Below are 144,179 nucleotides of genomic sequence, written 5' to 3' on the forward strand. Positions count from 1 at the left end.
AATGAGAAGCCAACCAGGAGCTTCAAGATAGGGCAACCAGTCTTGGCCCGCGACTACCGAACAGAAAAATGGCAGCCAGGCACGATATGCACACAGCAGGGACCACTAATGTACACAGTGGACGTTGGAGAGAGCATCGTGAGATGCCATGCTGACCAGATTCTAGAGTCACAGGAACAAGCCAAACCTGTACCACAAGCATGTGCACCTGGTAATGAGCCCGAAGTACAGATTGCATCTACCTCAGAAGCAGGGGCATTGGAAGCTGACGAACCAACCAATGACAATGAGCCAGAATTGACTCCACCGCCAGAACAGGGTACTCGAGAAAGGCGCTATCCAGTCCGGATCAGGAAGCCTCCTCAAAGACTGAACTTATAAATGACTATTTCAGTTGATGTATATATTACTGAGAAAATTGTAATTGTAATTAGTTATTATTTAGTTGTTAAATGAATGTTATGTACTGTTTATCTAAAAGGGGAGGAATTGTTGTGTATGTACCTTTAAGAGAATAACTGGTCTTAGACTGCAGTACCGGCAGTGACCACCCCTGTATAAAAGGCCCTAGCAGGCTTCTGTAGTTTCAGTTTCAAGCTGCCTCTTGTTCAGTAAAGTACCTGTTAAACTGTTCTCCCGAAGTCCGTGTATTATTGAGGTGCGGACTTTACACTATCACTGACGCCAGCCAAGCTCATCTTAAAGACCTACACTGGGGAAACAGTCCCAATGCTGGGTAAGACGGAGGTCAAGGTGGAGCTTAATGGACAAACCGTGATGCTGCCAGTTTACGTGGTCAAGGGTGACTATCCATCCCTAATGGGCAGGCCATGGTTGGAGAAAATTCATCTGGATTGGAAAAAAGTGAATGCGGTGTCAGTCGAAGAGGCGGGGCTAGCGGCAGTGTTGACAAAGCATGCAGCTGTCTTTGATGGAGAATTGGGGAGTATGAAGGGGATTACGGTCAAACTCAAGGTGAAGCCTGACAGCCAGCCACGATTCCTGAAGGCCAGGAACGTTTCCTATGCCTTCAGACCAAAGGTGGAGGCTGACCTGGAGCGTCTGGTCAAGATAGGGGTCCTGGTGCCGGTTTCGCACAGTGAGTGGGGCACGCCCATGGTACCAGTGATGAAGAGTGATGGCGCGGTTCGCTTATGTGGAGATTTCAAAGTAACAGTGAATCCTGTGCTCTCAGCTGAACAGTACCCCCTCCCCATCATGGAAGATCTTTTCACGGGTCTAGCAGGTGGTCAGAAGTTTAGCAAGATTGATCTATGCCAAGCCTACTTGCAGGTGCATGTAGAAGAGGACTCACAGAAGTACCTCACCATCACCACCCACAAGGGCCTCTACAGGTGCTGCCGCCTATCCTTTGGTATAACATCAACACCAGCATTGTTTCAGCGGGCTATGGACCAGATCTTAAGCGGCATTCCAGGGGTACAATGTTATCTCGACGATATCCTTGTCACAGGAAAGGACGACAACGAGCATCTGCAGAACCTGACGAAGACACTGGGAAGACTTGAAGAATATGGCTTACGCGTTCGCAAGGACAAATGCAAATTTTTCAAGCCATCAGTGGAGTACCTAGGCCATGTCATCGACGCGGACGGCCTACACACAGCACCGTTGAAAGTGAAAGCCATAGCCGACGCTCCTGCACCAACAAATGTCGGCCAGCTGCGGTCATTCTTAGGTCTCCTGAACTATTACAGAAAGTTTATTCCACAGCTGGCATCACTGTTGAAGCCATTACATGAGTTGTTGTGTCAGGGCAAGGCCTGGGCGTGGACGAAAGAGTGCGAAGCTGCATTCAAGAAAGCCAAAGCAGCTTTGACTGACCCCAGAGTGTTGACGCACTTTGACCAGTCATTGCAGATTCAGCTGGCCTGTGACGCGTCGCCTTATGGTGTCGGCGCGGTCGTGTCCCACATCTTTCCCTCAGGCGAAGAGAAGCCGATTGCATTCGCGTCAATGTCCCTGAGCAAAGCGGAGGTGAAATACCCGCAGATCGAAAAAGAGGCTTTGGGCATCATCTTTGGAATCATAAAGTTCCATCACTACTTGTTCGGAAGGAAATTCACCTTGCTGATGGATCATCATCCTCTGACATCGATCTTTGGTCCACACACAGGAATACCCTCCCTAGCAGCGTGCAGGATGCAGCGCTGGGCGCTGATGTTAAGCGCTTACAATTACAACATCAAATACATGAGGTCAGCAGCACATGGCAATGCGGACGGATTGTCAAGACTTCCGCTGCCTGTGCCCTCTGAAGGCTGTGAGCAGAAGATTTTCTACTTTGACATGGTGAGCAATGCCCCTGTCATGGCCCGGCAGGTCAAGAAAGAGACCAGAGTGAACCCTACGCTATCCAAGGTGCTTGATTGGGTGATGCGAGGAGACGGATCACGGGTGTCAGACGCACCACCTGAGCTCCTACCTTACCTGTCAAGAGTGAAGGAGTTGTCTGTCATGTCAGGATGCCTCCTTTGGGGCATGCGAGTGATCATACCACCAAAGCTGCGGAAACAAGTCCTCAACGAGCTGCACTCAGGACATTGTGGTATTGTCCGGATGAAGGAGCTGGCACGAAGCTACTTCTGGTGGCCCGGTCTCGATCATGAAATTGAAGTTGAAGTGAAATCATGCCCATCATGTGAGACAACCAGGGATAAGCCAAGAGCAGTGCCACTGCATCCATGGGAATGGCCGGCGACACCGTGGCAACGGATCCATCTGGACTTCGCGGGACCAGTGGAAGGAGCGATGTTCCTGGTCGCGGTGGACTCCCATTCCAAATGGCCGGAGGTTGCAGTAATGTCCACTATGATGCGCTATCAATTACTGAGAAAGACTGGAAGTTAAGAGAGTAACAAACGGGCTTTTATTAGCTAAAGAATGAAGGCATGCCTCTAGTGGTCGACCGGTCCTGAATGCCTGGGGAACTGCAGAGCAGCCGCCTTTATACCAGGGCATATGGGTGGAGCCAGGGGCAGAGCCAGCTGAGGCATGCACAGACAGGTACAACAATGGGCAAGAGTGAACAACAGTGAAGTGAACAACAGTGAACAACAGTGGTTTACCACATTCACCCCTTGCTTAAAAAATGAGTCTGACGGGGTGAAGTGTATTAAAAGTTTGTATAATTAAGTCTTTCTGGGGGTCTTGTATGCCGTCGTGATCGTCGTGGCGACGGCTGAGGTGGTGCAGCTTCCAACGCCGAGTCCCGCGTGGGCCGGAGCATTGGCGTGTCGTCCTCATGGGTGTTGAGTTGGTTGGTGATCAATGACGGGTCACGGGGCCACGGCGTGCCGTCTACAGGGGTTAGGTATGGGTCTGTTGCCGCCGGTGCATTGTGGGTAGCGGTGAAGGGCAATGGTAGTGGGTAGTGGGTGATGTTGGGTTCAGGGGCCCCCGAGGGTGCGAGGTCTCGTATGGAGACTGTGTCCTCCCGCCTGTCCGGGTACGCAACGTAGGCATACTGAGGGTTGGCATGGAGGAGGTTGACCCTCTCAACCAGGGGGGCCATTTTATGGGTCCTCACGTGCTTCCGAAGTAGGACGGGCCCTGGAGACATCAGCCATGGTAGTAGCGAGGTCCCCGATGTGGACTTCCTAGGGAAGATGAACATTTTTTCGTGAGGGGTGGCGTTAGTGGCAGTACAGAGCAGTGACTGAATGGAGTGGAGCGCATCGGGGAGGACATCCTGCCGGCGGGAGGTTGGAAGGCCCTTAGATTTTAAGGCTAGCAGGGCGGCCTTCCAAACTGTCGCGTTCTCTCTTTCTACCTGTCCGTTCCCCCGGGGGTTGTAGCTGGTGGTCCTGCTCGTGGCAATACCTCTCACGAGCAAGTACTGGCGGAGTTCGTCGCTCAGAAACGATGAGCCCCGGTCGCTATGGATATAGCTGGGGAAACCGAACAAGGCGAAGAGGTCGTTCAGGCATTTAATGACCGTAGCACTGGTCATGTCTGGGCAGGGGATGGCAAATGGAAAACGGGAGTACTCGTCGATGATAGTGAGGAAGTACGCGTTGCAGTCAGAGGAGGGGAGGGGCCCTTTAAAATCGACGCTCAGGCGCTCAAAGGGGTGAGTGGCTTTTATCAGGTGTGCTCTGTCTGGCCTATAAAAGTGTGGTTTGCACTCGGCACAGACTTGGCAGTTCCTGGTCATGGTCCTGACCTCTCGATGGAGTAAGGCAGGTTGCGGGCCTTGATGAAATGGAAGAACCTGGTGACCCCCGGGTGGCAGAGGTCATTGTGGAGGGCCCGCAGTCTATCAACCTGTACGTTGGCACATGTACCTCGCGATAGAGCATCCGGGGGCTCATTGAGTTTCCCGGGCCGGTACAAGATATCGTAACTGTAGGTGGAAAGTTCAATTCTCCACATCAAAATCTTGTCATTTTTGATTTTGCCCCTCTGTTTGTTATTAAACATAAAAGCAACTGAACGCTGGTCAGTGAGTAGGGTGAATCATTTTCCGGCCAGGTAATGCCTCCAATGTCGCACAGCTTCCACAATGGCCTGGGCCTCCTTTTCGACAGAAGAGTGTCTGATTTCGGAGCCTTGGAGGGTTCGTGAAAAGAAGGCCACGGACCTTCCCGCCTGGTTAAGGGTAGCGGCCAGGGCAAAGTCGGACGCATCGCTCTCCACCTGGAAATGGATGGACTCGTCCACCGCGTGCATGGTGGCTTTAGCAATGTCCTCTTTGATACGGTGGAAGGCTAAGCGGGCCTCTGCCACCAGGGGAAAAGAGGTGGACTTGATAAGTGGACGGGCTTTGTCCGCATAATTAGGGACCCACTGGGCGTAGTAGGAGAAAAACCCCAGGCATCTCTTCAGGGCCTTGAGGCAGTGGGGCAGGGGAAGGTCCATAAGGGGACGCATCCGGCCGGGGTCGGGGCCGATGACTCCGTGTTCCACAACACAGCCAAGGATAGCGAGGCGGGTTGTGCGAAATATGCACTTCTCCTTGTTATACGTAAGGTTTAGGAGTTCGGCAGTGCGGAGGAATTTGTCTAGGTTGGCGTCATGGTCCTGCAGGTCATGGCCGCAGATGGTCACATTGTCCAGGTAGGGAAAAGTGGCCTGCAACGCATTCTGGTCGACCATCCGGTCCATCTCCCTTTGGAAAATGGAGACCCCGTTGGTGACGCTGAAGGGAACCCGAAGGAAGTGGTAGAGGCGGCCGTTTGCCTCGAAGGCAGTATACTGGCGGTCCTCATAGCGGATAGGGAGTTGGTGATATGCTGACTTAAGGTCAATGGTGGAAAATATGCGGTATTGTGCGATCTGATTGACCATATCAGATATGCGGAGGAGGGGATATGCGTCCAGTTGGGTATATCGATTAATTGTTTGGCTGTAGTCAATGATCAGGCGCTGCTTCTCGTCGGTCTTGACGACCACAACCTGGGCTCGCCAGGGGCTGGTGCTAACTTCAATAATCCCCTCCTTCAGGAGCCGCTCCACCTCAGATTTAATAAAAACTCTGTCACCAGCGCTGTATCGCCTGCTTTTGGTGGCGATGGGCTTACAGTCCTGGGCGAGGTTAGCGAACAACGGGGCGGGGGGGTGACTTTAAGCGTGGAGATGCTGCAAAAGTTGCGCGGCGGGCAATTTGAAAACTGCTGGTTGCAGACTGTGAGTGGGGGAAGGGGTCCACCGTACGCCATCGTGACACTCTTAAGGTGGCACTGAAAATCCAACCCCAGTAGAACGGCAGCGCAGAGATGGGGCAGGACAAGCAGTTTAAAGTTTCTGTACTCTGTGCCCCTCACCGAAAGGGTCACCATGCAGTAGCCGCCGACGTCCGCTGAATGGGACTTGGAGGCCATAGAGACCCGGTGGCGCGCTGGCAGGACCGGGAGAGAGTAACGCCGCACTGTGTCAGGGTGGATAAAGCTCTCCGTGCTCCCGCAGTCGAAAAGGCAGGTCGTGGCGCGGCTGTTTACCTTAATGTCCATCATGGACCTGGCTAGTTGGTGAGGTCTAGATTGGTCCAGTGTAACGGAGGCCAGCGTAGGGTCAGGCGTGTCGCTGCAGTCATCAGGTGAGGCGGGGGGTGAGTCGGGGGCCCATTGCAAAAATGGCGGCCGGAACGGATCACCCATGGTCGAAGGCGTCCAAGATGGCATCCAAGATGGCAGCGCCCATGATCCACACGCGGCTGGAGGCGTACAAGATGGCGTCCAAGATGGCGGCATCCAAGGTGGCGGCCCGCTCGGCCCACACGCGGCACTGCTGAAGTTTGGGGTAGGTTTAGCCTTGCAGACGCTGGCGTAGTGCCCTTTCTTCCCACAACCAGAGCAAGTAGCGTTTTTCACCGGGCAGCGCGCTCTGGGGTGTTTGGCTTGGCCACAGAAGTAACACTTCGGGCCCCGGGACATCGCTGCAGAAGTTGGGCCGTTGGCGGGATGTGACGGGGGGGGCGCGGTGCAGGGTGGCGGTCCTACCGTGTCCCAGGATGGTGGTGCCCGCGCCATCCACGATGCGGCCGCGCGGTCAGGGGAGTAGGCGTCCATATTCCGGTGGGCCACGTCTAGCGAAAGTGCGAGGGCCGTGGCCTTCTTCAGGTCGAGTTCGCCCTGCTCCAACAGTCTCTGCCGGGTGTAGTTGGACCTGAGGCCCGCGACGAAGGCGTCCCGGACAAGTTCCTCCATGTACACCGCGGCTGACACCTCTTTACATTTGCAGGCCCAGCCGAGCACCTTCAGCGCCCGTAGGTATACCTCCATCGATTCCCCAGGTTGCTGTTTGCGGGACCCCAGGAGGTGTCTGGCGTAAACCTCATTTACCGGGCGTGCGTACTGTTCCTTAAGGAGGTCGAGAGCACCCTTGTAGGTAGTCGCATCTTGGATGAGCGAATAAGCTTGGTGGTTCACCTTGGAGGTCAGAATTTTTAGTTTGTCGCCATCGTTTTGAACAATTTCGACGGAGGCGTCTAGGAAAATTTCGAAGCATCGCAGCCAGTGTGCGAACTTGGTAGATGAATCCGCCTCTTGAGGGTCTAGTTCCAGGCATGCTGGTTTGAGGATTTGCTCCATCGAAAAAAAAGTTTAGCTAATAAAATTGATGCGCTATCAATTACTGAGAAAGACTGGAAGTTAAGAGAGTAACAAACAGGCTTTTATTAGCTAAAGAACGAAGGCATGCCTCTAGTGGTCGACCGGTCCTGAATGCCTGGGGAACTGCAGAGCAGCCGCCTTTATACCAGGGCATATGGGTGGAGCCAGGGGCGGAGCCAGCTGAGGCATGCACAGACAGGTACAACAATGGGCAAGAGTGAACAACAGTGAAGTGAACAACAGTGAACAACAGTGGAGTGAACAACAGTGAACAACAGTGGTTTACCACACACTACCACTATGGAGAAAACCATCGAGACTCTGAGAGAGATGTTCGGGCGATTTGGTCTGCCGGAGCAGATTGTAACCGACAATGGAACACAGTTCACATCCCACGAGATGGAGGAGTTCCTCAAGAGCAATGGAATCCAGCACATGTTCTCCGCGCCTTATCATCCATCCACGAATGGATTGGCGGAGAGATTTGTCAGAACGTTGAAACACGTGTTGAAAGCTGCAAGAAGTGATGCTCCTCTAAAGCAGTGCCTGAGTGCTTTCTTGCTGAAATACCAAAACACGCCTCATGCTACGACTGGAGCATCTCCTGCTTACCTACTCATGGGAAGGCAGCTACGGACATGCCTTGACCTGCTGAGGCCAACGTCCACAGAAGCAGTGGTGCACGCCAATCAGCAGGATCAAGTTAGCAGACGAGCTCAGAGGTCCAAAGAACGACACTTTGTGGCGGGGGGCAAAGTCCTAGCGCGTAACTACACCACCCCAGAGCGGTGGGTCCCGGCTATGGTCATTCAAAAGACGGGCCCCGTTTCATACCGAGTCCGCACCGGAGACGACCGAACATGGAGACGGCATGTAGACCAGTTACTGCCAAGACAGTCGCCACAGGTAACCCAAGAAACAGAGGATCAAGGACCTGCTGGGAGCTCCAGCAGGGACTGGTCGTCCAACCCTGAGACGGTGGCACCATCCACTCTTGTGCCATCGAGGGAGGAAGCCACGCCTGCAGGATCACGGGAGAGCCAGCCAAAGCCTACTCCTGAGACTAGGCATTACCCCCAAAGAGAAAGGCAGCCTCCAGAGCACCTTAGTTACAATTAGTGCTAACCTGTGTGCATGGGGCAGAATAATCCCCAGGGTTAGCGGAATGTAGAGGCAGTCTACCCTCTCTTCCAAAGTTATAGTCATTTTCAGTTATTCTGTTTTGTGGACATTCTATTTTAAGGGGGAGGAAATATGTTGTGTATTTTGAATGTGTATTAGAATTGTCCCACATGGGATACCGTAGTGGTGATTTGCAATGCACTATGGGAAATGTAGTGCATTGAGTCGTCGTCGTACGTGTCTTCATACTGTTCCCTTTGGGAAGGATGGTGGAAGGATTTCTGGCCGCGATTAATGCTCCTTCCATGACCGTAACCATCTTTGTACCAGCCATTAGGGCGGTTAGTCCTATGGCGGGAGGGTTTTATGGGCTCCCACAACCCATATGAGGGGGGGGGCCACCCACACCCACAGACACAAGTATCCCGCTGGATGTCAACCCAGAATTTAGAGCCGGAGCTCCGACTCCACTTGCCGGGACTGTCTGGAGCGGGGTTCGAAACCCCTATGCCTTCTGGCCCAGCGGCGGGGAATGCTACCGCTACGCCAAAGGCCCACTGCAGTGCATTAAGTGAAGAAGCACATTGTAAATAAAATGGCCGTTAACTAAACTCTCCACCCCGGAGTCCTTCTTAATTGTTATATAGGTAAGGGTATAAAACCCCTTGAGACACAACACCTTTCTGATCTGGTATGTTCATGGGCTTGGTTATGTTCCACAATATATATCAACAATGAAGTATCTCCAGCATAGTTATAGTTTAAGGTACAAGAGAATTGACAGCGGGAGGTGGGGAGGCCTTTAGACCTTAGTGCTAAGGTGACCGCCTTCCACACTGTCGCGTTCTCCCTCTCCACTTGCCCATTACCCCGGGGGTTATAACTAGTGGTCCGACTCGTGGCTATCCCCTTTGACAGCAGGTATTGGCGCAGTTCATCGCTCATGAACGACGCCCCCCTGTCAGTGTGGATGTAGTTGGGCATGCCGAACGTGCAAAACAGGTTGCCGAGGCACTTGATGACCGTGGCACTGGTCATATCTGGGCAGGGGTAGGCGAATGGGAAGCGGGAGTACTTGTCCACAATGTTGAGGAAGTACACATTGCGGTCGGTGGAGGGGAGTGGTCCCTTGAAATCTAAGCTCAGGCGCTCGAATGGCCGTGTAGCTTTGATCAGGTGGGCTCGGTCGGGCCTGAAAAAACGGGGCTTGCATTCCGCACAAGTGCGGCAGTCCCTGGTCATAGACCGGACCTCCTCGATGGAATAGGGCAGGTTACGGGATTTTATAAAGTGGAATAGCCGGGTGACCCCCGGGTGGCAGAGGCCATTGTGGAGGCCCTGTAGCCTGTCCCCCTGGATGCGTGCACACATCCCTCATGATAGGGCGTCGGGGGATTCGTTGAGGGCCCCCGGCCTATATATTATGTCGTACTCAAACGTGGAGAGTTCGATCCGCCACCTGAGAATTTTGTCGTTCTTGATCTTCCCCCTCTGTTTGTTGTTAAACATGAAGGCTACTGACCGCTGGTCGGTAAGCAGGGTGAAGCGTTTGCCGGCTAGGTAGTGCCTCCAGTGCCGCACTGCCTCCACTATGGCCTGGGCCTCCTTCTCTACCGAGGAGTGCCTGATCTCGGGCCCTTGGAGGGTTCTTGAGAAAAAGGCTACGGGCCGCCCATCCTGGTTGAGGGTGGCTGCTAAAGCGAAGTCAGACGCATCGCTTTCGACCTGGAAAGGAATGTTTTCGTCCACTGCCCGCAGCGCGGCCTTCTCAATGTCGTGTTTAATGCTGTTGAAGGCGGCGTGGGCCTCGGCCGTGAGCGGGAAGGACGTTGATTTCAGGAGGGGATGGGCCTTGTCGGAATAATTGGGGACCCATTGGGCGTAATAGGAGAAGAACCCCAGGCACCTTTTCAGGGCCTTGGGGGTGTTTGGTAGGGGTAGCTCCCGTAGGGGGCGCAATCGGTCGGGGTCCGGACCGATTTCCCCGTTTTCCACCATGCAGCCCAGGATACAGAGGCGCGTGGTGCTAAAGACACACTTATCCTCGTTGTAGGTGAGGTTGAGTCTGAGGGCGGATTTCAGAAATCTCGCGAGGTTCGATTCGTGGTCTTGCTGGCCGTGGCCGCAGATGGTGACGTTGTCTAGGTATGGGTAGGTGGCTGTTAACTGGTTCTCATCGACCATGCGGTCCATCTCCCGCTGGAAGACCGAGACCCCATTCGTTACCCCAAAGGGGACTCTGAGGAAGTGGTAGAAACGTTCGTTCGCCTCGAAGGCGGTGTATGGACGGTCCACCGGCCTAATGGGGAGCTGGTGGTATGCCGATTTTAGGTCGATGGTGGAAAACACCCGGTATTTCGCGATTTGGTTAACCATATCCACTATGCGGGGCAGAGGGTAGGCATCTAGCTGGGTGTATAGATTAACCGTTTGGCTATAATCTATCACCATCCGCTTCTTTTCACTACCCTTAACTACTACTACCTGGGCGCGCCACGGGCTTGTACTGCATTCAATGATACCTTCCCGCTTGAGTCTTTCTACTTCCGACGCAATGAACCGTCTGTCCTCCCAGCTGTACCGTCTACTCTTGGTCGCTATTGGTCGACAGTTGGGTGCGAGGTTGGCGAACAGAGAGGGCGGCTTGACCTTCAGGGTAGCCAGACCGCACACTGTGAGGGGCGGCTGGGACCCACCGTAGGTAAGCATGATACTTTGGTGGTGGCACTGGAAGTCCAGACCCAAGATCACGCTCACACAGAGATCTGGCATTATCAATAGTTTAAAATCTCTGTAATCATTGCCTTTTACCGACAACATAACCGCGCAGAAACCTATAATTTTTGAGGTATGAGTCTTATCGGCCATGGCGATTTTGCCCTGTGTGGGGACTATCGTTAGTGAAAGTCGTTTTACCAGGCTAGGATGAATAAAGCTTTCAGTGCTCCCGCAGTCAATCAAGCATTTAACCTTGTTCCCGTTTACCTCTATGTCCATCATCGATTTAGACAACGGATGCGGCCTGGACTGATCCACTGTGATCGAGGCCACCAGTGGGTCCTGGAGGTCCGTGTAGTCGGGGCAAGATGGAGGACTCCATGAGGGTGGACAAGATGGCTTCCAAGATGGCCGCTCCCACGGCGCGCACGCGGCGGTGGTAGAGTTGGAGGCGGGGTTCCCTCTGCAGACTTTGCTGAAATGTCCTTTCTTCCCGCATTTAAAACAGGTGGTGCCCTTCGCTGGGCACAGATGCCTGGAGTGTTTGTCCTGGCCGCAGATGTAGCATTTCGGGCCCCGATGCATTGCGGCAGTAGTGGGGCTCCTGGGTGGAGGCTGGGGCTCCGATGGTGCTGGGCTGGCCTGAGACCTGGGAGGTGAAGATGGCTTCCAAGATGGCGGCCCCCACGGCGCGCATGAGGCGGAGTGGGCCGCGTGGCCTGGGGAACAGGATTCAGAGTTCCTCTGGGCCATATCCAGCGATCGCGCTATATCTATAGCCTGTTTTAAGTCCAGTCCCTCCTTTTCAAACAGCTTCTGCCGAATGTAATTTGAGCTGAGGCCCGCAATAAGGGAGTCTCGAATCAGCTCCTCCGTGTACACGATGGCAGACACGGCCTTACAGTTACAGTCTCTGCCCAGTACTTTTAGGTTTAGTATAAAGTCCTCTAGTGACTCACCATGCCGCTGCGTGCGAGTAGTCAGAAGATGCCTGGCGTACACCACGTTTATTGGCCGCGCGTAGTGGGCCTTCAGGATGGTGCAGGCCTCCTCATAGCTGGTGGCATCTTGGATGAGGGGGGTGACCCAATGGCTCACCCAGTTTCGCAGGATTCCCAGTTTCATGTCTCCGGTAGCGGTTTCGGCTGCGGCTATGGCAGTGGATGAGTTTGCAATGAAAAATTCGAAGCATTGGAACCAGTGTCCGAACTGTGTGGCTGCGTCTGAGGCATGGGGGTCCAGATCCAAGCGCTCTGGTTTCAGGAGTCGATCCATCCTGGTGTTTTAGTGATTAAAATTGATGTGCCTTCGAAAACTCAAAGACAAGGAATTTAAAGGATTCAACTAAGGCTTTTAATCACTAAGAACATAGCAGCATTACAGGTCTTCCCACATCGGGCGTCTGGTAGGAATGACTCATACAGCTCCTGAGACCTTTATATGGCAAAAGACAGGGGCGTAGCCAATACACATAATAGGAACAAAAGGGGGCGGTTCACACAATACAAGCAGGTGAAACACACAGGTAAAACACATAGGCTGATGAAGGCATATATTTCATCACAAGAACTTGCATTTATAAAGCACCTACCATGACCTCAGGGTATTCCGAAGCACTTTACAGCCAATGAAGTACTTTTGAAGTGTAGGCAATGTTGTAATGTAATACTTGGAGGAACTACTTTGAACTTTAGTGAGTGGTATTCAGGGAACTGCAGCTGCCATTTTGTGCCAGCAGTATCCCACAAACATTGAAGTGAATGACTCGCTAATCTGATAAAAGGTCATCAACAACAACAAACAACAACAATAACAACAACTTGTATTTATATAGCACCTTTAACATAGTAAAATGTCCCAAGGTGCTCCACAGGAGTATTTTAAGACAAAAAAAATTGACACCGAGCTACATAAGGAGAAATTAGGGCAAGTGGAAAAAGGTAGGTTTTAAGGAGCGTCTTAAAGGAGGAAAGAGAGGTAGTGAGGTGGAGAGGTTTAGGCAGGGAATTCCAGAGCTTAGAGCCTAGGCAACAGAAGGCACGGCCATCAATGGTTAATGATTATAATCAGGGATGCTCAAAAGGGCAGGATTAGAGGAGCGCAGATATCTCAGGGGGTTGTGGGGCTGAAGGAGATTACAGAGATAGGGAGGGGCGAGGCCCTGGAGGGATTTGAAAACAAGGATAAGAATTTTGAAATCAAGGCGCTGCTTAACCAGGAGCCAATGTAGGTCAGCGAGCACAGTGGTGATGTGTGAACAGGACTTGGTGTGAGTTAGGACACGGGCAGCCGAGTTTTGGATGACCTCAATTTACGTAGGGTGGAATGTGGGAGGCCAGCCAGGAGTGCATTGGAATAGTCAAGTCTAGAGGTAACAAAGGCATGGATGAGGGTTTCAGCACCAGATGAGCTGAGGCAAGGGCAGAGACAGGCAATGTTACAGAGGTGGAAATAGGCATTCTTAGTTATGCTGCGGATATGTGGTCAGAAGCTCATTTCAGGGTCAAATATGGCACCAAGGTCGCGAACAGTGTGGTTCAGACTCAGACAGATGTTAGGGAGAGGGATGGAGTCAGTGGCTAGGGAATGGAGTTTGTGGTGGGGACCGAAAACAATAGCTTCAGTCTTCCCAAAATTTAATTGGAGAACATTCTGCTCATCCAGAACTGGATGTCAGACAATTTAGAGACCATGGAGGGGTCGAGAGAAATGGCAGTGTGGTAGAGCTGGGTGTCATCAGCGTACATGTGGAAACTGACACCGTGTTTTCAGATGATGTCACCAAGGGGCAGCATGTGGCTGAGTAATAGGAGGGGGCCAAGGATAGATCCTTGGGGGACACCAGAGGTAATGATGCGAGAGCGGGAAGAGAAACCATCGCAGGTGATTCTCTGGCTACGATTAAATAGATAAGAATGGAACCAGGCGAATGCAGTCCCATCCAGCTGGACCACGGTGGAGAGGCGTTGGAGGATGGAGTGGTCAACCATATCAAAAGTTGCAGACAAGTCAAGAAGGACGAGGAGGGATAGTTTACCTTTGTCACAGTCACAAAGGATGTCATTTGTGACTTTGATGAGAGCCGTTTCGGTACTGTGGCAAGGGCGGAAACCTGATTGGAGGGATTCAAACATGGAATTGCAGGAAAGATGGGCATGGATTTGGGAGGCGACAACACGTTCAAGGACTTTGGAGAGGAAAAGGAGGTTGGAGATGGGGCCGGAGGGGGTCAAGGGTTGGTTTTTTGAGGAGAGGGGTGATGATGGCAGATTTGAGGGAGAGGGGGACAGTACCTGAGGAGAGAGAACCGTTAACAATGTCAGCTAACATGGGAGCCAGAAAAGGAAGTTGGGTGGTCAGCAGTTTGGTGGGAATAGGGTTGAGGGAGCAGGAGTTGGATCTCATGGACAAGATGATCGTGGAGAGGTCATGAGGGGAGATCATAGAGAAACTGGAGAAAGATGTGAGTTCAGGGCTAGGGCAGGGGGGGATCCTTAGAGGAAGTTTGGCCCGGTAGTCTATGGGAAGGAAGGGAAGTGGCAGAGGCACCTGAATGGATGGTCTCAATCTTAGAGACAAAGAAGTCCATGAGCTCCTCACACATGTTATCAAAGGTGAGGGTGGAGGAGACAGGGGAGAGGGGTTTAAGAAGATGGTTAGCAGTAGAGAATAGGAGCCGGGGTTTATCTTTGCATTCCAGAATGATTTATGGAATAGTGAGCAATTTTGGCAGGCGAGAGCAGGGCCCGATAATACTTTGTGGTCCAGCCAGATCTGGCGGTGAATGGCTAAACCAGTTGTCCGTCATATCTGTTCAAGTCTGCATCCCTTGGACTTAAGGGAGTGGAGATGAGGGCCATACCGGGGGAGCAGCCAGGGTGAGAGAGAGTAATTGTTTTAATAGGGACTAGGGCATCAAAGGTGGTGGTGAGGGTGTGGTTGAGCAGAACGGTAGCTGCAGAAATGTCATGGTGAATGGAGGGCCAAAGGCTGGACAGTTGGGATTTCATAAGTGCAGTTGTAAGAGAGATGGGAGAGAGTTTTTTCCCAGAGGCAGACACAGAATAAAGTAGGGTTGTGGGGGGGTGGAAGGGGGATGAGGGTGGAGAGCAATACGAGGAAGTGGTTAGAGATGGCCTTATCTGCGATTGACATGATGGGTCTAGCGAGGCCACGAGAGATGGCAAGGTTGATGGGTTGGCTGTGAATATGTATTGGGGACTTTACATGGAGGGAGAGATTAAGGGAGGATAGGAGGCTAGTAAACTCAGAGGAGAGAGAGCATGATGAATTGAAATGGAGGTTGAAATCACTGAGGGTGAGAAGTCATTCGGTGCAGAGGCTGAGGGAAGAGAGCAGTGAAGATATCTCAGTAATAAAATCTTTATGGTACTTGGGTGGGTGGTAGAGAACAAGAATTTTAAATGAGGGGTGAGAGAGGTGGAATAAGGAGAGATGCTCAAAGGAGGAGAAAGTGCCAGTGGAGTAGGGGGGCAGACCAAGGTGTGATTTGGTGATGAGAGCCACACCGCCACCACGACGGTCAGGGCAGGGCAAGTGGTGGAAAGTATAGTCAGGTGGGGAGGCTTAATTTAAGGGTAAGGTGTCATCACCCCTCAGCCAAGTTTCCGTCAGGGCCATGATGTCGATGCAATCATCCACGATAAGCTCATGCATGGCAAGGGCCTTGTTTGCGAATGAACTGACATTCTGGAGGGAGATGCAGAGAGGGTCGCTGATGGCTGCCCCACTGTCAGCATCCACAGGGTCAGCGCTGGGGGGGGGATGAGTTGGATGGGGAGGAGATTGGCAAGATTTGCCCCCAGTGGGAGTGCTGGGTGGGAAGGTCGTTGAGAGAGTAGGATGGCACAGTCGTAAGACGGCAGCGATGAGTGCTTTGATGGGCCCTTTATAGGATGCCAAGAGAGGCACAGAGGGAAGCTATGGGCTTATCAAAGAGGGAGTCAAGCCTGGGACGGTGGCAGGAGATTAGGAAGGTCGAAGAGTAATGAAGGGTTGGGGTAGGGATTTGGGAGGGCAGAGTATCCGAGAGAGGAGAGATGAAAGGAAGCATGACAACAGGAGAGAGTGGTCAGGGAGGGATAGAGAGAAAAGGAAAAGAGGGGGACAAACTGGAAAAGTATTGAGTGGCTTGGGGCCGGAGCGGCAGCCAAAGTGTGCACACGAATGGACACGGGAAAAGTTCAGGTGACATAGGCATGTTTAAATTTAGTAATTAATGGAATACATATTTCCTGATAGCAGGTAAATCGTTGAAGACAATAATAGAGAGACCAGGGTCAAAGTCAGAGGTCCCATGGAAGGACAAAGCTGATGCAAGCAGGATGGGGCCGGCATGGAGCATCAACGAACCGCTGCCCAAAGCAGGCAAGTGAAGTCTAGAAGCTATTTGAAAGGTAGAGAGTTCGAGGATGGAGGTTGTTGCTGTAGGAATGAGAGTCAGTAGCGGTGCAGAAAGATGATGGCGAAATTGACGCAAGTTGGAGGTCACCGTAGATCAAAGCAGCGAAGAAAAAGTAAGACCACAAACCAGCGACCAGCAAAGCTGAAAACTGGTAGAACGAGTCACCAGACAGCAAGTAGAGCAGCAGCTGCTATCGACAAGCCAGCAGAGCTGAAAAAACAGTAGAACCAGCTCAGCAGAGACACAGCCGGAGTTTAAAAGGTAAAAATCTTTTAGCAGCAGAGATAGAGACACAGCAGATAAGTCTTACAGTGTAGTCCCGTGTAGTCCAGTGTAGCCCAGTGCAGAAATTGACCTAAAATGTTTCTCTCTCCACAGATGCTGCCTGACCTTCTGAGCATTTCCAGCATTTTCTGTTTTGATTTGACAGTAAGTGTTGCTAAATCACAGTGATATAATTGTTCTTTCCCTGTGTATCAGCCATTTAAATGCAATTCGTCTGGCGATAGGTCAGGGGGCGCAGCCGCTAACCTCCTGCCTAATTTTGCGGGAGGCATTAGTGGAACCACGCCTGGGCGCTAGGGGCTTTGCACTCCATTAGCGCCCCCCGGGGGCACTAGCAGGGGGCGCAAAGCTGTGAAGGAATAAGCCATATAACCTATTCAGAAAAATACACCATTCTATGAAAGAATTCTGGCCTTATGACATGACATGACAAACTGGGTCTGGAAATCTAGAAACCTAACTATGAAAAAGCAGTGGTAGCATTCTGGCTATTGAGTTAAGATGAGTTGTTGACACTGAATCAATAACCTTATTGAAACAGAAGGTTAAAGGCTCCTGACAGTCCGAACCTTTGGGAACAAGACAATAGTTCACCCTGTATAAGGTGTTCTAATTTACACCTCGTAAAGAAGCACATAAAAGTAACAAACATCTGCCTTCATAAAAATGGTACCAAGTAAAGCGCACCTGCTGTTACACCGTTTTGTATGATAAATTTAGAACACCTAGAAGAGAGTCATGGTTCTGTAGTGCTACCAGCTGAGGTGACTGTAAGAATTGCAGGGGTCAGCAGAAAAATGACGAATTAGCTTACATCAGCAACAAACCTTAAAGGAAATACCACTGGTAAAGGGTATAATTATTGAACTCTCAAATGGGATAGTAGACTCGCTTAAAGGGGCAAAGTGATTCTTGGCTTCAGAGCCAGCTCTGTAAGTCCCCAATTCTTTGTACCTTGGGGATCAAAGGTACTATATTTGATTTTGGTGGATATCCTGAATAAAACTGAGAACTGTAAAACTGTAGCGAAGTTAAGATTTGAGAATAGGTTCTCTGATAATAGAATTGTAAGCATTCTTTTTATGGAACTGTTAATGTTGCGATTGACTCACCAACTGTAAGTTATATGTTGGTTCTTTAATAAATCTATATATTTTTAGAATTGTCTCACATAATACTTCTGTATCAAACTCGCAAACTCAATCTCTGTACACTCTTTGGTGAGGAGTTGCAGAATTCTGGGGGAGTTTTCCGGACACTCATAATATCTGGAATGTTAGAGTCTAGCTAAACTTATTAAAAGTGCCATCTGGAGGACGGTAACATTTTCAGGTTGTTCCTTTCCTTTAGGGAGAGATAGTCCGGAACTTTAGACCCAATTAAGCGTCTTTAGGATTCAGCTACCACAAACTTTAGTTGAAAGCGAACGTCTGAGGAATACACCTGATCGGGTGTAGCCCTAAAGGGGCTATGACTAGTAATTATCCCTTCAAAGCAACCCAGTTTCCCCTTGAATATAATTTACTAAGAAACACCAGCAAATGTTTCTGTATTTTTTTTAAGTCATTATCAGTTATTTAAACTCAGGTTACTCACAGGTGGGGGACTAGACACTCTGGGCTAGAAATTCATTGTAGCCCAGGAATGGACAGTAACATTAGAAAAGAAGTATCTCCAGGTGCTAATGCTTTAGACTGCATGCAAAATTATGTCTCAATGCTCAAAAAAATGTTTGGAGCAGTGTGTTCTTCTTCCTCCTCTTCTCCCACCTTGCTCTCTACCGTGCCCTTGGGGACAGGCTGCTCAGATGTTTGCTGATTATCTGAAAGCATAATGGCACAAGAGTCGGGCTAAGGTGAAGGGAGCGGGGCAGGAAGGGAGAAATACATGCATACAGCATGATTAGGTGGAAAGTGCAAAATGCTTGTAGGATGAGGTGGAAGTGGGATGTGAGAAAAAGGAGTAGGGATGAACATTCCGTTGTTGTCCCCAAGGGTGGTCACAGTGCCCACCACCTAGTGCCCAATAATCTGCAACACTCTATTTTCCAGCGCAGACAGTGGTTGGGTGTTGGCTTGTCCCCTGCCCGTGCACGACTGCTCCCTTCTGTTGTGAGCCACCTTGGCCTGCAAGAAAAAGGAAAGTGTGTGAGTGAGTGTGGATCAATGCATTCGAGTCATATGCCAGCCATAGTTGAATAGCTGTCATTGTGTGCAATGTGTGAGATGTGGGTGTGAGTGTTGGTAATAAAGATTGTTGGTGGGTGAGTGCTGGAGGTGTGGTGCTTTGGGCAGTGTGTGAAGACTATGGTTCAGATGGTGGTATGTAACATTTGTTGTAGCAATCAATCACCCTGACCACCCGCGTGAGGTTGTTAAATTTCTTCCTGCACTGTGTGTGGGTCCTGGGGACCACAGTGCTGCCCGAGACATGCTGCGCTACCTCTCTCCACGTGGTTCGGAAGACTTGTGGCGAGGGCCTCCTGCCGCTTGCTGGGTAGAGCACCGCCCTCCGTCTCTCCACAGCGAACATCAATGCCTCCAATGCTTGACCGCAGAATCCGTGGGCTCTCTCCCTGGGGCGTGAATCTGCCATGAGTACAGCTGCTTCAATCCTCCGGCTCCCTCTCCTTGCCCTGCTGTTGCTCGCTGAGGCAGCTGCACAGTCAGCAATACTGAGAATGAGGTTCTACAGCATCAATGAACCTCCCCCATTAAGTACTGAAAAAAGCCTGTGACCATCATGACTTGCGATTAGATTGCACCTTATATTCGTCCACCCTTTGAGTGTAACGCCAAGGAGCTTGGGTTTAAAGACTTGAATTAGGAATCCAATCATTTCATTGAGGAGTGAGGACGAATTGTGTGTACCGTCTAAAGCATTAGCGCCTGGCGGTATTTCTCTAACTTGTCTAATGATACTGCCCATTCCTGGGCTATAATGAATTTATAGCCCATGAACATTAACACTGTCACCTGTTCCTTACTATTACACACAGTTAACATGATACTGTTATAACCACAACAGTGGTGGTAAAATGTATTTATGTGGCGGAGCCACTAAGGGCCTCCGATCAATTGTATATAATTCCCTTTAATAATATGTTAGCTACAGCCTGAGTCTGTATCTTTGTTTTCACTGTTTACATGTACAGAGCGCGATCACTTTAATAGCGCGGATAAACGCGATGATGTCACCCGTTCATCACGTGCTCCCCCACCGGCGGGAAAAACGTGATGACGTCATGACGTCAGCCACGGGACCACCCAAGCAGTCCTCGTGGAGCCTCCGAACTGACTTGACCTATATTCGATGTTCTCCTGTAGTTATCCGTTAAACTCTGTTAGTTTTCATTAAACCTCGTTTATTTGATCGCCTGAGTGGACCTCAGTCTTTTGGATAGGAACTAGACATTCCTACAATTACATATTCAGAGACTTGAATCTTTAGTGCATGGATGGTGATCACAGTGCCTACTTTACACAGAGAGGAAATAGATGATTTTGTTGGTAAGGGTATTTTAAACATAGAAACATAGAAGATAGGAGCAGGAGTAGGCACTTGGCCCCTCGAGCCTGCTCTGCCATTTAATGAGATCATGCTGATAATCCAAATTCAGTACCCAGTCCCTGCTTTTTCCTCATATCCCTTGATCTCTTTAGCCTTAAGAAATATATCGAACTCCTTCTTGAATATATTTAATTAATTGGCCTCAACTGCCTTCTGTGGTAGAAAATTCCAAAGGTTCACCACTCTCTGGGTGAAGAAATTCCTCTTAATCTAAGCCCTACATGGCTTACCCCTTACCCTTAGACTGTGACCCCTGGTTTTGGACCCCCCGCCATTGGGAACATCCTTCCTGTGTCTAGTCTGTCTAGTCCTGTTAGAATTTTATAAGTTTAAATGAGATCCCCTCTCATTCTTCTAAACTCTAGCGAACATAAGTCTAATCGACCCAATTTCTCCTCAAACGTCATTCCTGCTATCCCAGGTATCAGTCTGGTGAATCTTTGTTGCACTCTCTCCATAGCAAGAACATCCTTCCTCAGATAAGGTGACCAAAACTGCACACAATACTCAAGGTGTGGTCTCACCAAGGCCCTGTATAACTGCAGCAAGACATCCTTGCTCCTGTACTCAAATCCTCTCGCTATGAAGGCCAACATACCATTTGCCTTCTTAACCACTGGCTGTACCTGCATGCTTACCTTCAGCGACTGGTGCACAAGGACAGACAGGTCTCGTTGCACTTCCCCTTTTCCCAATCTATTGCCGTTCAGATAATAATCTGTCTTCTTGTTTTTGCCACCGAAGTGGATAAACTCGCATTTATCCACATTATACTGCATCTGCCGTGCATCTGCCCAATCACCCAACCTGTCCAAATCATACTGGAGTTTCTCGCATCCTCCTCACAGCACACACGCCCACCCAGCTTTGTGTCATCTGCAAACTTGGAGATATTACATCTAGTTCCCTCGTCCAGATCATTAATAAGTATTGTGAATAGTTGGGGTCCTAGCACCGATCCCTGCGGTACCCCACTAGTCACTGCCTGCCACTCGGAAAAAGACCCGTTTGTTCCAACTCTTTGCTTCCTGTCTGCCAAACAGTTCTCTATCCAAGTCACTACCTTACCCCCAATCCCATGTGCTTTAACTTTGCACGCTAATCTCTTAAGCGGGACCGTATCGAAAGTCCAAATACACCACATCCACTGGTTCTCCCTTATCTATTCTACCAGTTACATCCTCAAAAAATTCCAGTAGATTAGTCAAGCATGATTTACCTTTTGTAAATCCATGTTGACTTTGTCCGATCCTGTCACTCTTTCCCAAGTGCTCTTTTATTACATCTTTTAAAATGGACTCTAGCATTTTCCCCACTATCGATGTCAGGCTTACCAGTCTATAATTCCCTGTTTTATCTCTACCACCTTTTTTAAATAGTGGAATTACATTAGCTATCCTCCAATCCATGTGAACTGTGCCAGAGTCTATAGCATTTTGGAAGATGACCAGCAATGCATCTACTATTTCTAGGACCACTTCCTTAAGTACCCTAGGATGTAGATTATCAGGCCCTGGGGATTTATCGGTCTTCAATCCCGTCCATTTCCCTAACACCATTACCCTACAAATACTGATTTAATTAAATTCCTCCCTCTCATTAGACCCTATGTTCCCTGACATCTCTGGGAGGTTATTTGTGTCCTCCTTTGTGAAGACAGAACCAAAGTATGCACTTAATTGGTCAGCCATTTCTTTGTTCCCCATTATAAATTCCCCTGATTCTGACTGCAAGGGACCTACACTTGACTTTACCAATCTTTTTCTCTTTACATATCTATAGAAGCTTTTACAGTCAGTTTTTATGATCCCTTCAAGCTTACTCTCATAATCTATTTTCCCCCTCTTAATTAATCCCTTTTTCCTCCTTTGCTGAATCCTAAACTGCTCCCAATCCTCAGGTTTGCTGCTTTTTCTGACCAAATTATATGCTCTCTCCTTGGATCTTATACTATCCCTAATTTCCCTTGTTAGCCATGGTTGAGTCAACGTTTTTGTTTTATTTTTATGCCAAACAGGGATGAACAAATTCTGTAGTTAATCCATGCGATCTTTAAATGTTTGCCATTACCTATCTACCGTCAACCCTTTAAGTAACATTCCCCAATCCATCCTAGCCAACTCGTGCCTCATATCATCATAGTTTTCTTTATTTAAATTCAGGACCCTAGTCTCTGAGTCAACTACTTCACTCTCCATCTTAATGAAGAATTCTATAATATTATGATCGCTCTTCCCCAAGGGGCCTCGCAGAACAAGATTGCTAATTAATCCTTTCTCATTACATAATACCCAGTCCAAGATGGCCTGATCTCTAGTTGGTTCCTCGACATATTGGTCCAGGAAACCATCCAGTATACACTCTAGGAATTCCTCTTCCACAGTATTGTTACTAATTTGGTTAGCCCAATCTATATGTAGATTAAAGTCACCCATGATAACTGCTGTGCTTTTATTGCACGCATCTCTAATATCCCATTTAATGATATCCCCAAACTCAGCATTACTGTTTGGGGGTCTGTATATAACTCCCACTAACATTTTGTGCCCCTTGGTATTTCTCAGCTCTGCCCATACAGATTCCACACCATCAGAGCTAAAACCCTTCCTTACTGTTCTGTTAATCTCCTCTTTAACCAGCAATGCTACCCCACCTCCTTTTCCTTTTTTCCTGTCCTTCCTGAATATTTAATACCCCTGGATGTTGAATTCCCAGCCTTGGTGACCCTGGAGCCATGACTCAGTAATCCCAATTATATCATATCTGTTTACATCTATTTGCGCAGCTAATTCATCCACCTTATTACGAAAGCTCCTCGCATTAAGACACAAAGCCTTCAAGCTAGATTTTTTAACACTCTTAGTCCTTTTAGAATTATTATTTACTGTAGCCCTGTTTGATTTACACCCTTGAATTCTCTGCCTTCCACTTTTGCTTTTCTCCTTCCTGTCTTTTGTTTCTATCCTTGCTTCCCTTTCCTCTGTCTCCCTGCACAGGTTCCCAACCCCCTGACATTATAGTTTAAACCCTCCCCAACAGCACTAGCAAACACTCCCCCTAGGACATCAGTCCTGGTCCTGCCAAGGTGCAAACCGTCCAGTTTGTACTGGTCCCACCTCCCCCAGAACCATTTCCAATGTCCCATGAATTTAAATCCCTCCCCCTTGGATCATTCCTCTAGCCATGTATTCAGCTGAAATATCCTTCTATTTCTACTCTGACTAGCATGGGGCACTGGTAGCAATCCTGAGATTACTACCTTTGAGGTCCTATTTTTTAATTTACCTCCTAACTCCCTATATTCAGCTTTTAGGACCTCATCCCTTTCTTTACCTATATTGTTGGTACCTATATGCATCACGACAACTGGCTGTTCACCCTCCCCCTCCAGAATGCCCTGCAGCCGCCCCAAGACATCCTGGACCCTTGCACCAGGGAGGCAACATACCATCCTGGAGTCTCGTTTGCAGCCTCAGAAATGCCTATCTAATCCCTTTACAATAGAATCCCCTGTCACTATTGCACTCCCGCTCTTTTTCCTCCCGTCCTGTGCAGCAGCACCACCCATGGTGCCAGGAAGTTGGCTGCTGCTGCTTTCCCCCGATAAGCCATCTTCCTCAACAATATCGATAGTGGCATATCTGTTTGAGAGGGGGATGGCCACAGGGGACCCTTGCACTACCTGCCTGTGCCTACTACTCTGGCTGACGGTCACCCATTCTCTTCCTGCCTGTGCAGCCTTTACCTGCGGTGTGACCGACTCATTAAATGTGCTATCCACGATGTCCTCATCATCGCGAATGCTCCAGTATGTATCCATTCGCAGCTCCAGTGCTGCAGTGCGGTCTGCCAATAGCTGCAGCTGGATACACTTCCCACACACATGGTCACAGGAAGTGTCCATGATTTCCCACATAGTGCAGGAGGAGAATGCCACGGGGCCAAGCTGTGCTGTCATGACTTACCCTTTATTTAATTTTTTTTTTTTTTATTCATTGATGTGATGTGGGCATCGCTGGCTAGGCCTGCATTTAGTGCCCATCCCTAATTGCCCTTGAGAAGATGGTGGTGAGCTACCTTCTTGAACCGCTGCAGTCCATATGGTGTAGGTACACCCACAATGCTGTTAGGAAGGGATTTCCAGGATTTTGGCCCAGCGACAGTGAAGGAACGGCGATACAGGTCCAAGTCAGGATGGTGTGTGGCTTGGAGGGAAACTTGTAGGTGGTGATGTTCCCATGCGTCTGCTGCCCTTGTCCTTCTAAGTGGTAGAGGTCGCGGGTTTGGAAGGTGCTGTTGAAGGAGCTTTGGCGAGTTGCTGCAGTGCATCTTGTAGATGGTACACACTGCAGCCACAGTGCGCCGATGGTGGAGGGAGTGAATGTTGAAGGTGGTGGATGGTGTGCCAATCAAGCAGGCTGCTTTATCCTGAATGGTGTCGAGCTCCTTGAGTGTTGTTGGAGCTGCACTCATCCAGGCAAGTGGAGAGTATTCCATCAAACTCCTGACTTGTGCTTTGTAGATGGTGGAAAGGCTTTGGGGAGTCAGGAGGTGAGACACTCGCCGCAGAATTCCCAGCCTCTGGCCTGCTCTTGTAGCCACAGTATTTATATGGCTGCTCCAGTTCAGTTTCTGATCAATGGTAACCCCCAGGATGTTGATAGTGGGGGATTCAGTGATGGTAATGCCATTGAATGTCAAGGGGAGATGGTTAGAGTCTCGCTTGTTGGAGATGGTCATTGCCTGGCACTTGTGTGGTGCAAGTGTTACTTGCGACTTGTCAGCCCAAGTCTGAATGTTGTCCAGGTCTTGCTGCATATGGACACGGACTGCGCCAGTATCTGACGAGTCTCAAATGGTGCTGAACAGTGTGCAATCATCAGCGAACATCCCCACTTCTGACCTTATGATGGAGGGAATGTCATTGATGAAACAGCTGAAGATGGTTGGGCCTAGGACCCTGCCCTGAGGAACTCCTGCAGTGATGTCATGTGATTGAGATGAATGACCTCCAACAACCACAGCCAACTTCCTTTGTGCTAGGTATGATTCCAACCAATGGAGAGTTTTCCCCTTGATTCCCATTGACTTCAGTTTTGCGAGGCCTCCTTGATGCCACACTCGATCAAATGCTGCCTTGATGTCAAGGGCAGTCACTCTCACCTCACCTCTTGAGTTCAGCTCTTTTGTCCACGTTTGGACCAAGGCTGTAATGAGGTCAGGAGCTGAGTGGCCCTGGCAGAACCCAAACTGGGCGTCAGTTAGCAGGTTATTGCTGAGTAAGTGCCGCTTGATAGCACTGTCGATGACACCTTCTATCACTTTGCTGATGATTGGGAGTAGACTGATGGGATGGTAATTGGCCGGGTCGGATTTGTCCTGCTTTTTGTAGACAGGACATATTTGGGCAATTTTCCACATTGCCGGGTAGATGCCAGTGTTGTAGCTGTACTGGAACAGCTTGGCTAGGGGTGCAGCTCATTCTGGAGCACAAGTCTTATTAAATTAAATCAAGTCAATACCACCAATTACAGTAAAATTAAATGATATACTCAAGGGCCCTTGTTTGCTAGCACTCCCCGCTACACAACAGAGACCTTACAAACTATAACCACAAAAATTAAGACCGTCTAAACTTTATAAACTATTAACCTTAACTTTCAAACTATAGAGTAGTATAATTACTCACCTGGCCGTACTCACCCAATCAACTGCTTCCTCTTGCCCCCGTCACTTTTTGAATCATGACGTGGCTCTAGAATGCCACCGCCGGTCTGTGAGATTGGTACGCCTCTAAAAAAAGCCTATGAAAGTGAGTTTAAATACTCACCGGCTTCTCCCGACACTGGACCTCTGAAAAAAACCCGCAAAACTGAGTATAAGTACTCACCAGCTTCTCCCGACACTGGGCCTCTGAAAAAAAGCTCGCGAAAGTGAGTTTATATACTCATCGGCTTCTCCCGACACTGGGCCTCTGAAACAAAGCTTGCGAAAGTGAGTTTATATACTCATCGGCTTCTCCCGACACTGGGCCTCTGAAAAAAAGCTCGCGAAAGTGAGTTTATATACTCACCGGCTTCTCGCGACACTGGGCATCTGAAAAAAACCCGCGAAACTGAGTATAAGTACTCACCGGCTTCTCCCAACACTGGGCCTCTGAAACAAAGCCCGCGAAAGTGAGATTATATACTCACCGGCTTCTCCCCACACTGGGCCTCTGAAAAAAATACTTACAAATGACCATTAAACTAATTGTTGAGGGGCAGATCTCCTTTAATATTACCAGACTACCATTATTTGATGATGATTAATCATGCATAGCAAGGTACAGCTTCCTACATTTTTGTGTGCTCTTGTGTATAACAAGCCTATTACCATTTAGGAATAGATCATAATTCCAACATTTTTGTTGATGAAAATATTTACAAATGTTGAGCTGGCACAATTTGAAGTGCCATCGAGATGAATCTGTCTCTGAGTAGGAGGCACAGGATAAAAGAGCAGCACATGTAAAAAATTCCAGAATCTGTAAGAGCTACAGGGAAAAGTGGCACAATACTGTTGGCCTCTTGATTTTCATGAGGTGTTGAACAATACAAACCACACAGCTTCCAAGCATTGCAGGGACGAGCTTCCACGCAACAGTACTGCTAATTACAAAAGACAGGCGATGTCCCAAGTACAACAGTAGAAGCATGGAGGGAATGGTAGAGGAGATGTTTACTGTCAAATCTTGTGATCAGATAAAGCAGTAAAGTGGAGTACACAGAACCTCAGTGTTATCTTCAGGCTGTGCACTAGGGGCAGCAGTGAGCTGATCTGATCTGCAGTGTTCTTGTAACTGGTATACACAAAGTTAATGGCCTGGATTTTGCAGTAGAAATAATGGTGAGGCTATCAGCGCTCATCGTTATTTAAAATATAAATTGGTCAGCAAATTCTGACGATGGCACATGGGCAGTTAAACACGGAAATCAGGAAGTTGCTGTGCGAGTTGCCCTGCTCCTCCAGAAGCATTGCTACACTGGTATCTCACCAAGACACCGGGCATTGAAACATATGGAACGGCGTGACATTGCTGTAATTACGTGATCAACACTAAACTCATGAGAAATAGTTCGGGCTTGTCTATTCCAGTGTAAGTACATTTTTAATGGTGTGGTAAGTCTTATTTACTGCCAAACAATCTCTCTGACACTGAAAATTAACTTTTACATGTGTGGAGTCTCATTCCTTCAGGTTTTAATTATTGTTGGAGATTTCAAAAAATAAAAAAAATTAAAATAGTTTTTTGTTTTTAACTTTTTCTTTCTGTCTCTTTCTCTTAATCCCATCTTTCTTTCCCTCTCTTTATTTTCTTTTTGTACATGATTTGGCATTGAATTACATTTTCTTAATTGGCACTTCCTGGTTCAGACTCTGTGTGCCTTAGTATGGATTCTTCAATCTGATTGGTTAAGGGGATACACAGTTGCTTTCCCTGCTCATACACGCCACAGATCCCCTGTAGAGGGTGCTGCGCCAAAATGGCTTTCTAATCACAGCATCATCCAGTGCAAAAGCTCGTAGAAAGTCTCTGGGCAAGTAGTCTGAGGGCTGGCGTTGTTTATTCGCTGCTGACTGCAAAATCCGGGCCAATGTTTTGTTTGCATCTTTCCAGTAAGTTTGTCACTTGCACGATTAACTTTCGCAATTGACTATTTATGAAAAGCTGATTAAATACTGAATAAATATTTGAATTTAAAAATAAAGAAAGAACTTGCATTTATATAGCACCTTTCACAATTTCAGGATGTCCCGATGCACTTTACAACCAATGAAGTATTTTTTGAAGTGTAGTGACTGTTGTAATGTAGGGAAACTTGGTGATACATTGTGTAGTTTGATATACTGCATAAAACAACTTTACGATTAATATTGGTCTTTGAAAAAAATCACTATTTTTCTTTAACATCTGCTCTCACCTCTATTAAATTCTGCATCTGTAAATCACTGCAGTGCATCCCAGCAGGTTAGAGCTGTACTGCTTAAAGGTTCACAGCAAATTTGCTGGTGCAAAGCTCGAAACTGGCTAATTAAAATGGCGTTTTACTCCCCATTGATTACATTGAAGGTGGCTTTATTTCCCCATCACCACCCCCCACTCCCAACAGAAATGTTTCAACCTTGTTCCGAAATTGTTAAAGTTGAGGAAATAACCTGTCAAACTGCTGCTCGTATTTAGTTTTGAATCTGTTTCTCCCCTTTGCTTAACTTCTCTCTCTCTGCAGAATTGTTCACATCCATGTTGATTTTCCATCTGGGGGAATGGGCGAGTAAGTCGAAAACCCATGGCTCAACAGATTGGCCATGTCAGTTTTTCCTCCGTAATGGGATATTTCAGCAAGCAGCTTGACTGAAAAGTTGATGGCACACTGATAACTATGTCAGAGTGTCTGCCAGATGCCTATACAGGATTTTCTTTTAAAAAATGCTTAAAAATCATTCACAGATTATGCTGATGCAACGACCAAAGCACCACAAGAGGAAAAAAATAGGGTAATGACTGCATGGCAAATTAACTGTTCCTTCCATCATCATTGTGAAGAAACATTTTGTTTGATTAATATGAGGGCACAATGCTCCATGCTTTACTATGCATCTCTTTAGCTTGCAATGAAACCTTATTGAATCCATTACAACTGCATCCACCCATGAGACGCCATGTGAGTTCTTAAAAAACATCTACACACAGATATGTGAAAAAATACAAATTTTCCTTGAATTTTTGAAATTTTTCAAGCATTTTCTTTATATACAGACTTTAAAAAAAGATTCTAGTGTGAAATTCAAGTAGGAATGATTGCTTCCCTAGTACAATCATAAATATTTTGCATTACCTAAAATAGAGGCTGTGCTAAAGAGTGTGGTGATCATTGCCATTTTCTGTGAATGCAGTGCCTCAAACTGTTAAAAGTTGCATCCAGCCTTGAAGACAATCATTGAAGTTCAGACAGAAATCTTTCTTGAGATGGGGCACAGCAGCAGCACTGACAGATCGCAGCACTATCAGCTGATATGTCCGATTACCCTTTCTTATGGATCCAAAAAGCCAACACAGCGTGAGAGCTGAATTAATGTGCAGATCGGCCAGACTGCTGGAATTTGATAACTGAGCCTGTCAAGAACACACTGAAGGTCAGCGTATATCTGGACACAAACTATTGCAAACAATTTATTGGCTGATTCAGCATCCATCAACAGCGTGCTGTCATTTATCATAGTTGCACAGAGCTGACAAGTATAAACTTGATTAATATGTTTTTACCATTTTCAGAATTTTGCTCTATAAATCATTTCAAAGTCAATATATATATTTTTTTATGAATGTCTAGCCAATTAGAAAATACCTATCTATGTAATAGAGCACTTTTGAATTTGGAACCTACTGTTCTCAATTCTAATACAAATCAAGAATTTATGAAAACTTTTGCTTTGTTCAACGAACAAACTAATGGCTATCCTCCTACAGATTTGGAGGTAAAAGAAAACTCTTTTGGGTTGAGGTGACACACCTGTTGACAGGAACCTGGAACCAAGTAAGTTCTCCGTGACAGACTGAATAATTCGATATCTGAACTACGCAGGTTTAGAGTATGGCAGGACACTGTTGAGTAACAAGCAAGCCTATGTCTTGGGGCGGAGATCCTTTCCATCTAAAGTGCCTACTTAGGGGTCCCTTAATGATGGCTCTTGCCAATCTGTGTTTAAGCTCTCTGGACATGGACAGAGCTGTGTCCCTACAGGGAGAAAGTCTGCACCCTATAAGCAAGAGTCAAACCACAGCCCCTTGACATCCATCGCCGAACCCCCCACCATCAACAGCCTGGGGGTCAACATTGACCAGAAACTTAACTGGACCAGCCACATAAATGCTGTGGCAACAAGAGCAGGTCAGAGACTAGGTATTCCGCGGTTAGTGTCTCACCTCCTGACTCCCTAAAGCCTTTCCACCATCTACAAAGCACAAGTCAGGAGTGTAATGGAATACTCTCCACTTGCCTAGATGAGTGCAGCTCCAACAACACTCAAGAAGCTCGATACCATCCAGGAAAAAACAGCCCGCTTGATTGGCACCCCATTCACCACCTTAAACATTCACTCCCTCCACCACCAGCGTACCGTGGCTGCAGTGTATACCATCTACAAGGTGCACTGCAGCAACTCGCCAAGGCTTCTTTGGCAGCACATCCCAAATCCTCGACCTCTTCCACCTAGAAGGACAAGCGCAGCAGGCGCATGGGAACACCACCGCCTCCAATTTCCCCTCCAAGTCACACACCATCCTGAATTAGAAGTATATCGCCGATCCTTCATCGGCGCTGGGTCAAAATCTTGGAACTCCCTCCCTAACAGCAATATGGGAGTACCTTCACCACACGGACTGCAGTGGTTCAAGAAGGTGGCTCACCACCACCTTCTCAAGGGCAATTAGGGATGGGCAATAAATGCTGGCCTTGCCAGTGACGCCTATGTCCCAGAAACAAATTAAAAAATATATATATTAAATGGCCCAGAAATTCGGGTCTCCACGGGTGAGTACGCATGGGGTACTCACCCATAGGCCCAATGGAAGTGCCGGTTTCCTTCATGCACTGCTCATGCGTGGGAAACCAGCACTTCCGTTCCCCTGAACAAAGGGGTTCCGAGTTCGGACGCGTTCGCATCGAGCTTACGTTTTTTTTGCAGGTTTTCCCGGGAGGGTAAATCTGCAGAAGTTACACATTTAAAAAGCAGGCATAAGGCCTGCTTTTTATTAGGTAAGTGGTGAATTAATTAAAATTGAAATATTTTTTCCACAGGTTTATTATTATTAAATGCTTTAAAGAAAGGTAAGTTTATTTTTAGCCCTGTTAGAAAATAAAATTATTTTTTTCAAAAATGTAAATTATTGTTTAAAATAGTTATTTAATGTAATTTATAGTTTATTTAAAAAATGTGATTTAAAAAAAAAATTATTTGAAGATTTAGTGATGTTTTGGGGCCCGTAGTATTTCTAAGTTTTGACAGCACTTCCTGTCAAACTTATGAATGGAGCAGTCCCTGCTCCGATTGGCTCCCCATGGCCCACATGATCCCAGGGGGCGCTTCGAACTAACTGCGCCCCTGGGATACACAAGCACTGCGCGCCGGCAGTTGGAGCAAGCCCAGGATCGGAATTCCACGGGGGCCCACAGCTCAACGGCCGGCGTGCAAGGTAAGTGCAGGTCAGGGGCTTACACCCACAGGAAGCCCCCGACCCGAATTTCTGGGCCATTGAGTACACACAAACTCTACCTGTGTGGATTTCTCAGTAGCTTGCTTTGGAGACTCTTTAGTGTGGTGCAGGGTTTCTATACTGTAGTGTATGTACCTTTAAGAGAGAACTACTTTTACAGCTCCTGTATACTGTAGTACCGGCAGTGACCACACCTGTATATAAGCCTTGAGCATGCCTCTGCACTGTTAGTCTTTAGACTACCCTCCTCCAGTAAACACTTGTTGATTGTTAATTTACAGCCTCCGTCTAGTTATTGGAAAACATCATACTTTAAGAATCACGGATTCAACAGTGGTGACGAGGTCGATTCGAATCTACCTGCAACTCTGCATTTCCTTTCAAGGATTCGCTCCGGGAGGACGGTGGAAGAAAGTCGAGGCCAGAAGCACGGGCGTCGACCACAAGCAACCACCCAGTCATCCGGCAGAGAGTGAACATCGCAGGGGAGTGCTGGGCTTGGTTCTCCAGCCACGACGATCCAGCAACAGACTGGCAACAGGTACAGCGCAGACCCTTCTTGGACAGCGGCGGCTGGAGCCGGCCGATGGCACAGAAAAGGCCGAGCAGCGTAGACGGGGTAAGAGAGAGGGTGAAGCACACAGGGCGCAGCCGGGGGTTGAAGACCGAGCGGCGTCGATGGAAAACAAAAAAGAGAGAGAGGGTAAAGCACAGCCGGGGTTCAGGACCGAGCGGCGGCAATGAGAGAGGTGCACAGGAGAACGCGCAGAGCGCAGCCAGGGCTCAAGGGCTGAGCGGCGTCCGCGGGGAAAGAAAGGAAGCGCGGGAGACGCCATTGAGCAGCGGAGAAGAAGGGAGAGCGTGGGAGACGCCATTTAGACAGTTTAACCACACCCAGGGATGCCGAAGAGTGGCAGTGTCACTGCGTTCAACAATGAAGTCGAAGATTGGGCGACATATGTGGAACGCATTGAAGTGTACTGCAAGGCGAATGAAGTGCCTGATGCTAGGAAAGCACTGGTTTTGTTGAATTCCATGGGTGCAAAAACTTATGGCTTACTGCAAAACCTAATAACCCCAGAGAAGCCAGTGGATAAGAATTTTGAAAGCATAGTGGAAATCCTACAGGACCACTTAAACCCCACACCGCTGCTGATAGCAGAAAGATTTAAGTTCCACAAAAGGAACCAGCATAAAGATGAAAGTAATGCTGAGTACTTAACGGAACTGCGCAAGCTATCGAAACACTGCCAGTTTGGATTGGGACTAGCAGATACATTAAGGGATAAGTTTGTGTGTGGGCTTCAAAGTGAAGGAACCCAGAAACGGCTTCTATCAGAAAAGGATCTTACGCTGGACAAGGCTTTCAGCATGGCAGTATCACACGAAGCAGCCACATGGGGCGCTGCAGAGATACAACGGAGACCGCAAGAATATGGCACAAATGAAATGTCATATGGAGCAGGGAAGTGTTATCGCTGTGGCAGAACAACACATGACCAGAAGGATTGTTGGTTCAAGGACCAAGTGTGCAGACAGTGTGGAAAAGCAGGACACATAGCAAGAGTCTGCAGGTCAGGGAAGAAAACCAGCAGCAAGAAATCTCCACAGGAGAAGTACAAAAAGGTACATAAGCTGATGGACAGTAGTTCAGACGAACAGAAAAGTGATACAGACTCCGGAAGCAAGGAGCTGGGTTGTCTGAAACTACGTAAGGTAATCAAAACGGAGGATCACCAGACTATCTGGGTCATGCTCAAGATAGACGGAGTCCAAGTGAAAATGGAATTGGACACAGGATCAGCCCTAACAGTCATAAACCGAAGGGACTACAAGCGGCTATTTTCACATATACCCTTGAAAGCTACAGAGATTGTCTTGAAGACGTACACGGGGCAAAAAGTCTACCCCAAAGGAAAAATAAGGGTGAACGTGACATACAAAGGCCAGGAAATACCCAAAATGGACCTATATGTATTGCCAGATGGAGGACCACCACTACTAGGACGTGAATGGATCTGGAAGATACAATTAGATTGGCATTCCATATAGGCACTGAAGGTTGAGGCCAAAAAGGATGACGACGTCACACCTGGACGACTGTCAAAAATGCTAACTGACGCACAAGAAGTGTTCCAGGAGGGACTCGGAACACTAAAAGGCAGAACAGCGACGATTAAAATAGAGGAAAATGCAAGCCCAAAGGTTTTTAAGGCCAGACCGGTGCCTTATGCAATCCGACCAGCCGTCGAAACAGAGCTGGAAGGTTTGGAACTGTTAGATTCGTGGTTCAGTGGATAAATAATTACACAGATACTGTACATAAACAAACAACAGGTCTTTACTGGAGGAGGGTCATCTCTAGACTGGGGTACAGAGGCATGTGCACAGCTTATATACCGGTGTGGTTACTGCCGATACTACAGTATACAGGAGCTGTTAAAAGTAGTTCTGACTTAAAGCACATACACTACAATTCCTCCCTTTTTAGATTAATAATACCCCCTTAATATTCAAATAACAATTACATTCTTACATGTACATTTAATAACAAAAGTCCATTTATAGATTCAGTCTTTGGGGCGGCTTCCTGACCCTTTCGGGATAGCGCCTTTCCGGAGGTTCTTGTTCTTGGTGCAGAGGCGATTCTGACCCCTTTTCATCGGGTAGTTCATCGGGTTCCACTACTACTGGGTCTGAAGTAGATGTTACCGATATGTCGGGTTCATCCCCAGGTACTCGAGATATGGGGTTGACGCCTTCCTGTGACGCTAAGATCTGATCGACGTGGTGTCTCACAATGTTCTCCCCGACATCCACTGTGTACATTAATGGCCCTTGCCTTGTACATATCGTTCCGGGTTGCCACTTCTCTGTTCGATAGTCACGGGCCAAGACTGGTTGCCCTACATTGAAGCTCCTTGTCGGCTTCTCGTTGATGTGCTGGAATTGTTTGTCCTCAACATTTCTTCGCACATTTGGTCTGATCAAGTCCAGACGAGATCTCAACCTTCGGTTAAAGAACATCATGGCCGGGGTCTGGTTGGTAACTGCATGTGTCGCGTTTCGGTAGGCTAATAAGAAATTGTCCATCTTATGCTGTAGTGGAATTTCCTCGTCGCACATGGCCTTTATCGCCTTCTTAAAGGTTTGTACGAACCTCTCAGCCAATCCATTGGTGGCTGGATGATACAGGGTGGATGTGTAATGCCTTACCGCATTCCCTTTCATGAATTTTTGGAACTCGTCGGACACAAACTGTGGTCCATTATCAGAGCAGATCTGCTCTGGCAAATCGTTTCTGGCAAATATGGTCCGTAGGACTGCAATCGTTTTTTCTGTAGTGGTTGAAGACATCTTTATCACCTCAGGCCACTTTGAATGAGCATCCACTGCTATTAAGAACATTGAGTCCATGAATGGACCAGCGAAATCAATGTGCACCCGTTGCCATGGAGAGGAGGGCCACTCCCATGGGTGTAGAGTGGCATGTGGTGGTGCATTTTGGACCTTCTGGCATCCTAAGCAGCTCTTAGTTAGGTCTTCGATTTGTTGATCGATTCCCGGCCACCACACATAAGCCCTAGCAAGGCTTTTCATTTTCACTCCCCCCAGATGACCTTCATGTAGCTCCTTTAGCACTCTCTCCCTTAACTTGGGTGGAATCACCACTCTGGATCCACACATCACTGTCCCCTGGCATACTGACAGCTGTTCTCTTCTGGATGAGAATGCTGGCAACAGTGAGTCGCCATGTGTTGGCCATCCCCTCACCATCAATTCATATACCCGTGACAGCATCAGATCATTGCAGGTCTCCTTCTCTATATCCGCGTTTGTTACTGGCAATCGTTCAATTATCGACGAATAAAATATCTCGATAGGGTCCACTGCTGGTGCTTCCTCCACCGTAGGCAATGGCAGGCGTGATAGCCCATCAGCGTTCCCATGCTGCTTCATGCCTTTATATTCTATTTCATATTGATTCACCCCTAGAAACAGGGACCATCTTTGTAACCGCTGTGCAGTCATTACTGGCACGCCCTTCTTAGGATTAAAGATGGAGACAAGTGGTTGGTGGTCAGTCAGCAAGGTGGACTTCTGCCCATGCAGATAATGGTTGAATTTTTTTACTCCCCATACTAGGCTGAGGGCCTCCCTGTCAATCTGGGCGTAGTTGCGCTCGGCTGAGGTTAGTGACCGAGACGCAAAGGCCACTGGCCTTTCCAACCCGTCTGGGAATTTGTGCGACAGCACCGCTCCAATGCCGTAGGGTGATGCATCACATGCCAAACGAATTGGTAGTGCTGGGTTGAAATGGGCCAACACCTCTTTTGATGTGATCAATTCTTTACACTTCTGGAAAGCTCGTCTACGTTCGTCATCCCATTTCCATGGTACCCCTGTTTGCAGTAGGGTGTTCAGCGGGTGTAGTACCGTAGACAAATTTGGTAAGAACTTGTGGTAATAGTTTACCAGCCCGAGGAACGACCTCAGTTGTGACACATTTTCCGGTGCTGGAGCCTTGACGACTGCCTCAATCTTGTCAGGGGACTTATGTAACCTCTCTTCATCGATGACGTGGCCGCAATACGAGATCTGTTTCTTGAAAAACTCGCACTTGTGGCGATTAGCTCGTAGCCCATATTCCTTTAATCTGGTGAGCACCTTCTCCAAGTTAGCGAGGTGATCACCGTCATTTTTGCCCGTGACCAAGATGCTGTCCAAATAACACTGGGTCCCTGGAATCCCTTGCAGGACCTGATCCATCGCCCTTTGCCAGATAGCCGGAGCCGAGGCTACTCCAAACACCAGCCGGTTGTATTGATAGAGACCTTTATGGGTGTTGGTCCTAAGGTAATGTTTCGAAGCTTCTTCTACCTCCATTTGCAAGTACGCCTGGGCTAGATCCCTGTTCCTGGGACTAGGGACAGGGTTCACTGGCTAAGGCTTGGAAGCTAAGCTAGAACCAGGCCTGGTTAGTACCTGGAGGGGTGACCATCAGGGAAGACCAGGTGCAGAAGGTCACGGAATGAGCCCCGAGGAGGGGCGGTTGGTGAAGAAGGTCACGGAAGGAGCCCCGGGAGGGGCGGCTGGTGAGCAGGCCCGGGCGTTGGGCTGAAGATTGTCGGACAGGAGGAATGGTGGAAATGGAATGGCAGCGCGCACAGACGCAGCGGCTTTGCTTCTCCCAGGATGGTGCTATTTACGTTTAATGTTAATGCTATTTGTACTGGACACATGGGAGCTTGCAAGATCACATTTCGTTGTTCATGTACTTGTGCAATGACAATAAAGTTGAATTATTATTATTATTTTGGTGAAGCGTTTACCACCAGATAGCAAGGTGAAAATATCCTCAATTCGTGGAAGCGGATATTGCACCGTGGGAAGGACTGGGTTCACTGTCACCTTAAAATCCCCACAGATGCAGACCTTCTTTGGTTCCCCAGGCGTATTACTCAATGACCTCTTCATTACAGGGACGATGGCTGTAGCCCACTTGCTCCAGTCCACTTTGGACAGTACTCCTGAACATTCCAACCCTTCCAGCTCTGCTTCAACCGCTGGTCTGATCGCATAAGGCACTGGCCTGGCCTTCAGAAACTTTGGGCTTGCATTTTCCTCTATTTTAATTGTTGCTGTTATTCCTTTTAGTGTTCCTAGTCCCTCCTGGAACACTTCTTTTGCGTCAGTTAGCATTTTTGACAGTCGTCCAGGTGTGACGTCGTCATCCTTTTTGGCCTCCACCTTCAGTGCCTGCATGGAATGCCAATCTAAATGTATCTTCCGGATCCACTCATGCCCTAGCAGTGGTGGTCCTCCATTTAGCAATACATATATATCCATTTTAGGTATTTCCTGACCTTTATATGTCACTTTCACCCTTATTTTTCCTTTGGGGTAGACTTTTTGCCCCGTATACGTCTTCAAGACAATCTCTGTAGCTTTCAAGGGTATGTGTGAAAATAGCCGCTTGTAGTCTCTTTGATTTATGACTGTTAGCGCTGACCCTGTGTCCAATTCCATTTCCACTTGGACTACGTTTATTTTGAGTGTAACCCAGATAGTCTGGTGATCCTCTATTTCGGTTACATTATGTAGTTTCAGGCAACCCAGCTCCTTGCTTCCCGAGTCTGTGTCACTTTTCTGTTCGTCTGAACCACTGTCCATCACCTGGTGTACCTTTTTGTACTTCTCCTGTGGAGATTTCTTACTGTTGGTTTTCTTCCCAGACCTGCAGACTCATGCTATGCATCCTGCTTTCCCACACTGTCTGCACACTTGGTCCTTGAACCAACAATCTATCTGGTCATGTGTTGTTCTGCCGCAGCAATAGCACTTCCCTGTTCCATAGGTCATTTCGTTGGTGCCGTATTCTCGCGGTCTCCGTTGTATCTCTGCAGCGCCCCTTGCGCTGCTTCGTGAGATACTGCCATATTGAAAGCTTTGTCCAGCGTAAGGTCCTTTTCTGATAGAAGCCGTTTCTGGGTTCCTTCACTTTGTAGCCCACACACAAACTTGTCCCTTAACGTGTCTGCTAGTCCCGCTCCAAACTGGTAGTATTTCGAGAGCTTGCGCAGTTCCGTTAGGTACTCAGCATTGCTTTCGTCTTTGTGTTGGTTCCTTTTATGGAACTTAAATCGTTCTGCTATCAGTAGCGGTGTGGGGCTTAAGTGGTCCTGTAGGATTTCTACTATGCTTCCAAAATCCTTGTTTACCGGCTTCTCTGGGATTATTAGATTTCGCAGTAACCCATAAGTTTTTGCACCCATGGAATTTAACAGAACCAGTGCTTTATTAGCATCTGGCACTTCATTCGCCCTGCAGTACACCTCAATACGTTCCACATATGTCGTCCAATCTTCGACTTCATTGTCGAACGTAGAGATACTGCCACTCTTCGGCATCCTTGGTTGTGCATTAACTATCACCAATGGAGCCTCCCGCACTTCCCCTTCTTCTCCGCTGGCACAAAATGGCATCTCCCGCGCTTTCCTTCCTTCCCACGCTCGCCCGTCTTCTCCGCTGTGGCTTCGCAAAATGGCGTCTCCCGCGCTCTTCCTTCTTCTCCGCAGCTCAATGGCACCTCCTGCGCTCTCCCTGCTTCTCCGTGGCTTAATGGCGTCTCCCCTTGCTTTGCCCCGTGGACCCTGATCAGCCCGTGATCCCTGGCTGTGCTCTGCGCGTTCTTCTCTTGATATTTGTCGACGCCGCTCAGTCTATAACCTGGCTGTTTCTTACCCTCTCTCTCTCCGGTTTGCAGTATTTTTTTTTCTCGACGCCGCTCGGTGATCAATCCCCGGCCGCGCCCTGCTCTCTTCACCCTCTTTCTTACCCCATCGACGCTGCCCGGCTCTCTCTCTCTGCCGTCGGTCGGCTCCAGCCGCCGCTGCTCGGGAAGGGTCTGCTCTGGACCTGTCGTCGGTCTCTTGCTGCTCGTTGTGGCTGGGGAACCAAGCCCGGCTCTCCACAGCCTCCCCAGCGAAGTTGGATCTCTGCCTGACTGCTGGGCGGTTGCTTGCGGTCGACGCCCGTGTTCCTGGACTCGACTATTTTTTCTTTTTTTTTTATGTTGCAGGTAGATTCGCATCAACACTCGTCGCCACTGTTAGATCCGTGGTTCAGTGGATAAATAATTACACGGATGCTGTACATAAACAAACAACAGGTCTTTACTGGAGGAGGGTCATCTCTAGACTGGGGTACAGAGGCATGCGCACAGCTTATATACCGGTGTGGTTACTGCCGATACTACAGTATACAGGAGCTGTAAAAAGTAGTTCTGACTTAAAGCACATACACTACAGGAACGTTCAGGAGTACTGTCCAAAGTGGACTGGAGCGAGTGGGCTACACCCATCATTCCTGTAATGAAGAGGTCGTTGAGTAATACGGCTGGGGAACCAAAGAAGGTCCGCATCTGTGGGGATTTTAAGGTGACAGTGAACCCAGTCCTTCACACGGTATAATATCCGCTTCCATGGATTGAGAATATTTTCGCCTCACTACCTGGAGGTAAACGCTTCACTAAGATTGATCTGGCCCAGGCGTACCTGCAAATGGAGGTAGAAGAAGCCTCGAAACAATACCTCACGATCAACACTCATAAAGGTCTCTACCAATACAACCGGCTGGTGTTCGGGGTAGCATCGGCTCCGGCTATTTGGCAAAGGGCAATGGATCAAGTCCTGCAAGGGATTCCAGTGACCCAATGTTATTTGGACGATATCCTGGTCACGGGCGAAAATGACAGTGATCACCTCGCCAACCTGGAGAAGGTGCTCACTAGATTAAAAGAATATGGGCTACAAGCTAATCGCCACAAGTGCGAGTTTTTCCAGAAGCAGATCTCGTATTGTGGCCATGTCATTGATGAAGAGGGGTTACATAAGTCCCCTGAAATGATTGAGGCAGTAGTCAAGGCTCCAGCACCGTAAAATGTGTCACAACTGAGGTCGTTCCTCGGGCTGGTGAACTACTATCATAAGTTCTTACCAAATTTGTCTACAGTATTACACCCACTGAACACCCTACTGCAAACGGGGGTACCATGGAAGTGGAATGGCGAATGTAAATGAGCTTTCCAGAAGTGCAAAGAATTAATCACATCAAAAGAGGTGTTGGCCCATTTCAACCCAGCACTACCAATTTGGTTGGCGTGTGATGCATCACCCTATGGCATTGGAGCATTGCTGTCGCACAAATTCCCAGTCGGGTTGGAGAGGCCAGTAACCTTTGCGTCTCGGTCAAGAACCTCAGCCGAGCGCAACTACGCCCAGATTGACAGGGAGGCCCTCAGCCTAGTATGGGGAGTAAAAAAATTCAACCACTATCTGCATGGGCAGAAGTTCACCTTGCTGACTGACCACCAACCACTTGTCTCTATCTTTAATCCAAAGAAGGGCGTTCCGGTGATGACTGCACAACGGCTACAAAGATGGTCCCTTTTCCTAGGGCCGAACCAATATGAAATAGAGTATAAGGGCACGAAACAGCATGGAAACACTGATGGGCTATCACGCCTGCCACTGCCTACTGCGGAGGAAGCACCAGCAGTGGACCCTATTGAAATATTTTATTCGTCGATAATTGAACGCTTGCCAGTAACTAACGCGGATATAGAGAAGGAGACCCGAAATTATCCGACACTGTCTCGGGTATATGATTTGACGGTGAAGGGATGGCCAACACATGGCGACTCACTGTTGCCAGCATTCTCATCCAGAAGAGAACAGCTGTCAGTATGCCAGGGGACTGTGATGTGTGGATCCCGAGTGGTAATTCCACCCAAGTTAAGGGAGAGAGTGCTCAATGAGCTTCATGAAGGCCATCTGGGAGGGGTGAAAATGAAAAGCCTTGCTAGGGCTTATGTGTGGTGGCCGGGGATCGATCAGCAAATCGAGGACCTAACAATGAGCTGCTCAGGATGCCAGAAGGTCCAAAATGCACCACCACATGCCCCCCTACACCCATGGGCGTGGCCTTCCTCGCCATGGCAACGGGTGCATATTGATTTTGCTGGTCCATTCATGGACTCAATGTTCTTAATAGCAGTGGATGCGCACTCGAAATGGCCTGAGGTGATCAAAATGTCCTCCACCACTACAGAGAAAACGATTGCAGTCCTATGGACCATATTTGCCAGGAACGGCTTGCCAGAGCAGATTTGCTCTGATAACGGACCACAGTTTGTGTCCGAAGAGATTCGGAAATTTATGAGAAGGAATGGGGTAAGGCATTACACATCCGCCCCGTATCATCCAGCCACAAATGGATTGGCTGAGAGGTTCGTACAAACCTTTGAAAAGGCAGTGAGGGCCATGTGCAACGATGACATTCCACTACAGCATAAGGTGGACAATTTCCTGTTAGCCTACAGAAATGCGACACATGCAGTTACCAACCAGACCCCGGCCATGATGTTCTTTAACCGAAGGTTGAGATCTCATCTGGATTTGCTCAGACCAAATGTGCGAAGAAATGTTGAGGATAAGCAATTCCAGCATATCAATGAGAAGCCGACAAGGAGCTTCAATATAGGACAACCAGTCTTGGCCCGCGACTACCGAACAGTGAAATGGCAACCCGGAACGATATGCACACGGCAGGGGCCATTAATGTACACAGTGGATGCCAGGGAGAACATTGTGAGACGCCACGTCGACCAGATCCTAGCGTCACAGGAACGAGTCAACTCCATGACTCGCGTACCTGGGGATGAACCAGACATACCGGTAGCATCTACCTCAGAAACAGTAGCAGCGGAAACTGATGAACTAACCGATGAAGGGGGGCCAGAATCGCCTCCGCACCAAGAACAAGAACCTCAGGAAAGGCGCTATCCAGAAAGGATCAGGAAGCCGCCCCAAAGACTGAATCTATAAATGGACTATTTCAGTTAAATGTGCATGTTAAAGTGTTAACTGTTATTTGAATGTTATGGGTACTGTTAATCTAAAAGGGGAGGAATTGTAGTGTATGTACCTTTAAGAGAGAACTACTTTTACAGCTCCTGTATACTGTAGCACCGGCAGTGACCACACCTGTATATAAGCCTTGAGCATGCCTCTGTACTGTTAGTCTTTAGACTACCCTCCTCCAGTAAACACCTGTTGATTGTTAATTTACAGCCTCCGTCTAGTTATTGGAAAACATCATACTTTAAGAATCACGGATTCAACATATACGTGTTATTTCCCCGGCTGTCCAAAAAAATTGATAACGGTGTGCTGCTGTTAAAGAGATGGTGATCCATTTTGTTAGCTCTTGATTTATGTAAAATAGCTGGTTTGGAAATATTTAACTGTGAGTCTCAGTGCAAAAACCTCTTTGCACTCAGCCTGGGTTTTGCAGTGGGTATGACAGCGTACAGTCAGAGTACGCCATCATACCGCCTTTGAAATCCCCTGCATGTTCGGGATTTCTACTTGCGCTTGTGCATGTGCTAAATCTTGAATTTGCGGTCTGTCAACGTATGCGTAAGGCCATCCAAAAACCTAATTGCCAGCACAGAATTGGGCTATTTGCCCACCAACTGCCCAGAAATTATGTACGGAAATTTTACAGCTGGTGGAAACAGGCACAGGGCCTGTCTGCATCAGCGTAAGGGGATATCCAAAATGAAAAAAAAAGCTTTTTATAAAAAATTAAATGACATCCAGGAACATTAAAAATTTAATGAGAAGCAATCCTAGTGTATGTTAAAGCTGCAGGTTTTTTCAAACAACGTTTACATTTCATAACTTTCTGCACAGTGTGCAGTATTTGTTTGGAAGTGGGAATTATGAGTAATGAATTGGATTCCCATGATAAAAGCTAAAGCTTTATGTATTTTAAAGGCTGTTGTAATGAAGTAATGTAATAATTTAAATGAATGAAAGACAATCTGTTTTCTGATTGGAGGACCAGGCCCACGTGATCCCAGGTATGCTTCCGCACAGGCTGCGTTGCTGGGATCCGTGGGCCATTATGCTGCACTCCTACTCGCAGCATCAGAGCGCAAGTTTACGCAGGAGGGCCGCCATCAGGCACATGCGTATTCCTTTGCTGCCGACCGCAATTTTTGACCCAATACGTCAGTTATGTAAAATATTGCTCACAATGTACAGTCACTGATGGCGGTCAGTCAGCCTGTTTTCAAATTCTTTTAAAGTGCCCCTAAATAACTGGAAGATAAACTTGCACTGGAATAACTGGAACTTTTACATATTGTCCCTGAAATTGCGGTCTTCCTGACTGCGTACTCTCAGGGTAAGCCGCTGTAATCCATTTCAAAGCCCATGCAGCTGTCGGGTTTCCTCAGCGAAATCCGGAACTTGCGACCTGTCAAGGCACGCCTTGACACATCATCTGAACCCATATGGAAACATAGTATTGCTGGCGAAGAGTTAGGCTATTTGCCCAACAACTGCCCAGCAATTGCCCACAAAACTCTTATGGCTTGTAAAAGCAGCCGTAGGGCCTGCTTTCATCAGCGTAAGGATATATATAAGCCTTAAATTAAACATTTAAAAATAAAAATAATGATGCACATACATTTTAAATTAGTTTATGCAAATATTGGCCCGGATTAAGATGTTAAAAATTAATTATCAAGAAATTTAATTTTTATTGAGGTTGGTGCAATGAAGGGACTTATGAATAAAATTGAAATTCAGTGCATTTATATTTATTAGAATTGTGTAAGTTGTATAATTATTTGGGGATTCCATTGCATCTCATTAGGGGATTCCCTTCGGAAATGACTGCAATGGAATCTTCCTTTGTGATTGGAGGACTGGGCCCACGTGATCCCAGGGACGCTTCTGAACCACCTGTTCGGAATTGTTTCGCGGATCAGAGGCGTACTCCAGAGGTACTCCTCTGACCGCAATTTCTACCCCAATATTATAAAACAATTCAAGGGGAATTAGACAGTGACAGAGATTATGATTGGGAACAGTATGACGAGATTTGTACTATTGAGCTTTCGATTACATTATCACTTTCTGTCCTTTTTAGATTTATGTAACAAAATTAATATCACCTCTTTATATTGAGTTTGGCATCCCCTGGAGTTTACAGATGTCAATAACTGTTGCCAGCCATTAATCCAAAGTTGCCCCAATGGTCTTACTATCTGCCTTCACCAGATAAGTTAAGAGGAGAGACTATGTAGTTTAGGGATGTACACACTGGAGTTTAGAAGATTGAGAGGGGACCTCATAGAAGTGTATAAAATTCTGACAGGTCTAGACAGACTGGATGCAGAAGGAATGTTTCCCTTGGCGGGTGAGAACAGAACTAGAGGACATAATTTAAGGATAAGGGCTAAACCATTTAGGACAGAGATGAGGGGGAATTTCTTCACTCAGAGAGTGGTGAACCTGTGGAACTCATTGCCACAGAGGGCAGTGTACGCCAGCTCATTAAATATATTTAAGAGGGAATTAGATATATTTCTACGGGCAAAAGGGGTTAAGGGTTACGGAGAGAAGGCGGGGACGGGATACTGAATTAAAGGATCAGCCATGATCTCATTAAATGGCGGAGCAGGCACGAAGGGCCGAATGGCCTACTCCTGCTCCTATCTTCTATGTATCTATGTATCTAAGTTAATCCATAGTTTCCCAGACGTCCTATATCTGACACTACCAGATCCAGCTATTTTACTCTTGGCCAGCCTCTTGGACAGTTTTTCAATGAATAGTAATTTCTTAGGCCATAGTGTCCCCTTTTTTCACTGCATCCAACCTAGCAAACTACTGGAGCTTCTTTTAATAGTAATATGCAATAGATGAGTGGCCGTCAGTTCTTTTCGTAGATTGACTTGACAGTTACTGGCATTTGCTCTTCATAGCTGGCACAGGCAGTTTCACTGCAATATGTTGACATTAAGTAGATTTTCCGGTAAGATGCAATTCTTTGCAGCACAGGTTAAGTTGGATGTGACAACTGCATCATCATCAAAGATCCTTATCTTGGTTTCCAGGGACATGTTTCTCTGAGGCAACACTCAGTCCCCAGAAAGCTCATACACGGTTGTGTTCATCCTTTCTGTGGGCTCAGCTGTTTATTGTTGCATCTCCTGGCTAAAGTAAGACATAAAAATTCTTTAACTGTTTGACTGCTGTTACACTGGTTGCTGCAGTTCTGGTGGTGCTGCACAGCTGAACCAGAATCTCTCTTCTTTGCTACTGACAGTGAGACCCCAGCTACTGAAGATTTGATCAAGGTTGATAAGGGTACTTGTCAGTTAACTTTTTGTGTTAATCTGCAAGAGCCAGAGTGATCTTCCCACAAACGTGTTACATGAGACTTGCTGTTTAAAATATTGGCATTATATATTCTCAGTCCAACGGATCTAGGTACTGCTTTAAAAAAACTAAAACTTTGACGAGATGTGAAATATGAATATTTATAATCTGAGGTCAAAGGAAATCTTGGAGCACATATGTTAAGTACACTAATCTCTGCTTAACTATTCTGGAGCAAAATAGTGTTATGCCTAATAACACCAGATAGTGAGCGGTATCAAGACAAAGGAAAGATGCTTCCAAATCAAAACTCATTAAAGCACAGTAAATAAGCTCATAGGGCTGACAGTAGAGGTGTGGACTGGAATGCTGCCTCTCTCTCTGGAGGATGGAGAAATTGTCCTGCCACAGTTCTGAAGTCTCCTCTCCCTAAGCTTGATAGAAAGGAAAAACTGATCTTTTATTTTCTCTCCTTTTTTTCCTTTTTTCTCTTCCTTTCATTTGTTCTTTCTCTCTGTTGTGTATGTAATATGTGTGCTACTTTGAACCTATGGACAGGACTGCACTACTTGTTGGGCGTAGTGATACGCAGTACCACTCCTGGCCATAGGGGTATAAATAGTACTGTGGGTACTGATCCCCCTCAGTTCCCGCCTGTGGGCATGAAGTAAAGACCTACGTGTAGTCCCTACCTCCAACCAGTAAAGACCTGTTTGAGTTATACGTTTAAGTCTTTGTGTTAATTGTTCAATACAATACACATACTTAACACTGGCGACGAGTCGGTTCGAACCCTGCGGCAGTTATTCCACAGCGGCTTCATCCAAAGACAGGACGTTGAAGAGAGGTTCCAATCCTCAACACCCCACTGAAAACTGAAGGGCAGCAGAAATCCTGACAGCTTCCAGCGACTGGAAGCGACAGGCATTAGGACCCTGAAGCCTCCATCAACGACTGAAAACGGGAGGACAGAAGACATCCTGCAGCTTTTTCAACCTCGGTGGTGGGTAAGCCAAGCAGCGTTGGCTGCAAAGACAGGGCTGGGGGAAGTCGGAGGTAGAAGGGCAATCGATCGAAATCCCTGATAAGGGCCGCACTCGGGCTGGAAGGCGCAGCGTCGGCAGACACTGAGGGCGCGAGCGGGTAAGCCAGAGCCCGGGAGCGGGTGAGCCAGAGGCCGGGAGCCGCTTCAAGCGGGAGGCGCTTAGCGGGCCAGCGATCGCACCGGTGATAAGGGCTGAGAACCGTTTCGGGCGGGCGGCGCACCAGCGATCGCACAGGAGATAAGAGCCGCAGTCGGGCTGAAAGTCAGCGACGAGAAGCGCGGGAAAACCGCCATTGAAGTGGGCGGGGAGAGCGAGAAGCGCGGGAAAGCCGCCATTTTTCGCGGGAAAACCGCTGGGGAAGAAGGCAGAAGCGGGAAAACCGCCATTTTGTGGGCGGAGGACGACGGCAAGAGCGGGAAGCCGCCATCTTGGATAACAGTAAAAAAAAAATCTGAGAAATTGCAAATCTGATAAAGTACTACAATGCCTAAACACGGGAATATTAGCAACTTTGATAGTGACATCGAAGATTGGGCCATATATGTTGAACGAGTTAAAAATTATTGTAAGGCCAATAAAATTCGTGAGGCTGATAAAGCACTAACATTATTAAATTTAATGGGTGCGAAGACATACGGGCAATTGAAACACCTGTTATCACCAGATGAACCGGCGGATAAGACGTTCGATGAGATTGTTACTGTCCTGAAAGATCATCTAAACCCCACGCCGCTGATGCTAGCGGAACGATTTAAATTTTACAACAGAAGGCAGCTACAGCATGAAAGCAATGCTGATTATTTGCTGGAATTGCGTAAATTAGCGAAATATTGCCAGTTTGGAACGGGACTGACAGAGGCACTTCGAGACAAATTTGTGTGTGGTTTATTTAAACAGGATACACAAAAGCGACTGCTCGAGGAGAATGAGCTGACACTTGAGAAGGCAGTCACTATGGCAGCAGCACACGAAGCCGCAGCGAGAGGCACGGCAGTAATGCAGCTACGGTCACCGGAGCTCAGTGCACACAAATTGGGTGTGAGTTCTGGCAAATGTTATCGTTGTGGAAAGACAACGCATGATCAGAACCAGTGTTGGTTTAAAAACCAAGAATGTAGAACTTGTGGTAGGCTTGGACATATAGCTAGAGTATGCAGGTCAGGGAAGAAGACCAGCAACAAGAAGTCACCGCAAGGAAAATACGCAAAGGTACACAAGGTGACCGAACAGGAGTCCGATTCAGACGCTAGCAGTAATGAACTGGCTAGCTTAAGCTGTAATGAACTGGCTAGCTTAAGAGTACTCAACGCTGGTAAGGGTGCAGACCTCCAGACAATTTGGGTCACTCTTCAGATAGAAGGAGTCCAAGTAAAACTGGAATTGGACACTGGATCGGCATTGACGGTCATAAATAAGAAAGATTACGGAAAGTTATTCCAACATATTCCCCTACAGGATACGGGGATTATATTGAAAACATACACGGGGCAAAGAGTGTACCCCATCGGGAAAATAGAGGTTGCAGTGGTCCACAAGGGCGAAGACAGTCAAATAATGGACTTATATGTGATATCTGAAGGAGGTCCTCCACTACTAGGACGGGAGTGGATTAGGAAAATGAATATGGACTGGCATTTCCTACAAACAATAACGAGTGAGAACTCGGTGAAGATAGTCGGCCCAGACTCTGGAACGGATGATGGTAAGCCCAACTCAGGTGCAAAAGACAAAGTTTCAGCACAGAATTCCACTGAGCAACAACAACATAGTTTAACTGTGGATTCTGAGTCTGGCAAGTCTACTGATGTGCCCATTTCTGAGGGACACCGGGCTCGAACTCAACTCCATTTCAAACTACAACAGCAATTAGAACAAATGCTTCGCCGTTTTGAGCAAGAGTTGAATGCAACGAAAGAGTTCTTTGATATAGAGTTGGAGAATCTGGAAAGACAACAGAAGCAGCTGATGGAGAAAATGGAGCAGGAGCACACAAAACGTCTGATGTCAGAGGAGTTAACGGTCAGCCAACTCCTGCATATGCTGAAGGACAGGACTCTGAAATGGGAAAAACTTGAACATGAACTTCAATATTCAAACGAAAGGGGTTCGGAGCTCTCAAAGGTTATTGGAAGAGCTGAGGTGGCAACACAGACTGAGATGACTGCAACAGAGCAGCCCTTGGATGCCAAAAGTACGCTGACTCACGTCAACGTAGAACAACAGACCGCTGAAACAGCTGCTCCGGTAGATGGATTGCATAGTCCGATCAATCAATCTCCAAAGGAAGTTGAAGTATTAAAATCACAAATGAGGTCACTAGTAAACGACTTGCTGAAAGCCCAGAAAAAGCTGGATGCAGAGGTACACATGAAGAAGTCTCTTCAGGAAAGATGTCTGGATTTGGAACAAGAGCTGGCTAACGTCCAGCTGGGTATGGAGGAAATAGACGACCCTCTCACTGGTCTAGCTCAGGACGACACCGAATATTACGATGTCCTGTCCTGCCCAGCTTGTAACTTCGACTCCCAAAGTGCAGAAATCATGGAGGAGCACCAAAAGTCTACGGAACATCGGGAGAAGCTGGCTCTACGACGGAAACAGGAGGACGAGAAGGAGGAACTGCGCATGCAGCTGGCAGCTGTGGCAGCTGACAATGGAGCCCAGAGAGTCTCCAAGAAGCAGAAAAGGAAAAGTAAAAACAGAAGATGACCCATCTGAACCATTATCACCTCTACCAGATCACACACGTGGTCCCTCCGAACGGAGCCAATTCAGTTCGGAAGTTCAAACTGTTAAATCCATGGAAGGACTATTGAATGAGTCACTCCAGCAACGTGAACCGACTACACCACAGAGATTGAATCTGTGGACTGTTTTCCGCAGAGACTGAATCTGTGATCTGTTTTGACATGAAGTTATCTATGTATCTATGTTATTCTGTTATGTAAACCTGAAGTTATATATGTATATATGTTATTACGTTATGTTAAATGGGGAGATGACTGTAAAGCTAGGAAGGGAGGAATGTTGTGTATGTAATATGTGTGCTACTTTGAACCTATGGACAGGACTGCACTACTTGTTGGGCGTAGTGATACGCAGTACCACTCCTGGCCATAGGGGTATAAATAGTACTGTGGGTACTGATCCCCCTCAGTTCCCGCCTGTGGGCATGAAGTAAAGACCTACGTGTAGTCCCTACCTCCAACCAGTAAAGACCTGTTTGAGTTATACGTTTAAGTCTTTGTGTTAATTGTTCAATACAATACACATACTTAACACTCTCTTTAATGGATCACTCTCTTGTTGTATGTTACCACATGATAAATGAAAAATATCTTGGGTAAATATGTGCAAAATGGAAAATGTATCCGAATTTGTACAAAGGCTAAGTGCAGCTGTATGCACCTATGCAAGGTGAGTAACATAGCATGTAAGAAGCACTACTGGTGCAAATTCATGAACTCATTCCTCTTATCTGGAAGGAGGAGAACATGCCAGGGGATCTCAGATACACCGTAATTGTGACCATTTTCAAGAAAGGTGACAAGTCCGATTTCGGTAATTACAGAGGAGTTTCCCTGCTGTCTGCCACAGGAAAAGTCATTGTAAGAATCCTCCTCAATCGCCTTCTCCCAGTGGCCGAAGAGCTCCTCCCAGAGTTGCAATGCAGTTTCCGCCCACTAAGGGGCACAATGGACATGATCTTCACCACGTGTCAATTACAAGAGAAATGCAGGGAACAGCACCAACCACTGTACATGGCCTTCTTTGACCTCACAAAGGTCTTCGACACTGTCAACCATGAGGGATTCTGGAGTGTCCTCCTCAAATTCGGCTGCATGCAAAAGTTTGTCACCATCTTCCGCCTGCTTCATTATGACATGCAAGCCGTGATCCTGACCAACGGATCCACCACCGACCCAATTCACGTACGGACTGGGGTCAAGCAAGGCTGTGTCATCCCGCCAATGCTCTTCTCGATCTTCCTGGCTGCAATGCTCCATCTCAACCTCAGTAAGCTCACGGCTGGATTGGAGCTAATTTACAGAGCAAATGGGAAACTGTTCAATCTCTGTCGCCTCCAGTCCAGATCCAAGGTCGTCACATCCACTGTCATTGAATTACAGTATGCAGACAATGCTTGCGTCTGTGCTCACTCGGAGGTCGAACTCCAAACCATCATCAACACCTTCACCGAAGTGTACGAGAGCATGGACCTTACACTAAACATCCGTAAGACAAAGGTCCTCTACCAACCTGCCCCCGCCGCACAGTACTGCCCCCCGATTATCAAAATCCACGACAAGGCCTTGGACAATGTGGACCACGTTCCATACTTCGGGAGCCTACTGTCAACAAGGGCAGACGTCGATGACAAAGTCCAACACTGCCTTCAGTGTGCCAGTGCAGCCTTCGGTCCCCTGAAGAAGAGAGTGTTTGAAGACCAGGACGTCAAACCCAGCACTAAGCTCATGGTCTACAGAGCAGCAGTGATACCCGCCCTACTGTATGCCTCAGAGACATGGACCATGTACAGCAGGCACCTCAAAGCACTGGCGAGGTACCACCAATGTTGCCTCCGCAAGATCCTGTAAATCCATTGGCAGGATAGGCGCACCAACATCAGTGTTCTTGCTCAGGCCAACATCCTCAGCATCGAAGCTTTGACCATGCTTGATCAGCTCCGATGGATGGGCCACATCGTCCGCATGCCCGATACGAGATTCCCAAAACAAGCGCTGTACTCGGAGCTCCAACACGGCAAGAGAGCCCCAGATGGGCAGAGGAAACACTTCAAGGACACCCTCAAAGCCTCCTTGAAAAAATGCAACATCCCCACCGACACCTGGGAATCCCTGGCCCAATACCGCACAAAGTGGAGGAGAAGCATACGGGAAGGCGCTGAACATCTCGAGTCTCTTCGCCGGGAGCCAGCGGAAGCCAAGCGCAAGCAACGGAAGGAGCGCACATCAACTCAAGCACCCCACCCACCTGCCCCTTCAACCACCGTCTGCCCCAGCTGTGACAGAGACACTAGGTCCTGCATTGGGCTCATCAGTAACCTGAGAACTCATTTTTAATGTGGAAGCAAGTCATCCTCGGCTCCAATGGATTGCCTAAGAAGAGGAAGAAGAAGAATGCACAGGTTTATACTGCAATTGTGTATCGTGTTTGTTTCTTAGTAAAGCTGAGGAAATGGTCACAGCAAAGTTGAAAATGAATTTTATGAGAGAGTCAAACCAGGACTCGAGGCTTTTATTGTAACAGTTGTACCACCATTCTTACGTGAGTTAATAATACCATCGAGTGCAGGAGGATGTTGAAAAGTGCTGGTGACCATCACGTTCCTGCTAATGTATATCATCATTTTCCAGCAGTTAAATCCAGTTTGTTTAATAGCCCAGTTGTAACATTACATTTTTTCCCTCTGTTTACTTAAACTCACTAGTTAGCGTCACGTCATTTTTATTCAACCAAAATAGAATCCTGTGTAACTTGCTTGATCAATGCTACTGCACTAGTCAGTCAAAAAGATATAGGGGGAAAAATTCGGTACCTGAGCACCTCCCTTTAGCACCAGCAGATGCCGCTAATGGGGTGCTGGAGAATTATCACCGGGGTGAGGCAAATCCAGTGCCGCATGTCAAATCCCGCCCCCCACAGTACCGCCACTAACAGTTATTGCCAGGAGCCTCAACACCAGGTGGATCATGACGTCAGTGAATGTGCAATGCTCATGGACCACCCAATCTGCAAAATTGATTATCGCTGTTATTTTCATTAATAACTAGTCGTTTTTATTAAGAACAGCTAGCTTTTGCTAGACACTTTATTGAGCACATGTGGACTAGGTACAGTATCTGTAGAGGCATCCATCTTGACTGCTGCCTTGTGGGTAGCCTGGTGCATTGTGGGTAGCCCACTCTTATATACATACAGCACCACCTAGTGTAACATTCCAGAATGACAGGTTACTGATCATTACATCCCCCTTTCTTTGAGGTTAAATAAAATCAGTATCAATCAATATCAATCAATCATAACAACATAAACATCTTCAACAGTCAATACATTTTCAATGTAGTTTTCTTTGCACTCAAAGATTAAGTCTATCAGGCTTTTTTACTTCACGTGTGGATCTTCTCAGCACAGGTAAGTCTGATGTGTTTTCATGAGAGCCTGTATGTGTATTTGTGTCAGATTGTTCTGGTGGTGAGTGACAAGATTCAGTTGCGGCATTGTCATCAATTTGCTCTTCGATAGTCTCTTGTGTTTTTAGAAGGGAATGGCGGTTCCTCCTGAGAATCTGTCCTTCTTCAGTTCTAACAGTGTATGACCTTGGTCCTACTTCCTCAAGAACTGTAGCTTTCCTGTTCCATGCATCTGGATCCTCAATCCTGACCACATCATCCCTTGTCAATGGTTTCAGAGTTTTGGATGACTTGTCATAGTATGATTTCTGTTTCAGCTTTAACAGTTGAAGTCTCTGTCTCAGTTCCTTACTCTGCTTTTCTTTTGCACAGCAGGGTAGCGTGGTATGCCACTTGCGACCCATTAGGAGTTCAGCAGGTGAAGAACCAGTGTCTAAAGGTGAGGCTCGGTAGCTCAGCAGGGCGAGATAAGGATCAGACTTGCTTTCTGTCACTTTCTTCAGTAGCTGCTTGAGAACTTGAACACCTTTCTCTGCCTTACCATTCGACTGAGCATACAAAGGACTGGATGTGATGTGTTGAAAGTCAAAATGTGCTGCAAACTGTTGCCACTCCTTACAGTTGAAGCACGGACCATTGTCGCTAACGGCAATCCTGGGAATTCCATGTCTGGCGAAGATGGATTTCACATGCATTATGACACTGCTTGCTGTGGTGCTTGAGAGCAGCGCCATCTCAGGATAGTTAGAATAGTAGTCAATCACTATTAGATAGTCTTTACCATTTAAATGAAAAAGGTCCATACCAAGCTTTTGCCATGGTGCTGTTGGTATGTCAGCTACTATCATTGGTTCCTTTGCTTGTTTGTTTTGGTGTTTCTGACATGTCTCACATTTGCCTATCATGTTCTCAATGTCCTTATTTATGCCAGACCAATAAACAGTGTCTCTTGCTCTCCTTTTGCATTTTTAAATTCCGAGGTGTCCCTCGTGAAACCTTTTGAGCATGTCTTGACGTAGAGCCTGTGGAATGACTATTCTGTTCTGTTTTAGTAATAGTCCACTTGCGACACTCAATTCTGACCTTATGTGAAAATATTTTGGACAGGAACCTTTTGGCCAACCATGATGAATGTTCTCTATTACTGTTTGTAATACTGTATCTTTTACTGTTTCTTCTGCTATTTGCTTTGATATTGTGTCTGACACGAGCAGCGCAGCAGTGACCATACTCACATGAACATCCACGTCTTCTTCAGTAGAGCTCACATGACTCATTGTTGGTGCTCGGGATAGTGCATCTGCTAACACTATGTATTTGCCTGGTGTGTAGATCAGTTCAAAGTCATATCTTTGCAGCTTCATCATGAGTCGTTGAATCCTTGGAGGCATCTCATTCAGGTTCTTTTTTATGATGGCAACCAGTGGGCTGTGGTCTGTCTCAACTGTGAAGGTGGGAAGTCCATATATGAAGCCATGAAACTTTTCTAGTCCAACTACCAAGCCTAGACATTCCTTTTCAATCTGAGCGTATCGACACTCAGTATCAGTCATAGACCTGGAGGCATAGGCAACAGGCTTCCAATCTTCACCCTCTGCTTGTAGCAAGACTGCACCTAGGCCATCTTTTGATGCATCCGTTGACACTTTGATTCTTTTTGTTAGGTCAAAGAAGGTGAGTACAGGTGTGGTTGTCAGCACTGTTTTGAGGTTTATCCACTCTTGTTCATGTCTTTCTGTCCATGCGAACTCATTTGTTTTATGTAGCAGGTCTCGCAGACAGGCTGTCTTGGCTGACAAGTTAGGAATGAACTTTCCAATGAAGTTTATCATCCCCATGATGCGTAGCACTCCTTTTTTGTCAGTGGGTCGGGGCATTTTGAGTATGGCATTTACTTTTTCCATATCTGGCTCTATTCCTTTACCAGATAGATTATCTCCTAGGAAAGTGACTTCCTGGACGCCAAACTGACACTTGGCTTTGTTGAGCTTCAGTCCATTCCGGCGTATGCTCTGTAGCACTTTAGTCAGTCTCTCATTGTGTTCTTTCAGTGTGGAGCCCCAGATGATGATGTCATCAACATAGACCCGAACTCCTTCCAGACCTTCAATTATGTGTTCCATCGCTCTATGAAAGATTTCAGATGCAGATATTATCCCGAAAGGCATTCTGAGGAAACAATACCTGCCAAATGGTGTGTTGAAGGTACAGTATTTGGTGCTCTCTTCATCCAGTTTTAGTTGCCAAAATCCTTGTGAGGCATCGAGCTTTGTAAAGTATCTGGCACCTGACATTTCACTGGTGATTTCTTCTCGCTTGGGAATCTGGTAGTGTTCACATTTTATGTTTGCATTTAAGTCCTTTGGATCCATGCATATTCTTAGATCATTGTTCTTTTTCTTTACACAGACCATGGAGTTAACCCAGTCTGTTGGCTCTTCGGCTTTCCTGATGACTCCTAGTGTGGTCACTCTGTCCAGTTCATTCTTGAGCCAGTCACGCAGGGGTGCTGGAACTCTTCGTGGAGCATGTACCACTGGCTGAGCATCCTCCTTTAGCTGGATCTTGTAAGTGAATGGTAGAACTCCAAATCCTTTGAACACATCCTGGAAATTATTCGCTACAGAATCCACTGAGTCATCTGGTCTGCTTATGGCACAGTTTATACGGTAGACTCTCTTGACCAGTTCTAAGTCCTCACAAGCTTTGTCACCCAGTAGTGAATCAAATCCTTCAGCCACAACAGAAAACATGAGATGATGCACTTTGTCTTTGACTGTCACTTTAAGTCTGCATACACCTAAGCTATCTATTTTCTGTCCATTATAGTTCTTCAGTAGTACTGACTTTTCTGTATTTTGGGCTTTTCTTTCATATTGTTAATGTCACTCATACTGATTAAGTTTGCTTTTGCCCCAGTGTCTAGTTTCAATGTAACTAATGCTCCATTTATCTGCAGTGGGATCATCCATTTGTCCTCTTTTACTGCATTAACTTTATGCTCAGCATTGTTAATTCCTGAGGGCTGCACATTTTCTGTATCCTTTTTGATATTGTCACATGACACCATTCCTACAAAACATGTCTCACTTAAATCAGTGTCCTCAATCACATTAACTCATTGCCCTTTCTTTGTTTTTCCTTTTGAAAAGCATTGTTTGACAAAGTGATTCTTTCCATTACACTGTGTGCACATTTTTCCAAATGCTGGGCATTGTCTTAACTGGTGTTTGTAACCACAGCATTTACAATTAAAAATGTCATCCTCCGATTGCTTTTCATTTCTGTTCTGCCCACGTTTCTCCCCCTTGTAGGACACAGCACCGACAGCAGCATTATCACTCATTACAATCGCATTATTATTGATTTCACTGAAAGTCTTCGCGTGCTTTCGAGCTAGCTCGCTGGCTTGGCATATTTTCACAGCAATTTCCAATGTTAGTTCGGTTTCTCTCAACAGACGTTCCCTGACTTTTTTTATCATGAATACCAAACACAATCTGGTCACGAATCATGGATGCTTTCAGCTCAGAGAAATTACATGTCTGTGCTTTCAGTTTCAGATCAGTCATAAAGCTATCAAAAGTCTCATTTTGCTGCTGTGTCTGAGAACGGAAGATGTACCTCTCATAGGTTTCATTCTTTTTGGGAGAACAATGTGTATCAAACTTCTTTATCACATCGTCTAATTTTTCTCTGTTCTCCTCTGGATTAAATACAAATGTATTAAATACCTCTATCGCCTGTGGGCCTGCAACCATGAGCAGCAACGCTATTTTCCTTGCGTCTGGCTTTGTACCGTACCCGAAGGCAGCAATGTAGAGTTCGAATTGTTGTTTAAAAGTCTGCCAATTGTAGTCGACATTTCCTGTGAGTTTCAAACGCTGTGGTGGCTTCAAATTCTCCATGTCACGTTGCACAATATTCAGCAGATCTTACCAATCCTGGTACCATGTTATGTTCATTAATAACTAGTCGTTTTTATTAAGAACAGCTAGCTTTTGCTGGACACTTTATTGAGCACATGTGGACTAGGTACAGTATCTGTAGAGGCATCCATCTTGACTGCTGCCTTGTGGGTAGCCTGGTGCATCGTGGGTAGCCCACTATTATATACATACAGCACCACCTAGTGTACCATTCCAGAATGACAGGTTACTGGTCATTACAATCGCCACCTGCCTGAGCACCTGGAGGAAACAGCGACAGGAAGAGGAGGCATGAAGCACCATGAAGCTGGCTCCAGGGAAGTTATTTAAGGGGATGATCAGTAATGACTCGCAGCTGTCAGATTAGTGGAGTTTCAGTACTTTCTTGTCAGTTTCACATAGTGCAACAGTTTCATTCCATGATTTCAAGGTTATTTAGTATCAAGAGTGTTGTGGCAAATAAAAAGTAGCTACATTTATTCTTTAAAAAATCAAAGTGCTAACCTTGGTTACATTAATGGAGCTTGAACTGGCAGTCCACCTTGCCCTCCAAGATCTACAGTGTAGGGAGCTATAAGAAGTGTAGAATTACTCCTCGCCCAGTCTAACAGGTTATAGAGTTCGGACTTGAGACTTATGAGAAAGTACACCAGACACATGGATTCCGACTTTAACCTTTTATTGTTCCTAAGAATTTTTTTTTTGACAATTGATTTCTCAGTGTTTGACAGCATTGCGGTGTTGCAAACACTGACAATCACTGTACAAAGGTGACCTCTTGCACACAGGCTCTCCAATGATGCCCTCAATATGCTGGAATAGATGGCAGTTGCAGGTGAAGTGACAGAAGTGATCTGTCACTGGCGAAAGAGGTTCTCCCAATGAAGTGGCACTGGACATGGATTCAAAAACTTGTAACCGAAAGAAATGTGTAAATGTATTAAAAATGCATTTCCCAACATTTTCTTATCTCTGAGACTCACCAGTGCAACATTGGATCCTTCACACCACTTCTACAGCTGTCTTCATTCCACAAACATTACAGCAGACTCACAGCATGCCGCACTTACCTGGTGTGATGTCCAGACCTTGGGAAATCTGAGGCAGAAGCGGCAATATTCAAAAATAGCCTGTCAACAATAGCAACTACCTGTTAATAGGCAGGTAATTGCCTTTAATCTTCTTCCCACTGCTAGGTGTTGGGTCCATGTTCAAGTCGGGGACCCGACACGTGGGAAAATTGTTTGGAGGCGGGTTGATGGTGGGATCACAACCCGCTGTCAATCAAAGTGATTTTATCCTTTGACCTGCCGCCAAACCCGTGCTCTGAGCGCCTTATCAGTGAAAACTTTATTAGGCCCAGAAATTCGGATCGGGGGCTTCCCGCGGGTGCAAGCCCCCGATCTGCACTTACCTTGTGCACCGGCCATTGTTCTGTGGGCCCCTGTGGAATTCCGATCCGGGGCCTGGTCCAGCTGCCGGCGCGCAGTGCTTGTGTATCCCAGGGGCGCAGTTAGTTCGATGCATCCCCTGGGATCACATGGGCCATGGGGAGCCAATCGGAGCAGGGAATGCTCCATTCATAAGATTGGCAGGAAGAGCTGTCAAGACTTATAAATACTACAGCCCCAAAACAGCACTAAATCTTCAAATAAATTTTAAAAAATCATATTTTTAAATAAACTATAAATTACATGAAATAACTATTTTAAACAATAATTTAAATTTTGGAAAAAGATAATTTTATTTTCTAACGGGGCTAAAAATAAACTTACCTTGCTTTAAATATTTCAAAATAATAAACCTGTAGAAAAAATGTTTTAATTTTAATTAAGTCACCACTTACCTTGTAAAAAGCAAGCCTTACGCCTGCTTTTTATACGTCTAACTTCTGCAGACTTACCCTCCCGGGAAAACTTGCAAAAAAAAACGAAGTTCGATGCGCACGCGCAGCCTCTCCCGCGCATTCGTTCGACCTCTGAACCCCTTCGTTCAGGGGATCGGAAGTGCCGGTTTCCCACGCATGCACAGTGCATGCAGGAAACCGGCACTTCCATTGGGCTTACGGGTGAGTACCCCATGCGTACTCACCCGTGGAGGCCCGAATTTCTGGGCCATAATATATTTCACTTTGGAAAAAACCTTTTGGCCTGGCAAAGCATTTCAATATATATCAAAAATTAAGGGTCTGTATATACTTTCTACAGAGCTGAGGAAGCGAGAAAGACTGGAACATGTGGCTGGAGGGAGGAGGAGGGCCATCAGGGCTCTCAACAGGAGGCCTCACCCTCCGAGGGTATTCCGAGAGCACTTCTCTAACCTCTAAGTAAGCAAGGAGCAATGTATTAGAAGGCTCTGCTTCACCAAGGAGGTGATCACAGAAATCTGTCATCTCCTGCAACCAGACCTCGAGCCTCAGATCAGGGCAACCACAGCTCTCTCAGTGGCAGTCAAGGTCACCTCAATTTCTTTGCTAGTGGATCTTTCTAGTCTGCAACAGGAGACATAGCTATTTTCCAGTTCGCCGTTCATCGCTGCATGCAGGAGGTCACAGTGGCTCTCTACAGCAGGAGAAGGGACAACATTTCCTTCCCCATCACCAGAGAGGAGCAGGATGAGCGTGCATGTGACTTTGCCAGGGTAGCGGGATTCCCCATGGTGCAGGGCGCCATTGACTGCATCCACGAGGCTTTGCAGGCACTGCATAACAATCTTGACATCTTCCGTAACCGCAAAGGCTACCACTCACTTAATGTGCAGTTGGTGTGCGACCGCAGACAGCGAATCCTCAATGTGAATGCCCGCTATCCTGGCATCAGCCATGATGTCTTCATCCTGCACCCATGGCACCAGGCCGCCCTGGTGGGCTAGTGTGGGTCATTGGAGGCCCTGCATAGTTCGCAGCGTCCCTCCCCTTTAACGGAAGGGGAGAGGCGCTGAAACGCGTTAGCACTACGTGGAGCTGCTGCATAGCATTCCGACGCTACTGCGTTTTGTGCCCCCGACACTGCCCGAGATAGCGTTCCGCTTCCTTGCCGGGGCGGTAAGCCGAAATTAGCGGCTGGGGTGGTACTTCCGCGCTGGGCGCTAAATCTCTGGCGATAATTTGGTTACCCCAAACGGGGCATAACCAAATTTCACCCCCCCAAGACTTGATTAGGACTCCAATCATTTTTTTGAGCAGTGAGCACAAATTTTGTGAGTAGCCTAAAGCATTAGTGCCTGGCGCTAATTCTTCAACTTTTCTACTGATACCGTCCATTCCTGGGCTATAATAAATTTCTAGCCCTTACACTTAGTGAAAATAGAGAGTGCCAGTTTATGTCAGCGATGAAGCATTTATCCAGAAGTTTGGCTGAGAACTGATGAAAGTCACAAACTACCATTTTGAGGTATTTCAGGTTCATGAACAGTCATACTAAGTTGTACAAGTGTGTTAATACTGCAGGTACCATTTTATCATCCTTTAGCTACTTTGATTGAAGAGCTTTTTGGAATGTTCAAATGGAGATTCCATGGGGGAAAAATTCGGTATCGACCATTTTGGGGTGCTAACATCTCCTGGGCGTGAACTTTGGCGCCCGGCACTAATTAACGCCGGCGATCATGAAATTCAGTTTTAGTGCCCCAAGAGGGAGGTGGAGCACTAATTCAAGTGCTCCACTTCCTTCTTAGAGCGCTAACCCCGAACATCGGGGCAGTGAGTTCTGCAGCTCTACGCACTGGGCCACGTAGCGCTGCCACATGGAAGGATTCTTCCCCCCATTAAAGGGGAGGACCCAAGCCCACAACTCTGTGGGACCCTACCTAGACCACCGGGGAGCGGGGGTGCCACGCCAGCAGCCCGACACACAAGAGGAGTGCTGGGCTGCCAGATCTCGGCACGGACCCCGTGTTCAAAGACACAACAGACTGCGACAATTAAGTCGGCCGATTTTTTTTCCCTGCCTGCCACCTCCCCTGTAGTTATCGCCTCGCGAGCCTCCTGCCGCTCCGTTCCCACCCCCTGAATCGGTCGCTGTCATCGCAGATACAGGGGGCGCAGGCCAATTTTGCAGACGGGGTGAAAACAGGGCGCTGCGCATGGTGATGCCATCGTCATCGCCTGCACAGCGGAGCGGGGTGCTACCAGTTACCGCTGCTGCTAAACTCCTGCTGAATTTGGCGGGAGTGGTTAGCCACACCGCGCCTGGGCAACAAGTCATTTGTGCCCCGGTAGCAATCCCCGTAGGCGCTAAGGTGCCCAATTTCTAGCCTTACATGTTTTAAATCATCCTTTTTTCCCCCAGCATAAATATTCACTTCAAAATTTTCTCTGACTAAAATCACAAATCTGGACAAAATATGTGCAAAGTTTTATGAAAATACACTTGCCTCTTTTTCCAACAGTTAGCAAAAAATGGCCTGTGCAATCCATATGGTTTTTCTCAAGTTGTTTTTATTCTTTGAACATCCTTAAACTTTTCCAAAAAATTCCATTAAATAAGAGAATTTTAACTGGGTAAGGGATTCAGGCCGTGGGGGCGGGGTGATAGGTGGACAGGTTTTGGAAGGAAATTCCTGAGCTTGCAGCACAGGTAGCTGAAGTCAGGGCTTTGTGATGGAGAGGATGTGGAGTCGTAAGCTTAACTTGTGGTTGAATAGGAACTTGAGTTTGAAAATTGTCTGGTTCAATCTGAGACAGTGACTGGGGAGGGAGGTGAAAATGATGGCAAGGGTACTGAGTTTGTGCTGGGGGCTGAAGGCAATGGCTTCAGTATTCACAATAGTTAGCTGAAGGAAATTGTGGTGCATCCAATACTGTATGTCGGACAAGCAGTCTGACAACACAGAAGCAGTGGAGGTTGTTGAGCGGGGTAGTGGCGAGGTAGAGCTGGGTGTTGTCAGCATACATGTGGAAGCTGGCTCCATGACTGTGGGTGATGTTACCAAAGGGCAGCATGTAAACTGAGAATTTGTGGGGGCCAAGGAGACATCCTGGGGAGACTCTGGAAGTAACGGCATGAGAGCAGGGAGAGAAAGTCTTGATAGAAATGCTATGATTGATAGTTAAGATTGTAACCAAAAGAGGGCTGTCCAAATGAGCTGGACAATGGAGGGGAGGCTCTGGAGGAGAATAGTGAGGTCGACCATATCAAAGACTGCAGAGAGAATGAGGAGTGATAATGGACGTCATTTAGATTCACAAAGGATATCACTTAAGACTTTGATTAGAGCTGTTTCAGTGCTGTGGCAAGAGTGAACAGATTCAAACATGGACTTGTGGGACAAATGGGCATGGATTTGGGAGGTGACAACACATTCAAAGAATTCAGAGAGGAATGGGCAGTTGGAGATTGCGCTGATTTGCAAGAACAGAGGAGGTAAAGGTAGTTTTTCTGGGGTGGAGTAGTGGCAGTTCTGAAAGAGGGGGTAGCACCTGAGGAGAGGGAGACATTTACAATGTTAGCTACATGTGGACCAAGAAGGGAAGTTGTGTGGAGAGCAGTTTAGTGTAACTGGATTCAAAGGGAGCAGGAGGTGGATTTTGTGGATAAGTTGACGTTGGATAGGGCATAATGGGAGATAGGAGAGAATATATGGAAAGACAGGGCTTCAGGGTGAGGACAGAGAGGAGCCGGGTTGGCGGGGGTGGTGGGCTGGTTTGACTTGCTGGGGAAGGGGACAAGAGTGAAACAGCAGTGGCATCTGGAACAGATAGTCTCAATTTTAGCAGCAAAGCAGTCCATAAGCTCCTTGCAATTTCTGTTGGAGGTGACGGTGGAGGGGGCAGGGGCAAAGGATTTAAGGAGATGGTTGTCAGTGGAGAGAAAAAGCCCCGAGTTATCTTTGCTCTACAGGATAATCCTGGAGCAGTGATTAGTTTTGGCAGAGGAGAGTGATGTATCGATTTCTTTTTGGGTTCAATGACGAGACATTTATGAAAGAGAATGTCTTTTAATCTAAAGTCTGTTCAACTCTTTATACAGCATTACAGGAGACACCCTGCTAGTGATCCATCTAAAGTGAAACTAAAACTAAACTGCTTGTCTCTCACATGCCCTCTGCTGGTCAGGCATAAGTAATCAATCAGGCAAACATGCTGGTAAGGCATCATAATCAAACAGGCAAATACCATCACTATTTGCTGATATCATTACATCTCCCTTTCTTAAAACAAAAGTATTTTACTTTTAACTAACATGTTTTCTTTGTATTAATCTGCATTTTAACTGTAACACTTAATGAACTTACATTATAATTATCATGATCAAGGTTTTTTAACCTTGTTTTGTGTGTTCACATGAAATATGTAAATACACTAGAACTTGAAAAAGAATACGATAACATTACTTCCTTCTATAACAATAGTCCTTAAATTTGCTCAATGAGTCTCTCAGGAGGCTTCACGTGTCTTGAGGATTTTCTGATTGATTGTCCTTGAATCTGAGTTGTTGCCTCCGATGATGGTTTCTCAGCTGTGTGATCAGGTTGTTCAACAGTATTAGTCTTTTGACCTGCTGTGGCTGGTCCCATGAGAAGATCTCAACGATTTCTTCGCAGAACAGCACCCTCATCTGTCTGAATGGTGTATGATCTTGGTTGAACTTCACTCAGGACAGTTCCCTTCTGAGTCCATATGTTTGTTTTGTCTTTGAACCTTACTTGGTCACCAGTGTGGAGTTCAGGTAGGTTTTGTGTTCCTCTGTCATAGTAGTACTTTTGCTTTTCTTTCTGTTGTTCTTTGAACTTCCTCACTTTCTCCCCCTCTTTTGTTTTCAGGAGGTTCTCCGGGATGGGTAGGTTTGACCTTAGCCGACGTCCCATAAGGAGTTGGGCTGGTGACATACCACACTCGAGCGGCGTTGTGCGGTATAGAAGCATGCTTTGGTAGAAGTCAGTTCCACTGTCCTTTGCCTTGTACATCAGTCTTTTCACTGTCTGGACTGATTTTTCCACTAATCCATTGGACTGTGGAAAGTGAGGACTTGACGTTGTGTGGACAAAGTCCCACTCTTTGGCAAAGTGTCGGAAACTTGCATTGTAAAACTGGGGTCCGTTGTCTGTGAAGACCTCGCTTGGCACGCCATGTCTGGAGAATATGGCTTTCATACATGTTATCACAGCATCTGCAGTGGTGGTGTACAGTCTACAAACCTCTGGATACAGGGAGTAATAGTCTGTTACTACAAGATAGTCTTTCCCTTGACATACGAATAGGTCAGCGCCTACCTTCTGGTAAGGTCTGTCTGGCGCTGGGTGTGGCTTTAGTGGTTCTACCGGATTGCTTGCTCGATATTTCAGGCATATTGTGCAGTTTGACACCTCATTTGTCACATCTTGGTTGATTCGTGGCCAGTACATCACCTCTCGTGCTCTTTTCTTACACTTTTCGATTCCCAGATGTCCTCCATGGATTCTTTTTAGCATCTCTTTTCTCAGACTCTTTGGGATAACTATTTTACTTCCTTTGTAGATGATGTCTTCGACCACTGATAGTTCCGCCCTGCAGTTCCAGTACTCTGCCATGTCAGGTGAGCAGTCTTGCTTCATGTTGGGCCATCCATCCAAGATGCTTTTCCTCAGTCGTCTCATGGTTTCATCTTTGTTTGTCTCAGTCTTTATGAGCTCCATTTTTGCATCTGCTATGGGCAGTGCACTTGTGATCATGTCCACGTAGGCGTTCACTTTTTCATCCATCTTGGTGTTTGCGGGCTCACTTGGGTCAACAGCTCTGGACAACGTGTCTGCTGTATACATCAGCTTACCCGGTGTGTACGCAACATTCAGTGTATAGCGTTGCAGCCTGATCATCATTCTTTGTATTCTAAGCGGACAGCTATTTAGTGGCTTTTGGAACAATGCAATCAAGGGCTTATGGTCAGTCTCTACACTGATTGCTTGTCCTGCCACAAACTGGCGAAATCTTTTACAGGCGTATGTGATGCTGAGCAGCTCCTTTTCTATTTGAGCATATCGCGTCTCCGCGTCTGTCATTGAGCACGATGCATATGCAATAGGTTGCCAGTAGTCATATTTTTGCAGAAGAACGGCACTGAGCCCACTCTGTGATGCATCTGATGATATCTTGATGGGTCTCGCTGGGTCATGAAACCTCAGAACTGGTTCCTCTGTGAGCAGTTTCTTTAGATCGCTCCATGACTTCTCATGCTCATGATTCCATTCCCATTCTATGTTCTTTTCAGTTAGTCGTCTCAGTGGCGCCATCTTTTCTGAGAGGTTGGATATGAATATACCCATGTAGTTGATCATTCCATTAAACCTCTGCACGTTCTTTTTGCATTGTGGCTTTGGCATATTCTCAATGGCGGACACCTTTCTGGGATCTGGTCTGCTGCCCTCACTGCTAAGGATATCTCCCACGAATGTCAGTTCTGTCACCCCGAGCTGGCATTTCTCTCTATTCAGCTTCAGGTTTGTTTTCCTCGTTGCTTCCAGCACTTTTTTCAGTCTCTCTTCATGCTCAGTTCTCGTGGTTCCCCATACTATGATGTCATCCATCGATGTATCAACTCCCTCCAGATGCTCATAGATCATCTGGATACTTTTGTGGTACACTTCAGGAGCTGAGGCAATGCCAAATGGTAACCTTAGGAATCTGTATCTGCCAAATGGACTGTTGAACGTGCACAGTCTTGAACTTGCCTCATTCAGTTTCATCTGCCAAAATCCTGATGATGCATCTAACTTGCTGAAATACTTTGCATTTGCAAACTGTGACATGATTTCCTCACGTGTAGGAAGCTTGAAGTGCTCTCTCTTTATTGCTCTGTTTAGATCTCTTGGATCCAGGCAAATTCTGAGCTTTCCATTCTTTTTGTCCACTACGACAAGGGAACTCACCCAGTCAGTTGGCTCATCTATCTTCTGAATCACGTTCAGGCTTTCCATCCTGTCCAACTCTGCCTTCAGTTGCTTTTGAAGAGCAAACAGAACTTTTCTGCATGGATGTATAACCGGTGTCATACTTTTATCTACTCTGATCATGTGTTCTCCTGGAATGCAGCCTAGACTCTTAAATAGGTCGTTGTACTCTTTTATGAGTTCATCATAGATTGTCTCTGCTTCGCTTTCCACAACGAGGACTCTCTTCACCAGGTTCAGTCTCTCAAAGGCTTTTAAACCTAGTATGGCTTGCACCTCCTTTGGCACCACGATTAATGCTAGCGTGTGCTCTCTGTCCTTGTGTGTTACTTTAACAATGCATCTTCCTTTCACTGGTATATCAGTGCCTGAGTATCCTGTCACTTTCACTTTTATTCCATGTATCTTTGGTCTGGGCCTAATTTTCTTAAAATCAGTCTCTGATATCACATTAACTTGTGCTCCAGTATCCAATTTAAATGGAATGTGTATGTCATTCACTTTTAGTGTCAACATCCAGTCTCTTTTTTCTTTTTTGTTTTCAGAGACAACATCTACATTGAACTCCTCTATCTCGCTTTCATCCACTGCATGGACCTTGCTTTGTTGCATTTGGTTCTTACAGCAACGGGCATAATGGTTGTTTTTGTTGCAACTATTGCATGTTTTACCATATGCGGGACACTTTTTTGGTGGATGCTGTGTACCGCATCGACTACATGACTTTCGATTGCCCCTTTCATTTTTGTTCGCTGGCCACGCCTCTTTTTTCACATTGGCGCTCTTTTTGTTAAACGGTTTGTGTCCGTTCTTGCTCACTGCATCCACGTTGCAGCTACTGTCACTGAACAGCTCCTTTGCCTGCGACTTCACAGTCTCTGTAGCCCTACACAGTGCTATGGCTTTTCCCAGGTCTAGATCTTGCTCTCTTAGCAGTCTTTCCCTTAGACCATTATCTGGAATACCACACACCAGTCTGTCTTTTATCAGCGAGTCTGTCAGTCCCCCAAATTCACATGTTTTGCTTCGGTTTCTCAGTTCAGTCACATACTGATCATTAGTCTCACCCGTTTTCTGTACACGTGAAAAATCTGTGCCTCTCAAACGTCACGTTACGTTTAGGTATGCAGTAGGCCTCAAACTGTTCCATTATTTTATCTAGCTTCATTTTGTCTCCATCAGCAGCGAATGTGAAGTTATTATACACCTCCAGCGCTTCATCACCCACGACATGTAAGAACACTGACGATTTCTTTTTATCACTTTTCTCATCAGCTCCGATTGCCGCTAAATACAACTCTAAACGTTGTTTGAATCTCCTCCAATTTTCAACCACATTACCTGTCAACTGAAGCTTCGCCGGTGGGAGTAATCCTACCATTTTTTCACTTTGTTAGCTATTCTCCAATGGTAAGTAATGATGTTCTCTTTTGGCTTGCTAATATGTGGAGAGCTGATTTAACTTCAGATTTTTCCTCTTCATCTCTTTCAATCACTTCTGACACCATGTAACGATTTCTTTTTGGGTTCAATGACGAGACATTTATGAAAGAGAATGGGCTAGATTTTCAGTATAGGCAGTTTTGGGGTGCTAACCTTAGCGCCCGCCCGAAGTTAGCGCCCGCCCCAAAGTAGCGCCCCGTTGCCGGGAATTCAGTGGCTTCGCCCTAAGAGGTTGGTGGAGCGCTAAAAGAGGCGTTCCACTACTCTCTTTAGGCGCTAAGCCGGCGGTCCAGAGGGATAGCGCCCAGGCGGGGTGCAGCGCGGGTGCGGTCATTTTTGGACTGACAGCAGACCCCGTGGCGCCGACCAGCTCTTAAAGGGGGAAGGGATGAATTGGTCTGCTGCCACGCCCTGCACACTGCAGCCTTGCAAAGAGGCCTCAACACAGCTGCTCAGCCCCAGGGAGTCATGACAACGCCAGAGAAGGCCCGTCAGCGTGCCCTGCGCTTCTCAGAGGGTGATCTGGACATAATGGTCACAGCTCTGGAGGTGAGGCGCAAGATCTTGTTCCCAGAGAGTGGGAGGAATCCAACCCACCACGACTACACCAAAGCCTGGAAGCAGATCGCCCAGAGGGTGACGTTCACCGGCGATGCCCCCAGGACCCACAAACAATGTCGTAAAAAATACAACGACCTGACCAGGATTGTCAAGGTGAGTAGCCTTTCCAGTCTCCTCCTCATTCTTGCATGTACACCTGACATGATGGGCAAAGGGAGCTGAAAGTCATATTGGCCAGCCCTCAGCCAGCAGCATTGGACAGTCATGAGCATCAAATGGCCATTCGGCACTCTACACTTTGGCCAAGCTATTCCACCATGGGAGGCTGTGCACACTACATCAGGGCTTCACTCTGTCCAAGCTATTCCACCATGGGAGGCAGTGCACACTACATCAGGGCTTCACTCTGGCCAAGCTATTCCACCATGGGAGGCAGTGCACACTACATCAGGGCTACACTGCGCACTTACAGCCCGTCCTTTCTCTTGCAGGCTAAAGTAGCCTTTAATCGCCAGGCCCGTGCCAGGGGTGGCCGCGCCAAGCTGCAGAAGCTCACTCGGCTGGAGGAGCGCGTGTGTGTGCTCATGGGAGCCCGTGTGATCGTCCCCACAGCGTGCGGAGTATCCGACCCTCCACTGCCTGGCAATGGTAAGGACCTCGCCTTTTGGCCCTCTCGCGTCGCACTGGCCCATCCGAGCTACCTCCTTTGCCACTGTCCCACCAATGCGCTGAATGCCACCAGTCCTAACTCCCTTGCTGACGCCGTCTCCTCACTCTGAAGCTACTCTTGTGCATTCCTGCTTTCAGCTGGTGACGACCAGGACCCTGAAGCTGCCAGTGACAGCACCTCCGAGCAGGAGGAGGAGGAGGAGCAAGCCGGACCATCGGGGGAACAGTCACGTCCCGCAGGAGAGGAGGAAATGCTTGACACCTCCTCACTGGACGAGTGCCTGGAGGAACTGTCGCAGGGCAATGCAGCTTCTGGGACCAGTGGCGTCCAGCCACCCAGGAGCCATGCGCGTGGCCCGCGGCCTTCCCCCCAGGGGGGAAGGATCAGAGGGGAGTGCTGCTGATCGGCACACTCGCCGCCACCAACGTGGCAAGGGTCCCTTAGTTCGGCCCCCTCATCCCCAGCGGGAGAGTCGCGACTCCAGTCCGGACACCTTCACCTCGGAGGAAGTGCGGAAGCTGGATAAGATGGCCGAGGATTCGGACCGGCGCCACACGGAGCTCATGAGCGTGGTGGGGTGCATGCCTGAGGCTATCGAGTCGCTGGCGACCAGTGTGCGCGAGTTCGGGGCAGCAGCTGCCGCGAGTGGCCGCATGCTGACTGATGCCATCAAGACCCTGGCGGATGTGATGTGCGCGCACACCAGGACAATAGTGGCACTCACTGCTGCCACACGCGCTGTCTCAGGCAGGCATTGCCAGGGCAGCCGCCGCGCTGGACCATCCCAGCAAGCCGCCCCTCGGCTGATTGTTGCGAATCCTGCAGTGCGGGCCCGGCCGAGTGCCACCGCGCCACAGCACCAGCCAGCGCATCCCAGACGCCAGCTGGCCCACATTGCGCCATCCATCACCGCCATTCCCCCACTGGGGCGTCAAGGGCAAGCGGCTGCAGCTGATGGTGGCCAGGCTCAGGTGCGCCACTCAGCAGACGGCCCCTCGAGGCCCAAACGCCGTGTAGGCCGCCCCCCAGCGGCATCTGGCGGAAGGGCATCTGAGCCTCAGGCACCTTCCCCCAGCCTCGCAGCAGCCACTGGGCAGAGCTTGCGAAGGAGCAGCAGGACGGGCAGGGGAGGCAAAAGGCTGGGCAAGGTCTCGCCCTCGCGGGCCACTCAGTAGAGGGTGTGGCCAGCTTTTCTTTTATATGGCGGTGGCCATCTTTATTTTGCCCATGGTTGTGTTGTTGGAGGGCTTATTTTTTGCGTTAGGCCGACGTTGAGGCCCGGTTTGAAGAAAGGTGGAGTGACTCCTCCCCAGTTTGTGGGAGTGAGCCGTTTGTTGAGCTTTTTGTGGGGCCTGTTTATTGTTTTTGGGGATTCATGTGGGAAGGGCTTTTCATTTTTGTGTAATAAAAATTATCTTTATTCATGCAGTCTCCATGGTTGTTCTTCTTAGTGTTTGTTGGCTTCGCCGGCTGAGGGCTTGCGGAGCGGCTGCATTCATCTTCCCTCATGGCCCCTGGCCATTCCCTGACAGGGGGCTTAGAAGTACCGTGTAATAAGGTGGCGTCGTGCGGCCCTTGGCCCTGGTCGCTCCCTCCTGGGAACGTACTCCTGCTCCTCCTCCTCCTCCTCCTCATGCTCCTCCTGCTCCTCCTCCGGAGGTGCTGGTCCAATGTCAGGTGGCAGTGCCTGAGTCCTGCGGATAGCCAGGTTGTGTAGCATGCAGCAAACCACCACAAATTGGGAGACCCGGTCCGGCGAATACTGGAGAGCTCCTCCGGAGCGATCAAGGCAGCGGAACCGTTGCTTGAGGACCCCAATAGTTAGCTCGATGATGTTGCGGGTGGTTTGATGGCTCTCGTTGTAGGCCTCTTCAGCAGCGGTCCTGGGCGCGCGGAGCGGGGTCATGAGCCAGGTGCACAAAGGATAGCCTTTGTCCCCGAGTAGCCATCCTCTTGGGGGAGGCTGTGCCTGGAACATGTCATGCACAGTACTCTGCCGCAGGATAAAGGCATCGTGGCTGCTGCCTGGGAAGCTGGCATTGACTGCCATGATGCGCTGCTTGTGGTCACATACCAGCTGCACATTCAGAGAATGGTAGCCCTTCCTGTTGCGATACTGCTCGCCATGCTCCAGAGGGGCCCGCAAAGCCACATGCGTACAGTCAATGGCGCCCTGCACCAAGGGGAATTCCCCGAGTCTGGAAAATCCCAATGCGCGCTGATGCTGGCTCTCCAGGGCCATGGGGAAGGAGATGAATTGGCTTCTCCTTCTGAACAGTGCTTCGGTCACCTGGCGGATGCAGCGATGCGCGCCGTACTGGGAGATGTTTGCTATGTCCCCAGCAGCGTATTGGAAGGAGCCGGTGGCATAGAAGTTCAATGCCACCATCACCTTCACTTCCACCGACAGAGACGTCCTGCACCTGAGCTTTGGCCGCAGATCTCGGCGAAGCAGGTGGCAGATCTCTGCAATCACCTCCTTTCGGAATCGGAGCCTTTTAACACATCGCGCGGCACTCATGTTTAGGTAGGAGCGCTGCTGGCGGTATAGCCTGACTGGGTAAGGCCTACGTGGCCGACGCCTGTAGCCCCCTCTGCCTCTAGCCAGGGCTGCCCCTCTCACAATGCGTCTGCGAGCCCTACGGACATGGAGCTGCAGCTCCGCGTTGGCACCCCATGCAACCCCCATCAAATCCTGGCAAACACTCAAATTTCCAAAAGGCCACTTGCAGCGCTCTGGCCTGAGTCCAAAAATACCTGAGCTCTTGCTGCTTGAAACCAGTTAGCTATCCTCCTTGTTGTGTCTCCAGAAATGCGTTGCACAAGAGTGTTTTCTGAAAAAAGGCTGGCCTTTATACTGGAGAGCACGTCCCCTTTAATTTGCGCCCCCCGGGGCCCGCGCTGGTTGTGTTGCGTTCCTTTATCCAAACCCTCCGGCCGCCAGCAGCACAATGGGGCGGTCCGACTGAAGTTTGGAATCGGGGCGCACAAAGGGCGTTGCACGAGGATGTGACGTCATTTTCTGCGCGCGCATCCGGGCGGGCGCTAAACTTTGCGCCGGCGCTAACGGGCAACTTAATTTGGGGCGGGGCGCAAACTGCGCTGCGCACGGGCGCTACACGCATAGCGCCCGAAAATCACTTCTCTTAAGGCGCTAACTGCTGGTGCTATCAACTGAAAATCTAGCCCAATGTCTTTTAATCTAACGTCTGTTCAACTCTTTATACAGCATTACAGGAGACACCCTGCTAGTGATCCATCTAAAGCGAAACTAAAACTAAACTGCTTGTCTCTCACATGCCCTCTGCTGGTCAGGCATAAGTAATCAATCAGGCAAACATGCTGGTAAGGCATCATAATCAAACAGGCAAATGCCATCACTATTTGCTGATATCATTACAAGTGAGGCTCTTTTTTAAAATTAATTCATGGGATGTGGGTATCGCTGGTAAGGCCAGCATGATTGCCCATCCCTAATTGCCCTTGAGAAGGTGGTGGTGAGCTGCCTTCTTGAACCGCTGCAGTCTGTGTGGTGAAGATACTCCCACAGTGCTGTTAGGCAGGGAGTTCCAGGATTTTGACCCAACAACGATCAAGGAACAGCGATATATTTCCAAGTCAGGATGGTGTGTGACTTGGAGGGGAACTTGGAGCTGGTGGTGTTCTCATGCGCCTGCTGCCCTTGTCCTTCTAGGTAGTAGAGGTCACGGGTCGCAATAGCGCTTGATGTGTTCCATCCAAATCTGCAATGGCATCTCAACCAGTTGTGTGCCAGATACTCTCAAGTCTGTGCTCCTTAGACTTGAGGGAGTGAAGATGGGCTGTACCAAGGGAATGACAAGGATGGGAGAGAGTAAAGATTTTTCTGGAGACCAGGAGATTAAAAGCACTGAGTATGAAAAAGCACTGGGCAGAGACTAAAGGAGGAATAGAGAGAGAATATCTTGGTGAGAAACTTAGGTTGGCTTGGGACAGGGGATAACAGTTCCATTTTTTAAGGAGGCATGAGAGGGATGTAACAAGGTGAGGTGTCAAAGAAGTAGAAGTTACTACTGGAATAAGGGAGAGTCCATGTTGTGACTTGGTGATAACCATAACAGTTTGGGTGGGATATGTGGTGGAAAGTATAGCCAGGTGGGGGAGCTTTGGTAAGGGCCAAGGTGTTATTACTCATGAGCCAAGTTTCAGTCAAAACCAGGATGTAAATGTAATCACCCACAATAAGGTAGTAGATGGCAAGGGCCTTGCTCGTGAGTACACAAACATTCTGGAGGAAGATGCGAAGGGCAGCGGTTATTGTTGACCTCCTGGCAGAGTTCAAGGGGGCAGCGGTGCATGGGGTGAGTGGGACAGGAAGAAGGTTGGGAAGGTTAGCCTGCAGCAGATGTACTGGGTGGAAAGTCAGCAAGATGGGAGGATGGGGCAGTTGGAGTTGCTGCTCCTAAATAAGTCGTAACCGGAGTCTTGATGGACTCTTCAGAGAATGCTGAAGGAAGCACAGTGAGTAGCTGTGAGCTTATTCAAGCCTGGGACAACAACAGGAGAGTAGGATGGCAGGAGAGTAGTGATGGCTTGGGTTAGGGATTTGAATGGCAAAGCTATCGTGAGGGCAGACATGAAAGGGTGCCAGGAGAGAAGGGCCTAAGATGGGCCGAGGGAAAAATAATGAAGATAGAAGAAATGGGCTTGGGTCGGTAATGACAACCAAAATGCACACACAAATGAACATTGAAGGAATTACAGGTTACATAGGCATGAGAGAGATGTCCTGGTCATAAACAAATGTCAGGGAGAAGATGATACCAATGAGACCAACATTAAAGTCTGAGCCTTTGTGGTGGGATGAAGTTGACAGTGTGGAGTCAGCTTGGAGCATTCATGAACCAGTGTCCCAGTTTGGAGACTGTTGTGGAGAGGGAGTGCTTCCTGGAGACATTTGAGGGACTAATTATCAGTGGGCATTTTGCTGCAGGTTGTCAAGTAGAATCAGAGGGCCAGGAAGTAGTGGAGAGTTGACCATGAGCCAGGGAGCCACTGGAGATCACAATGGGCTCAGGTGTTAGTAGGGCACACCAGCAGATCTGATATGCAAGCAGAGGAGTCAGGAGCAGTGAGTGAAACTCATAGACCAAGAGCAGTGAAGATGAGGGAGCTGGTACAAGGAACAGTTGTTAACATAACATAATTGTCAAGATTAGATTATCTCTGGTCTTTCAGATAATCAGGACCAACTGCAAACCAATATGGTGGGAATATTGTGTTTAATCAGAGTTTAAGATGAAATATAACACACTAGTTGCACAGCAAAAACATACGACCGTGACAAGCAGCTGGTACCGGTCCCGATTGGACAGATGGCTGGCAGGCATGAATAGGTCTCCGGCTTATGGCCTTTCTTCCTCTCATCTAGAACCTTCAAGAATGGGTCCACTCTTGGAAAAGTGTCAGACCAGCCCCACACTTGTATGGCTTTCCCCTCCACCGTCTGTGCTAAGGGCTTTTCGAGTCTTGCTTTTATTCTCTTTTTATGGGTGGGCCTGATGTACAATATGGACAGGACCATTTAACCTGTACGGGTTCTTCTTAAACCAAGGTGCCCAATAGCACGTTGCGTTCTTTGTCTCAACTTTCAGATGAAAACCCTCCCCTAAGGGGTCTTATGCTCTTCCCTCACATGTCTTTCCTATTTATACATTCTGAAGGCCCATCCATCGTAATTCCTCCTATCTTTCCTGTCCACATCCTCCCAAGTTTGCAGTCAGACATGTCATTCTCGGCCTTCAGATGTTCATAGCTACTGTTATCTATGTTCACGCTGTTCATGTAACTTTAGCTATGCAAAACTAACTATCTCATTCCATTATCAGACTATTGTGCCATGGAATGAATCATTAAATTCCCAAAGATATCTTCTATTCTATTCTCACACACTGGTTAACTTACGCATTTTAAAGCAGTTTTGTTAAACAGAGTCAAAATCCTAACTTAGCATTATAATATGGTTATTAGCAATAATGGAAGAAACATGGGTGTTGAGCCTTAGTTGGTCAAATAAAAGATACATAAAACAAAGTTGAAAGCCTAACTTACAAACAGCAGATAGCTAGCCTGGAAACAAGGTCATATATGACTTGTCACAGTGCAGAATGTGATAACACCTGCAGGGAACCAAAAACATAAGCAAATTCTAAGCATCTATCCAACTTTTCTAATACTAGTCTGAAGAGACTTTTTGGCCACAATATTACCAGCCACGGTTAGTCCGGTACGGTTGGAGCAGTCAGCGGCCTCGAACTCTGCACCCGTCTTCATCTGCATCCTCCAAGTGATTTTGCCCTGATTGGGCTTGTTAATCCTGCCCTGCAAGGTTTCTGCCAATAAAAGGAAGCGGGTCTGATGACATCATCTGATGATGCATCATCAGCCAGTTTCCTTAAAGCGGCCATGTCCACAATAATTTTGACAGTTGTGCTGTCAGTGTTCTGCAGCATTGAGGTGCTGCAAACACTGACAAGCATTGCACAGAGGTGCACAGCTGCACCCAGGCTCTCCCATAACTCCCTCCATATGCTTATGGAGGGAGTCACAGCAGCAGGGAGGTTCTCTTCCCTTCCAATGGGTGGGAGAGACCTCCCAGAAGATCAACGCAGCCTGGTTGCACATTGCACAGGAGGACATAAGCAGGGGTGTTGTCAGGAGGACCTAGCTGCAGTGGCGCAAACCTTTCAATGATTTCAGTAGATCACAAAAAGTTACTGCAAAGCCACACTCAACCTCATCCTGCTGTGCCACTCATCACATTCCCATCACTCTGCCTTCCCTACCCTTCTCCTGCACATCCGTATTCACACCAACTTTCCTTGCACCTCCACCCATCCCTCTCTATCTACATTATCACTTCCCCATCTCACTAGCCACCCCTCACACTCACCCTCAACCTAGTCCAATCATACCAACTAACAACACACAAGGGTAGGCACTTGTGTGTTTTAGCCAATGTTCGTGTAAACTTTCTGTTAATGTGTTGTCAAGCATTGAAATCCTTATTGTCACCACTTTGCCTTCTTGGACAGATTTGTGTGCAGCTTTGAAAGTGTGTTAGTGAGATCCAGTGAATGGTGAGATATAATGCACCCCCCCCCCTCCCCACAATGGTGATGAGTGTGAAAGGAATGGCTTGGACATTATAGGGATGCTTTATGGTGCTGGTGTGGGGTGGTGCCAACCTGGTGCTTCATGTGGATGCCCAAGGGTGTACAGTGTTAAGTGAAGCAAATTTAGATATGGTGAGGTTATCGCTGGCATCCCGGGTAACAATGTACACGGGTGATGATGCGCTGTGTCCAGTGCAGCATAAGTTAATTGTGGAGAAAGTTGGTGTGGTTGTTGGTGCTGCTGGTGTGCCCGGTGATGCTGGTGTTGGGACTGATCGTGTTGGGATTCTGAGGACCAAGCTCAGATTTTTTGAAGGGCACTGATGTTGATGGGATGCCTGGCAGGTGAGGTTGAGATGACAGAAGTAATCTTGAGATAGGTTGTTCCAAGGAGGTGACAGTGAATAGAGAGATTACTCCAAACACTTCAAAAGTGCATAAAGCTCAAAAGTGGGTTCCAAATCATTAATGCTCCTGCTTCTAAGATTGGGAAGTGAAAGCTGTGAAATGGTAGGATTTAGACCACTTTTGCAGCTTTCACCTATTCACAGCAATCCACAATCATTGAGAACCCGACATACTTGCCTGACGTGATAGCCGCTCTCCAGGAACCTCGTTGAAAACCTGATAAAATGGTAAGTACATGGGAAAATAGGGCTTAAATACCTTTTAACAAGCTTTTGTGTATCTAAATTGGCTGACCCGCCGCTTGGTTTTGGGTCTGTTCAGGGATGACAGACCGAACACCTGGGAAACTGACAAGGAGGCAGGTTTACAGCAGGATACCGACCCGCTGTCAATTTTTGTGATTTTGACAGCAGACCTGCCTCCAAACCCACACTCTGAGCGCTGGCAAAATTCAGCCCCTTGTCTCAAGTTCTAACACAATCATGTAAACACAGTTTTATTCGCATCACAATTTCATTCGCATAACCCCATATATTTTGAATACCCTAATTTCTAACATAATTTTACTGTAGCTTAGCTAGCTCCTTGTAAAGTAGAAAATAATAGTTTGTAACTCCTGCAGTGTAAGTAATCTTCCTCAACAACTGCTCTTTTTCTTTTCTTGCCATCTATGGAAGTTATCTTGTGTGACTTTTTATTTGATTTGTTCCTGGGATATGGGCAACTATCCATATCTCTTTGAAGGCTACAAATAGGCTTACAAGATAGATTGATAAATACCTTCAAAAGCGTGACTGGGACTGATCAGATTTAAGCATCTGTTGGTTGATATTCAAAAAAAAGCTGCCAATCAAACACATGTTTGAACAAATCCCACCAGAAGTTTGTAACTGTTTGATGTAGAGAGCCAAACCAGTCAAGTCACAGGGCACAGACAAATGGAATAAAATCTGCAACAACCGATTTAAGTTGTTAGGGTATGGTTTCTGTGAGTGAAGCATGTTTTTAGTCCCTTATGTACTATGCAAGATCTCAGACAAAAATGCTTAATTTTATCATAAGCACATTGTTTGTCGGGTTTGATCTGGAAGATAGTGGAACCTTCAAGCTTGCTTCTTCATATTGCACAGTTTCAAACAAACCTGGCCACTCTTGGAGAAGACAAATAGGTTTGGTCACTGAGTTTATTTTCTGTGACCTAGAAATTGTATCTGATCATGTTTTGAAGACAAACATATATTTTAGCATCCCTGAAGACAGCTGTTGTGGAGTTTTAGGTCCCTAAGCATCTTCCTTTGTTCAGTCATCTCCAAACAGCACCATTCAGTCAGAAGGATAGGGCTATCCTGTACAATTGTAGCAAATGCCTATGATTAGTCTATGAAACACTGCGCTATCATAAAAATATTTTGGAGTATTTTGATAGGATTTGAGGGTTATGTAGTATCTAAAAAAAAATCTTCCTATGCATTTTTAAACAGTCACTGCATTTGACAAAATTGAATACGAGAATCAAATTAACCAAGTTTGAATTTTCACCGGTGTCCCATATAATTCTTTGCACAGTAATGGATTTAAATGTAATATTAGGAGTGGTGATTAAAAGCTTGGATGAAGAGATGGGTTTTAAGGAGAGTCTTAAAGGAGAGGAGAGAGATGGAGAGGCAGAGGAGTTTAGGAAGGGAATTGCAGAGTGTATGACCTATCTTAGAAATTAGGGTATCCAAAATATATGGGGTTATACTGTGCGTAGAACTTGAGATAAAAAGTCTCTTCAGACTAGTATTAGAATAACTGGATAGATGCTTAGAATTTGCTTATGTTTTGGTTCCCTGTGGATGTGTGCTAGTAAGGTTGTTGACTGCATCTTTGATTTGGCCAACCGAGTCCCAATGCTTATGTTTCTTCCTTTATTGCTAATAACCATATTATAATACTAGGTTAGGATTTTGACTTTGTTTACCAAAGCTGCTTTAAAATGCGTAAGTTAATTAAGTATAACGGCATAGAATAAAAGATATCTTTGGGAATTTACTGATTCATTCCATGGTACAATAGTTGCATGAACAGCATGAACATAAATAACTGATAACAAGCAGCTACAAACATCTGATGGCCGAGAATGACATGTCTGACTCCAAACTAAGGGGGCTAGGGACAAGGGAGGTAAGAGAAATTCCGACGAGTAGGCCTTCAAAATGTATAAACAATAAAGCATGTGTAATGATTGTGAAGACCCCTCCTGGAGGGAGGATCTTCATCTCGAAGTTGAGACAAAGAACTCGACGTGCCATTAGGCACCTTGGTTTAGGAAGAGCCCTTACAGGTTAAATGGCCCTGTCCATATTATACATCAGGCCCACTCCTAAAAAAGGGTACAAGAGAAAGACCTGAAAAGCCCTTAGCAGAGGCGGTAAAGGGGAGAGCTTCTAGAACTCATGCTGACCTAAGTTAATACTCTTGGAAGTTTCAGACGAGAGAAGGAAAGGCCGTAAGTCAGAACTGTTTGCACACACCGGTCGTCTGTCCGATCGGGTCCGGTACCTGCTGCTTGTCACGGTCATATGTTTTTGCTGTATAACTAATGTATTATATTCCATCTTAAACTCTAATTAAACACAATATTCCCACCATATTAATTTGCAGTTGATCCTGATTATTTGAAAGACTAGAGATAAGCTAATATCAACAAATGGGCTAATCTAACACCTAGATGGCTAAAGGCACAACTGCCAATGGTGGGTTGAAGGATGGGGGATGTACACAGGATGGGGAGATTAAAGGAAATGGGCAGCAGGGTTTTGGATGAGCTGAAGTTTACAGAGCATGAAGGATGGGAGGCCAGCCAGGAGAACAACAGAATAATTGAGTCTGGAGGTGATAAAGGCAAGGAGATGGGGGAAGATAGTATACCAGTGCTCTGTCTTTCATTCAGCACTGAATGATTTAGCATTGTCTAAACATTCTTCGAGGCAGAGGCTTGCATTACTGTTTGTATGACTAACTCCTAAGCCATGAAAAATTATGAACCAAGTTATCCTTATTTATTTTGGGACTATTTTATAGTTAAGCTACTCAACAATCACAAATATGGTGCTTTTATAGATATTGGCCTAGAAATTCAGTTGTTAGCGCCAGCCGCTAACGCCTTAGGAGGAGGAGAAGTGGGGCGCTAAGCGGCTAGCGCCCGGGCGCGGCGCGATCTGCGCCTCTCGCGAACTTCACTTAAGATTTAGCGGCGGCGCAAAACCACAGCGCCCGCTCAGCTGCGCGCGCAGATCCTGACGTCATTTCATGGTGCGCCCCGAACCGGAACTTCAGTGGCACTGCCCTTATGTGCACCTGGCGCCCCCAGCGATGGGCAGAGGGGAATGGTTCCCAGTCGCTGTGGGGCACGGGGGGCACTAATTAAAGGGGACTCCTCCTGCAGTGTAAGTGGCAGCCATTTTGTTCCACTCCTTTGTGAGAGACGGATATTTGGAGAGAGACAAAGGGAGAGAGCTTTCTGGTTGGACTCAATGCTCGCACAGGTACTTGTGGCTTCAGGCCAGAGCTTTGCACTTGGATTTAACTTTCAGTGCCATAGCCTTGATTCGAAACATATAATGCGGGCTGTAATAGGTGGAAATGTTGGCTTACTGCATTGCATTCAAAGGGCTCAGAGACGCCGTGAGAGAGTGCCAGTTATGGCCAGACGGAGAAGGGCCAACAGGCGTCGGCACAGGAGGCCTTACCCACCCAGGGTATACCGCCAAAAGTTGTCATATCTGAATATGTCTGAGGAGCAGTGTGTTCGGAGGCTGCGATTCAGAAGGGAGGTGGTCAATGAGATTTGCCACCTGCTTCGCAGAGATCTGCAGCCACAGCTCAGGTGCAGGACGTCTCTGTCGGTGGCAGTGAAGGTGACGGTGGCTCTCAACTTCTATGCCACCGGCTCCTTCCAATCCACTACTGGGGACATTGCCAACATCTCACAGTTTGCAGTACATTGCTGCATCCGCCAGGTGACCAATGCCCTTTTCAGAAGGAGACGTCAGTTCATCTCCTTCCCCATGACACTGGACAAGCAGCAAGAGCATGCAATGGGATTTGCAGCATTAGCAGGCTTCCCCATGGTGCAGGGCGCCATTGACTGCACGCATGTGGCTTTGCGGGCACCTCTACAGAATGCCGAGGATTACCGCAACCGGAAGGGCTACCATTCGCTCAACGTGCAGTTGGTGTGTGACCACAGGCAGCTCATACTAGCTGTCAATGTCCGCTTTCCAGGCAGCAGCCACGATGCCTTCATCCTGCGCCAGACTTCTGTGGCAGACATTTTTGAAGCCCAGCCTCACCCACGAGGATGGCTTATTGGGGACAAAGGCTATACTTTTTGCACCTGGCTGATGACCCCGCTCCATGTGCCCAGCACCCCTGCTGAAGAGCGATACAATGACAGCCATCAAACAACCAGGAACATTATTGAGCACACAATCTGTATTGATTTATATTGTGGGTTCAATGACGAGACATTTATGAAAGAGAATGAGTTTTAATCTAAAGTCTGTTCAACTCTTTCATACAGCTTTTACAGGAGACACGATGCTGTGATGCATCTAGAACGAAACCGAAACTGAACTAACTGCCTTGCTTCTCTCAGTCACATGCCCTCTGCTGGTCAGGCACAAGCAATCAATACATGCAATCATGCTATTAAGGCATCATAATCGAACAGGCAAATACCATCTCTATTTGCTGATATCATTACATCTCCTTTTCTTAAAACAAAAGTATTTTACTTTTAACTAACAACATGTTTTCTTTGTATTAATCTGCATTTTAAAAGTAACACTTAATGAACTTACATTATCATTATCATGATCAAGGTTTTTTAACCTTGCTTTGTGTGTTCACATGAAATATGTCAATACACCAGAACTTGAAGAAAGAATAAGATAACATTACTTCCTTCTATAACAATAGTCCTTAAATTTGCTCAATGAGTCTCTCAGGAGGCTTCACGTGTCTTGAGGATTTTCTGATTGATTGTCCTTGAATCTGAGTTGTTGCCTCAGATGATTGGTTCTCAGCTGTGTGATCAGGTTGTTCAACAGTATCAGTCTCTTGACCTGCTGTGGCTGGTCCCATGAGAAGATCTCGACGATTTCTTCTCAGAACAGCACCCTCATCTGTCTGAATGGTGTATGATCTTGGTTGAACTTCACTCAGGACAGTTCCCTTCTGAGTCCATGTGTTTGTTTTGTCTTTCAACCTTATTTGGTCACCAGTGTGGAGTTCAGGTAGGTTTTGTGTTCCTCTGTCATAGTAGTACTTTTGCTTTTCTTTCTGTTGTTCTTTGAACTTCCTCACTTTCTCCCCCTCTTTTGTTTTCAGGAGGTTCTCCGGGATGGGTAGGTTTGACCTTAGCCGCCGTCCCATCAGGAGTTGGGCTGGTGACTTACCACACTCGAGCGGCATTGTGCGGTATGCAAGCATGCTTTGCTGGAAGTCAGTTCCACTGTCTTTTGCCTTGTACTTCAGTCTTTTCACTGTGTTTGCGGGCTCTCCTGGGTCAACAGCTCTGGACAACGTGTCTGCTGTATACATCAGCTTACCCGGTGTGTACGCAACATTCAGTTCATCATAGACTGTCTCTCCTTCGCTTTCCACAACGAGGACTCTCTTTACCAGGTTCAGTCTCTCACAGGCTTTTAAACCTAGTATGGCTTGCACATCCTTTGGCACCACGATTAAAGCTAGCATGTGCTCTCTGTCCTTGTGTGTTACTTTGACAATGCATCTTCCTTTCACTGGTATATCAGTACCTGTGTATCCTGTCACTTTCACTTTTATCCCATGTATCTTTGGTCTGGGTCTAATTTTCTTAAAATCAGTCTCTGATATCACATTAACTTGTGCTCCAGTATCCAATTTAAATGGAATGTGTATGTCATTCACTTTTAGTGTCAACATCCAGTCTCTTTCTTCTTGTTTGTTTTCAGACACAACATCTACATAGAACTCCTCTATGTCGCTTTCATCTACTGCATGGACCTTGCTTTGTTGCATTTGGTTCTTACAGCAACGGGCATAATGGTTGTTTTTGTTGCAACTATTGCATTTTTTACCATATGCTGGACACTTTTTTGGTGGATGCTGTGTACCGCATCGACTACATGTCTTTCGATTGTCCCTTTCATTTTCGTTCGCTGGCCTCTTTTTTCACATTGGCGCTCTTTTTGTTAAACGGTTTGTATCCGTTCTTTCTCACTGCATCCACGTTGCAGCTTTTGTCACTGAACAGCTCCTTTGCCTGCAACTTCACAGTCTCTGTAGCCCTACACAGTGCTATGGCTTTTCCCAGGTCTAGATCTTGCTCTCTTAGCAGTCTTTCCCTTAGACCATTATCCGGAATACCACACACCAGTCTGTCTTTTATCAGTGAGTCTGTCAGTCCCCCAAATTCACACGATTTGCTTCTGTTTCTCAGTTCAGTCACATACTGATCAATAGTATCACCCATTTTCTGTACACATGTGAAAAATCTGTGCCTCTCAAACATCACGTTATGTTTAGGTATGCAGTAGGCCTCAAACTGTTCCATTATTTTATCTAGCTTCATTTTGTCTCCATTAGCAGCGAATGTGAAGTTATTATACACCTCCAGCGCTTCATCACCCACGACATGTAAGAACAGTGATGATTTATTTTTATTACTTTTCTCGTCAGCTCCGATTGCCGCTAAAGACAACTCTAAACATTGTTTGAATCTCCTCCAATTTTCAGCCACATTACCTGTCAACTGAAGCGTCGCCGGTGGGTGTAAACCTTCCATTTTTTCACTTCGTTAGCTATTCTCCAATGGTAAGCAACGATGTTCTCTTTTGGCTTGCTAATTTGTGGAGAGCTGATTTAACTTCAGATGTTATCTCTTCATCTCTTTCAATCACTTCTGACACCATGTATTGATTTGTATTGTGGGTTCAATGATGGGACATTTATGAAAGAGAATGAGTTTTAATCTAAAGTCTGTTCAACTCTTTCATACAGCTTTTACAGGAGACACGATGCTGTGATGCATCTAGAATGAAACCGAAACCAAACTAACTGCCTTGCTTCTCTCGGTCACATGCCCTCTGCTGGTCAGGCACAAGCAATCAATACATGCAATCATGCTATTAAGGCATCATAATCGAACAGGCAAATACCATCTCTATTTGCTGATATCATTACACAATCGGCATGCTCAAGCAACGGTTCCGATGTCTGGATCATTCCGGGGGAGCCCTACAGTACTCGCCTGAGTGAGTCTCCCATTTCGTTGTAGTGTGCTGCATGCTGCACAACCTGGCTATCCGCAGGACTCAACCATTGCCAGCAGACATTGGAGGACCACCAGAGGAGGAGGAGGAGGAGGAGGAGGAGGAGCACCAGCACGGGAGGGAGGCACAAAGTGCAAGGGCCGTCCGTCGGCGGCTTATTGCAACTCGGTTCTGGGCCCCCTCTCAGGGAATGGCTGGTGCCAATGAAAGAAGATGAATGTAGCCGCTCCGCAAGCCCTCAGCCGGTCAAGGCAACAAATACTTCCAAAAGCAAACATGGACAATGCGATTAAAGAAAATTTTTTACTGTGCAAACTCTGTGCCCTTCCCGCATGACAAACTAATTCAGAGAAACCCCCCAAAAAACAGAGACATAACTGGCTCTCACAACCTTCAGAAAATGCAAAAAGCAGTTAAACAAAAATAACCATGATCCTGGGCCTTTATAAAAAACAAACACAACAGTCTCGGCCTTCATATATAAAAGAACACAACAGTCTCGGCCTTCGTATGTAAAAGAACACAACAGTCTCGGCCTTCATATATAAAAAAACCCTCTCGGCCTCATATATAAAAAAATCATTTGGCCACACCTGCTACTTTTTCCCCTGCGAGGGTGGTCCGTCTCGCTTCCGCGAGTGGCCCCTTCCCGCCCTGCAGCTCCGCCGCAATGGGACCCCAGTGGCTGCAGCAAGGCTGGGGGAAGGCTGCTGAGGGTCAGATGGGGAGATGGCAGATGCCCTTGGGGGTCGGCCTGGACCAGCTCTGGGCCTGGAGGGGTCGGCTGCTGACTGCTCCAACTCTGCTTGGGCGGCAGCAGTCTGTCCTACGGGTGGTGGCAGCTGCAGTGGAGGAGTGACAGTGTTGGCTGCAGGAATGCTGCCAACCTGACAGAGCACAGGCACTCCCTGGCACTTGCACGGGCCAGCACTGCAGCATGCGCAGCAATGTGCTGAAGCACAGACTGTTGGGCTGCTGTTGTGGGCGAGTGCCCCGGCGATGCCTGGCCGATCCAGCGAGGGTGGCAGCAGTTAGTACCCGTGTGGCCCTGGTCTGTGTCTGCATCACACCAGCCAGTGAATGCACGGCACGACTGCGCACTTGGCTGGAAGCCGCCTGTGATGCAGCGAAGTCCTGATGACTCCTAGCCTGTGCTGCCACGAAGTCCTGCAGACTCCTGGCCTGTGCTGCACTGAATTCTTGCAGATTCCTGGCCTGTGCTGCCCCGAATTCCTGTACACTCCTTGCCAGTGACTCTATGGAGTCAGGCATCCTTGCCACTGCAGCCATGAGCTCAGTTTGCCTGCGCTCAACCTGGGCGCCCATTTCACCAAGGAGCCGCACCTCCTCTGCACTCACCATAGCAGGACTGGAGGCTGCACTCACCCTCTGGGGAGAAGGCCGCCGAGCTTCCCCACCCCTCCCACGTTGCTGCAGCCCGCTGGGCCCCGGAGCATCACTCTCCTCAGATCCTTCCCCCCTGCTCTCCTCCAGGGAAGACGTGTCCCCATCATGGCCATTGGCTGCCTCGGCTGAGGGTGTCACTGATGGGCTGGCTTCCTCTTCCTCCTCCTCGATTTCCGATTCAGACACAGTGCCAGTTTGAGGGCCTGCCTCCTCACCTGGCGATTCACCATCTGAAAGCAGGGAGGCACAAGAGTTGCTTTAGAGTGAGGACAGGGCGGCAGTGAGGGAGGCATGAGTGCTGCTATGCACTGCATTGGTTCGATAGTGGTAAAGGATGCTGGTGTGAGGCGCAAGTGGAAAGAGAGAGGTCAAAACGGTGATGCCCTTACCATTGATGCCCAGAACAGTGTTGGCCTCTCCACTGGTGATGGGGCCAATCAGCCGGCCTGACATAATGCACTCCACACGCTGCTCCAGGTCGCGGAGCTGTTTGAGGTCAAGATGGCCTCCCCCGGTCTTTTGCTGTTGCCTTCGGTTGTGGGCTAGCTTGCCCTGCAAGAGAAAGGATAGCCTCTAAGTACAGTGTCAAGCCCTGATCTTGCCTGCACTGCCTCCCATGGTGGAATAGCCCTGACAGTGTGAAGCCCTGATCTTGCCTGCACTGCCTCCCATGGTGGAATAGCCCTGACAGTGTGAAGCCCTGATCTTGCCTGCACTGCCTCCCATGGTGGAATAGCCCTGACAGTGTGTAAAGTCCTGAATGTGCAAGTTATTTTCAGGACAGTCCCATAGCTGCTGGATGAGGGCTGGGCATTAGGGCTTTCAGGTCCCTTTGGCCATAAAGTGAGGTGCACATGCAGGGATGAGGAGGATACTGGAAAGGGTACTCAACCTGACAACCCGAATGAGGTCATTGCACTTTTTTCTACATTGGACAGGAGTCCTGCCAACCACGCTGTTGGAGGTCACCCTGTTAGCCACCTCCCTCCAGGCTTTTCGATACTCATTGGGCAGCGGCCTCCTGCCACCCTCAGGGAAGAGGACAAGGCGCCTGTGCTCCACTGCGCCAACCAGTACCTTCAGGTCACCCTCGCTGAAGCGCTGCGCTCTCTCCCTGGACTTCTCCATTGTCCTGGGCATTGAACTGGTCAAGCAGCAATGGTTAGGCATTGCTTCAGGGCTGCAGTGTGCAGGGCGTGGCAGCCAAACAAATCCACCCTCCCCCTTTAAGAGCTGACCTGCGCCAGCATGTCTGCCTTCAATCAACAACTCGCCGCACCTGCGCTGCGCCCGCCCTCGGTGGTAGCGCCCCGGCTCGCCGGTTTAGCGTCTTATGATAGTCGTGCATCGCCTGCTTTAGCGCAGCAGCAACCTCTTGGGGCGATGCAACTGAATATCGGCGAAGGTGGTGCTAAGTTGCGCCGGGCGCAAAATTTAACGACCGCCCGGCTGTAACGCCCCAAACGTGGCTATACTGAATTTCTAGGCCATTATGTGGTTGTGGAGAAGGGTGGAACATACTAGATATTGTTAACCATTTCAAAGTAATTTTGTAAACATTACAAAATGCTATAATTTGACAACCTTGATTAAGCCTTTGCAAACACAAGATTCCTCAAGATAACAGGTAAGTCTTTTGGTGTGATTGTGAAATGCCAAATCTTTGGGAAATAACTACCTCATGGCAACAAAAAAAATATTACATTTTCTTTGTTCAAAATAAACCCTGAAAGGTTTTGTAGAAAATATTTAGTCTGTGGCCTTGTTGCACTGAGAAACATTCAGATATCATGCTGTGTTTTCATTGCAGAGTTACAGATTACAGTGATCATTATATTCACACAAGCTTTATTCTCAAGTTGCACTAAAATATTTTCAGTTAGACTTACTAAATACATAATTACCTATAAATATATATCTAGTAAATATTGATCTAGTCATCAATTATTATAAGATCCTGGCTATAACTTCCCAGGCTAATTATTAAGTTAACATTATTTAAAATGAGTGTATGCATTTTGATGACCACTTTCCACATTCGATGATTGTTCAGATTCTGTGATCTGTAACAAACATTTGTCAATCAATCGAGCATATGTACCTCAATAAGAAATGTTGTAGTGCTCAGAAGATGTGCAGCTATGTAACTTTCAAAGCCTGGAGGTTAGTGATTCCAAAATGAAGATGATCTCCCACTGAGTCTCTCCATATATATGAAGGATGTGCTGTGGTCACTAACAAAGTTATAGTAGATGCAGAAATAAAAAAGAGAAAATGCTGGAACTGCTCAACAGGTCAGGCAGCATCTGTAGAGAGAGAAACAGAGTTAACGGGGGTGATTTTCCCAGCCGTCGGGAGGCGGGCTTGGAGGCGGGACTGCTGGGAAAATGGCAGAATCTGGGGGCGGGTACCCATCCCGCCCCCAACCTGCCTCCATGCCCTCTTCCCAGGAGGCGGGTAGTTGACCCATGCCGGGTCCCGTCTCCTCGAGGCGGGAAGGGGATTACAGCCACTTAACTGCCTGTTAACAGATAGTTAACAGGCAGTTAAGAGGATTATCCCCATTTTTAAAACAGAGGTGCGGGCTTCCCAATGTCAGGAAACTCCGCCAGGATCACCAAGGCGAGCAGTGGCTCTGCGGGGGTGAGAGGGGTCCAAAACTGCGCGGTGGAGGTGAGTGATGGGTGCAAGTGTGGAGAGGTAATTATGTGAGGTGAGTGTTTCTTACAACAGGCTTCAATCGTTGGGGATCCGGAGGCTCCGGCATCTCCACAGCAGAGATGACAGAATGGCTGCTGCATTCCCTGATGCAACAGCCATCTGCTTTCTGCTCAGGAAATAGGTTTGGTGAGCCTTGAGTACAAGAACTCACCAAACTACAGAGAATGTCAGTGTTTGACAGCTTCTCAAAACTATCAAACGATGACAATTTATCTGTCAAAAAACTTTTGACAGATGGAACATCATACGCTGACGTTCTCTGCAAGGTGCAAGTGTGCAAGTGTGGAGAGGTGAGTATCTGAGGTAAGTGCAAAGTGTTAGAAAAAGTGTACTTACCTTTGTTTCTTCCTGCAGGCTTCAGTCGGCGTGTATGCGGGGAGTCTCGCACCCCCGCAGTAGAGATGACAGAAGGCCTTTGCATTCTCCAATGCAACAACTATCTCATTTCTGCAAAACAAAGAGGTTTGATGAGATCTTGAATTCAAGACCTCATCAAATTACAGAGAATGTCAGTGTTTGACAGCTTCACAGAGCTGTCAAACAATGACTATTCATCTGTCAAAAATTTTTGACAGATGAAACGTCATACGTTGACGTTCTCTGTAACCGACTTTTCCTTAATTGGCCTGCTAAGCCCATTGGGATTGCTTAACAAGGTCAATCAAGGGAAAATAGCGTGGGTTGGGTAGAAGTTGATGGAGGCAGGACTGAAACCCGACAAGTGGGAGTCCCGCCTCCAAAAGCTCCCTGTTGGCAAAATCACCCCCTATATGTTTGAATCCCTCCAATTCGGTTTCCGCCCCTGCCACAGTACTGAAACAGCTCTCATCAAAGTCACAAATAACATCCTTTGTGACTGTGACAAAGGTAAACTATCCGTCCTCAGCCTTCTCATCCTGTCTGCAGTCTCTAACACAGTTGACCACTCCATCCTCCTCCAACGCCTCTCCACTGTCATTCAGCTGGGTGGGATTGCACTCGCCTGGTTCCATTCTCATCTAAGTAATTGTAGCCGGAAAATCACCTGCAATGGCTTCTCTTCCCGCTCCCACATTGTTACCTGTGGTGTCCTCCAAGGATCTATCCTTGGCGCCCTCGTATTTCTCATCTACGTGTTGCTCCTCGGTGACATCATCCGAAAACAAAGCATTATTTTCCACATGTATGCTGACGACACCCAGCTCTACCTCACCACCACTTCTCTCAACCCCTCCACAGTCTCTAAATTGTCAGACTGCTTGTCCGATATCCAGTATTGGATGAGCAGAAATTTTATCTAATTAAATATTGTGAAGACCGAAGCCATTGTCTTCGGTCCACGGCGCAAACTCTGTTCCCTCGCCACTAACTCCATCCCTCTCCCCAACATCTGCCTGAGGCTGAACCAGACTGTTCGCAATCTTGATGTCATATTTAACCCTGAAATGAGCTTCCGACCACATATCCGTGGCATAACTAAGACCGCCTATTTCCAACTCCAGAACATTGCCTATCTCCGCCCCGCCTCAGCTCATCTGCTGCTGAAATCCTCATCCATGCCTTTGTTACCTCTAGACTTGACTATTCCAATGCACTCCTGGTTGGCCTCCCACATTCTACCCTACGTAAACTTGAGGTCCTCCAAAACTCGGATGCCCATGTCCTAACTCACACCAAGTTCTGTTCACTCATCACCCCTGTGCTCGCTGGCCTACATTGGCTCCTGGTTAAGCAACACCTCGATTTCAAAATTCTCATCCTTGTTTTCAAATCCTCGCCCCTCCTTATCTTTGTAATCTCCTCCAGCCCCACAAACACCCAGCCCCCACCCTGAGATATCTGAGCTCCTCTAATTCTGCCCTCTTGAGCACCCTGATTATAATCGCTCAACTGTCGGTGGCTGTGCTTTCAGCTGCCGAGGCCCTAAGCTCTGGAATTCCCTCCCTAAACCTCTCCACCTCTCTAACTCTCCTCCTTTAAGACACTCCTTAAAACCTACCTCTTTGACCAATTTCTCCTTATGTGGCTCAGTGTCAAATTTTTGTCTTATAACATCCCTGTGAAGCGCCTTGGGATGTTTTACTATTTTAAAGGCACTATATAAATACAAGTTGTTGTTGTTGTTGAAAGGTATACACCACTTTTTGCTCATGTTGCCAGCTATTGTGCACTTCCTTGAAAATCCCATTTCAGTGTCAGTTTGGGCTCAACATCTGGAATAAATTCCGTACAATATTGGGTTCATGGAATGGCCCAATAGGCAGTGTTCTGAATGGCTTGCTGATGAATACAGCCAACAAAAAACACAGTCAGCCCATACTTAAGACTTATTTGTGTACTGCATCTAAAATAAATCAATAAAACTTCTAAGTAAAGGGAGAGTATTCTTTTTATAGCTATAATAATTCAAAAGTGTCAAAATATGATAGTTTCAAAGGTGCTCAGTAAAGCATCCTTAATTGTTGTGCAGCTGTGTAAATAAGGATAACAGTTGCTGTTTGCCATGCAGCCAGACAGGAGATAACATAGTTTACCTTTAGTATCCTTTTGGAGGCATCTTATATATTCTTGTTATAACCGGGTGGTTAAGGTCCAAATATATAAGGGATATAAGTGAGACTTCAGGAACTCAAAACTTTGCTTTTAATTTACACAGAACCAGGAGAGAACAGAGCTCTCACAACTACAGGCATGCACATCAATTCAACTACACGAGCAATCTAAGATGGTGGATCCTATGATGTCATTCTACCCGTAATGCAATTTTACCTTAAGACTAGTAATTATAATCCCCTTAGCATTTGTCTCCCTCTGGTGGACAACTTAAGCATTACTTTCGAGATTACTATATCCCCCTCCTCTTAAGTTACAACAATTCTTAACAACATTCTTAAAAAGTCCATAAGGAAACTCCTTTAATGATAGTCCACCCTGAACAATCTAGCAGGTTGTGATCAATCACTCTGGTGGCTTGTGAGTCCTTGTTGAACGTCTTACAGTCAAATCCCTGCTTGGTTGTGGTAAAGCCACCTGCTGCTCCTGAGCAGTACTCAGAGTATCTGACTCTGCTACAACGGTTTCCTCTTGATGAAGGGGTCCAGGTGTAACTGTCTCTGTTCGTGGGGCTGGTACCACCAATGCATTTGGATAACTGGGGACCAACCTGTCCTCTCGCATTTCCTCTGGAACCTCCAGTGAGAACTTCCGTTGTCTGGTCAGTATCTGATCCACATGTCTGCGTACTACCTGACCAGTTCCCAACAACAAAACTCTGTCCCTTGGAGCTGCACGGATAGGTGTACCTGGTAGTGGAAGACGGCTCAAGGCATCTGCGTTCCCATGGTACTTTCCCGCTATGTAAATGATGACATACTCATATGCCCTCAACGTCACTGCCCATCTCTGGATTCGGGGTGACACCATCTGTGGTACTGCTTTCATCTCATTGAAAAGAGATAGAAGAGGTTTATGATCGGTGCATATGGTGAATTTCCTGCCATATATGTACTTATGAAACCTCTGTAACCCAAACATTACTGCTAATCCCTCTTTATCCAACTGGGAATAGTTTTTTTCTGCTGGGGTCAGAGTTCGAGACATAAACCCGATCGGTCTTTCAGTTCCATCTTCCATACAGTGTGAAAGAACTGCCTCCACCCCGTAAGGTGAAGCGTCACAAGAGAGAATAATGTCTTTCTCTGCATTGTAGTGAACCAGCACATCCGAGGACAGCATCAGTTTCTTGGATTGTTCAAATGAAACCCTCTGTTCCTCTTCCCACTGCCACTGTGTCTCCTTGCGCAGTAGTTTGTGAAGAGGTGCTAACACTGTTGACAAGTTTGGCAAAAACCTGTTATAATAGTATAGCAGTCCCAGGTAAGCTTTTAACTCAGTCACATTTGTAGGATCTGGTGCCTCCTGCAGTGCTTTTACCTTCTCCTTGATTGGATGGAGCCCGGTGGCGTCCACTCTGTGTCCCAGGAACACGGCCTCATTCCCCATGAAAGTACACTTACTCCTCTTGAGCCGTAACCCAGCCTTATCCAATCTTTGAAGTACCTCTCTCAGAGTGCTCAGATGCTCCTGGTTGGTTCTTCCCGTCACCAGAATATCATCCAGATAGATGGAAACATGTGGAATCCCTTGCAGTGCACCATCGATAGTTCTCTGGAAGATAGCTGGACTAGATGAGACACCAAATGGCAAGCGGTTATAGGTAAACAAACCCTTGTGTGTGTTTATGGTTACATACTTCTTGGATTCCTCATCTAGTGTAATCTGCAAGTAAGCATGACTCATATCCAGCTTCGTGAATTTCTTCCCTCCAGCCAGATTTGCAAAAAGATCCTCAGCTTTAGGAATAGGATACTGTTCTAGTTTAGATACCCTATTTACAGTCAATTTATAATCTCCACAGATTCTTACCGAATTGTCTGGTTTTAAAACAGGTACAATTGGAGCTGCCCATTCTGAACATTTCACGGGTTCCAGAATGTTCTCCCTCAAAAGACGATCAAGCTCAGCCTCTACCTTCGGTTTCATGGCATAAGGCACAGGTCGTTGTTTAAAAAATCTTGGCAGTGCCTCCTTGTCGACATAAATCTTAGCTGGGGGGCCAGTAAATGTTCCAAGTTCTTCCTTGAACACATTCTCATGTTCAATCAAAACTTCTTGCAACGATAACTGTTTGCCGCTCTCCATTTGATTTATTGCTCCCCAATCCAATTTAAGTTCTCGTATCCAGCTCCGACCTAACAAATTTGGTCCAGAACCCGATACTACAACTATAGGTAGCTGTTCCACAGTGTCCCTGTGTTTCACAGTTACAATAGCTATACCCAAGGTTGCCACTCGTTCACCGGTATAGGTTTTAAGCTTCATAGAGCAAGACTTTAACTCTGGAACTTTTGCATGGTTCCACAATTTTGAATATTCTTCCCTGTTCATTATTGTAACACCACATCCAGTATCCACCTCAAAGTTGACCTTAGTGTCATTTACTATCAGTTGCAAAGTGATAGGATCCACTTTTGGAGTGTCCTCTACCATACTGTGCATTATGAACACGTCGTCTTCTTTCTCAGCTTCTCCACTGATGTGATGTGCTCCCTGTTTTTTCACTTCTCTTACCAGGTTTTGCTGTTCTCCCCCTTTAGGTTTGTATACCTCCAGGGTAGCTTTTGCTCTACATGCACGTTTGATATGTCCTTTTTTCCCACACTTGTGGCACTTTTCCTCCAGAAACCTGCATTCCCTTGCCAGGTGATCTCCATTGCATCTATAACATGCCTTTAAATGCTCACGTTGTGATGTACGACTCATATTTAACTTGTGCACCAGCGTCTGACTTCCAACTTGCTTTGTAGCAGACCAGTCACAACCTTGGATTTCTTTTACATCTCGGTTCGCTGTCTCTATTTATTGAGCAAGTTCCAACACTTTTTCATACGTAAGCCCAGTCTCGGACAATAATCTCCTCTGCATTCGAGCATCCATTATTCCGCAAACCAGCCTACCTCTCAGCATGTCTTTCAAGCTGTTCCCGTAATTGCAATCATGTGCCAGTTTTCTCAACACCGCAACATAATCCAACACAGTTTCGCCCGGCATCCTGTTCCGTGAATTAAATTTGAAACGTTGTACAATCGCACTCGGTCTGGGATTGAAATGTTCCTTTAGCAAGTCCACTAATTCAGTAAATGATTTATCTCCAGGCTTTGCAGGACTGCATAAGTTTCTCAGTAAACTATATGTTAGACTTCCCACCGAAGTTAGCAAAATAGCTCTCCGTTTTCCAACATTGACAATATCATTTGCTTCAAAGAAATGCTCTAATAACTCACAGTATTCGATCCAAGTTTGATTTTGAACATCAAAAACAGAAATCTCTCCTACTCGAGTAGCCATGATTCAGATGCAGTGTTCTTGTATTTTCCCTTCTTCAAGTTGAAACAGTTAATCCTTGTCGCCAAAATGTTATAACCGGGTGGTTAAGGTCCAAATAAGGGATATAAGTGAGACTTCAGGAACTCAAAACTTTGCTTTTAATTTACACAGAACCAGGAGAGAACAGAGCTCTCACAACTACAGGCATGCACATCAATTCAACTGCACGAGCAATCTAAGATGGTGGATCCTATGATGTCATTCTACCCATAATGCAATTTTACCTTAAGACTAGTAATCATAATCCCCTTAGCATTTGTCTCCCTCTGGTGGACAACTTAAGCATTACATCCGAGATTACTATAATTCTGTTGATTTTCTTTCCCCTTTACTAATTTCTCCCCTTTCCTTCTTTCCTCTCCTGAAGGTGGGATGTGGTTCCACAGGCATCAGTTGTCCATCAATACCTTGCTCAATTGGCCATTATATATTTTCAGTGTCAACAGGCAACATGACCAGGCTTTGCAGCTGTATGGTTCCCTTTGTAGATCTTGGTGGCTAGAAGTGAAAAACTGATCTGCCATCTGACTGTACATCCTCAGAATGGCTACCAACCAGTTTCATTGTGTACTTTGCTACAATCAGCTTTCATAATCTGTACGATATTTGGATTGTAAAAGTAAAGAATTGATGAGTAAAGAATTACCCTTATAATTGAAAACGTGCAGTATGATTTCTCAGCCACTATTATTGAAATTAGTTTATACAGTTCAACGACCATATAAACAGACAGCAAACAAGTCATTGATACATTTGCAGCTGGGCCTAATATTTTCCTGAGCTGATGCCGATGTGTTTATTTCCAACAGGGTCTACTGGATTGCAATCGAATGTGGGAGGCCGGGCTATTTCCCCTCTCCCAAGGACAATTTTAGTGTCCCCAAAGACTTGTGCCAATTATAGCACCCGCATTACTGCCCCAGCTGATGTCTGCCTACAAAGCACAATCCGATTGAATCTTGAATCATCCTGGCATGTGTGACTAAGCCACTTAACTGATTCAACTAGCTGAGCCTTCAGGGCAGCCAATAGGTACGTGTCGTTTAAGATATCCCTCACTTACAAGATATTACAAAAATACAACTTTGGAAAAACAATCAAGTGAAGATATTGAAAAGTTTAAATCTGACAGGTTTCACATTGTAATGTTTTTCTTTAAATTATTTTTCTTACAGCTGAAAAAATACTATATTCTCTAAATCGGGGCATTTCGCCGATTCTTTACATTTCCTTCACTTGATAAATCTGTGTGATCAAATAAAATAACTCTTTCAAGTTGACAAACAGCAGCAGGTTTCATTATTGCTTAAGATTACAGGTAAATTATGTGGTGTATTTCTAAAATACTAAACCTTCAGAATGTAATTGCTTTATGGAAAAGAATTGTAGTTATATTTTATTTGTCAAGCCATGAACTAGTCTGTAGAAAGTATTCAATGGTTGGCCTTGTCACACATTGAGGCAAGTACATTCACATTTCATACAGGGCTTTCATTGCAAAGCTGCAGTTTTTTTTTGTGATCACTACATTCCCACATTCCCTTCATTCTCAAGATGACCTATGATATTGTCTATCTATTATAGTTATTAAACACCTAATGACTCCTAAATATTGAAGTTGATCCAGCCATCAATTATTATATAACTCTTGCTATGAAAGTCTTCAGATGGTAAATACATGCTCAATGGACCTGGGAAATCTAAACTTTTCCTAGTAGTTCTCTTACAGTGATTTACTGAGGCACTGGTGTAAAGAAAGTGATGGAATTTCTTCACATAGATTGCATTTTAATTTGACTTTTGACCTTAGGATGAACTAGACATGTTTCTTGGTTTGTGTAACTGTAACTTTTAACACAGATGATTTATTTTCTTATTTATTTTTCATTCAGCATTAGTGTGCTAGCTGAAGTGAGCAGTAACTGCCCATTTTCTAAGTAGAAACACAGGGATCTGGAGGTGAATATGTAGGTTAAATAAGGGGACAATTCGTACAGTGCGGTGAAAAAGTAAATCTACGGCAGAGTGGGAATAACCTGTGTAAGAACTATGGACATTTTTCCTGCAACATAAAATAACTGTGTATGGCAGAGGGGCATTTTCCCCAACATGGGTGTATCACCACAATTTAAAGGACAGCTCTGTATCTTATTTTATCTTAGCTGCCAAAGAGACCTAATTCAGCACAATTTGGGACCATGCTTGGGTAGGGTTCTGATCCTTACTGGCAGGTGCTCAGGAAGATGCGTAGTGAAACCCCTTAGTTAACATTTGATCTAGATACATGATAAAGGTATCCAGTTAATAATAAACAGGGGACATAAAATTGATAATTTATTCTCCTGTTTTGCTAATTCTGACACTAGGGGCGTGATCTTGCCAGTCCTGGGGAGGCGGGTTTGGAGGCGGGACTGCTGGGAAAATGGCAGAATCTGGGAGCGGGTGCCCATCCTGCCCCCAACCTGCCTCTGTGCCATCTTCCCGGGAGGCGGGTAGCCGACCCGCGCCGGGTCCCATCTCCTGGAGGCGGGAAGGGGATTACAGCCACTTAACTGCCTGTTACAGGTAATTACCAGGCAGATAAGAGGATTATATCATTTCACCCACACAAGTGCGGGCTTCGCGAAGGCTGCGAACCCTGCCAGGGTCACCGAGGCGAGCAGTGGATCTGCGGGGGTCGGACGGGTGCAAAAGTGCGCTGTGAAGGTAAGTGATGGGTGCAAGTGTGGAGAGGTGATTATGTGAGGTAAATGGAAAGTGTTAGAAAAAGTTTACTTACCTTTGTTTCTTCCTGCAGGCTTCAATCGTTGGGGATGCGGAAAGTCTCACATCTCCGCGGCAGAGATGACAGATGGCTGCTACATTCTCCAATGCTACAACCATCTAATTTCTGCTAAAGAAAGAGGTTTGATGAGTCTTGAATACAAGAATTCATCAAACTACAGAGAATGTCAGTGTTTGACAGCTTCACAGAGCTGTCAAACGATGACAATTCATCTGTCAAAAATTTTTGACAGATGAAACATCATATGCTGACGTTCTCTGTCACCGGCTTACCCTTAATTGGCCTGCTAAACCTGCTGGGTGGGCTTAACAAGGTCAATCAAGGGAAAATAGCGTGGGTTGGGCAGAAGTCGATGGAGGCAGGACTGAAACTCGACAAGTGGGAGTCCCGCCTCCAAAAGCTCCCCATTGGCAAAATCCAGCCCTTGTTGTTTAATAAATACTGAAAACAAGTAGATCTTGTATCTGGTCCCCATTTATATATAGATAAAAGTAAGGGCAGTCTTGCAGAATTAATTTAAAAGATCCTTCTTGGTACTGGAAAACCTTTAACTTTTAAAATACACATCTTTTATTTCATCTAACATATAAAACTTATTTTACAGTCATAACGATGAATGTCACAATAGAGTTGGAGAACTGCATAGAACCAAATGTCTCTCTTGATGGTCCTTGTTCCAATGATAGGAACTCCCAAACCTTTTTCCTGATTCTATTACCCACATTCACTCCTATTTGGTCAGCCTGACGACGTTGCTGACAGAGCTTCTGTAAGTGAAGAGAAAAATCAATATTTCTACAGGAAAGTAGCAGATTCTCAAGAGATTTTCTCTTAAAGGGCACGGATTGAGGATTAAAGAGAAAGCTCAGTTTTATCCAATCTCAATGAACCAGTGTTGTTTAGCTTGTTGTCTTTGGTCTGTTGGCTTGCTTATTGCCACATATTTCTGAGTTTAATCAAATGCAAGTTTAATTCTTTTTTTTTTGGATGGATATCATAATACTGGGGTAGAGTTTCCACTTTGGGTGCAATCAGGAAATTGCGCTCGAAATTGTGCTGGTTAGGTTACAGTTCAAGTTTCCAGTAAAATTCATTTTCATAATCATAACCAGCGCAATCGGGCAGCGTAATAGAAGGTCATCGATTCTATTTCTTTCTTTCCATTAAAAAGTATTTCTTGATATATTTGAGAGTGGTAACCTGGTGCAGCTTTATTAATACAGCTGAAAATGGGTTTATCACCAAAAATAAGTAATTTTAATAAGGGTGTCCAGTGCGCCACCTGTGAGTAATCTGATTTAAAATCACTGAAAATGACTTTAAAAACTATACTGATCCATTTAATGGTTCTATTGATGTACACTAGTCAGTTTAATTTCTGCCAACCTCCCAGAAATGTGGGTGAGAAATGAATGATTTCCAGAGGTGACAGTGAAGTAGTGCTGGGGTAGCCAATATACAACATAGCAGCTTTCAGGCTTTGAAGTGGCCATGGTCTTGAGGAATTGAGATTGATGAATCATTAGCGTAAATTGAATTTTGATCGACTAATTGCTGTCAATGAATTAATGTCGTTAATGTTAATTTAGTACTTCTTACTGTTAGTATTGGTGTTTAAACGCTGTCATTCTTTTAAAAATGTTACCTCTTGGGATACTGCTCAGAAAGAAAAAAACAAATATTTAATTGGAAGCAACTTTGGCTCAGAGGATGAACAAAATTGTAATTAAAATAGATTTTTTTTTCTGTACCTCATTTGCTAACCAAACTAATGACTTATATGTTGGGTAGTGTAGAGATCAGCAACTACAAGAGAGATCGTTCTTTTAAAGCTGTACCATCCCACCAGTAAGGCCATTGTGCAGTGGGTAAAAGGTAGCAAATCACTTGCGTTTTTTCTTTGGATAAACCTGGGTGAAAGGGCAATGGTGTAGGACACCACTGAAGCTGAAGAAAGTAGGAAAGCAGGTGGGGTACTTCAAGAATTAGCGACTATGTGAATCTAAGCTCTAAAAGCTGTAGGTTGTAGGAGGGAGAAAACTCTGAAGGAGGGTAGGGAGTACCAACATGTGCAGGTTCTGGAATAGAATTAAAAGAGAAGTTGATAAAATGAGTCTTCCTTTGAATACAATGCTAGAAGGAGAAAGAGTGTGTGCATTTTGGAACTTGCAAGTATCAAGAGAGTAAAGTTCAGAGGAACAATTACTTCAATTGCAGTGATGAAATGGAGGCCGGGAAGTTGTGTGTATCGGAGGAGGGGGAAAGTGAGGACAGAGGAGAGAAAAAGATTGCCAAACAACTAACCAGTGTTTGCTTTAATCCTCCTCAAGCGTGTAAGAAAGATGTTAAGAGCAGTTATAGGAGGAGTATTTAAGTTGGGTTTTGCAAGGAATTAAGAATTGAGCTGGGGTTATTAGACTTGTTGGGAGACAAAAAAACCTGATTTTAATCCCCTCCCTCCGCATCTGATGAGAACGAAGCATGTGGGGGGTTCAAATAGAGGCAGAGTGGCACCAGGTCCACGTTGCACTTTTGCTTCCTGCCATTTTATCAGATTAAAATTTTAAAGTCGCATTGCGATGACGTCATTCGGACTGTGACTCGATTTTAACCCTGGGTCATGTGGGTCATACTCAGTGTCAACTGCGCCTGGGGAAACTGTCGGGAAGTGGATCCAGTGTCAGAAGAGGCCCTGGTAAGTAAACTTTACATTTTTTTTTAAGCGGGCCTTGTGAGCCAGGAGGAGCAAGAGCATTCCTCCTGGCCCCACAAGGACTCCTTGGGCATCCCCAGCAATCCCAAGATTGCCTTGCATGCCCCGCTTCACTTGCCATGCTGAGATGCATTCCTGCACGTCCCTCGGCCACAACCTCCTGCTTTGCTCGCATAACTCCCGTCCACCAGCCTGACATCATTGGCGCCAAGTTCGAGTGTGAGTCGGGCCTAGTGTACTGAAATGAGGCCTGGGAGTTGAAATGGCCTGGGCCTCATGCTGGTGAGCGGGGTGGTGGGGTGGGAGGGGAAGTGCCATGATTGCTCCATTGGCCTTACGCTCGCCCCGAGTTCAAATTGGGTCTAATGTGCTTGGCATAAAAAGAACTAGTTTCTTGGAGGCAATATGGATAGTGTAAAGCAGGTAAGCTGTAAGACCACTACAACAGAGGAGCTAATAAGTGAAGGAGTTGGTATTTGTTTGTTATACAGGAACAGTAATATTACAAATCATATTTGTTTAATGTGCCTGTAGTCTGTGGACTGATGTGCGGTGTAAATTCAAAATCTGTGAAAAGTGTCGTAAATTAATCCAGTTGCATCTGTTATGTGCTGTGTGTAAGAGAAAATCTGAAATCTGTTATTTTGCATGTGCTTATAAACCATTTAATGTGGTATCGGGAATGTTAGTGTTCCTCATTCAACTGTGAGCCAAAATGTTTTATCACAATGCTGTTGTTGTGTTATTTGTAAACAAAAGCTGTACATGTGAGTTGTAACCGACTAGAAATATTGCACAGATTAAGAGGGGTGATAAATATTTCAATTAGGAATGTTAAATGAACATATATTTGGTAATAGGGAGAACAGATTCAATACCTCGAAGCTAGGCCACATAGACATTAAAAAAAAATTAATTTGGACACATTTATTGAACATTTGTGCTGCTTTAGAAATTAGATTGAGATTGTTGCCAGTCATTTTATTTGCACACTTAAAATACTAATTCCTGGGCCAGATTTGGATTTGGAACTCTAGCTGCAGTAAGAAGCTACTCCACGTGATTGATTTTCCAAGTCTTCCATGTCAGGCTCTTTCTAATTTCCGTCTCCCCTCCCATCCCTCTTATGTTCTTATGTTCTTATCCCAGCCAGTCCCAATACATCTCAAACAACATGGCAGAAGATCACAGACCAACCATAATCATGGTGGTCAAGGCCATTGCATAATGACCAGTTCAAAACAAAGGAATTCAGACATTTTTGGAGTCTAAACTTTAAACAGAGATCCAAAGCTTTTTCTTAATTTTTCCACACTCCTCTTAAATATTCAATGGTTGATGGAATTCTGTATATACCTCTTCATTGGTCTTCTTGTCCGCCTGTACTTCAAGTATATTGTAATGAATATTCTACATAGCTTTACTGTTAAATATCCAACACTTTTAAAAAATAGTGGTAAGAACGAACATTATTAGAGGACAGTTTAATCCTCTGAAGACTGACTGTGCCTTCTTCTGGAATGTTTCTCCCATCAGATTGGAGTAAGAAGGAGATGGGGAAATAGAAAGTGCTTGCACCAGTCTAGTTGAGAGAACAATTTTTTTTGAGGAAACAGCAATCTGGACACTGGGAAAATCTGATACTCAGATGGAGCTGAAACTTTGGCACATTTTTCCCCCCTGTTCTAATCTTTCTGCGCCCTACAAAGGCAACCTACTCCCAGGTTTCCACCAACGTCACCCTTGAGCTGATGGGTATGAGTGGACAATAGCAGCTATCAGCAACTAACTCTTATTTCCTCCATGCCCACCCAATAAAAAGATGCCAGCCCTCTGCATGATGACCCCTCCACCGCCCCCCCCCCCCCCAGATCAGTACTCCTAAGATTGGGAACTCCATTCTGCAAAGTAATTCATTGATGCTCTGATGTGCCACCCAGAATTGTGAGAAATGTTTATCATTTGTTCAAAGTAGTTTCCAGCTGTTGATTCACTCTGGAGATTAATGACTTAATGATGCGCTTTCTCACTCTGTAAATGTTGTGGGATTGCATTAGTTACATTAATTGTTTATATTTGCTCTCTCCCTTCTAATCCACAGGGCTCTGGAAGGATATGATCTGCTAAACCTTCATGTCAAAAATAAATCTAACAAGATCTGAGCTTGTTTAGCTAGTAGAACAGATCGTTTGATTTTAATTAACTCTGTCTTAAAGAATTGTCCTGAACTCAACATGTTACTTTCCTGACCTAAGGCATTAGTGTTTAGCTGTAATAAAAACTTAAACTGCTGGAAACATTCAGCAGGATAGGCAGCATCTGTGGAGAGAGAAATGAATTATTGTTTCAGGTTGACGAACTTTCATCAGAACTAGCATTTCTGGAAAAGAAGTGGCAGTGAATTAAACACAAAATCAAAAGAAAATTACTGCGGCTGCTGGAAATCTGAAATAAAAACAGAAAATACTGGAAAACACTCAGCAGGTCAGGCAGCATCTGTGGAGAGAAACAAAGTTAAAGTCAATAAGCTGCTGAATGTTTTATATATTTAAGTGTAGCTGGGTGATAAGCTTTTTGTAGAATTATTAAACTTATTCTTTTGACGATGACCAAGAGAAATACAATTTCTGGTATTTTTGTGAAGGACATTTTTGAGGAGATCTTGAAGCCTCATGTCAATTGGCAATTGAAGTATATTCCAAATCTTTCATTACCTCCCTAAACATTCTTCAAAGAAACCTACTTCCACCACTTTACATGCAGCCTCACAGCTTAGAGCTGTATCCAAGCAGATCCAAAGTGCCAAGATAATTACTTTATAAATATATAGGTGAAAACAATTTTTGCTGTATAGGGAAGGCCCATGCATCATCCTTTGCATAATGTAATCATAGGGGAACTTGGCCTACTGCACATTGGTTTTGCACCAGTGAAAAATGTCAGTATTTCACTGTGATCATTGGGAGGGGGAAAAGTATGAGCAATAAATTGCACAAATTGTGCGCAAATATCATTTTGTGGCTCGACACAAAATCACATTCACTCTGGTATGAATGATAGATATGATGCTTTTTTGTTGTGTTTTTTAAGCAAAGCATGCTTACAGGTTATATGGTTTGCAACAATTTAGAATGGGTCTTAGATCAGCCTGTGAACAAATTCTGTACCGAATCATTCACACACACTTCACTCAGGAAGGCCTGTTGATGTTTACTGGAGTGAAAGCATTATTGGAAGGGGCAGGGAACACTGTATTGAGTTAGAATTGTATCAATTGCGAGAATGCTTAACCTTGAGATTAAAATTAATTGACAATCACTCATCTTGGATATCTAATGAGGTAATGATTTTTTAATGTTATGCCAAAAATGACTAATTACTTTAATGAGTATTTAGCTATTGAGCAGCTTGATAAATGTAAACAATGGCCGCAAAATTCGGCACCTTAGCGCCAGCAGTTATGGCCGGTTTGGAGGAAACAATGGCGGCAGCCTGCTTCCACCCACTTCTGGTGCGGCCCGGGTTGGTTGCCATCTTGGTGAAGGTGATGGTGTGGGCGTGACATGTGTGCACCGGCTGTATGCAGAGTAGGCAGAACGTGACATCTGTCAGCGTGCAACGCTGATTTCATGCACGACCTGCCGTTTTGGACGTCGCCATTGCAAAAAATGCACACTCCTAAAGATGCACAGCTGAACGTGGGTTCAACTGCATGAGAGGCCCTCCCACCAGTGCTACTTAAAGGGATACATCCAACTTGCTGTTAAGTTGATTATGTTTCTTGTACTGACTGGCTCTTGCAGAGTTTATATGAATACTGACTTGCTGGAAGACATTTCTAATGTTGTTAAAGTGTGCAGGTGGTGCTGTTGGGAAGGTGTTGGTTGCTACTGGAAGGCCTCTGACTACAGCATTTGCTCCCAGTCATGGGGCTCTACTTGCAGTCCCCCTTGCTTTGCAGCACGACAGGGAGATGGAGCAGAGGCAACAAAGAAGACAAGCTACTTGCAGAGTGAGGAGGAGGAGTGTAAGGAATTAGCAGGGCTGGGGTTATTTGTCTCTGGCCAGTCAGAAGCCTCTGAGCTGCTCCAGGAACCCCCTTGCGGTTTTGAAGTGCTCCCCTATTCCTGAGTTCTGACCCCCGGACTTATTTGGTGGCTATGTAGAGAGAAAACAACGTGACTCGTGGTTTGGGTGCAAAACAGAGCAGTATTAATTGAAAACAAAAGAAAGAAAAAACTTAAAATAATCGATATGGCTCTTATGCCTGGTACAACACTTTTGCTTAAACGCAGTACACCTAGTGTCCACTAGAGTGCTCCCTACTCAGTGCAACTCTCCTTTGATTAATACACACAGTACACTCAGTGTTCACTAGAGGGCTCCCTGCTCAGTGCAACACTGCTTTTATTTTAAATCCAGTACCTTTTACTTAAAAGACCCTTTACTCACTACAGCACCTTAGCTTGGTGGCTTTTACTTAAAACACAGCACTTTAATGCAGTTACTTTAAAACAGCTAACAGCGTTCACCACAGCACTCCTTTGCTTGGTGCAACACCCCTTTTAATACAGTTTTAAATGCAGTACTTTAAAACAGCTATTCCCTTTTAATACGGTTTTAAATACCGAATTCAGTGTTTACCATCGCACTTCTCTGCTAGCTGCAACACTGTCTTACTTAAATGGGGGAGGAAAAACGGACACAATGAGGGAAATCAACTAAAATCAGAATTCTAACGAAATTCCCACTTTACTCCCACCCCATGCCTATCCTAAGTTGCCTTGTGGAAGGCCAGAAAAATATATGCTCACCACTGCAATGCCAGCTCCGTGCCCTGCGAACTTAGATCTTCACTGCCCCAAAGTGAAAAACATCCCAGTGTTTTAAAAGTAAACTGCTGGTGTTTCACTTCCACAGGCAGACTCCCACGCTGTAGAGGCACATGGAGCCAAGGCCAGAGAGAGAGAGAGAGAGAGCTTCTGGGAAGCTATCTTTTATATCCCCTTTTGGGGCCCGCCCAGCTCCGGATGTTTCTGGGCTAAAACAAAAGGGATCCAACTGCCCCATTGTCCAGTAATGGGTGATTCATCCAAACCCATTCATTTTAAACTGTTCCTTTTCTTAGTTCAATTGTCTCTTCTGTGCTGAGCTTTGAATGTAAAGCAGCAGTTTGGATGTGTCTTCATTGTGTGTGATGGGCTATTGAACCATTTCCATTCATCCTGATGGGTTTTGAATGGAGCTGTATTACTATGTAAACAGCTTGGGAGGAGTGTAAACAGAAGGCCATTGTTCTGTGGTCACCCAAAACCGCAGTCTGAAGTGAATAATCCCTTGTGCAAACATTCGTGTAGCAGTTTCTGTAAACAAATCGATTATCTGCTGCAGGGGGTGGTGGGGACTCCCCTTTGATTGGCCTCTCCATTGAAAGCTGTTTTCCACGTCCTTTGTCTTCAGCCATGTGGTCTGACGGCCATTTTTATCCCTTGAAATTTAAAGGCACATCGCCCAGGGATTCTTTAATCAAAAAAATTAATCTTCAGAACTGTAAATTATTGCGAATTCTTACAGGAGGGGGAGAGGGGCTCTCAGCTGGAGGACTTACCCATCTAGTTTCTTCAGGGAGCACTTCTCCTACCTATACCTAAGCCAGGAGCAGTGTGTTTGGTGGCTCCACTTTGCCAAGGAGGTGGTCACAGAACTGTGCCGCCTCTTGGAGCTAGACCTTCAGCCTCAGAGCAGAGCAATGACGGCTCTGCCAGTGGCCCTTAATTTTTTTTACCAGCGAATCCTTCCAGGCTAGAACAGGGGACATAACTAACATCTCACAGTTCACCATCCATTGCTACCTCCGGGAGGTCACAGAGTCTCCGATATCTAGAAGAAGGGATTTCATTGTCTTCTCTCTGAACAGAGAGAAGCAGGAGGAGCACACACTTGGCTTTGCCTGGATAGCGAGCTTCCCCATGGTGCAAGGCGCCATCGACTTCACATATGTGGCTTTGTGGGCACCGGATAGCAATGCTGAGATGTAGTGTAACTGCAAAGGCTACCACTCACTTAATGTGCAGTTGGTGTGCGACCACACCCAGCCCATCTTGATGGTGAATGCCCACTATCCTGGCAGCAGTTATGATGCCTTTATCCAGTGCCAGTTTGCTGTGCCAGCAATCTTCCAGCCACCACATTGAACCTAAGGGTGGCTGCTCATCAACAAGGGCTATCCACTCTACACCTGACTTATGACTCCTCTCAGCAAGCCCACCACTCGTGGCCAGCAATCATATAATCACAGCCTTGCTGCCATGAACCTCATCGAGCGGACCATTGGGATGCTCAATCAATGGTTCCGCTGCCATGACTACTCGAGAGGAGGTGTCCCAATTCATGGTGATCTGCTGCATCCTCCACAACTTGGCCATCATGAGGGCACAGCCATTGCCACCACGGGTTCCGCGACCACCTCAGGAGGAGGAGGAAGAGGAGGAAGAAGACGAGGAGAGGGAAGAGGTGGAGAAGGAGGAAGAGGAGGAGGGGGAAGGTAGAAGGCAGCCTGCAAATCCCTGTTCAGGATGGTTTGTCAGCGAACGCATCATCAGACTCTGCTTCCTCTGAATGAAACCCCAGTGTGAAAGTACGAATGCTGCCATCCTGAGAGAGGACAGCAGGTTCAAGCTCCACGGAGCCACTACCACTCCCCCGGGGTGGCGACTCTGCATTCATAGATGTCTGTTGAAGGACAGATTGCTGGACTTCTATGAGACCCCGCAAGCCCCTTTCCATACTCGTAAACCCAGCCACAATGGCAGCCGTCTGAGCTTGAGTGGCAGTAAGCTGAGCCTACATGAAAGCAGTCTGAGCTTGCATGACTTCAGTCTGAGCTTCCACTGCAGCACTCAGACATTGGGTGGCTTCTGCTTGTGCTGCAATGGCAGCTGCGACATCGCCCATCACATCTAGCATCACAGTTGGGTGTACAAGTGCTCTAATGGAGCTCCCCATCACTTCCATCCTGGAAATTCCGTGCAAAGCCCCGTGCAAGGTTGGAGCCGGACTCCTCCATGCTCTTTGATAGTGACACGAGGCGCTCTGGCAGGCCTGCCATTGCACCAAGCATTTTCGTGCGCATGCTCATCACCCTTCTTCTGAAGGCCGCCCCTTTAAAGTTCTCATCTGAGTTCTCTGCAGCAGAACTCGTGTGCGACTTTGACATTCGAGGAGCTGGCACTTGTGCTACCCTTTCCCCCTGGCCTGGCTGCAGCCCACTCACGCCCGGTGACTCACCACATGCAGATTCCGCCTCTATACTACCTCTAAAGTTCGTACAGTGCCATTTTGTGAGCTGGTGCCTGGGACTGTCAAATCGCATGACGATGCCTCTTCTTCTCCATCACTCGCCTCCTCTAGTTTTTGCTGCACAGGCTGTGTGGCAGTTCTTGGGTACCTGAAAGGAGAAAGGCACAAGGGTCGGGTTGTGGTGGGGGTGGGGGGGGGGGGGGGCGGAAAGGATGCATATACCATCAGCAGCTTGTAAGTGAGAAGAGATTGTAGGATGAGGAGGAAGTGGAATGTGAGAAGAAGAATTAGGTATGAGCATATCGTCCTCATCAATGCTTTTAGGCTCGCCAATCGCCACGGCCTCAGTGGCGGCCCCTCCAATTAAATCTAGAACTGTCTCCTCCTGCTGGGTCAGTTCTGCAGCCGCGCTTGCTCCTCGCCTGTTAGCTCCTGCTGGTGCTGGTTATGCTCCATCTAGGCCTGCAAGAGAAAGGGAATTCTGTCAGTGAGTGTGCCGCAATGTGCTTAGGTAATGTGCCTGTCATGATTGAATAGCTGGCATTGTGTGCAAGGTGTGAGATGTCAGGATGAAGCTTGCTGCAGTGATAAGTTTGTGAGGGTGAGGTGAAGCTATGATTGTGAGATATGAGTCGTGATTGCTAGAGATTATTGGTCGGTGAGTGATGGGGGTGAGTGATGGGGGTGTGGTGTATTGAGCAGTGTGTGAAGCTAATGGTGCAGTTGGTAGGATATGGCATTGAAGATGCATTCACTCACCTTGACCACTCATGTGAGGTCATTAAACTTCTTCTGGCACTGGATCCATGTCCTGGTGGAAAGGCTGATAGCACTGATTGCTTCAGCAATCTCCTCCCACTGCCTTTGTACGGTGTGACTGGAAGGCCTCCTGTCACCCTTTGGGTAGAGGATCTGCCTCCCCTTATCGACCCTCTGCACCAAGGCCTCCAGTGCTGCATCCGAGAACTGAGGTGCCCTTTCTCTGTCTTGTTGTGACATTGCTCACTTCCCCTATGCTTAGATGCAGTCAGAATGAAGTACTTATTTTACAAAGCACCTCCCCTTTAAGAAGTGCAGGCAGCCTTTGACACTGCAGGCAACCTTTAAATACAGAGCAGACTTCCCATGATATTGGGCCCCCTGTTAAGTGCTGAGCCAACCAGCAGCGCGTTTAGTGCTTGGCTCAGCGCTGTAATCATGCTAATGAGCAGGCAGCACAAATTTCATGTGCTGCCTACATTACTTTCAATGGGTGTGAGCAGATCGCATATCGTGATCCCATGCCTGTTTTTGGGCCAATATCCAATTTAGCCCCCATTGTCTATTATTGCAGTATTGTAATTTTCACATGAAGACTTTAAGGACCAGAAATTGGGCCATTTACCGCCACCCGTTAGCACTGTAATCCTGGTGAAAAATGGGAGTCGCCACGCTAACGCCCTGGCATGGGACTCGGTGGCCGCCATTTTGATGAGGTCTTTAACACTGCCGATAGCAGCACTGGCCCTGGAGATGCAAATGGGGAGTGCGTGACATCAGTCGGCATGCAATGCTGACTTGACGGCACGCTCTGCGAACTTCAACCTTAGCACTGTGTTCAGTGCTGGGTCATAAGCTTGCTCTGAAATGCAAGCATGCAGCAGATTGACAGAGATGCTGTCAGCGCTTCTTAAAGGGACACACACATCTTTCAGGTAAGTTTGCATGTAACATTTGAACTGGATTTTTAAAATTTTATTGAAGTAGTGGCTTGGTGCAACACATGTTAAAAGTTTTTAAGTGTGCAGGGAGAGCAGGGAGTGCTGCTGGATCCTTTCAAGGCCTCTATTTCTAAAGGAAGGCCTCTGAGAAGACAGAACATGCTGGAAATACTCAGCCGGTCAGGCAGCATCCATGGAGATAGAAACAGAGTTCATGTCTCAAGTCAAGATGCTGCCTGACCTGCTGAGTATTTCCAACATTTTCTGCTTTTATTTCAGATTTACAGCATCCACTCACAGAGGGAAGAGGAAAACAAAGAAGAGGAGGAAGCAAAAAAGGAGGAAGCAGAGGGAAAGATGCAACCCAGACAGCCCCTTTCTGGCTGGGATATCCAGGATGGAATCATCCACCTGCAATACCAGTGACCACAACCCCAATTCCCCTTTCAACATTTGTCCCACCTTACCTTCCCTCTTTTACTGACCATCACAGCGTCCTCTTGGCCACAATGCTGAAATAAAATCCACCACAAAGCAAACTTCCCAATTCAACTTTACACATCTTTCCATCCAATATGATGGCCCTGAAATTAGGATCGGGAGCTTGCCACATGTGCAAGCCCCCGATGTTCACTTACCCAGCGTGCTGACATTTTAATTCAGGCCCGCATTGCATTTCCTCTGACTGGCCCGCTTGAGGTCCTGCGTGACCCAGCAGCGTACTTAGTGCACTGAGCCAGCTGGGATCACGTGAGCACAGGGCAACCAATGGGAGGTTGCAAAAGTTCATTCATGAGTTTGACAGTAAGAGCTGTCAAACTCATGAAAACTCCTGGCCCCAAAACACTACTTAAACCTGAAAGAAAATTACAAAAAACATTGCACTACTTAAATGAACAATAAAGAACTCTGGAAAACTATTTTAAACAATAATTTTAAAATTTGAAAAAAAAATTTATATAAAAAATCGGGGCTAAAACTAAACTTACCTTATTGTAAATTGTTTAAGAATAACAAACCTGTGGAAAAAAAATTTCTCAATTGTACTAAAAGCCCACTTACCTGAAAAACTAAGTACTTACGTGTGGTTTTTCAATGCGTAAAGCCCGGAGGCCTTTACACATGTGCAACTCTGAAAAAAAAAGGAATTTCACTGCGCACGCGCTGCCTGTGCAGTCGCGCGCGTTCTGCCTCTTAACCCCTTGGGTCAGAGGACAGGAAATGCCAGTTTTCAGCGCATGCGCTGTGCATGCTGAAAACCGGTAATTCCTCCGGCTACACGCGTGAGTACCCCGTCCGTACTCATGCGTTGTGCCCGGAATTACTGGGCCGTTATCAAGAAATCAACTCATCACCCTTATACATTCCCTTAGTGACTTTCTTGTATGTGCCTTTGCCTATCCTACTGATGTCACGCATTGCTATCCCAGTGGCTGCAGCATGGCTGGTGGAAGGCTGCTGACTTTCAGTGGGGGACACTGCAAATGGCCTTGCTGGTCGACCTTGAGGAGCTGGTGGCTGGGAGTATGAAATCGAGTGATGATGTTTCTTCTTCTTCTTCTTCTTCTTCTATTTCCACAAGGAGAGGCTACTTTTCTTGGTGTGTGAAATGAGGAAGGCACAAGGGTGGAGATGTGGTGAGGGGAGGGCGGAAAAGCAAGAGGTGCAAGCGAGAAGGAGGGTAACGTATGAGGATACCAGCATCTTGTATCCTTTCAGCCCCGCTGCTGGCCAATGGCTCAGCCCTGCCCCTGCCAAGAATGGCCAGCACCGTCTCCTCCAAGGAGGTGAGGTAAAGCTAGGAATGGGAGGTGTGCCTCGTGGTTGGTATGGATTGGTACAGCGTTGCATGGTAAGTTTAGCACTAGCCTATGTTAATTAGCCACCAGCGCCAATTTACCAGTCCTGCCAGCACCATCATTTTCGACGGCCATTAACACCGGCCCACGGTGGCACCGGCAGGTTTTTACCGATATCGAATTTCTAGGCCTAGATTTTTTTCTTGTGTCACTTTAGCATTTCAATTACTGTGTGTATGAAGTTATCTTTAAAACAAAAACTATGTTTTTTACTGCATGAAAATGGTAATAACTGAACAAGAAGATTGGCAATATTTCAAATCCCATTAAATCTGGTTTCTAATTTGTAGTTAGATCTATTTACTTGTTGGATTACTGTATATGAATTTTGAATATTCTACTTTAATTCTATCCATATATCTATATATATATATAGATATGTAGAACAAGAAATAGAATATGTAAGAAACACTACTCCACTCGTTATAAAAATGTTCACTTTCCTTCAGGTGGGACTTTTGCTGAATTGAGCAATAATGGATGGTCACCTTTCCATGTATATTGTACTGGGGAATCGAAAACATTCAGGTTCAAGTGATTTGCCTGTTCTAAATTTATTATCTATTCTGGCTATTCATTGTGATGTTTTTCTCATTGGCTCTTTCACTGCCTCCATCAAGCATCATTGTCAGATACTGCATATTCCCCATTGTGATGTGGCTTTGTTGCATGAAGGTATCCTTAACCATGGTAAATAATCCTAAATCACGGTTTTTTTAATTCATTTTTATGGGATGTGGGCGTTGCTGGCAAGGCCAGCATTTATTGCCCATCCCTAATTGCTCTTGAGAAGGTGGTGGTGAGCCACCTTCTTGAACCGCTGCAGTCCTTGTGGTAAAGGTACATTTGCAGCATTATCATTCATCCAGTCAGAATACAATGCTCGGTGCAATTTGGAACTCCTGTACTTCCTAGAACTTAAGTTTTTTTGTAGTGTTAAAATGTCGTTGGCTTCAAAAGACACTTTAAACGTCGTTCCTATGATCATTTCTAAATTCAGTGGGTTTTATCCCAAGTGTTTGGATATTTGAACCTCAGCTACAAAGTTGTGAGTTGATGTCCCCAAGTCCCATAGCTACTCATTACTCAAAGAGGCTTCCCTTTAGTCATGACTTTCTTTCTATTCTTGACTGGGATCCTTGGCAGACCCTACAGGTTATAATGTTTTTCTAAGTAGATAATATCTTCTGTCAAGTCTCCTTCTGGCCAATTGCATAAGAAGTATTGAAGTCCATTTTGGAGCAGTTAATGGCCCCAAACCATTCTGCCCTGCCAGCCAGAGGAGAATGTTGATGAGCAAATAGGCAGCATTTGGGGAGAATATATAACAAATTACAAGTTGCAGCATGACAACAGCTGCTTAGGAGTTGATAGAAACCATGACCGTGTATAATGTGCCTACTTCAAAATATCTATCTTAGTAAAAAAAAAATCACTTAGTAGAAATGAGAAGTGAAATGATTTCTGTTTGAAGGAATGGTTAATTAATGCAGAAGGTGATTTGGAGTATTTTCCAAACTTTATTTACTGCACACTAATATTCTCTTATCAAGTGTTTGCTAAAGTGGAATTTGCTCTTAAATGCATTTAAAAAGTCAATTTTATGGTCTAAGTGATGCACGCATCTCGCACAAAACAACAACTACATTAATATTGTCTTGTATTAGATTACCAAAGTATCATGGAATTCTTTGAAACTTTTTTATTTGGGCAGTAGATGGCAGTGTTACCATTCAGAACAGTCATTAACAGCAAAAGCAGCATAAAAATGAAACTAGCTGGAATGCTGGGTTAAAGATTAGAGAGAAAGTGAAAGGAGAGGGATAACACAAAGGATCAAAATGATAAAATGAAATATGCAAAGAGTGTTAAGAATGGCAAAACAATTATAAATTCTGATGGAATGATGATGAAAATAATTGATAATGGGTCTGATTTTATCAGGGGAGATTTTTCAACCTTGAGCACTCACATCATAAGATGGCCCATTGGAAAATTTTCAGTTATGTTTGTTCAAATGAGGCTTTAAATGTCCTCATTGTTTTGGAGTGCAAAGCTGCTTAATAAACAATGTTATGCCATTTAGTTGTGCAAATACAGGAATAGTACAAGTCATCTGTCCTCCTGGACCAGGGTCACCATTTAGACACATCAGTGGGTACTTGTAGGACATGTTAACCATTACCACCATTGCTCACAACCTTAAAATGAATACAACAGGATGCCTCACCAACTATGTTATTCTGCCAAAACCAAAATGAAATCCCATGGCACAATAGAATTCCTGTTGTGGTAAATTTGATTTATACTAATGATGATTGGTGCAGGTTGTTGTAACATTTCACCCTAGTGTTTACCCTTTGTGATGATGTATGGTGCATGTCTTCTACTTTCTAATCATGTGCTCTAAGTGTTTGTTCAGTCGGAGGAAGAATGAGCTGGATAGCCACCATATGTCAGTCTCAGCCTCTAGGGGTGAGGTGGTCGAGTATTTCCTTGTGCTGGGTCAGTAGTGGGCTCTGTAAGTACAGCCATTATGGGAATTGATACTGTCGCCACCTGGATCTGTATGTTTTTACATAAGAACATAAGAACATAAGAAATAGGAGCAGCAGTAGACCAATCAGCCCCTCGAGCCTGCTCCGCCATTCAATAAGATCATGGCTGATCTGATCCTAACCACCAATCTACTATCACTGAACCATCTCCTGAATCTAACAGAATTAGACACACGAAATAGGAGCAGGATCAGGCTACACGGCCCCTGGGCCCGCTCCGCTACCCACAGGGCCATGACCGATCCGAACCTAGACTCATGTCCAAATTCCTGCCCGCTCCCTGTAACCCTTAATTCCCTTTACTTCTAGGAAACTGTCTATTTCTGTTTTAAATTTATGTAATGATGTAGGTTCTACAGCTTTTTGGGGCAGCATATTTCATGGACCTACCGCCCTCTGAGTGAAGTAGTTCCTCCTCATCTCAGTTTTGAAAGAGTAGCCCCTTATTCTAAGACTATGCCCCCTAGTTCTAGTTTCACCCATCATCGGGAACATCCTCCCCGCATCCACCCGATCCAACCCCTTCACAATCTTATATGTTTCAATAAGATCGCCTCTCATTCTTCTGAACTCCAATGAGTAGAGTCCCAATCTACTCAACCTCTCCTCATATGTCCATCCCCTCATCCCCGGGATTAACCGAGTGAACCTTCTTTGTACTGACTCGAGAGCAAGTATGTCTTTTCTTAAGTATGGACACCAAAACTGTATGCAGTATTCCAGGTGCGGTCTCACCAATACCTTGTACAACTGAAGCAATACCTCCCTATTTTTATATTCTATCCCCCTAGCAATGAAAGCCAACATCCATTGGCCTTCTTAATCACTTGCTGCACCTGCATACTAACCTTTTGAGTTTCGTGCACCAGGACCCCCAGATCCCTTTGTACTTCAGTACTTTCCAGTTTCTTGCCATTAAGATAATAACTTGCTCTACGATTTTTCCTGCCAAAGTGCATAACCTCACACTTTCCAGTATTGTATTCCATTTGGAAACAATCTACATATTTGAGAGCCGTGGCTCCGTTTTAAAGGATGGAAGACCTCCCCCCACCCCACAATCATTTGTGCCACCTCCTGCCATTCCCCTACTGCTGGGACTTTCTGTGTATAACCAGACACCTGGTGGCACCAGACTGCTGAGCAGCAAAGAAGTTGTTGAAATCCTGTGTTCTACCTGCCTAAATCTGATTCCCTAAGATAGTACATACAGGCTGGTGTAGGTTGGAACTCAAAGCCTCTGGGCCCTCAGTCAAAGCATTTGTGATGGAAGCTATGACTGAACTTAGGATCTCGCCAAGGGCTGCTCTGCTTCAGAAGGCCTTGGAATGGCCATACTCTCCATGGTGAGCTGCAGCTTGTTCAGAGAGTCATGCAGCAATGCACAGATGTGGGTTATGGACTCCTCCATTTTATGTCTCTTAAATCTAGGGGCTGCTTCGCACATTCTCAATTGATTGCATGAATTACAGTACTGATACTGTGCCACCAAGCGATATTTGTAGACCGGTCTTGTGAGTTTCAATTCTGTGGGCTTAGCAGTTGAAGGAGTCTTTAAGTTGGTCCATTGGCCAGCAGTTTGTAGCTCCTCCAATTCCAAATGTACTTGCTCCTCCTCAGTCATGTTCTGTGCTTTGCCAAGGGTTCCCTGCTCTACTTCACTGACTAACCCCCAGTGCATGGGATATATCTGCTGATGTTTGCCACTATAGAGATGTGTGACATAAAGTGCTGTGAGTGCACGGTTGAAGCTGGATATTTGCCTCAACAACTGCCTTCTCTTGGACATCTTGAGTAACTGTAAAAGAGCATATTTTAGAATTCTGCCAGTGAGACACCCTTTCAAACAGAGCTGTAGATTGCAAGACATATTGCAATGCGTGAGAAAGTGAACGACTGACTGACTGAGGAGTTAAATAAGCTTCCACCACTGTGGTGTTACTCGAGCCAGGAGGGCAACCTTCAGCTCCAAATATAACCACCTTTCTTACCTTCAGCAACTCCTCCACAGAAGCTTTATTGAAAGGAGTGATTCGAGTGACCAAAGCCATCTGGCTTTAAGATAGCCGTGGGGTGAACAAAAGAGCAGTAAGTGGGTCACTTTGATTTTAACTCCTGTACCACCTGCTTTCTGCCAAGCAGAGGCAGTTAAAATTCCCCCTATCACAACTTCCTGTCTGTCACACTTTAGATGTTTTTCATTCACTTTCAAATGCAGGTTTATATGTCACACTTCTAAGTTTGAAAGAAACAAAGGCAGCCAAATATAATGTACAGAAAAACCTTCCAGGAACACAAAATACTAGATTCTCAATGTTTGCAGGTTTTAATTGACCTTCTTACAAACATAACCACTCAAAGTTTCATATTTTCATCAACTTGGCTTTCACCAGGCTCTGCTGGATCCCTGGATCATCTTCAACTCATTGTCCTCCAAATATTGCCACAGCTTTGCCCCACTTTACATGAGTATTAACCTTCGTCCCAATGTCCCTGCTTGAACCCTTCACTCCTCTGACACTGGTCTACTCCTTGCTCCCTTTCTTCTGCACTCTACTATTGATGGCTGCTCTTTTGGCTACTGTATCCCAGCCTTCTGGAACTCTCTGTCTAAGTCCCTCTGCTTACCTTCTCCTTCCTATCTCCTTTCTGTCAAAAGTCTTCTCAAAACCTTTATCTTTACCTGCATTATTGGCCCGACCCCCTGCTCTTCCCTTGTGCTCAGTGTCATTTCTTTTCCTTTTTTAAATACGTCGTAAAAAGTGAGAACTGCAACACAAATGCTTCTTGTTGTTATTGTTATTGTCATCATCTTCAGCCTGAATAACAATTAACCCAGTGTTTAATTAACATCAAGTAGATTAGTAGCGTTAAAGTGACATACATCAACAACTGTCTGAACAATAAATTGTTGTGTTTTACTTTGTATAACATTCCTGTCCTCGTAATGCAACATCTGACTTAATGTGAGCAGCCCAGCTGCTGATTCACTAGTTATTTTAAAATAATTTTGTTGTGCTTTTATTTCAATGGCCAAGTGTAAAACGAAGTGCAAAATACCCCTTCAAAAACTGAACATGGACTAACAGTTTAACAATGTGTGCTGGGGGTGGCGGGTGGATTTCGCTGGCCACTGTGTGTATGGAGCAATCTATACAAAGGGGAAGATTTCCTCTGGTTACTGTGCAAGAAATAATGATTGGAGAAAAAAGCATCCTGTAACATTTACAATGTCATTGTCACAGAGCGACAGATGAAATCTCTCCCTTGTGTAACACTAAAGAGCACCGAGCACATTGGCTTTCTACTCTTAACTTAAAAATATAAATATAAATCCAATATATTGCCGGTGGTGGCAGGAGAACTTCGGTTAACAGTCATAAAATTAAATGTGAATGGTGGAATTCATCCAAAACTATTTACAACACAGAAACAGGCCATTCAGTCCAACTGGTCCATGCCGGTGTTAATGCTCCACATGAGCCTCCTCCCACCCTACTTCATCTAACCCCATCAACATAACCTTCTATTTTTTTCTCCCTCATGTACTTATCTAGCTTCCCTTAAATGCAGCTATGCTATTCACCTCAATTACTCTTTGTGGTAGCAAGTTCCACATTTTAATTACTCTCTGGATAAAGAAGTTCCTCCTGAATTCCTTACTGGATTTATTAGTGACTATTTTATATTTATGGCCCTTAGTTTTGGACTCCCCCACAAGTGGAAACATTTTCTCTATGTCTACCCTATCAAACCTTTCATAATCTTAAAGATCTCTATCAGGTCACCCCTCAGTCATCTCGTTCCTAGAGAAAAAAGCCCCAGCCTGATCAATCTTTCCTGATAGGTATAACCTCTCAGTTCTGGTATCATCCTTGTAAATCTTTTTTTGCACCGTCTCCAGTTCCTCTATATCCTTTTTATAATATGGTGACCAGAACTGTGCACAGTACTCTTAAGTGTGGTCTAACCAAGGTTCTATATAAGTTTAACATAACATCTCTGCTTTTCTATCCCTCTAGAAATGAACTTCAGTGCTTTGTTTGTTTTCTAGATTCAGTGGAGTTTCACCACATACAGGGCTTATATTTTTGGAATAACAGTAACCATCCAAGTTTGGCTTCTCCATTTCTGTGCAGCTTTGACACAGTCTGGTGTGTAAGGTAAAAAAACTTCTCGTATCTCTCTGTACAGCTGCGAGATTAAAGTTAACAGAGGCTGACGAAGCTGAGGAGGATATTAACTGAAGGTGAAAGGATGACAGAGAAGCTGCAGAATCAAAGAGGATCTGGAGAAAAGTGGAATTACTCCAGCAGTAAAATGATGGTGAATCCATCTGGAGCAATGTCGATGGTTTATTACACCTCGTATTAAAGGCAGTGCAATATAATATAGTAAAATGTCTTGAGCTTCACTCAGTGCTTTTTAGGGGTGATTTTTTTACACTAATTTGGGCTTTCAGGTGGTCTAAATGTAAAATCCCAAAATAATTGCACTACTTGGCAGAGCATGGAGTCTCTGTGACCTCACTCAGCCAACACCACCAATACCAGAGTACCTGGTCGTTCATTCATTTGCTGTTGGTAAGACCTTGCTGTTGGCGAATTGGCTGCCACATTTTCCTACATTGTTAATGTTTTTGACTTCACTTGTAAAGTCATTGATATGTAAAGTGCTTTGGGATGTCCTGAGGACGTGTGAAAGATGCTATATAAAAGCAAGTTATTTTTTTCTTCTTTCTTTCTCCATTTCCAATCAGGGAACTCAGTCCAGTCTTAGTATGGAGGGCTTTCCTTTGCAATAATTTCTCGGATTATTTCTTCAGAAAATGCTAAAATTGACAAATGGTTCCCATTTGCATCCCATTTTGCTGAAATAGATGAGCTATTCTGTATTTGTATTTCATTTTAAATTGGTGGAAGATTTATAATTTTCCAAGTATCCAACTATTACCTGCACCCTAACTCATTTTAGATTTGGATTTTATCTTTAGCACTCTTCACCTTTGCGCATGTTTGTATATAATCATTAATACTTTTATGGCTGGTTGATTTATTAGGCTTTCATTTATCTCCAATTTTGTGGCACCAAAATGTTGTGATGCAAATGGTTTCATAAACAGTGGTGCTGCATTCAAACTTTGATCTCACACATACCTAATATGGCTCTAGGGAAGAATTGTTAAATCTTAATAGCTAATATTTAATTCCCGCTTTCAGTATCTGAACTGGATTTTATTTGCCTTTGGGGGATATGCTCCTTGGTACACAACTAATAACTATCAGTCACATTTTTCCCTGGTTTGCTTCACCTCCTGCTAGATGATCCACAGGGAAGTTCGAAAATGCTAAAAGTCAGAAAGGGGCCTGCTGCCTGCTACTTGCATCCTAAGCCAGAGCATTGAATGCTTGTGCTCAATGGCCAGATGTCAGAATAAGCTGTAATCTTTTGTTGTAATAGTTTGCTGTAAGTTGACCGAACTTAAAAGTTGACCAAATTTTATATACCATCATGCTTCGCGAGGCCAAGAGACTGGTTGCTGAGAGAACTTTTGCAAAAATAAAGGATGCTACAGTTGTAAGCTGTGAAGGCTGCTAACTGTCTTTCAACAGAGAAGGAAAATAGACCTTGAAGCTTCTGTGGGAACAGACTATGGGACTGTTGAATCATTGCAAAAACAAAACTTACATGGAATGTAACCGGCCTTGAAGCCCACGGATGCTTAATGGATTATTGATAAGAGGAACTGAAAAACAATTAATGACCATTATCCGTATAGTTCGGGACACGTACGCAGTGGAAAGGTTGCCAGGTTTTAAGGTATAAAAGATGCTGTAAAAAGAAACTCGGGGCTGCAGCCGGGCAACCTGGTCAGTTGTCAGAAATCATATGTCTAGTCATCGCCGAATTGACCAATCGCTGGTGTTAGTACATATGTGGTGTTTTGCTTATTATTGCTTGAGCTTAAAGTAAAGGAATAGCTCTGTGTATGCTAAAGTATAATCGGGAATTGTTATACGCAACATAACTGTCAGATGCTTACTCACCCTCTCCTGCTGATTTTTAAGTAAAAAGAAGTTTTTCACAGATTCTTTGGGCTGGATTTTGTCAGCCCCGAGGAGGCAGGTTTGGAGGCATGTGAGGTGGTAAAGTAGCAGAAAGTGGAGGTAGTTGGCAAACCCGCCCCCATCCCACCTCCGTGCCCTTTTGCCAGGAGGCAGGAAGGTGTCCTGCTTTGGGTCCCGTCTCCTCGAAGCAGGAAAGGGGTCAAATCCTTTTAACTGCCAGTGTGGAGTGGTAAGTATGTAAGGTGAGTGTTAAGTGTTAAAAAATATTCACTTACCTTGGTTTCTGCCTACAGCCTTCGTCCGCTCTGGATCGGGAATCCCGACATCTTCCTTGTCGATTTCACAGACTGGCTGTTGAATCCTCAGAACCAACAGTTATCTGAAATCTACAAAGTTGAACACAAGGACTCATCAAACAATAGAGAATGTCAGTGTTTGACAGCTTCATAGACCTGTCAAATGCTGAAGTCTTGACAGATAGCATGTCCGACGTTGACATGCTCTGTCAGTGACTTCCCCCTAATTGGCCTGCTGAGCCCGCAGGGCAGGCTTAACAAGGTCAATCAGGGGAAAACCCCTCTGGTTGGCCAGGCGAGGATGGAGGCGGGACATCGACCCGACAAGCAGCAGTCCCGCCTCCAACTCATCTCCATTCACAAAATCCAGCCCCTTGGGTTTTGTAATAACAACAGAAAATGCTGGAAATACTCAGCAGGCCAGGCAGCATCCATGGAGAGAGAAACAGGGTTAACGTTTCAGGTCTGGGACGCTTCATCAGAACTGGAAAAAGCTGGAAATGTAACAGATTTTAAGCAGGTGCAGAGACAGGGGGCGGGGGGGGAGGAAGGAATTGAAAGAATTCATCTTCCACAGTGTTGTTACTAATTGGCTAGACCAATCTATATCTAGATTAAAGTCACCCATGATAAATGTTGTGCTCTTATTGCATGCATCTCTAATTTCCCATTTATTGCCATCCCCAATCTCAGCATTACTGTTTGGGGGTCTGTATACGACTCCCACTAACGTGTTCTGCCACTTGTACTTTCTCAGCTCTACCCATACAGATTCCACATCATCAGAGCTAATATCCTTCCTTAATATTGTGTTACTCTCTTTAACCAGCAATGCTATCCCTCCGCCTTTTCCTTTTTGCCTGTCCTTCCTGAATATTGAATACCCCTGGGTGTTGAAAGCCCAGCCTTGGTCACCCTGGAGCCATGTTTCTGTAATCCCAATTATATCATATCCGTTTACATCTATTTGCGCAGCTAATTCATCCACCTTATTACGAATGCTCCTCGCATTAAGACACAAAGCATTCAGGCTTGTTTCTTTAACACTCTTAGACCTTTTAGAATTATTTTTTACTGTGGCCATGTTTTATTTACACCCTTGATTTCTCTGACTTCCACTTTTGCTTTTCTCCTTCCTGTCTTTTGCTTCTATCCTTGCTTTCCTTTCCTCTGTCTCCCTGCACAGGTTCCCAACCCCCTGCCATTTTAGTTTAAACCCTCACCAACAGCACTAGCAAACACTCCCCCTAGGACATCAGTCCTGGTTCTGCCCAGGTGCAAACTGTCCAGTTTGTACTGGTCCCACCTCCCCCAGCACTGGTTCCAATGTCCCAGGAATTTGAATCCCTCCCCCTTGCACCATTCTTCTAGCCATGTATTCATCTGAAATATCCTTCTATTTCTACTCTGACTAGCACGTGGCACTGGTAGCAATCCTGAGATTACTACCTTTGAGGTCCTATTTTTAAATTTACCTCCTAACTCCCTATATTCAGCTTTTAGGACCTCATCCCGTTTTTTAGCTATATCTTTGGTACCTATATGCACCATGACAACTGGCTGTTCACCCTCCCCCTCCAGAATGCCTTGCAGCTGCTCCGAGACATCCTTGACCCTTGCACCAGTGAGGCAACATACCATCCTGGAGTCTTGTTTGCACCGCACAAACGCCTATCTATTCCCCTTACAATAGAATCCCCTATCACTATAGCTCTCCCGTTCTTTTTCCTCCCATCCCGTGCAGCAGAACCACCCACGGTGCCAGGATGTTGGTTGCTGCTGCCTTCCTCCGATCAGCCATCCTCCCCAACAATATCCAAAGTGGTATATCTGTTTGAGAGGGGGATGGCCACAGGGGTCCCCTGCACTACCTGCCTGCGCCTACTAATCTGCCTGGCAGTCACCCATTCCCTTCCTACCTGTACAGCCTTTACCTGCGGTGTGACCAACTGATTAAATGTGATATCCACGATGTCCTCAGTATCGCAAATGCTCCAGTATGTGTCTATTCACAGCTCCAGCGCCACAATGCGGTCTGCCAGTAGCTGCATCTGGATACACTTCCCGCACAGATGGTCGTCAGGGACAGAGGAAGTGTCCCTGATTTCCCACATAGTGCAGGAGGAGCATGCCATGGGGCCGAGCTTTGCTGCCATGACTTACCCTTTAATTAGTTTAAATTAAATCAATACCACCAATGATACTACAATTAAATGATATACTCAAGTGCCCTTGTTTCCTAGCACTCCCCACTATACAACAGAGACCTTAGAAACTATAACCACAAAATTAAGACCTTCTAAACTTTATAAACTATGAACCTTAACTGTCAAACTATAGAGTATATAAATACTCACCTGGCCGTACTCACTCAATCAGCTGCTTCCTCCTGCCTGCATTACATTTTGAATTTTGACATGGCTTTGGAACTCCACCGCCGGTCTGCGAGATTGGTAAGCCTCTGTAAAAAAGCTCACAAAAGGGAGCTTAAATACTCACTGAAACTCCGCTCCCATTGCACCCGACAATGGCCTCTGTAAAAAAGCCCGCGAAAGTGAGTTTAAATACTCACTGAAACTCCTCTCTCACCGCTCCCGACACTGGCCTCTGTAAAAAAGCCCACGAAAGTGAGTTTAAATACTCACTGAAACTCCGCTCTCACCGCTCCCGACACTGGTCTATGAAAAAAATACCGCGAAAGTGAGTTTAAATACTCACTGAAACTCCGCTCTCACCGCTCCCGACACTGGTCTATGAAAAAAATACCGCGAAAGTGAGATTAAATACTCACTGAAACTCCGCTCTCACCGCTCCCGACAATGGCCTCTCATTGATCTTCATTGGCTACCAGTTCCACAATGCCTCAGATTTCAAATTCTTATCTTTGTGTTTAAAACCCTCCTTGGCCCCACTCCAGGTATGTGCACTTTCGACAGGGAGGCAAGCTCCAGGAGAAAAATTAAGAAAAACATTGGTGTCCTTGGTTTCTTGTCACAGTGCAGAATAGGAACAGGTATTGACAGAACAAAAATGTCGGGTGGGGGGCGGGGGGCGGTTAAAAAAAAATAACTAAGTAACAGTGAAAGCTCAGGTTGGAGGTGGAGAGTAAAATTTAAAAAAAATTGCAAAGGTTGTATTAAGTTAAAGGGAGAAATGTCTGATGGAGAGCAGTAACTGTCAGGGTTGCCTTTTGTGTTCCTATGGAATTTATTCTCTGATCCAATTGTCCAGTACGACTAGCTCTTAGTGCTCAGCAAACCTGAAGGACCATATGCTCTTACAGAATTAGACATCATGTTAGAATAAATGACATCAGGTCTTCACTATGGGCAGATTTTGAATCTTCAGATACGCAGCCACAATTTAGCCTTAATGGAAAAATCTTGGAGAGCTCGCGCATGGTCTGCTATTGTAAATTTTCAGCTCAGTGGCGGGGTCACGTATCACTATAACTACACCCACAAGAAGTAGACTGAATTTCACATTTCTTTTCCTGAATGAAAAGATCTGTAGAGTCCAAAGAGGAATTAGAGTGCTGATATAATTGTATATGGGTCAGCGGGAGCAGTCTATGGCCTAGAAATTGGGTTGGGGCGCCAAAGTGGCGCAAAAGTCGCCTGAGCGCAGGATTTAGCGCAGCGTTCGAGGCTTTAGCGATCGTCAGATATTCAGTTTCATTGCTCCTCGAGGGACACGGGGCGAGGCTCGAGGCGCTCCGCGTCCCTCTTAGGGCGCTGAAACTGAATATCGCAGTGCAACGTGCTGCAGCGCCACACGCTGCGGCACGGCACGCTGCGGTACTGCAGGCCTTCCTCCCACTGTTAAGGGGGAGGTGCCTGCAACAGTGCGATCCCCGCTCGCGAGTGCCGGCAAATGAGCCCGGCACCAAGGAGAAGTGCCGGGCTCTCGGGAAACAGCCGGCATTGCCGCGGGGGGTGGTTAAGATGTCGGGGACGGAGGTGCTGGGCGGCCGCCGAAAAGGCGGCCGCCCCGCACTTCCACCTTAACTTGCGCCACTGGCGGTACAGTAAGGCCCCGTGAACCGGGCACGGGTAGCGAGCGGCGCAACTGCGGTGTTCGCTACCAAATATCACGAATGGGGCACAAATGGGGCGCTGCGCACACCGATGATGTCATCGGTGGCGGCGCAGCGCAAATGCCTAACGCCACCATTAGCGCCCCTACTGAATATCGTGGGAGACGCAGCCAGTGGCGCTACAGCCACTACCTCCTCTTTAGGCGCTTACAGGTGGCACTACTCATCCAATTTCTCCCCCTATAAATGTTTCTTCATGGAAGAACCTCTTGTGCTCGTAAAAAAATTAATTCTTGCCACTTTTGTGTGCTGGAAAATAATCTTTTCCCCCACTCCCTCTCCTTCCCACTCAATTACAGGAAAGTTTCCAGCTGCCCTTGCTGCACCAGCTGGAATTTTTTTAAGTGTGCAGCAAATAAGGCTCTGTACTTCCTACAAATCAAACAGTGCAGTCAATAATTGGCCTAGAAATTGGGTATAGGCCCGCTTGAGGCGTTAGAATTGGCGCTGCGCAAAGTTTATAGCCAGATGCAAATTATCGCCGCCTGGCGCGATATTGGGTTGCAACACCCCCAAACGTGATTGAGGCGCGAATGCAGGCGTTGCACGGGACTCCTAAGGCGCTAAACTTCCGGCGCTAACCCAATATCGGCGCAGACAGGCGCAGCACAGGTGCTCTCAATTACCGATAACCACTAGACTTCCAGGCGCCGGCCGGCTCTTAAAGGGGTGGGTCAGTCAGCCTCAGCTTCCACACTCAGCGCCTTGTAGGCCTCAGAATCGGCGCAGGCCCTTCTCTGGCGCTAAAAACTTGGACCAAATGGAGAAGGTGAGGCAGAGAGCGGAGCGCTTCAGCAATGAGGCTCTGGAGCAATTGGTGGCCGCAGTGGAGCGCCGTCAAGATGTTCTGTACCCAGACAATGGCAGGAGGCCGAATCATAAGTGTTGTGTCTGGCTATAATAAGACACAGACTGCAGGAGAAACGGTACAACAGGTGTTTACTCAACGTGGCTCACAGTGGAACTGCCTGTACAGATTACTACTCAGTGCTATATACAGGTGTGGTCACTGCCGGTACTACAGTATACATGAGCTGTAAAAAGTAGTTCCCCCCTTAAAGGTACATACATTACAATTCCTCCCCTTTTAGATTAACAGTACCATAACACTCATTTAACATGCAACATTAGCTGAAAATAGTCTATTTATATATTCAGTCTTTGGGGAGGCTTCCTGATCCTTTCTGGATAGCGCCTTTCCCGAGTGTCTTGCTCTTGGTGCAGATGCGATTCTGGCCCCCTGTCGTCGGTTGGTTCATCAGCTTCCGATGCTACTGTTTCTGGGGTAGATGCGACCTGTACGTCAGGTTCATCACCAGGTACGTATGGGCGAGGCATGGGATTGACTTGTTCCTGTGACTCTAGGATCTGGTCAGCATGGTGTCTCACGATGCTCTCCCCAACGTCCACTGTGTACATTAGTGGGCCCTGCTGTGTGCATAGCGTTCCTGGCTGCCATTTTTCTGTTCGGTAGTCGCGGGCCAAGACTGGTTGCCCTACATTGAAGCTCCTTGTTGGCTTCTCATGGATGTGCTGGAATTGCTTACTCTCAACATCTCTTCGTACGTTTGGTCTGAGCAAATCCAGGCGAGATCTTAACCTTCGGTTAAAGAACATCATGGCTGGGGCCTGGTTGGTGACTGCATGTGTTGCATTCCGGTAGGCGAACAGGAAATTGTCCACCTTGTGCTGCAGCGGAACGTTGTCATTGTACATAGCCTTTGTTGCCTTCTTAAAGGTTTGTACGAACCTCTCAGCCAATCCATTTGTGGCTGGATGATACTGGGCGGATGTGTAATGCCTTACCCCATTCTTTTTCAAGAACCTCCGGAACTCGTCGGACACAAACTGTGGTCCGTTGTCGGAGCAAATCTGTGCTGGCAAGCCATTCCTAGCAAAAATGTTCCGCAGGAATGCAATAGTTTTCTCCGTGGTGGTGGAGGATATTTTGATGACCTCAGGCCATTTCGAGTGCGCATCCACGGCTATTAAAAACATTGAGTCAATGAATGGACCAGCAAAATCAATATGCACCCGTTGCCATGGAGATGAGTGCCACTCCCATGGGTGTAGAGGGGCATGTGGTGGTGCATTTTGGACTCTCTGGCATCCTGAGCACCTCTTGGTCAGGTCCTCGATTTGTTTATCGATTCCCGGCCACCACACATAAGCCCTGGCTAGGCTTTTCATTTTTACCCATCCCAGATGACCCTCATGAAGCTCATTGAGCACACTATCCCTTAACTTGGGTGGAATTACCACTCGGGATCCACACATCAAGGTCCCCCGGCACACTGACAGCTGTTCTCTCCTTGTCGAGAATGCTGGCAACAGTGAGTCACCATGTGCTGGCCATCCCTTCACCGTCAAGTCATATACCCGAGACAGTGTCGGGTCATTTCGGGTTTCCTTTTCGATACAAGCGTTAGTTACCGGTAGGTATTCAACTATAGTCGAATGGAATATTTCGACAGGATCCACTGCTGGTGCTTCCTCCGCAGTAGGCAGTGGCAGGCGTGATAGCCCATCAGCATTTCCATGCTGTTTCGTGCCCTTATACTCAATCTCATAGTGGTGCGCCCCTAGAAAAAGTGACCATCTTTGTAGTCATTGCGCAGTCATCACCGGAACACCCTTCTTTGGATTTAAAATGGAAACAAGAGGCTGGTGATCAGTCAGTAAGGTGAATTTCTGCCCGTGCAGATAGTGATTGAACTTTTTCACTCCCCACATTAGGCTGAGGGCCTCCCTGTCAATCTGGGCGTAGTTACGCTCGGCTGAGGTTAGTGATCGTGACGCAAAGGCTATTGGCCTCTCTGAGCCGTCCGAGAATTTGTGCGACAGCACCGCTCCAATGCCGTAGTGTGACACATCACATGCCAACCGAATTGGTAATGCCGGGTTGTAATGGGCCAATACCTCTTTCGATGTGATTAGTGTTTTGCTCTTCTGGAAAGCTCATCTACATTCATCACTCCACTTCCATGGCACCCCAGTTTGCAGTAGGGTGTTCAGTGGGTGTAGTATTGTAGACAAATTTGGCAAGAACTTATGGTAGTAGTTTACCAGCCCGAGGAACGACCTCAGTTGTGACACATTTTCCGATGCTGGAGCCTTGACTACAGCCTCAATCTTCTCTGGGGACTTATGTAACCCCTCTTTATCGATAACGCGGCCACAATACGAGATCTGTTTTCTAAAACACTCGCATTTGGGGCGGTTAGCTCAGAGCCCATATTCCTGCAATCTAGTGAGCACCTGCTCCAGGTTTGCAAGCTGATCACTGTCATTTTCGCCCGTGACCAGGATGTCGTCCAAATAACACTGGGTCCCTGGGATACCTTGCAGGACTTGTTCCATTGCCCTCTGCCAAATAGCCGGAGCTGATGCTACCCCGAATACCAGCCGGTTGTATTGGTAGAGACCTTTATGGGTGTTGATTGTGACGTTTTTTTTGCTGCTTCTTCTACCTCCATTTGCAGATACGCCTGGGCCAGATCAATCTTAGTGAATCGTTTCCCTTCAGATAGCGAGGTGAAAATATCTTCAATCCGCGGAAGTGGATATTGTACGGTGTGAAGGACCGAGTTCACTGTTACCTTAAAGTTTCCACAGATGCGAACCTTCCTTGGTTCCCCAGGCATGCTGCTCAATGACTTTTTCATCACAGGGATGATGGGTGTAGCCCACTCGCTCCAGTCTACCTTGGACAGTACACCTGAACGTTCCAGACTCTCCAGCTCTGCTGGGCGGATCGCATAAGGTACCGGTCTGGCCTTAAAAAATTTTGGGCTTGCGTTTTCTTCAATTTTAATCATCCCTGTCATGCCTTTCAGTGTTCCGACTCCTTGCTGGAACACTTCTTTCGTGTCAGTTAGGATCTTTGACAGTCACCCAGGTGTGACATCGTCATCCTTTTTGTCAGCCACAGTCAGTGCCTGTATGGAATGCCAATCCAGTTGTATTTTCTGGATCCATTCACGTCCCAGTAATGGTGGTCCTCCATCTTGCAATACATACAGGTCTAGTTTTGGTGTTTCCTTACCGTTATATATAACGGTCACCCTTATTTTTCCTTTGGGGTAGACTTTTTGCCCCGTGTACATCTTCAAAATAATTTTTGTGTCTCTCAAGGGTATGTGTGAGAATAGCCGCTCGTAGTCCCGTCGGTTTATGACTGTTAGGGCTGATCCTGTGTCCAATTCCATCTTTACCTGGACTCCTGCTATCTTGAGAGTGACCCAAATGGTTCGGTGATCCTCCGTTGTGATCACATTATGTAGTTTCAGACAACTCAGTTCCCTGCTTTCGGAGTCGTTTCACTCTTTTGTTCATCTGAACTATTCTCTGTCATCTTATGTACCTTCTTGTACTTTTCTTTGGTAGGTTTCTTATTGCTGGTTTTCTTTCCTGACCTGCAGACTCGTGTTATGTGTCCTACTTTTCCACACTGTCTGCACACTTTGTCTTTGAACCAGCAATCATTATGGTCGTGTGTTGTTCTGCCGCAGCGATAGCACTTCTCTGTTCCATATGACATTTCGTTTGTGCCATATTCTTGAGGTCTCTGTTGTATCTCTGCAGCGCCCCGTGCTGCTGCTTCATATGATACCGCAATGCTGAAAGCCTTTTCCAGTGTAAGGTCTGATGTGCCTTCAATAACCACAAAACTAGAAGTTATAGACTTAAACAAGTTGGCTATTAATCACTAAGATCAGAGCTAACATCTCAACACACTGACTGGCTCACAGGAATGAGTCAGAGAAGTCAGGGAAGAGGAAGTGAAACTATACACCGTGTGGGGGAGGGTAATATACATGAGTGCAAAATGAATACAGGCAAGACAAGCAGATACAGGCAAGACAAGCAGATTTCATTACAAGGTCCTTTTCAGATAAAAGCCGTTTCTGGGTTCCTTCACTTTGAAGCCCACACACAAACTTGTCCCTTAAGGTATCTGCCAGTCCTGCTCCAAACTGGCAGTGTTTCAATAGTTTGCGCAGTTCTGTTAAATAATCAGCATTGCTTTCATCCTTATGCTGGTTCCGTTTGTGAAACTTGAATCTTTCTGCTACCAGCAGCGGTGTGGGGTTTTAATGTTCCTGTAGTATCGTTACTATGTCTTCAAAACTCTTTTCCATTGGCTTTGTTGGGGTTACTAGATTTCATAATAAACCATACGTCTTTGCACCCATTAAATTTAACAATACCGATGCTTTCTTGTCATCTGACACCTCATTTGCCTTGCAGTACACCTCTATTCGTTCGACATATTTAGTCCAATCTTCGACTTCATTGACAAATGCGGTGATACTGCCACTCTTCGGCATTTTGGGTGTGGTTTAAAATGGCTTCTCCCAATGGCTTAAAATGGCGTCTCCCACACTTTCCTTCCTCCCCCGCTGCTGCCAATGCCGCTCCTGGCGGCTCTCTTGGCAATGGTGGCGCCTCGCGGGTTTCTGCGCGTCTCTCTCTCCCTCTCTTCGACGCTGCTCAGCCCCTGAACACCGGCTGCGCCCTGTGCGCTCTGCCCTCTCTCCCTCTCCCCTGTCGATGCTGCTCGGCCCTTTTGCTGTGCCGTTCGGTCGGGCTCTAGCCGGCCGCTGTCCGGGAAGGGTCTGCGCACTACCTGTTGCCAACCCGTTTCGCTGGACCACCTCAACTGAAAAGCCAAGGCTGGCTCTCGACAGCCTCCCCCGCAATTCTCGAGTCTCTGCTGGATGACTGGGCGGTTGCCCATGGTCGACGCCCGAGCCTCTGGCCTTGACCTCCAATCCACTGATCTCCAGGAACGAATCCCCGGGAGGTGATGCAGAGTTGCAGGTAGGTTCGAACTTGCCTCATCGCCAATGTTGTGTCTGTGTATAATAAGACACAGACTGCAGGAGAAACGGTACAACAGGTGTTTACTCAACGTGGCTCACAGTGGAACTGCCTGTACAGATTACTACTCAGTGCTATATACAGGTGTGGTCACTGCCGGTACTACAGTATACATGAGCTGTAAAAAGGAGTTCCCCCCTTAAAGGTACATACATTACAATAAGGACTACCGACGAGCTTGGAGGGATGTATGCCAGAGGGTCAACTCCAGCAACATGGTGACCAGGAGCCCTGTCCAATGCAGAAAGAAATTCAACGACCTCACTCGGGTCATCAGGGTGAGCGTTGTTTCTGCATACTTCTGCATCCCTTCATTTCCAACTGTCTTTATGGCTGCAGGGTGACATGTGCCCCATTGGCCATCTGCCTGCAAGCACCGATGGCCCTTTCTGGGCACACACATCCACATTTGACTCAGGGCATCATGTAAGGGCTCTTGCACCATGGGGGGCATGAGATGATCACTCAGGGCATCATGTAACATAACTTCCCCTCCTTTCCCCTGCAGTCCCAGCTGGCGAAGTTTCGCAAAGACCAGCTTCGAACCGGTGGAGGACCTCCACAAGTGGTCACTCTCACGGATCTCGAGGAGAGAGTGCACCAGATTCTTGGAGGATGTCTGAGTGGTCCTGTTACCACTGCAGCTGCCGACCCCATTGTCGACAGCGATGATAAGGTTCTCACCTTTTACAACTGTCTCCTTCCACTTGGTCCCCCCGCCAGCATGCTTCCTCACTGTGGAGCCATGTCATAGCCTTGCCGCAATCTGGCATTCCTTGCTGCCAAGCTGTCCGTTTGCTAAAGCCACTCTTCCACCTCCCTGCTTTCAGATGCTGCATCACCAGCTCGGGATCCGGGCCCTGAAGCTGCCAGTGGCAGTGCCTCTGGAGACGAGGATCAGGAGGAAGCCGGACCATCCGTTCCAGCCTCAGGGGAGCCTACACATCTGCAGACTGGGGATAGTAGTTCCCTGGAGGGGAGGGTTGGGGGGGCTCTGATGAGGAGCCAGGTGCCGGAACAAGCGGCCTGCAGCAACGTGAGGGGGGTAGGCAAGTTCGGACACCGGCTCCCCGGAGGGCAAGGCAGGGCACGATGACTGCTGCACAGAGTGCAGAGGAGGTGCGTAGCCTTGCTGAAATATGCACCCAGGCCCGACTCAGGCACACTGAGCTTATGGCTGCAGTGGGGAGGATGCCTCAGTTGATCGACACACTGGCAAAGAGTGTGCTGGACTTTGGGGCAGCAATGGAGAGGACTGTCCAGGGCTTCGGGGCAGCAATGGAGAGGACTGTCCAGGGCTTCGAGGCCGCTATGGAAAGGACTTTTCAGTGCTTCGGACAATCCCTGGAAAGGTCTGTCCAGGGCTTGTCCGGCACAGTGGAACGGACTGCTCCGGCCTTGCCCGAAGCAATGGAAAGAATTTTCCAGGGCTTCTCCGAGGCACTGGCACCTGCCACACAGGTCCTCACTGCTGCCATGCAGTCACTTGCCGGCCTCGTCCACACCCAGATTGAGGCAATGCGAACTCTCACTGCAGCCACCCTCTCTGCATCAGCCAGGATCACCCCGGGCCCTTCCAGTACCACAGGAGGCCATGAATCAGTGGAGCAGTCGATTGTGGTGGATGGTCCGAACCGGTCCCCTCAGAGAGCCAGTGTGTCGTCCAACCATGGTGCAGGAGTCCTCTCTCTGCAGGTGAGCATTGCTCATGCCACCGCTGGAACGTCTGCAGTGCCGCTGCCACCACCTGCAGTGCACACTGCTCCCAGTTCAAGCAGCCAGCTTCCGCGCCCTCCAAGCCCAGAGGTCGTCCAGGCCGTCCCTCAGGGGCTTCTGCGCTTCCAGACAGTCAGCAGGCATCCCCCAACCTTGACGCCGCCACTGGGGTTCAATTACGTAGGAGCTGCAGGGAGGGAAGGGGCCGACCGCGAAAGAGAAGTCGGTCTCCATCAAGGGGCCAGCAGTAGAGGGAGGTGCTGAGACGTATCTTTCTCCAAATTCAAGGACGCCCTCACCTGTTGTGATTGTTTGTGATTGTTTGTTTAGTTTTGAGGCTTTGCCAGAGAGTTATCTGTTATTTTGTTAGTTATGGTTTCTGTTGACATGACGTTGTTATGCTGGAAGGAAGCACTTTTTTGACAATTAAGAATTTTTTTAATTTACAATGGTACTCGTAACTATTTACAATATTGGTGGCCTTCATAGGCTTTGTACGAGCTGAAGTGCGCGGTACGAATGACACCCATCATGCCTTCAGAGGGGCCTAGAACCGAGTCCTTATGAGCCTTTGACGGACGGCCCTTCCAGTTTCAGGAGCCCTCCCATCTTCCTCCTCCTCCTCCTCCTCCTCCTCATCCACATGCTCCTCCTCCTCCTCCTCGTCCGCCTGCTCTTCCTCCTCCTCCTCCTCCTCCTCGTCCGCCTGCTCTGCTGGACCTTGAGGGTCGGCTGGCATTGGCTGGGTTCGTCGAATGGCCAAGTTGTGGAGCATGCAGCAGACGACGACGATGTGACCCACTTGCTCCGGCGAGTACTGCAGGGCTCCCCCCAAATGGTCTAGACAGCGGAAACACTGTTTGAGCACACCAATAGTGCGCTCCACAATGTTCCTGGTCGCCTGATGGCTGCTGTTGTAAAGCTCTTCTGCCGGGGTGGCGGGCAAACTGAGTGGGGTCATGAGCCATGGGCAGAGAGGATAGCCCTTGTCCCCAAGAAGCCAGCCTCGTGGGTGAGCCGGGCCCTCAAAAAGGCCAGAAACTGAGGACTGCCGCAGGATGAACGCATCGTGGCTGCTCCCAGGGAATTGTGCGTTGACTGCCATGATCATCTGCCAGTGGTCACAGACCAGCTGGACATTGAAGGAATGGAACCCCTTGCGGTTGCGGAACTCCTCAGGATTCTGTAATGGCGCCCGCAAAGGCACATGTGTGCAATCAATGGTCCCCTGCACCATGGGGAAGTCCACAATAGCAGCGAAGCCCTGCACACGCTCCCCCTGCTTCTCCAGGGTCACAGGGAAGGTGATTAATTCACGCCTCCTTCTATAGAGGGCAGCTGTCACTTGCCGGATGCAACAATGCACTGCAAGTTGTGATATATTCGCAATGTCCCCAGTGGCTGACTGAAAGGATCCGCTGGCGTAAAAGTTGAGGGCAACAGTCACTTTGATGGCCACCGACAGAGAGGTCCTGCACCGTAGACGCGGCTGCAGATCTTCAGCAAGCAGGTGGCACAGCTCAGTCACAACCTCCTTACCGAATCTGAGCCTTCGCAGACACTGCTCCTCCGACATGGTGAGGTATGACACCTGCTGCCTGAAAACCCTCGCAGCGTATTGTTGGATTGGGCGACCTCCATTGCCCCTCCTCCTTCTGGCCAATCCTGGCCCTCTCACCCGCCGTCTCTGTGCCCCTTCCAAATGTCCGGCCATGAGGACGTTCCCCTCCAAAGCAGCTCCCATTGCTATGCCAGATGGGCAAGACGCAGTAATGTCTAGCGCTCCAACTGCTCCGGACAGGGCTGCAGGTCCCAAGTCTCCGAAAACCAAATCAGAAAATTACTGTGCAACAGAAGGTCAGCAACTCTCTCCAGCAACAATCAGAATGAACAGGCCAAGTGGCTGCAGCTTTTATACTAGAGCTGTCCCCTTTAAATAGCGCCCCCCGACTCCGAGAAGGGCCTGGGAACGTTCCATCCAACTGTCACTAATAGCGCCAGGCGGAAAGGTTGCGGGCGACACCGAATATCCGGTCAGGGGCACCAAAAAGGCGTTGCACACTGAAATGACATCATGATCTGCCTGCGCACGCGGGTGCGCGCAAAGTGTTAGCGCAGGTGCTAAAAGGATACTCAATATGGGAGGTGTCGCTATCCTCATTGCGCCCGCACGAACATTGGGTAACGCCCCAATTCTCGGGCTCTTTAGGCGCTAATCGCTGGCGCAACCAACCGAATTTCTGGGCCAATATGTTCAAAACTTTCATTTGAGACTCCTCCAATGGCTCACTAAGTTTATCCAACGAGTGACTGAACCATCCAAACCAGGAAGATTTCAGATTTGATCCTCCCTCTGTGCTGCGTTAGCTGCTCGCAGACAGGGTCACTTTTGGAGCACCTGACCGAAAGTGTGCATATTTGGACATCTGGCGAAGACAGGGTCTAGTTAAGATGTGATGCCTCCATCCTCAAATAGCTTGTCGATACTTGTTGTCAAGGCTTATGTGAATAAACCAAAATAAGACCCTTTCTTGACAGTACCAGCCTGTCACCTTTAAGCTCCAAAACATCTAAATGGTAGATGAGGAAGCAGTAGTGCCAGCCTTTTATGGGACAGTTTGGCCTTGATCTGTACCTGAAAAAATTGGTTTGCAGTGCTATTTGACATCAATATGCACGCAATTAACATTACTGTACCCACTTCAAGTGCAGGAAAGGCATAGAGGAAGTTCAAATGCAACTCTATCCAGGTGCAGAATGGGACAAAGGATGGGTGCCCATTTTTCCTCTGCATCATACCCATTTTTGGGTGCTACATGGGCATAGGACAGAAAAAAATCTACCCTATTATCTCTGTTGTGGGCTTATTCTGCATCAAAACAAGCTGGGCCATTTTCTTGGAGTGAACCTGATTTTTAATCGCTCCATCCACCATGACAGAAAGAAAGAAAACAATAACATGATACTTCACAGGTGGTGAATGGTTTAAAGAACAGCATGCTCAATATAATTGAGCATTTTTTTGGTTGGGAAGGGCTTTAAATAATTTTACTATTCCAGCGTATAGCTATTGCGGCATTCTAGTAATCTATATTTTAATTTAAAAAAACCATAAGATTGAGGAAATAGAGGAAAACCATTTCAGTGACAGTTTAAAAAATACCCTGGTTAAACAGAATTTATAGCGTAGAGCATTTTTTAACCAACTTATTTCATAAATTTCTTGGCAATAAATATCTGCTCAAGGCAGACTGTTTGGTTGCATTGCATCCTGGTAATTCTAAGATCATACATCCTTTCGTCCTATCTGTTGTGTAGCTGGACACGTCTAATAAAGTTTGTCTACTTAGTTTTTTTTTTAAACTACAATTTTAATGATATAAACACATATTTTAAAAGGAATATAGCAGGAACTGAGCCAGACATTTCCAATGAGGAGATTAAGGGGCAAAATTGAAACATGTTCACGTGTTTTTTGGGCACAAAATGGATCCACAATTTTTGTCGCCGATCGCAGAGGACCGAAACACACAGGAAGTGCATTGCTCGCCACATTGGTTAGGAAGCCTCTTAGTAGTCCAGGGTGCCTGCCTAAAATGAGCATTAGGCCCATTGCCTATGCAAATGGTGGACTTAATGCTTGTTTCAATTCCCTTTGACAAATTAGACCATGTATGACCACTGCGCTCAATTCCATGAAACTTTTGTCCACTACTGCTTTGTGATATAACAGCTGGAGACTGCAATCTAAAAGGAAAGTAAAAAACATTTTACTTATCCAAGTGCGGAGCCAGAAGGAGCAGGAATGCTGGTCCTGGCTGTAGATTAAAATTGTGGGCCGCTGCCAGCTACCACTTGCTCCATCCTCTCGATTTCCTTAGGCCCCCCCCCACCCCACACACCCTGGACTTACTGTGGACCGGTTCCCAGCGACCCTGACAGCCGATCTGTATCCTCGCCAGGACCACAGCACTGCCCCTTGGGGTGCGACTAATGCCCCCAGCACGGCGATCACGTCCCGATGGTGCAAGAGGACCAATTTTGCGTGTTTCTCCTCCACATCGGTATCGGCACAGCAGTCCTTGCTGCCATTGGGATTACGCCCAAATCCGGGCAATGCACCAATTTCTATCTCTACGTTTATTGTGCTTAAATTAAGGCTTTTTTCTGTAAAAATGGTAACCAATAACAATGACAATGGGCAGTACAAGAATTGCCTAGACTGGCTGGCAGCATTCACTGATTGATATCTGCTGAGATTATTTCATGCAACATTATAAAAGGAAAATCTTACATGTCGATCAACTCTTTGTACTGCCCGCTCCCCAAGAGAACACATTCTGTTCCTTTAATGCTCACTGACTATCTGATGGTTGTGACCTTTACCATCTCTTTTATCCTTTACCCCCCACACTGTGAGCTGCTTTTATAAGCCAATGCTGACTTTGCTTGAGGTAAGTTCAAAGTACCTCACTATTTATTCAAGTGAACGGGACTTTTCTTCTGTTTTCATCCATCTCCCTCTCATTTCATTGGATATTTTGAAGTCATATTCTTCAAAGGAAATTAAGGAGGTTCCAATCAATAATGTGAGGAAGCTAGTTTCTATAATTGCATCAGTCATTAACTGTAACTTGCGATTATTTATCATTTTTAGAAACACATTAAAATCCATTCATGAAAATGAGCACTGATATTCCTTCTCTTGTCTTCCATCCCAAAAAACCTTTTGCACCACAATCACATTTTAACTTTTATTTTAGATCATTTCTTTAGGATTTAAAAAAAATATATATTTCCGGTAACCTCAAAGCCACTTGGCTTGTCTGTACAACAGTCGTTACCCGTAAAAGTCATTTATTGTAAGTGTAGCACTTAAGACTTTCTTGAAAGATGTTATAAAGCAACATAAATGTGCAAGCTACTTTACTTTTTTGTTGTATTGTTCGATTGAAAGTCCATTAATCTCTCAAAGAAGATAAAAGTAACGTGAGCCTGGAAATGACAGTTGGCGATGTTAGTGGATAAACACTTATGGACATGCCTCTAGCATTTATCATGTCAACGTACAAATCCTCTGCCCACTATTTTAATGGAGACATTAACCTGTTTTATTTTAAATCAGTTTACTCCTTTGTCAAAATAATTAACAGAAGAACATCATATGAACACATTAAATGTTCAGCTGCTAATATCATCAACGGTAATTTCTTAAATGTGACCATTCCTATTGTTCTTGTATATATCCTGAACTAATCAAGTGTAAGCTTCATAGAGTTGTCAAAAATAACAATGTTTAATGCTTTAAAGATTAAGGCCTAGAAATTCAGTATAGCCACTTTTGGGGCGGTAAAGTCGGGCGGGCGCTAAAGTTTGCGCCCGCCGGAAAGTGGAGGCCACTTCGCCGATATTCAGTAGCTTTGGCCAAGGAGTTTGCTCGAGCGCTAAAACTGGCGTTGCACCCCTATCTTTAGGCGCTAAGCTGGCGGTGCAGACCGATACCGCCGAGGCCGGGCGCAGCGCAGGTGCGGTCATGTTTTGATTGACAGCAGACACCCTGGCGCCGGCCAGCTCTTAAAGGGGGAAGGGTCGACTTGGTCTGCTGCCACGCCCTGGATACTGCAGCCCTCCAGCTAGGCCTAAACACTGCTGCTGGAGAGAAATAGCGCCAGCAACGATGCAGAGGGCCCGTAAGCGAGCGCAGCGCTTCTCTGCCCATGATTTGAAGGTGCTGCTTAGGGGTTTGGAGAAGAGAAGAGATATCTTGTGCCCGGACAGTGGCAAGAAGGCTCCCAAGAGGCTGTACAGGAGAGCCTGGAGGGAAATTGCCCAGACGGTCACAGCCAACAGCGATGTCCCCAGGACTGGTGACCAATGCCGGAAAAAGTTTAACGACCTCACTCGGTTGGTCAGGGTGAGTACCCTTTCCATTGTCCTCCTCATCCTTGCATGTGCACCTCACATTATGGGCAAAGGGACCTCAAAGGCCTAATGGCCAGCCCTCCTCCAGCAGCTATGGCACTGGCATGAACATCAATAGCACTTTCTGCACTTTACACACTGGCCAAGCTATTCGACCATGGGAGGCAGTGCACACAACAACAGGGCACCACACTGGCCAAGCTATTCGACCATGGGAGGCAGTGCACACAACAACAGGGCACCACACTGGCCAAGCTATTCGACCATGGGAGGCAGTGCACACAACAACAGGGCACCACGCTGGCCAAGCTATTCGACCATGGGAGGCAGTGCACACAACAACAGGGCACCACACTGTACTTAGAGGCCATCCTTTCTCTTGCAGGCCAAGCTGGCCCAGAATCTGAAGAGCCGGACTGTCACCGGGGGAGGCCGTGCCCAGTTCCAGGAGCTCAGTGACCTGGAGGAGCGCATGGGTCGACTCATGGGTGCCCGGGTGATTGGCCCCGTTGCAATTGGAGATGCCGACCCTGTGCTGGGCCCCAATGGTAAGGACATGAGCGTTTGGACCTCTCTCGTTCCCCTTGCGCTTCAGATCTACATCCTTTGCCACTGTCCGACCAATGCGCATAATGCCACCACTCATGCCTCCCTCGCTGACGCCCTGTCCTCACTCTAAAGCTACTCTTGTGCCTTCCTGCTTTCAGCTGGTGAGGAGGAGGTCCCTGAGGCTGCGAGTGTCAGTCCCTCGGAAGAGGAGGACGACGAGGAGCAAGAGGAAGGCGGCACATCGGGGGAACCCTCATCCGTGCCAGGGGATGGCAATGGAGGGGACACGTCTTACCTGGAGGAGAGCCAGGGGGAAGTGTTGCAGGGGGGTGTAGCTCCTGTGCCCAGTGGCGTCCAGCCACGCGGGAAGGGTCGGGCAGCACGGCTGCCTTCTCCCCTGAGGGGGGAAGTGTTGCAGGGGAGTGTAGCTCCTGTGCCCAGTGGCATCCTGCCACGCGGGAAGGGTCGGCCAGCTCGGCGGCCTTCTCCCCAGAGGGGGGAAGTGTTGCAGGGGAGTGCAGTTGCTGGGCCCAGTGGCGTCCAGCCACGTGGGAAGGGTCGGGCAGCTCGGCGGCCTTCTCCCCAGAGGGAGAGTCCGGCCTCCAGTCCGGAGACGGTCCTCGCCCAGGAGGTGTGCCTCCTTGATCAAATGTCCGCGGACTCGGATCGTCGGCACACCGAGTTCATGGGGGTTGTGGGACGGTTGCCTGAGGCCATTGAGTCCCTGGCTCATAGTGTGGCCGATTTCGGGGCCTCACAGGCCAGGGGTTTAGAAGAACTCGTGGCAGCACAGGCCAGGGGTCACGAACAATTCGGGGCAGCACAGGCCAGGGGTCACGAAGAATTCAGGGCATCACAGGACGCGATTCGGGCCGATTTCAGGGCAGCACAGGCAGCGAGTGCAGAGTTGATGAGTGGTGCCATGCAGTCACTGGCTGGTCTGATGCAGGCACAGACCAGGGCAGTACGGGCACTCACTGCTGCCACACTCACTGTGTCACGCACGCATCGCCAGGGCACCCGCCGCGCTGCTGCAGCACAGCGGTCTGGCCTTCACCAGATTGCTGCGCTTGCTGCAGTGCCAGCCCGGCCGACTGCCAGTGTCTCTGGCGACCAGCAAGCGCCTGGCATCAGCCAGCTTGCCCCCATTGCTGCAGCCGCCACTGCCACTCCCCCAGCAAAGCTGCGACGAGCTGCTGGAGAGACTGATGCTGCCCAGCCACAGCTGCAGCAGTCAGCAGCCGGCCCCTCCAGGGCCGGAGCTCGTCTAGGCCGACCCCCAAGGGCATCCGCCGTCACGCATTGTGCCCCTCAGGAGCCTTCCCCCAGCCTTGCAGCACCCACAGGGCCCAGGTTGAAGCGGAGCAGCAGGTCGGCCAGGGGCCGGAAAAGCCTGGGCAAGGACTCGCCCTCTCGGCACACAAAGTAGAGTGTGTTGCCAAATGTTTTTTTATATGGGGGTGTTTGTGTTCTCTATGGGGGGGGTTTATTTTGGTAAGGCCGAAGATGAAGGCAAATGTTTTTTTATATGGGGGTGTTTGTGTTCTCTATGGGGGGGTTTATTTTGGTAAGGCCGAAGATGAAGGCAAATGTTTTTTTATATGGGGGTGTTTGTGTTCTCTATGGGGGGGTTTGTCTTGGTAAGGCCGAGGATGAAGGCCATTTGGATGGACAAGTTTTGTTATTCCTCCCCAGGTTGTGGGAGTGAGATATGTTTTTGACTGTTTTTTGGGGGTCTTGTCTGTTTTTGGGTTTCATGCGGGAAGGGCTCTGAGTTTGTTCAATAAAGCTTTTTATTTATTCAGCTTGTCCATGTGTGATGTTTCAAGTGGTTGTTGCGTTAACCGGCTGAGGGCTTGCGGAGCGGCTGCATTCAGGTGCATTCATTGCCACAAGCCATTCCCTGACAGGGGGCCTAGAAGTGTCGTTCAATAAGCCGCCGACGGACGGCCCTTGGACCTTGTGGCTCCCTCCTGGGCTGGTACTCCTCCTCCTCCTCCTCATGGTCCTCCTGCTCGTCCTCCTGAGGTGGTGGTCCAACATGAGGTGGCAGTGCCTGAGTCCTGCGGATAGCCAGGTTGTGCAGCATGCAGCAAGCGATGACGAACTGGGAGACTCTATCCGGCGAATACTGTAGAGATCCGCCGGAATGATCCAGGCAGCGGAACCGTTGCTTGAGGATGCCAATCGTTTGTTCTATGATGTTCCTTGTGGCTTGATGGCTTTCATTGTATTCCTCCTCAGCAGGGGTCCTGGGCGCGCGGAGCGGGGTCATGAGCCATGTACACAAAGGATAGCCTTCGTCCCTGATAAGCCATCCTCTTGGGGGAGGCTGTGCCTGGAGCATGTCAGCCACAGTAGTCTGGCGCAGGATAAATGCATCGTGGCTGCTTCCTGGAAAGCGGGCATTGACAGCTAGGATGCGCTGCCTGTGGTCACACACCAGCTGTACATTGAGGGAATGGTAGCCCTTCCAGTTGCAGTAATCCTCGGCATTGTCGATAGGTGCCCGCATAGCCACATGCGTACAGTCAATGGCGCCCTGCACCATGGGGAAGTCGGCGATCCTCGCAAATCCGACTGCACGCTGCTCCTGCCTCTCTAGGGTCATGGGGAAGGAGATGAATTGGTGTCTCCTTGCGAAAAGGGCATCGGTGACCTGCCGGATGCAGCGATGCACGGCGAACTGGGAGATGTTCGCTATGTCCCCAGCAGCGGCTTGGAAGGAGCCGCTTGCATAAAAGTTCAGAGCCACTGTGACCTTCACTTCCACCGACAGAGACGTCCTGCACATCAGCTGTGGACGCAGATCTCTGTGAAGCAGCTGGCAGATCTCTGCAACCACCTCCCTTCTGAAGCGCAGCCTCTTAACACACTGCGCGGCAGTCATGGTGAGATAGGACACCTGCTGGCGTTATTCCCTGAGTGGGTAAGGCCTACGTTGCCGACGCCTGATGGCCCCTCTGCGTCTAGGCATGGCTGCCCCTCTCACACAGCGTCTGCGAGCCCTTCGCACATAATGCTGGAACTGAGGGTTGGAACCCCATGCAGCCCCCATAATATACTTGCAAACAGTGAAATCACAATGAGACAAATTTGCAAGCTCTGGCCAGAAGCCAAAAATACCTCTCCTATGTTGGCCCAATTCAGTAAGGTCTCTTCCTTGGTCTCTGTCCAGAAATCCGTAGCACTAAAGTCATTGCAGCAAAATGGCTGGCCTTTATAGTTCAGTCAAACACTTTGCGCCGGCGCTAAATGTCAACTGAAGTTGGGCGTAGGCGCAGATCGGTCTGCGCCTGGGCGCTAAGTGCCTAGCGTTCGAAATCTACCCCTCTTATGGCGCTAACGGCTGGCGAACGCAACTGAATTTCTAGGCCTAAGAAAATAATCTTTCTTTTCTTTCTTTAAAGATTAAGTAATGCAAAATAAAAACATATTGGGGTAAATATAATAGATTGTATTTCCCTCTTCTTGGTGCTAAAAGTGTTTAGTTTGTGCAACAACTACATTCAAAAAACATTGGCCCAGATATTCCGATCCCTACGGTTGTGTACGGGCTGTGTACCCACCCATAGGGACATCGGAAATGCCGGTTTCAGGCACGCACAACGCATGCGCTGAAAATCGGCATTTCCGATCAGTCAAGAATCCTCTTGGCAGATCCTTCGGCTGCACTGGAGAAGGGCCTCTGCGGGCGGATAGTTCCGCTTTTTGGAGACCCTCCGCCCGCAGGAAACCCTTCCAATTCTTACGCCTGGTAAAAGCAGGCATAAGGCCTGCTTTCACCAGGATAAGAGTTGAAAAAAAGTTGAAATTTTTTTTTCACTGATGTACCATTTAAAAATACTTTACAAAAAGGTATGTTTATTTTTAGCCCTGTAAAAATCTTTAATAATTTTTTTCAAAAAATTAATTTTTGTTTAAAATATTTAATTTATTGTAATTTCAAGTCATTTTAAAAATGTGATCTAAAAAAAAATTATTTAAATTTTACTATGTTTTTGGGGTGATCTCTATTCATATATTTGACAGGTCTATCTCTCAAGTGTATGAAGGGAGATTCCCTTCTTTGATTGGCTCCCCATGGCCCATGTGATCCCAGGGACGCTTGCAAACCGCATGCGCCCCTGGAATACATGGGCCCTGCACACTTGGAGTTTGAGAGACCCAGGAGCAGAAGTGTGTGCGTCCCGGGAGCCCTCAGGTAAGGGCATAGATTTTTTCCAGATCGCAGGCCTCCGCACGCGGGAAGCCTCCACTCGGAAAATATGGCCCATTGTTTGTTTAAGAATAATTGTCCAGCAGCAGGTTAAAAAGGACAAAGTCATGTAATGGATTCCAAAAATCACCATTGTGCCCATTTGTTTACTGGCTGAACTGCCAATATACTGACAGAAAATTCTTCAGGCCTTGCTTCTGATGGAAACCTTCCATTTGAGCCTCTACCATCATGAAACATACTTATTACTAATGCATAAAGGGTTAGCGTTGATGCTATGTGATCTCACTGTAACCCAAAACAATCATGACCTATTCAGCTCATTTTTGTATTTGTCCCAATTATTGCAATAATGATGTGATTTTTCAGGAATTTAATTTTAATTTGCGCAATCTGACTGTCCAGGAATGCTAATACAGACCAACTGAAACCACATCTATTTGTATTTATATTTAGTCTGTCATTAGCTTTTACTTACCTATTTATTCATGTACCTTGGAAAACCATGTTTCGACATACAGAACTCACATACACAGAAGACCTCTAATGCACCTCTTGTCTTGTCAAGAAGATTCCACACAGACCTGAACGTGGCAATGTTAACCAGAAAACCAACAGACTTTATTAGTAGGGAATGCAAGCGACCTCTGTGCTTCATACCTGTATTTTTATGGTCAGAAAATGGTTGAAGATTTCTTGTTCCTTGCATTCTACTCTAGGCTTTAGCAACTCAGATTGTTTCCTTTCAGTCCCCTTCACTGAGAACTTAAACTGAAAACACTTGCCAAGCTGCACTAAGCGACATTTATGTAACATTTTTATCTGCCGTGAATCCAGAGTGGATGTATGATTGAAGTACAAACTGGAGTCTTGTGATCACTCCAAAGTCACTGACTCGAGATTCATTCTGGAATAAGCACTCACTTCTCTTAGAATCCCTTGAAGGGATGAGAAGTGTTGAGGGGTAGTGTTGAGGGGTGAGATCACTGCATTGACATCATACTTGCAGTTTAGAGCACTTGTGCTGTTTAGTATATAAATGCAGAAGAGGTCAGAATTTCATCAGAGGTGAGATAAAATTACCTTGATTTACGCTAAATCATGTTTAATAGTATGTTATATGACACTGGGAATGGTAGCATCTGGAATAATAACCTAATATAGTTTCTTTGGGGAAAATAGAGTACAGACATTAGTCACATTGTAATCAATATCTGTCCATCACTTTGAGATTAAACATGAATCTTTAAATGTTTTGAGGTAGTTTTTGTCATCAGTGCTGACATTGATCATTGTTTAGTCAATCATGTCAAAAACTATATAATGAGACAATACTGTGTCAATATGATGAACAGTCACTCAGCTTGACTACCCCCAACATATTGTACTATTTTGTAATAGGAATGAACATGTATTTTACCTGGAGGATTGCATCTTTCTATACCTTACAACTGAAATATTTTGCAATAAAATCTTTCTAACACAAAACATCACTGCGACCAAAAACATCAGAATAAATTTTACTAATTAGTGTTTTAATGAAACAGAGCAATCAGAAATAAAAGGAGAAAAATGCTTGAACTTCCTTTTCTGGCTCCCATGTTAGCTGACATTGTTAACAGTTCTCTCACCTCAGATACTGTACCCCTCTCCCTCAAATCTGCCATCATCACCCCTCTCCTCAAAAAACTAATACGTGACCTCACCGTCCTTGCAAACTACCGCCCCATCTCCAACTTCCCTTTCCTCTCCAAAGTCATTGAACGTGTTGTTGCCTCACAAATCCGTGCCGATCTTTCCCGAAACCCCATTTTTGAATCCCTCCCTGCCACAGTATGGAAACAGCTCTGATCAAGGTCACAAATGACATACTTTGTGACTGTGACTAAGGTAAACTATCCCTCCTCATCCTTCTTGACCTGTCTGCAGCCTTTGACATGGTTGGCCACACCATCCTCCTCCAATGCTTCTCCACCGTCGTCCAGCTGGGTGGGACTGCACTCGCCTGATTCCATTCTTATCTATCTAATCATAGCCAGAAAATCACTTGCAATGGCTTCTCTTCCTGCTCCCGCACTGTTACCTCTGGTGTCCTCCAAGAATCTATCCTTGACCCCCTCATATTTCTCATCTACATGCTGCCCCTCGGCGACATCGTCTGAAAACACAACATCAGTTTCCACATGTACGCTGACGACACCCAGCTCTAGCTCACCACCACTTCTCTCGACCCCTCACGATCTCTAAATTGTCAGACTGCTTGTCCGACATCGAGTTCTGGATGAGCAGAAATTTCCTTCAATTAAATATTGGGAAGACCGAAGCCACTGTCTTCGGTCACCGCCACAAACTCCGTTCCCTAGACATCGACTCCGTCCCTCTCCCTGGCAACAGTCTGAGGCTAAACCAGACTGTTCACGCCTTGGTGTTGTATTTAACCCTGTGATGAGCTTCTGACCACCTTTTCACGACATAACTAAGACCGCCTATTTCCACCTCTGGTATATCGCCTGACTCTATCCCTGCTTCAGCTCATTTGCTGCTGAAACCCTCATCCATGCCTTTGTTACCTCTAGACTTGACTATTCCAGCGCACTCCTGGCCGGCCTCCCACATTCTACCCTACGTAAACTTGAGGTCATCCAAAACTCGGCTGCCCATGTCCTAAATCGCACCAAGTCCCATTCACCCATCACCCCTGTGCTCTTTGACATACATTGGCTCCCAGTTAAGCAAAGCCTCGATTTAAAAATTCTTATCCATGGGGGTGATTTTACCAATGGGGAGCTTTTGGAGGCGGGACACTCACTTTTCGGGTTTCAGTCCTGCCTCCAACAACTTCTGGCCAACCCATGCTATTTTCCCTTAATTGACCTTGTTAAGCCCACTCAGTGGGCTTAGCAGGCCAATTAAGGGAAAGCCGATTGCAGAGAATGTAAACATATGACGTTTCATCTGACAAAATTTTTTGACAGATGAATTGTCATCATTTTGAAGGGATAATTACTAGTCCTAGCCCCTTTAGGGCTACCCCGGACCAGGCGTATTCCTCAGATGTTCACTTTCAACTAAAGTTTGAGGTAACCGAATCCAAAAGACGCTTAATTGGGTCTAAAGGTCCGGACTATCTCTTCCTAAAGGAAAGGAACAACCTGAAAATGTTACCGTCCTACAGATAGCACTTTTAATAAGTTTAGCTAGTCTGTAACATTCTGGATATTATGAGGGTCTGGAAAACACCCCCAGAATTCTGCAATTCCTCACCAAAGAGTGTACAGAGATTGAGTTTGCGAGTTTGATATAGAAGTCTTATTTGAGACAATTCTAAAAATATATAGATTTATTAAAGAACCAACATGTAATTTACAGTTGGTGATTCAATCGCAACATTAACAGTTCCAAAAAGAGTAAACTTACAATCCTATTATCAGAGAACCTTACTTTCAAATCTTAACTTCACTACAGTTTTACAGTTCTTAAAGTTTATTCAGGATATCCACCAAAATCAAATACCTTTGATCCCTGAGGTACAAAGAGTTGGAGACTTACAGAGCCGCCTCTGAAGCCGATAATCGCTTTGCCCCTTTAAAGTGAGTCTACTATCCCATTTGAGAGTTTAATATTTATACCCTTTTCCAGTGGTATTTCCTTTAAGGTTTTCTGCTGATGTAAGCTAATTATCTCTCGTCATTTTTCAGCTGACCCCTGCAATTCTTACAGTCACCTCAGCTGGTAGCAT

Source organism: Somniosus microcephalus, chromosome 1, assembly GCF_052327205.1.
Source record: "Somniosus microcephalus isolate GS21.2 chromosome 1, FLI_Smic_1.0, whole genome shotgun sequence".
NCBI classification, from domain to species: domain Eukaryota; kingdom Metazoa; phylum Chordata; class Chondrichthyes; order Squaliformes; family Somniosidae; genus Somniosus; species Somniosus microcephalus.